Source organism: Sceloporus occidentalis, unplaced genomic scaffold, assembly GCF_023333645.1.
Source record: "Sceloporus occidentalis isolate IW3139 unplaced genomic scaffold, rSceOcc1.0.p SCAF_3, whole genome shotgun sequence".
In the NCBI taxonomy this organism is placed as follows: domain Eukaryota; kingdom Metazoa; phylum Chordata; class Lepidosauria; order Squamata; family Phrynosomatidae; genus Sceloporus; species Sceloporus occidentalis.
The window spans coordinates 5,221,973-5,366,151 of record NW_028316983.1 but is presented as its reverse complement, the minus strand read 5'-3'; the positions used below and the strand labels follow the sequence as shown (position 1 = coordinate 5,366,151).

General features: G+C 43.6%; 1 protein-coding gene across 4 annotated transcripts; it reads right to left on the bottom strand.

The window, feature by feature from the left end:
• Window positions 1-70,851: 70,851 nt before the first annotated feature.
• Window positions 70,852-137,621, bottom strand: CSNK2A1 (casein kinase 2 alpha 1). 4 transcript variants are annotated; one of them, XM_089513515.1, is made up of 13 exons: window positions 137,491-137,621; window positions 105,557-105,767; window positions 103,172-103,283; window positions 98,269-98,370; window positions 96,228-96,278; window positions 94,906-94,965; window positions 93,593-93,676; window positions 92,481-92,591; window positions 90,616-90,717; window positions 88,095-88,195; window positions 86,916-87,064; window positions 85,132-85,218; window positions 70,852-73,740 (listed from the first exon to the last, which is right to left on the bottom strand). In XM_089513515.1, exons 2-13 carry the CDS (start codon window positions 105,655-105,657, stop codon window positions 73,625-73,627), a joined length of 1,176 nt encoding a protein of 391 aa, XP_089369641.1. In that variant the 5' UTR covers window positions 105,658-105,767; window positions 137,491-137,621; the 3' UTR covers window positions 70,852-73,624. The 4 variants fall into 4 exon arrangements, with proteins under 4 accessions (XP_089369641.1, XP_089369642.1, XP_089369644.1 ...); XM_089513516.1 differs by lacking the exon at window positions 137,491-137,621 and adding an exon at window positions 131,124-131,147; XM_089513518.1 differs by lacking the exons at window positions 103,172-103,283; window positions 105,557-105,767; window positions 137,491-137,621 and adding exons at window positions 97,748-97,792; window positions 100,586-102,128.
• Between the last annotated feature and the right edge of the window lie 6,558 nt (window positions 137,622-144,179).

Sequence of the window (144,179 nt, the reverse complement as noted above, 5' to 3'; positions counted from 1 at the left end):
AATCAGAGAAAACAAATTATGAAACTCGCCTAGAGGATCCATGGCTGTATGAAGGAGGAGAACTGCGGAGCGAAGGGGGAGGACTTGTAAGGCTCAAGAGCATGACGTAAAAGCCAAAGCGCAGCCTGATTGGTCCTTTCAAAAAACAGGCGCAAAACAGAAGGGGAAATGGTAACGGACGGACAAATGGGAACGACTGTAGGACTTACATCGAGTTATATTACTCCGGTTTAAAACTACGTCACTACTACGTCATTTGATTGACAACCACGAAACCGGTTTAAATCCTACATTATACACCGATTTATGTCTTAAATGGGGACGATCAGCAACATTAAAACCGGTTTATAGGGATGAATGGGAACGAAAAATACCCCGATTCGGAAAGCGGGGTAAATAGCGTGATATTTTGAATCGGATTTAATACAATCGGTGTATTATATAGCGATTTAAAAGTTAAGTGGGAACACCCCCAAAGACATCATTTCGCCTCCCAGGGCATGTGTTCCCTCCCAGCCCTATCTAATCTATTCTACCCTTCCTGTTCTCTCCTCCCACCATGCCTGGCTCACTGGTCCCCAAGCCAGCAATGTCCAAACTCTGTCCTTCCAGGTGTTTGGACTTCATCTCCCAGAATCCCCAGCCACCTTGCCCTGTGGTCTGGAATTCTGGGAGATGAAGTCCAAACGCCTGGAAGGACAGAGTTTGGACATTGCTACCTCACAGCACTCCTGCCTAGCTTTAGAGTGCACAGTTGCGCCTAAGCTGTCACATTCACACTCACAGCCACACTGCCGCAGTTGCGCATAATGAACCACACAATTTTTTTAAAAAAATAAACTTTTTTATTAATACAAACAATAATTTTTTTTAACTATATACAATATATACAAAGGGAAGGGGGAGGGTGAAGGGGGGTGGTGAAGGGGGGATGGCAGAGGGGGCAGGGGAGGGAAGCTGCTTCAGGGAGGGGGAGGAGGCGGTGGGGCGGGCAGCCGGCGGAGGAGTTCCCGGAGGGTCTCTTCCATGGAGGACACTCTCTCCGCCAGCTTGTCCACTTTCTCCTCCAGGGCAGCGAACCTCCTCTCCGTCCGGTTCTCTGTGGGGGGAAAAGAAAGAGGATGGTTAGGATCAGCCTGTGGAGCCCATCACCCACTTCCACAGGCAGGGTTTCTGGGTGCCCCCGCTCCCTTCCCTGGGTTCACCTCCGCACTTACCTTGCTGCCGGGCTTGGAGGACTCGATCCAGGGCCTTGGCATCGAGGGCCAAGTTCCCTGGCTCCCCTGGCAGGCGGCGGCTCGGCCCAGGCTCCTCTTCCTGCGCGGCGGCGGCAGCAGCAAGGACATGAAGCCCTGCCAAAGGGGAAGGAAAGGCCCAAGTTACCATGCTGGCATGGCAGACGAGGGCACAAGTGTCGTGGGGGCCGCAGTCAGACAACCCCCACCCCTCACCCTGGGGACCTACCTGCCGCCAGAGGAGCCTGCTCTGGCTGCGGAGGGGCCACAGCAGCTGGTCCTGGCTGTGGCCCACCCTCGGGGACATCCTCGTCCCCCGAGGATGGTGGAGAGGGCGACCTGGAACGGTGCCCTCCCTCCCTCCCTCCGCCTCGGCCGCACGCCTGCAGAAGGGAAGAGGAGGGATGGCATTGGCACCATGCAGGAAGGAGAGGAGGGCAAGGGACGGGTCAAGGAGGGGAGGACAGGGCATGGCAAGAGCTCTGACTTACCTGGAGGACGGTGATCTTCCGGTCTTGGCCGATCACCCCTGACCCACAGGTCCTTCAGCCGCGAGAAGAATGGTGGCCGCTTGTCAACCGGGGGCTCCTCTCCGAAATCTTTAAGAGTTTCAAAGAACGCTGCCTTGAGAGTTTTAAACTTAACTCTACATTGGTGCAGCGTTCTTTGAAACCCTTGGTTTCGGAGGGCACGAGATGACTCAAGAAAATGCCCCCGGTTGGGCTTGTTGGTGCTGGCCATCACCCTCCTCGCAGCTGCCTGTGGCATCAGGGAGTCCAGGAGGATCCCGACCTCCTCATCGGTCCAATAGGCGATTCGGACCGGGACCCTCCTGCGTGGCGCTGCCATGTTGATCGCTGTCCTGGGGTCTTGCACAGTTGCGCACGGGTATATATGGGCACCTGCGGCTCAGGACCGTTAGGCCAAGGTGGTCCTAGGCCAATGATAGCTTTCAGAGGAGCAGTTTGAATCTCTCCCCCAATAGATGCCCTCTGGGTGCCCTATTGATACATTCAAATGAGCCATTAGAAAAGCTTGAATTTGAGGGGGATTGATACATTGTCACAGGGGCAATTGGCAGTTGGAGCTGATGTATCTTTTTGCCCCAGGAAAACAGGCGCCAGGAGACCTTTTGTGTGTGTGTGTGTGTTTGTGTGTGTCCCCCTCAGGCACGTGGCAAAACATGCCCACAGCACAGATCAGGAATGATAGGCAGACTCAAACTGTGGATAATGGGATACATTTATTCATGTGCTTATGCTATTACAGAACATTGCACTCTGACATCACAGATGATGGCATAGGAGTCATCCTTCAGATTCTCCTTGTCAGAAAAAAATCTGCCAGGGCATTCCTCACAGTCTCCCCTGCTTTCTTCTTCTCTTTCTCTGGAGCCTCTGTGATTGGTGCCAGGGTGGGCAGCACAAAACAGCGCCTATATCGCATCCCCTCATCCAGGACCCTGCCCTTGGTCTCACAGATGTTGTGCAGAATGACGCATGATACCAGGATGGGCACCACGTTCTCCTCTGCCACCAGCAGTGGGGCAGTGAGACAGCGCCATCTCGCCTTCAATCTGCCAAACGATCTCTCCACGGCCCCCCTCACGCGATTCAACTTCTTGTTGAAGAGCTTCTGTTTGGGAGTGTGTGGGGTCTTGAAAGGTGTCATTAGCCACTTCCGAATGGGGTAGGCACAGTCAGCCAGTATGAGGGGCCCGATCTGCTGGCCTCTGATGTTGATGCTGGGGTTCCCTTGCACATAGATGCCAGCCTCCATGGCCTCGTAGATGAGAGAATTCCGTGCCACCCTGGCATCGTGGGCTGACCCATGCCATCCGAGCTCCACGTCCACGAACCTTCCTGTGTGGTCACATGTCCCTTGCAGGATGACAGAATAGGAGCCCTTTCTGTTGACATAGGCATTCCTCAGCCCCAAGGGTGGTATGATCAGGCAGTGGCACCCGTCCATGAGGCCAACCACTTGTGGGAAGCCGCGCTGACCAAAGGCATCCATAATCTGTGGGGGAAAGGAAGGGAGAGAAACAGAGGAATTGACATGACAACTCTTTTACACGTGCGCAACTGCACCATAGCAAGAACAGCAAATGTACAGTGAGGGGGTGACACTTGACACAGAATATCACAGAGCTGCCAAAGATGAAAGGGAAGGTGGTCTGGCTGTCCCTACCTCACGTGTGTTCCCCAGGTACACGGTCCGTGACAGCAGCAGCTTCTCCATGGCCAGGGCAAACTCCACCACGATCTCCCCCACGGTGGCAACGCCAGTCCCAAACAACGCCCCCGTCACAATGTAAGTGGACTTGTGTGCCAGTGAAAAGACACCAATGGCCACTCTCTTCTCCACTGGGATGGCTTTCCTCATCACTGTGTCTGCCTTCTCCAGTTCTGGGCGCAGGATGCACACTAGCCTGTGGAAGAGGGCACGGGGCATTCGGAAGAAATGCCTCCATTGCTCATCAGACCATATGGTTGACACAAAGTTGTCCCACAAGTCTTGGGATGCAGGGACCTTCCAGCATCAGCGGAGGCATGCCACTCTGGCCAGGGCCATGGCACCGCCAACAGTAGCCTGTTGAAGCGCTATGGCAGCCACTGCCGTGCGCTGTTCTGTGTCATCATCATCATCACTGCTGCTGTCATCCAAGTCTACAGCTGTTATTGTGGTGGATGATGGGACCTCCATTGCAGCGGCAATGGAGGCGGAGGGGGCAGAGGAGGCGGAGAAGATGGCGGTGGCACCAGCGACAGCTGTGGCTGTGGATTGCAGCTTCAGGAAGACCATAGGGAACAAAGGAGAGGAGGCATCCATGATGCCAGTGGTGGCACTCACAGTGCGCAAGCGGGCAAGGATGCCAACATCAGCTGATCACCAGCTGGCAGGAGGCCACCTTTGTTCTTGGGCAGGACGGGGAAAAAAGTTTAAAGGGGCCTGGGCGCTTTAAATGTGCACATGCGCATTCCGCAGCCGGCAAAAGGGAAATTGCCGGCTGGTGCTAGACTGCCGCAGCTGCGCACTTCTCATGTGGCAAAACAAACAAAAAAAAAAGCCGCGGTTTGGGCCGCCCGTGCGGAAGCTGCCCCTTTCTTTGCGGCGTCCTCCGAGGCGGCGGTATAGAAGCTACGGGTCTGAAACGGACCCAGGTGAGGCGTCCTCACTGCCCCCCGTGTGGAAGCCCCAACACCTGAAGCACGCCCCCGGGGCGGGCGGTCTGGAGGCTCCGTATTCAGCAGAATACACCTCCAAGATGTCTTCCCCTGCCCGTCTGTATCCCGCCTAAGTTTTAGGAGGTGACTTGACCACTGGGTCTTGTGGGGAGCTCTCATCCACAAAGAACAAGGTAGACATCCTGTCTCTAGGCTCTTGTGTAGGAAGCAACCTCACGTTTTCTTCACTCAGATCATCCTGGAAGGTCTTGGCTAAAATCCTGGCCTTTATGGACAGTTTTGAAGCCTCCTTAGCCTTGAGAAGAAGTTTCTTTTCATTCTGAATAGCAAGTTTTTGCCTTTCTTGTTCTGCTTTGAGGGCAGCTTGCTCTGCTTTCAGGGCAGCTTCTTGCCTCTGCTTCGGCATGCAATATTTCAGACTTAAATTTCATCCGTTCTACTTCTTTGAACTGCTGGGCTATCGTAGACGAACTCCAGCTAGCATGGGAAGAAGAACTGCCACTACCACCTTTACTGGAGCGGGAACCATGCCTGTGGGAAGAAGACTTGCTGGTGTGACAGGTTTTTGAGCTCTTTGTACTTTGAGGTTTCCCTGGGTATTTTCCTCTGCTGGACTTGGCACTGCCGGCAGGGGACTTTTCACTCTCTTTATAATAATAATAATAATAAATAATTTTTTATTTCTATCCCGCTTTTTGCCAAGCAATCAACGTGGCGTACAACAGGCTAAAATACTTCCATATATACATAATAACTCTTCTTAAAACAAGATTAAACAATGTAAGATTAAAAACTACATATTAAAACTGACTGAGCTAAATAAAAATCATCATGGGCAGAGTTCACTGGATGGGGAGTCTTATTTGTGGCCGAGCATTTTATTCTGGGAAGGCTTGCCGGAAGAGATCTGTCTTAATCGTATCTGCCAATAGCCTTTCGTTAAATCTAAAGACAGATATCAGGCTTCTCCCAGTTTCTCTAACAAATTGGTGGCCCCTGGCATGGGGTAGGTGTCAAACTTGGATATTTTGTTTAATTGCCGGAAGTCTACACAAAACCCGTCTGGCTTGGGCAGACGAGGTTCCACAAGAGATGGTCCACCAGCCTCTGAAATGTTGCCGCTGCCCCATGCAGCCCAAAGGGCATTCTAGTAAATTGGAACAGGCCTTGCGGCATGGCAAAGGAAGTTTTTTTCCTTATCCTCGGGTCACAATCGTATCTGCCAATAGCCTTTCGTTAAATCTAAAGACAGATATCGGGCTTGTCCCAGTTTCTCTAACAAATTGGTGGCCCCTGGCATGGGGTAGGCGTCAAACTTGGATATTTTGTTTAATTGCCGGAAGTCTACACAAAACCGCACGGACCATCTCTTGCAGAACCTCGCTTTTTGCGCAGCAGCTTACATCGATGATATAGTTATTTTTAGTATCACCTGGGAGGAGCATATGCAGCACTTGAGAGCGGTCTTGTCGGTCTTAAGGGCAGCGGGATCGACGGCCAATCCTAAGAAGTGTGCTATCGCTTGCCATTCAGTTAAATATGTAGGACATAAGATGGGAAATGGGGAGATTGAACCTTTAGCCAATAAAATTTTGAAAGTACAGGATTGGGTAACTCTCACCACAAAGAAGCAAGTGTGGCAGTTTCTGGGGTTGGCGGGTTATTATAGAAGGTTCATACCTCACTTCACCCAGATAGCAGCTCCCTTGACAGATTTAACAAAAAAGGGTAAGCCGTGTTGAGTCCAGTGGGATGCAAGGGAGCAACGAGCATTTGAGACTCTTAAGGCCCATTTGAATAGTTACCCTATTTTACGGTCCCCGGACTTCAGTAAACACTACGTCAGTGATGGGCAACCTTTTCGGCGTGGTGTGTCAAAATTCGGCAAAAAATCGAGCATAACTCACGTGATGTGTCACTTCGACAAAAAAACATAATTTTGCGCAATTTATAGTTTAAACTACAAAAATGTATAATTGCAATATATAATTGTATTTAATAAACCAAAACCAAATTATTTAACATACCTGCTTAGTAACTTCTTTGTTCATCAATCTGTTGATTTCATATGTTGCCCTTGATATTATTGAACTTGTTTGGGGTGCCGCGAACTGAGATAAGTGAGGGGGAGGGCGAATTCTTTAACTAACCTGCCTATTAGTGACTTTTTTGTTGCTGAATTTCATTGGCTAAATCTTCAATTGAAGGTTGGTATTTTGTACACTTCAGGCCCAAGCAAGTGCTACTAACCTCATCTGTCAATCTGTTTCTTTTGTTGGTTTTGATATTATTTAATGCTGAGAATAAGGTCTCACAAAAGCATGTAGAAGGAAAAATTATGAGTAAAGCTGTTGCTATATTTTTCAGGGTGCTAAAAGTGTCTGGTAGTCTGTTCCAGGCACTCCAGATTTCTTGTTCGTAGTGGCACTCATCTTGATTCTCCAAGTGGCCCCTTTCTAGATTCTCAAGCTTTGACCTCAAGTTGACAAACACCTGAGCCCAGATGCTGTCTTGAAATTCTGCAAGCTGCATCTCCAAATCATCTATTTGCATCCATTGGAAACCATTTAATTCCAAACTATTGTAGACTACTACATCAGGATACTTAATTATTCTCATGGTCTGTACTAGGCTTCTAAATTGACTAAATCTATCAGTAAACTGATCAAGTAACGAGTCTAAAACATGCTGGTACTTTATATGCAAGAGCTCCACTTCATTTCGTACAGCTGCACTGGCCTTCTCAAAATGCTTTTGTACTCGAGGAAAACGTTATAGTTTCTACATCTTTCTTGAAAAATTTTACTTTACTTTCAAAAGCTTTTATGTATCCAAACATAACATCAATACTTTTGCCATAACCTTGTAACTTTAAGTTGAGTTAATTAACATGAACAGAGAGATCTGTAAAAAACATCAGGGTGTTGACCCACTTATCATCACTGAGCTGAGGAAAGTTTCCCAGATCCTTATCTTCAAGAAATACCTTAATTTCTTCAAAGCACTCCACAAGGCGCTCAAGAACCTTTCCTCGGCTCAGCCACCTTACATTATTGTACATCAGCTGTCCACTGTAGGTGGAATCAACCTCCAGTAAAAGTGCTGAAAATTCTCGCTTGTGAAGGGGGCGAGCAGCTATTAAATTAACTATTTTTGTAACAACTGAAATTAAGTGATTTAAGTCAGTGAATCCTGCCTTGGGACATAAAGCCTCCTGATGGATAATACAATGAAAAGGCACAATCGGATGTCCAATAGCTTCTGTAAACAATTTCACAAATCCAACTTTTTTCCCCACCATGTTTGGGGCACCATCTGTTGTCACTGACACAACTGTAGAGATATCAATGCTTAGGTCGCAGACTGTTTACATAACAACCTTACATATTTCGCTTCCTGATGAACTTGTTGGCACTGATACTAACTTTATCAACTCTTCTCTCATTCTGTGACTATCAGAATATTGACCAATAATGGCCAACTGAGCATGTGACATGACATCAGTAGTTTCAAGAGAGATGGAAAAATATTTACAATTCCTGATGTCTCTCTTTAATTGATGTTGTACGTTTGTGTTCAGTCTCATTATTCGGTCTTTTATGATATTTCTACTGAGTGGTAACTCAGGTATTCTCTTAATAATTGCATCTTTATTCTGCATATCGTGAAATAGAACTGGCGCACATCTTAGGAGAGTTTCTTTAATAAATTCTCCCTCATTAAGTGCTTTTGCGTGCTGAGCTATGGAGTGAGCAATGCTCAAACTTGCAGATGTTAAATTTGTACAGCCTTTTATAAATTTAAGGATGGAGTTAGATTGGCTCTTATAAAGGTGTAGCTTCCTGGAAATGTATTCCTTCCTTTCATCCTCACTTTTTTCCAAGAGCTGGGAATGATTAGTTTCAAAATGTCTATTTATATTCCACGTTCTGCTTACTACCGTTTCAGTACATAGAACACAAAATGGTCTGCCATTTTTTTCTATAATAGCATACATCTCGCTCCATGTCTCTTGAAAGGGTCAGCCACTGCTACTACCTCTCCCTTTATGTAACCTTTGTTTTTTAGTTTTTGGGTGCTCCATCAGTGACAGCAGATAGAATTATAGATAGCTTGTTAGCCAATTAGGGGTTAACTAGCCTAACACAGCCTCCCCCTCACTTATCTCAGTTATTGTGGGCAATTACAAGTCCATGGCACCCCAATAGTTGCTGCTAATGGCGCTCACGGGTCCCCCCGGCACTCCGCTGTTCCCTGCTGAGGTGCGGTCATAACCGGAAGTCCCAGGAGTAGACTCTCTGTGCCGGAGTTCAGGCCTACAGACAAAAGGAGATTGAAACTTTTATTATTGAAGGGGCTTATTGACATTCATTTTTTAAAAAGATTTTATTCACTATATTTGCTCCCTATAGGGGACTATTACATGTAATCATTCAATTACATTACACTGATCATATAGCAAAGTATTGATCAGTGTAATGTAATTGGTGGCACAATAAGCTTCTTGTTTCTGTGGCACATACAGTATTATATTTTATACGCTCAAATTTATGTCAGAATACTGGAAGTTGTAGTTAGTTACTTACTATGACTACAACTCCCAGCATGCCTGTATACAGCCTACGGCTCTGCAGCTACACCAAATCTAAAACTCCCAGCATGTTGCACTTGACTATATAGTAGTATAGGTTATGGTGTAACATGCTGGGAGTTGTAGTTTTGGCTCAGCTGCACTGCTGCAGAGCCATAGGCTGTATGAAGGCATGCTGGGCATTGTAGTTACTAACTGCACCTCCCAGCATGCCCTGATAGGCTACGGTTCTGCAGAAGACCCCAAACCTATCAGGGCATGCTGGGCGTTGTAGTTTTGGCTCAGCTGAACTGCTGCAGAGCCAAAACTACAACTCCCAGCATGCTCTTATACAGCCTTTGCAGCAGACCCCAAACCTAAGTCGCATTATTGCTAATAATTTCCCCACTTTCCTCCTCCTTACTGTATGGCAGTCACTAATTACGGCCTAACTGGAGAAAGACGCGCACTGTTCCCGCGCTCCTCTCCTGTGGGTCCTCCCTAACGTACTCTCAGCCATGCTGATGAAGTGTGTGCGCACGGCACGCCCGCCTTACCAGCAGCCCCTGCGCTGATAAAGGGGCTGTGCCTGTGCTTGCCTGTCAGGCGGCGGCGGTGCAGGCTGAAGTTTGTGGTGGGGACACAGTGATGTTTATCACACTATGCTCTTAAAGAGCTACTATTCCAGTGTGACTCCTCTAGCAGCCTCCTGTTGCATGCTGGGATTGGCAGTTTTAAGGAGCTGAACTTCTCTGCCTGAGAATTCTAAATACCCCTCCTTAAAACTGCCAATCCCAGCATGCAACAGGAGGCAGCTAGAGGAGTCACACTGGAATAGTACCTCTTTAAGAGCATAGTGTGATAAACATCAGTGAATGAGTGAGTGTGGGTGGGGGAGATCACATGTCCCGCCCCCCGTTCCTCCAGCACAGAGCGCATTTCTTTCATCCTCGGCATGCAGGAGCTGAGGATGAATCGCATGAAATCCTGCGCGTGTCACCCCAAATGGCTACGCGTGTCAGCACTGACACGCGTGTCATAAGTTTGCCATCACTGCCCTACGTAGTACAAACGGATGCATCAGAGGTGGGCCTAGGGACCGTCTTAACCCAAATCTGGGATGATGGGGAGCACCCTATCTTATATTTAAGCAAGAAGTTAAAACAAGCTGAACAGAAATATGTGGCCATTGAAAGGGAGGCCCTGCCAATTAAGTGGGCCATCACCTCCTTACATTATTATCTTTGGGGAGCCCCTTTTACTTTAGTAACGGACCATGCTCCCTTGGTTTGGTTTATGTCCATGAAAGATTACAATCCCAGGTTAACAAGGTGGTATATGCAGTTGCAGCCATGCGCTTTTACAGTACAGCATCGGCAAGGCTTGCTACATGCTAATGTGGATTTTTTTTTCTTGACAGGCCACCTGGATGTTTTACCGCCCTACAACCCTCTTGATGGGGGGGGTCGTGTAGTGAGGTGGGGGATGGGGAGGTAAGGGTTGAGCAGGCGGACTTAGGAGAAGAGGGGCAGAAGGACCCAGGGGAGGGAAGTGAGACAGAAGGGAGTGGCCCTGGAGGGTATTTAAGGAGAGAGGGACAGTGTATCGGGGTGGAGGAGAACGCGGAAGAGCTGGACGGGCAGGGGAAATGGAAACCTAATTCGTGGCACGTGGTTAAGCAACGTCTCAGGGAGGAAATGCCCCGCCCACATCCACTTAATAATAATAATAATAAAATTTTATTTCTATACCGCTATTTCAGCAATCATCTTTAATGGTCTTGCTCTCCATTCCCAGGTTTAAGAGTGCCGCATAGAGTTTACCAATCAGCTTTTCTTTATCTAAGGTCATAATTTTACCCAACTCTTAAGTTTTTTATTTCTAAATTAAAGTTCAATAACTTAGAATCCATTTTGAATCTTGCCAACAACTGTCTGTAAGTGAACAAATTTAGATTCCATCCCTCCTTAATTAATTTTTCTCTTGGTTTTATAACTACTTTACCATTTTCTTCATACCTAATCCAGTTAATTCCTTCATTTGTTTCTTTCCTGTGGAAGGCTTCATGGGGAGAGACCCAGCCATAGATTTTATTATTATTTTTTTATTATTATTAGTTTTATTTATACCCCGCCTTTCCACAGGGATGTGATCAAGGCGGCTTACAACAGAATCTCAGAATACAAAGCAAACAATGCACAGGGAAAACAGTACACAATACTATACAATGCCAACAATGTAAAATTACAATACATAATACAATGCAGAAAAAACAATATAATACAATGCAAGAAAACAATCCCCAGACAATAAAATCTACACCCCCCCCTCTCAAATTCCCTCCCTCCAAAAAGGCCGCAACGGCGGCGCCAGGCAATTGTCCTTGGCGCTCCTCCCCGATGGTATAGGGGTAAAGGAGAGTCCCTTGAGCCGCAGCCCAGATGGAAGCAAGCGGGCGGGTGGACGGCGTCATCTCCAGGGGGCCGACGAGCCGGCTTATGAGGGGCCGCTCTCACCTGGCCCCTCCCCTTTCAAAAACGCCGCCGCGGCGGCAACAAAGAGTCCTCACCGGGCCGCTGCCAGGTGGAGAAAGGCAGCCGCGTCCTCCGGGGTAGCAGGGAGTCCCTTGGGGCGCAGCCCAGATGGAAGCAAGCGGGCGGGCGGACGGCGTCATCTCCAGGGGGCCGACGAGCCGGCTTATGAGGGGCCGCTCTCACCTGGCCCCTCCCCTTCAAAAACGCCGCCGTGGCGGCAACAAAGAGTCCTCACCGGGCCGCTGCCAGGTGGAGAAAGGCAGCCGCGTCCTCCGGGGTAGCAGGGAGTCCCTTGGGCCGCAGCCCAGATGGAAGCAAGCGGGCGGGCGGACGGCGTCATCTCCAGGGGGCCGACGAGCCGGCTTATGAGGGGCCGCTCTCACCTGGCCCCTCCCCTTTCAAAAACGCCGCCGCGGCGGCAACAAAGAGTCCTCACCGGGCCGCTGCCAGGTGGAGAAAGGCAGCGGCGTCCTCCGGGGTAGCAGGGAGTCCCTTGGGGCGCAGCCCAGATGGAAGCAAGCGGGCGGGCGGACGGCGTCATCTCCAGGGGGCCGACGAGCCGGCTTATGAGGGGCCGCTCTCACCTGGCCCCTCCCCTTCAAAAACGCCGCCGTGGCGGCAACAAAGAGTCCTCACCGGGCCGCTGCCAGGTGGAGAAAGGCAGCCGCGTCCTCCGGGGTAGCAGGGAGTCCCTTGGGCCGCAGCCCAGATGGAAGCAAGCGGGCGGGCGGACGGCGTCATCTCCAGGGGGCCGACGAGCCGGCTTATGAGGGGCCGCTCTCACCTGGCCCCTCCCCTTTCAAAAACGCCGCCGCGGCGGCAACAAAGAGTCCTCACCGGGCCGCTGCCAGGTGGAGAAAGGCAGCGGCGTCCTCCGGGGTAGCAGGGAGTCCCTTGGGCCGCAGCCCAGATGGAAGCAAGCGGGCGGGCGGACGGCATCTAGAAATACTAAAGGTTTAATAACGTTGCATGGTGAGAAGCTCTATAACATAAATTCTTCAGACATGGGCGGAGGAGACAATTTACAGACTAAAAAATGGAAGCAAAACTTAGACTAACTGCAGACTGACTGATGCAGAAAGAGAATGTGGCTAAACTGACAAACAGGAAATGATATACATACATGCTATGTCTAAACTTTTAGGGAGACATACAAACTAACAACTACTGTACTGAGTATAGACATGGTAAGGTTGCTATCTCTAATACTCTCATTTTGGGGAGAATACATTTTTTATATTTTTTCCAAATTCTATATAGATTGGTTTCTCATAGACAATGTATGCCTGCCACCCCAAGTTTAGATCGCTCCCTTCCAGATCTAATAAAGTCTTGTTTTCCAGCAACACCCGATCTTTTATCCATAATAAGCCACATGCCTCATGATATAATTTTAAATTTGGCAAAGCCGGGCCTCCTCTGTCTTTTGAATCTTGTAGACAATTTAACTTGATCCTTGGTCTTCTCCCTCTCCAGATAAAGTTTGAAATGTTTTCATTCCAATCTTTAAAAATTTTCTCTGAAAGTATGAAATAAAAATAATATCCTTGGTAAAACATTCAACTTAATTGTAGAGATTCTACCTAAAAGTGATATATTCAATTTTCTCCAATAAGTCAGATCCTTTTTAATTTCTTTCCAAATTTTCTTATAATTATTCTCAAATAGTTCAGTTGATTTTTTAGTAATAACTATACCTAGATATTTGACTTTGTTTGTGATATTAATACCTGCTAATTCTCCTAGCTCTATCTCCTCTTTCTTGTTTAAGTTCTTTGTCAAAGTATTGGATTTGCTCCTATTAATTGTGCACCAAATTTGTCCAGCACTTTCATAATTCTGCCTATGCTTGAAAGTGGGTTTTCTGCTATGATTACAACATCATCAGCAAATGCCCTAATCTTGATGGTCGGTTTTTTATTTTTAGTCCTTGAATTGCATCATCCAATTTTATTTCTTTAATTAATAGTTCAATAATTAATAGAAATAAAAGTGGGGATAGTGGACATCCCTGGCCTCTCTGAATATGAATAAAGTCCGAATTATCGCCATTAATCCTGATTTGAGCTCTTTGATTACTATATATATATTTTCAACCAATTTAAAAGATTTGAACCTATATCAATTTTTTGTACAGTTTCCAATAAGGTATTCCAATTGACCGAATCAAATGCTTTTTCAAAATCTAGAAAAAGTAAACCAATACTTTTTTCATTGTGTTTTTTGTAATATTCCAGGGTGTTCACTATCATCCTGATGTTGTCTCTGATATATCTGTTGGGCAGAAAACCCCTTTGTTCTTCGCCGATTAGTTCCGCTAAGCATTTCTTTCGTGTAATGACTGGGCCCTCCAGTCATTTGGGGACTTCTCCTGAACCACAGAGGGTTGATCTGGGGGGAGTTACATGCTGATGATAGCTGACATCACATGCTAATGAGCAGCTACATCAGGGGTAGGCAACTTTTTTGAGCCGGGGGCCAGGTTGCTGTCCCTCAGGCGACTGGGAGGCCGAAGCCGGGGGGTGGAGCTTCCACCCTCCGTGGGTGGGACCATGTGTTGGGGTGGAGCTTCCACCCTCCGGGGGCGGGGCCGTGTGCCGGGGTGGAGCTTCCTACCTCCGGGGGCAGGGCCGTGTGCCGGGGGCGGAGCTTCCTCCCTCCGGGGGCCAGGCCTCCCCATCTTTGCCGGTCCTTTTTCCATCGCTTGGGCCCTCCAAGAGGGCTCCAGTGGCAGCAGCGGGCCTCTGGGAGGCCCTTTTGCCATTGCCCGGGCCCTCTTGGAGGGCTCCGGCAGCGGCAGGGGGCCTCTGGGAGGTTGCCGACCCCTGAGCTACATCATAGCTGATGTAAGGTCTGGCTGACCAATCAGAGAGTAGGACCGGGAGATTCAGGAACATTCCATGAGTAGCCTTTAAAAACCCTTTGCGGCCATGTGGTTCTTTGTCTCTCCCTCCCTCCTCTTGGGGGAAACCAGATGTTTTCTTTGTTCTCTGTGAGTCTGTGAGGAACAGGCTCAGGAATGCAGGTGGAGTTGGCAAGAAGCCCTCCCTGCATCCATCCTGTGACTGTTTCTCCTGTTGTCGCCATTATGTAAGTAGCAAAACACAGGGTGATAATCATTACGAGATTTTACTCTCATTGTCCCATTCAGAACAAATTTTCAAATGCCCTCACACCATTGATTACCTTTTTGAGTTTTCAATGGGTCTAGGGCCTTTCCAGATCTTTAATAGTAACATCCACTTACTGCAATACAATTTTATCTAAATCCAAACAATAACTGACAATAAAAAAAAATTAAAAATGACAAGCATGAGTATCTCTCAGGCGACATTATTGTATGTTTCAGTTTTGTTTGTTACTTTAAAACCCAAAAACGCACACCACATTTTAATAGTTAACATGGTTTTAACTTTTAACATGGCTATATTTAAAATAGCTCCTTACATGTTTCAGTTGCTTATTCCATAAACAAACCCTTTGGGTTTAACAGTTTACATGGTTCAACATTTAACATGGCTGTATTGCAACACATCAAAGCGGTTTAACAAGTGGATTTGCCCTCGGTTTCAGGTTTCTTGCACCTACTGTACTTCTCAGAAGTGTGTATTTGGTCAAGGTACTTTGATTTTTCTTCCCTGCTCATGAGTTTGTAAAAATCAGAGCAACTTACTTTGGCCGTGTTGTACTGTATGTCCAGAATGGCCCAAATAGATGACAAAGCTAATCTATTTCTCTCATCAGTTCACTGGACATTCATCACTGAGAAAGCTCTCTCTACATTGGCATTATGCCCTGGAAGAGAGAAGTAAAAGTACTATCTTCAGAAGCTCAGAATATTGTTCTTCTGAAACACAGCTTTTAAAAAATAAAACCCAACGCTTGTGTGCCAAACTATCCAATTCAGAATCTGATTGATTCTCAGACAGAAAAGACTGGAAGGAGTGGCTGCCAAATTCCTCTGGCGGCAGTCCGAGGTTCCTCAAGGCCATCCGCAGCACCGATACCAGCTGGTAGCGTGTAAGCGAGGATCTGTCGGCATGCATGAAAAGAGGCCCACCTTTTTGAGGGCAAGTAGCCACGTATCGTTGTAATGTTCTCACTGGGCACAGGTGGGAGCCACAGAGCCTCCACAACTCAACAGATGTTCCTTTGCCATGTTGGTCGCACTTGGACCTGTGGAGAGCTAAGTATACAACATCCTAACCTGGAAGGAGGCACAGGGATCTGGATGTCCTTCAGCTTTGGAGAAAAAGGAGATACCTGCCAGGTGGACAGTCATAGTGCGGAGTGCAATGGCATGATCTCTTAGCCAAACCAGAAATCTGAGGACAGTTTGGGGGTGAATCAGCCAGTGGGCCTGCATATTAACCTCCCTGAAGAAGGCTTGGAGTCTTGCCAAGGCTCTATAGTAGGCTCTGAGGGTGGCAAGGGCCACCGATGTCAGGATTCCCTGCATCACAGCAGCTTGCCAACCTCCCACAGCGCCTCTGGGAAAGGCATGGGTAAGGGGTCCACTTCGGGCACCAGCAGATGGAACCTGGACTCCTGAAAATGGGAAAGAGAATCTGCAACATTATTTTCTAAACCTGGGACAAAACAAGCCTTGAAGGTGATGTTATGCAGCAGACAGCGGAGGACAAAATGCCTGACAAGCTGCATGACCCTATTGGACTTGGAGCTCTGGCGGTTAAGGATATTTACAACTGCTTGGTTGTTGCACTAGAAACAAACAGACTTGTTGGCAAATGCTTCATCCCACAAGTGAATGGCAATCACAATGGGAAAGAGCTCCAAAAATGTTAAGTCGCGGAGTATGCCACTGTTGGCCCACTGCTCAGGCCAGCGCTGAGCACACCAATGATCTTGAAAGTAAATGCTAAAGCCCAAACTCCCAGCTGCATCAGAGTGTACCTGGAGACCCTGGCCAAGCTCCCAAGAGCGCTGCCAAAGAAAAACCCTGCTGAATTGTCGGAGAAAGCCCTCCACACCATCAGGTCTTGTTTGACGCCTCGTGAGAGGCGAACGTGATGATGTGCGGCTCTGATCCCAGTGGTGATCCTGGCCAACCTGGCGCAGAAGGCCTGGCCTGGGGATACCACCCTGCAAGCGAAATTGAGGTGGCCCAGCAAGGACTGGATGTCTTTTAAAGTAGCCTTGCTGGCAGCCAGCATGGACTTAATTTTGGTATGGAAGGACTCCAATTTCTCAGGAGGAAGCCGCGACACCCCTGCCATGGAGTCGAGCTGAATGCCGAGGTAAGTAAGGGATGTGGTAGGGCCCTTCCATCTTATCAGGGGCCAAGGGCACACCCAGCTCACGAGCCAGGTCCTGAAAAGTTGCCAAAAGCTTAGCACATGTGTCGGAGTGAGTCTCACCCATGAAAAAAAATCATCTAGATAGTGTATGACCAGAGGGGAGGTGGCCCTGTGCTTCACTTCCCACTCGAGGAAGGTGCTGAAGGTCTCAAAGGCATAGCAGCTGACTGAACAACCCATAGGCATGGCCTTGTCAAAATAACATTGCTCTTGTACCTTAAAGCCTAAGAGACAGAAATCATCAGGGTGAACAGGTAACAGGCGGAAGTCCAACTGGATGTCGCATTTGGCCATAAGGGCCCCGCGTCCGCAGGCACGGATCAAACAGCATGATCGAAAGTAGTGTAACATACAGAACAAAGTTCGGGCAGGATGGCGTCATTGACTGACTCACCAGGCTGATAGGAAAGGTGATGAATGAGTCAGTATTCACCTGGGGCCTTCTTTGGTACCACACCCAAAGGGGACACCCTGAGGTTAGGCATGGGTGGGGAGGGAAAAGGGTACGCCACTCTGCCCGCTGAGAGCTCTTTATTAACCTTGTCTATGAGGACTTGGGGCATGTTGTGGGCAGGCTTGAGGTTGCAGGCATCAGAGGCCAACCTGGGTCCTACCGCGGGGATCCTGAAACCTTGAGCGAAAGCCTGGGCAAGGATGGAAGCAGCCGTTTTGTTGGGGTATCTTTCAGTCAGGGGAAGCAGGGCCAGAGGACGAAAGGGAGTGGCGGCAAGGCCAAAGCAGGATGAGGCAGCCTGGGCCGACTCACTGGGGACCCCCCACCTTTCTGGAGTCCGAGCCGAAGGCTCACTTTTTTCTGGATGCTGCCTGGGTGGGGCGTCCCGAACAAAAGGGCTGGTAAGAGCCAGAAGGGTGAGAGCAAGCAAATTTGGCATGTGGGCCTAGGCATAATTCACAGCAATGGTCAAACTTACACTGGGGGCGAACATGTTTTCCAGAGTAAATTCCCAGCGTAATAGCCTCTTGGGGTCTCTTTTTCCTAGCCACTTGGCCGAGGTTTTGGCCTTGGCATGAGGACCCACCTCAAGTAACCAGATGTCACTTTCAATGAGGTCTCACCTGTCGGATCCACTTGGGAAGCCCTCTGGCGGAAAGCTGTGTCATAAGCAATGGCAGCAGCATCTCCACCAATGGAACGGGCCCTGAGAATGTTTAGCATATGACTGGTGAGGTGCCAGCTCCCTTCAGGATAGGCCATGGAGACAACAGCCATGAAAACCCCATAGTCCTCCACCCAATTAATAAAGGTGCGCTCCACCGGAGGAAGCTTGGGGCCCTTCTTATCCTTCTTGGTGGACAACACTGCCCCCACCTCTTCCCCCTTGGGCCTAATAAGAGAAAAAACATCCACAAAACACACTTTGAGGATCTTCCTCCTGACTTTTTTGTGGAGGTGGATGCCTGGCGGGTTTTCGCCTCTAGTGAACCTAGGGAAACTGGAAGCCTGCTGGTCCACCCAGACCCCTTGTAGTCCCGGATACTGGGCTCTGTGTCTAATGGCCCAAGAAGGCATGCCCGGGGCCAGTGCTCCTTCCAACCAATAATGGTCCCTGCCGGAGCTGGCACGCAAGCACTCACCAACCACAGCTGGTGAATCTCCAGGTGGTAAAGCTGGGGCCTTATTTGTAGTCTCATTGCAGCATTTGCTTTTATGGCCTTTGTGGCTGTTGGCCGGAGGAAGTGAAGCAGGAGGCACTGGCACTACTAAGCTGTCAGATGAACTGGAAGGGGAACTGGAGCTTTTGGAAGAACTGGCTGCACTGGAGCTGCTCGACGGATTCATTCTTTTTCTTCTTAGCATGGGCCTGGGCCTGGTTCCTGCTCTCATGGAACTCCTTGATCAGCTCGGCGATGGACTGCTGTATGCCCACCATGGCATCATCCTTGGATGGCGACTTACTACTAGATGACATCTGTGCCCGCCTGTTTGGAGACTTATTTCTTGACGACGTATGCGCTCGTCGCCTCTTGGGCTGGGGGGAGTCCTGTGCTGGTGACTCCGAAGGCCTTTTCTGTTTTTTGCGAGGAGCCAGGTCAGACCAAGACTTTCAGGGCTGGCCTGATCAGCCCCTGGTTGTTGGGAGGGTGGCTAGTCCTGGCCTTTTCTCTGTTTGGGTGGCATAGTGCCAATGAAATGATAGAAATTAATATAGAAATTATATATATGTAATAAACCGAGGTGTGTGTGTGTGTGTGTGTGTGTGTGTGTAAAATGTGTGTCTAGCCACACTGGGGCTGAGAGATAGCCCCCCCCCACAGACCGCTAGGCCACACTGCCCCAGAGCAGAGCTGGATGGGGGTTTGATGCCTGGGAGCACCGATGATGGTGTGCCGGCTGCAGGGGCGCAGGCACGAGCCTATCCTGGTCCCCAGCTGGGGGGGGTGCGGCCACATGGATCAGGGCACCCCGGGGATGAATCACCCCTTGGCCCGTGCCTCGGCCTCGGGGTTAATACAGGGAGGGGGGCAAACCGCCGCAAAGGGGGGGCTCTCCCGAGAATCGGGGCAGCGCCCACATGGTCCTCCTTTCCCTGCTCGGCTCACGTCCGAACTTCAGTGAGCCAAGCTAGCAATGTCACTGGCCCAGGGCGCCTCAAGGCCTTAAATAGGCCTCCGCTCCAATGGGAGGCCGGGAAAAGGTGGAACACCCACCTCCCAGCCTCCCGGGCAGCCCCAACTGATGATGCCGCCCAATCGGGAGGCACTTCCACCCGCGGGGCCCTCTGGGACCAGTAGTCACAGCAGCGTGGGCAGAAGTCCCTCCCCCAGCCCCCATAGCCAGCCAATCACGGCTCAAGCGGCCCCGTGCCAAGGCTCCTGGGGCCACCCAAGCCAGAAGAGCTGGCCAGCGTGCCGTCGGGCTCTTGTGCACGGCAACTGGGATGGCCCGCCAAGGTGGGCAGCCCCATTTATACACCTTCTCTGTAATAGAGTGGACATCAATTGAAAGTTGGTCAACCCCAGCTTGTATAGAATTGTGCAAAATATGGGCAGGACACCCAACTCCAACAATTGTTCTGCCCAGCTTACATTGAAATTTGGTAAAAACATTGTTTCTCCCTTTCCTTGACAAACCTCCAAAATTGGTATTTGTATTGTCTCCCCCAGATGAACTAATTTTTCCATCAATTCCTTTACGTACAACTACACTGTGAAGATATTCTGAAACAGTGTCAGAATTTTCATTCTGCAATTCCACCAATTGTAAAAGCTTTGACTGAACACCCTCTTCTTTGTCAAAGTAATGAACAATCACTGGGAATATTTTATGGTATTTATGGTTGCTCGCATCTGTACTAACACCAGTAAAACCACATTTGCCAAGGCTTTTCTTTAAATCAGACTGAACGCAAGGTGAAATTACATTGTTCACCACCGCCTCAGTTTTGGTCTTTGCGCTTGAAAATGTTTTAGCGATTTTAGAGTCTCCCAAAATTTCCGACATCAACTTGCTTGTACATGTTGTTGAATTATACAATTGGTGATGCTTTACAGTGTGAAAGGCAAATGTTGCTTCTGCTACAAGCAACCTTATTTGTTTCAGATTTGCTTGATGCAAAAAATTTTAGCTATTTGGTGGATGAAGTACATCTTGCAGCATTCATATGCTTCACGGTTGCAATGTGACAGGTTCTGTCATTTTGCCCACCATGTGATATGGAAAAATAAGCACTGTGAAAATGAAAAAAAAAATGATGTTACATAAGTAACGTTTAAGAATGGAGTAATGTTTAATAATTTTCATTTTCACTTAGCTTACAATATGAACTTACTTGCATAGAACGTATGTTGCTTCAAATTCCATGCGACCCTGTTTTATGGATGGGAACTCTCTGGTATATTCATCCTTAAACTTTGTCTTCCTCTTGGTATTGGTAGCCATGGTCTCGAATTTGAAGATTCTAACAAAAACCACAAGGGCATATTTCAGTACTTTGTTCATAGCTCAGACTGTTTGGATTATGGAACACTGAGCCATGGCAATTACAGTGGTGCAAAACAAGAATGCCCAGAGGTGATGACATTAATTATGATTAAGGTGTGGCGGGACCTCCATCCCCCCCCCCCAAAAAAAAAAGACAGGCCTGATAATATCATCATCACCACTACCATTGCGTGAGAGACCCACCATGGCAAACTTGTATTAGCATTACACTTTGGGAAGTCACACACTCACCTTCAGGAGAGAGTGGGCCCATGCCTCAGAGTCTTGCTGATATGAATATCATTATCATCACCATCATTGTTACAACATGGCAGACTTTAATGCGTTAAAAGCATTAAAAATACACTTTGGGAATTCTCACAGTCTCAGAGGCCTAGAAGGCCTAAAATGGCACTGAGCCACGGAGGGAATGGGCACTCCCCCCCCCCAAGCACACTTGAGATGATAACTGTAGAGATGAGTCCAGGAGTATTCCCAAACTGCGAACTTTGTCCTTTAGGCGAAGTGTGATCCCGTCCAGGACTGCATGGCAAATTTCCCTGTCTGGACTGGGGTGCCTATCACGAGTACCTCTGTTTTCTCTGGATTCAGCTTGAGTTTGTTTTCCCTCATCCAGCCCATTACTGACCCCAGGCAGGCATCCAGAGGAGAGACGCCTTTCTTAGTCACTGTATCAGTCGGAGACATGGAGAGATAGATCTGGGTGTCATCAGCGTACTGATAACACCGTGCTCCATGTTTCCGGATGATCTCTCCCAGCGGCTTCATGTAAATGTTAAACAGCATGGGGACAGAATGGTGCCCTGGGGGATGCCAGATGTTAGCTCTCTTTAACGAGAGCAGCTGTTCCCCAGCCTCATCATCTGGAATTTTCCCGAGAGGTAGGATCGGAGCCACTGGAGCGCAGTGGCCCCAATACCCAACTCTCTCAGGCGTTCCAGAAGGATACCATGGTCGATGGTATCGAAGGCCGCTGAGATGTCCAAGAGCACCAACAGGGTCACAGTTCCCCTGTCAATGCCCAGATGAAGATAATCAACTAAGGCGACCATGGCAGTCTCAACTCCGTATCCCGTTCTGAAGCCAGTTTGAAATGGGTCCAGATAATCGGTTTCATCCAAGACGGCTTGGAGTTGGAAGGCGACTGTCCTCTCGATCACCTTGCCCAAGAATGGTAGTAAGGAGACCGGTCTGTAGTTACTCATCAGCAGGGGATCTAGGGAGGGTTTCTTTAAAAGTGGTTTCACTATTGCCTGTTGTAAGGCAGATGGAAATATACCCTCCTGAAGAGATGCATTAATTATAAGATGTAGTGAAGTTTTTATCACATCTCCCTGAACGGTCAACCAAGATGGATAAGGGTCGAGAGGACATGTCGTCTTCTTTACACAGTCAAGGAGCTTGTCCACGTCATCGGTATTTACAAACTCAAAGTGATCCAGTTTAATCCTGTTTCCAAAGTCACTGGATGCCTCTTCTATTGATTCTGTCAAAAAGCCAGTGTTGAGATCAGCCCTTATCTGAGAGATTTTATCGGCAAAAAAGTCATTAAAAGCGTCACAGCAGGCTATAGTTGGTTCTAATAAAGGGTTCAGGGTGGCCGGCAGTTGCGTTAGTTCCTTAACCACCCTGGACAGTTCTGCTGGACGAGACTCTGCCGATGCAATCTGTGCAGCACAGAATGAATTCTTTGCTGCATCGATTGCCACTCCATAGGAACGTAACATGTTCTCATGGAGTGTCTTATCAGATATGTGTTGATGTTTCCGCCAGCAGTGCTGTAGTCATTGCGCAGCCCGCTTCATCTGGCGGAGATCTTCCGTATACCAGGGTTTTCTGTTTGGAGTGGGCTGGTAAGGACGCTCGGGAGCGATAGTGTCTATCATCACTGAGAATCAGAGAGGGAACAGAATCTGAGAGAAAAAATGTGAGCCAAGACTCAAAATCAGAAAGAAATTGGTTGGCAGAATCAGGGGGGGCGATGACAGCAACACGCAGCTGTAAAGGAAAGAAGAGTCAGATAGAGTGAGATTCGAAGGAAAAAAAACAATAGCTGTGGGGGGGGGGCGGGAGAAAGGAGTTGAAACTGGCAGGAGTTGGACAATAAGGTGCCGACCCCTCCTCGTCTGCCCTAAGGACGGCTTGAATGAGTAAAAGAAAGACCGCCATAAGAAAGGGTGGCGGAGGTAACAGTATCATGGGCTGGGAGCCAAGTTTCGGTAAGAGCAAGAAGATTGAGAGAGCAGGAAAGAAAAAGATCATGAAGTACTGCCGCTTTTGAAGTAGCGGAGCAACAATTCCAAAGTGAGCAGAAGAAGGGAAGCTGGGAGATAGGGAGGGGACGGATGGCGATCAGGTTGGGAGAGATATGTGGAGCCATGGGAGCCTGGTCTTCACAAAGGGGGGAGGGGGGAGCAGTGCCCTTTTAAGGGAAAGGGCCTTGCTGCTGGTGTTGCTGCTGCTGCTTCCTGAGTCCCAGTGGAGTGGGGATGGAAGAGGAGGAAGGTCAGCGTCCTAGAGGGCTTGCTCTCAGAGGCAAAGGCAACAAGACCCATATACTAAATATCAAGCAACAATAATACAGTTATAAAAAGGACTATAGTCCATGTACCCTCACAGACATTATAAAATACAATTCCTCATAGTTAATAAAAAAAAACAAAACAACTATAATTAGTTCAGGGCTCAGTAGAAAGTCAAACTTAGTTTCTGCTTCTGCCTCCTTTAGAGCGGACTTCCACATCCCTAGATGTTAAAGGGGCACTCTCACTGCCTCCGCTGAGCTGCTGCGCTTGATGGTGTTGGGATGGGGGGAGTGTTCTTTATGTCCTCTGCTTGGACGCACCCTCCCTGCTCCAGCTGCACTGCTGCCTTGGCCCTGGATGTCTGGGAATGCTGCCAACACACACTCACATGGCTGGTAAGAGCCTACTCAGCAAAAGGTAAACATGCCAAGCTGCCAAGAAGCAGTTCCTCCAACAACAATGCCAAATGAAGTCTGAAGAGAGTAAGCCACAAGCCAGTCCTAAGTTCAGGACTAGAGAGAGCAATACTACCAGTCCAGTGCGAGGTCAAGAATACCAGAGGGTTGGTCAGTGAGTCCGGTCCGAAGTCAAGGATTCAAAGGCGGTCAAAGGTCTAGGAGGCAAGGAGTCAGATCCAGCACTGTTCGTTAATGAGAGCAAATAGTCTCTGACAAGAGAGTTCAGCATCTGTCAGGTGTCTTATATCTAGCTCCCTTATCACAGCTGCTGATTGCCTTATGAGCATTTCTCAGCAAGTCTCTTGGAACGCTGAAGGCACGCCCTTTCTGATCTCTGGCTAAAGGTAGGAACCGCAATGCTCTGCTGCTCTATGTCTCCCAAGTCTGGCACTTCTAATGGGGCAAGGCTGGGCTGCTGAGTCCCAGGCTCCACTGGAGGAGATCCCACAGAGTTAGGGTATGTCTGGCTGAGCCAAATCCACTGGGGCTGGGAGAATAGAGCTGGGACCTGGCACGGCAGAACTGGGGTACCTGAGGAGCTGAATCCTCCGAGTCCTCCTTGTAGTTGGCCATGACACTGGATGTTAAAGGGGCAAGGGACATTCTCACTGCCTCTGCTGGGCTCTCTGCCGCTCGGGCTCCTCCGTGCCGCAACTACCACTTGGGGAAGGGCTGGTGGTGACCTGGGTGGCTTTAGGCTCTCTGCCACTCGAGCTCCTGCTCCGCGCCGCAGCCGCCACTTGGCCCTTTATTTCTTTTTTCATAAACAGTCCACCTATCACGGCTTTTGATGTGTCCCATACAATGTGTGTTGGGACACCTTTGTCCGAATTCTCTTGAAAGATTTATATTTTCTTCAATTTCTTTTACAATTTCAACATTTTCAATAATTTTTTCATTTAACCGCCAATTGAACTCTCTGTTCTGTTGTGGGCGGGGCTGGTGGCCCGGCAGGCGGCAGGCGTCCGTGTGCATCCATGTTCGGGGAAATTTGCCCCTTGAAATAATACCAGCGCCAGAAAGGGGAGATGCTGGAACGACTCAATTCTTTAATTGTGCAACCAAATCAAAACAAGGCTGCAAATAGCCAAAAAGTAAAGTTCCTTCCTGTCCAGGCAAAAGCAGTAAGCCAGTTATGTCACTGGCCTCCTCCCAGAAGACTGGGTCGATGGGTCCTTGGCGTCCTCGCTACCACTCCGCCGAGGCTGGACTCCACCACGGTCGGAAGGCTTTCTCAGCCTGTTCTCTGGCGACCTGCTGTTCATCTCTCTCGTGGCTCCTCTGTCAGCGCGGCCTCACTCGGTTTTCCCAACAAGGCACCTCACCTCCTAATCCTCTATTGCCAATGTCGGGGTTGTAGGGCTCACCCCTCGGCACCCCTTCCCACTGTGGACTGGCTGGGCGGGCCACCTGAGGAGGTCCTACCCTTCTCAAACTCAGGGACGCCAGGCACTGGGGCCAAGGAAGCTCCGCGCTGAGTTCTGTTTGTCCTTCTGCTCTCCCTCATCCACGTGCCTCCCCGCGTCCAGACCAATATCCCAATTTTGTCCTTCTTTATTTTTCAGCTATTGAATCAAAGGATTCCAGTCCTTTTTAAATCTTTCTGTTCTTTTCTGTATTGACTGTGTCAATTAGTCCATTTCCATATAGTCTATTATTTTCCTAATCCAGGCTTTTATTTCAGATATTTTTTTCTCTTTCCATTTCGCTGCATAAATCGATCTTGCCGCCGCTGTCAAATAAAATAACAACCTTCCATAATTTCTTTCTATTTCTTCCACTTGGTTTATAAATAATAATAATAATAATTATTATTATTTGTATCCTGCCTCTCCCTGTATTGGATCAAGGCAAGTAACAACAATAAAAGGAACGATAAAATGACACAGCAAACCACAAGCAAAAACGTAGCAAACTATATCAAATCCTAATCCCTATCTCCCTCCCACCCTAAAATAGAGTTGAAACAACAATTCCCAGTCAAATCAATCACGATCACAGTCCGGTGGGAACGGCTATGCAACTGGAGAGAGAACATTCCGAGGAGGTAGTTGGGGAAGGCCTGCCGGAAGAGATCCGTTTTTATTGCCTTCTTAAAGGCCTTTAAAGATGTTATATGGTGGATCTCCTCCGGCAGGTCATTCCAGACTTTTGGAGCAGCATCAGAAAACGTCCTCTGGGAAGTCGTTACCAGTCTGGTTTTCTTAGACTGCAAGAGATTATTCTCAGAGGATCGGAGAGTGCAGGGATTGTATGGGAGGAGGTGTTCCCCCAGGTACACTGGACCCAAGCCATGCAGGGCTTTAGAGGTAATGACCAACACCTTATACTGTGCTTGGAAGCTAATAGGCAGCCAGTGTAGGGATTTTAAGATAGGTGTAATAGGAACAGATCAGGTTTAACCACAGTCAGTTTTAAACTGGCTGGAAAACTGCCTTCCCTGAGGGAGGCATTAATTATAGATCTTAACAAACTCATAGTTGCCTCCCTTCCCTGGATGGCCAGCCATGAAGGGCAGGGGTCAAGAGGGCAAGTGGTCTTTTAGCAGTTTGTCTACGTCATCAGTACTCAGAGACTGAAACTGATCCAAATTAATCTCATTAACAGAGTCGCTGGACACCTCTCTAGACGTTTCTGTGTTAAGGCTGGAATCTAAGTTGGCCCTTATCCGAGAGATTTTATTTGTGAAGTAATCGTTGAAAATATCACAGCAGGCCTCCGTAGGTTGTAATAACGGATTCAAGGTGGAAGGATTCTGAGTTAACTTCCTAACCACCTTGTAAAGCTCTTCTTAATGAGACTTCACAGATGCAGTAGATGCAGAAAAGAAAGATTTCTTTGCTGCATTTATTACCACTTGATAATAATAATAATAAAATTTTATTTATATACCGCTTTTCCATTGATCAAAGCGGTTTAACAGCATATATAACATACAATATAAATATTAAAACATGAATATATTAAAAATCCCCCCATATACAAATAACAAAACCATATCTCATGCCAGTGCTGTCAGGAGGGCAGGGAGAGCATACATAAGTCAGGAGTCAGGGATATGCCTGCTCGAAAAAGTGTGTTTTCAGCCCCTTCTTAAATTGGTCTAAGGAGGTGGCCGAGCGGAGCTCGCCAGGGAGCGAGTTCCAGAGCTTGGGGGCCGAAATAGAAAAGGCCCTCCTGGTGGTGGTAGCCAATCTAGCCTCCGGAACTCTTAGCATTTGTTTCCCGGCTGATCTGAGTGTGCGGGGCGGATTATATGGAGAGAGGCGGTCCTCCAAGTACCCTGGGCCCAAGCCATTTAGGGCTTTATAGGTAATAACCAACACCTTGTATTGCGCCCAGAAGCGAATGGGCAGCCAATGAAGATCTTTTAAGACCGGTGTTATGTGACTGGTCCTAGATGTATTAGTGACCAGTCTAGCCGCCATATTCTGCACCAATTGCAGCTTCCGGGTATGGTACAAGGGTTGCCCCATGTAGAGCGCATTGCAGAAATCCAAACGAGAGGTTACCAGAGCATGTACTACTGTTTCTAGGTCCCCCTGGCTCAGGTAGGGACGCAGCTGGCGTATCAGCCGAAGCTGATAACAGGTGCTCCTGACTGTCGCATCCACCTATGAAATAAGGTGGAGCGACGAATCAAGAAGCACCCCCAGACTGCGTACCGAGTCCTTCACAGGAAGTGTGATCCCATTCAGGACAGGTGGAAATACCGCCATCCCTGGGCCAGGAGAACCTATCACGAGCACTTCCGTTTTCTCTGGATTCACGCTGAGTCTGTTTTCCCTCATCCAGCCCATTACCGACTCCAGACAGACAACAAGAGGAGAGATGCCATCCTTGGTCACTGAATCAGTCGGAGACATAGAGAAGACTATTTAGGTGTCATCAGCGTACTGATAACCCTGCGCCCCATGCCTCTGGATGATCTCTCCCAGCGGTTTCATGTAAATATTAAAAAGCATGGGGGACAAAATGGCTCCTTGAGGGACTCCAGATGTCAGGGCCCTCTTGTCGGAGCACACGTCTCCCAGCTGCACCATCTGGAACCTCCCAGAGAGGTAGGATCGGAACCACCTGAGCGCAGTGCCCCCGATTCCCAACTCTGCCAGGCGCTCCAGAAGGATACCATGGTCGATGGTATCGAAAGCCGCTGAGATGTCCAAGAGCACCAACAGGGACACGCTACCCCTGTCCATGCCCAGACGGAGATCATCGACCAGGGCAGTCTCAACCCCGTAGCCCTCCCGAAAGCCGGTTTGAAATAGGTCCAAATAATCCGTTTCATTCAAGATCGATTGAAGCTGGATTGCAACCGCCCTCTCGATCACCTTACCCAAAAATGGCAATAGCGATACTGGCCGATAATTATTATGCATCAGGGGGTCGAGGGAGGGCTTTTTAGCAATGGTTTTACAATGGCCAATTTTAAGCTAGCTGGAAATTGCCCATCCCTCAATGATGTATTAATTATACGGTGTAACATGGATGTTACTACCGGTCCCCCCTGAGCCGCTAGCCATGAGGGACAGGGATCGAGGGAGCAAGTTGTCTTCCTAACACTTCTAAGGATCTTGTCCACATCCTCGGTACTTACAGACTCAAAGTGATCCAGTATAACCGAGTCCACGGAAGCTCTGGATGCCTCTACTCCGGGTTCTGCACCAATGCTAGCATCAAGACCTTCCCTTATCCGAGAGGTTTTATCCGTGAATAAGTTGTTAAATTGGTCACAGCAGGCCTTAGATGGTTCAAGGATAGGGTTCAGAGCAGGAGGGAGCTGAGTTAGCTCCCTCACCACCCTGAACAGCTCTGCTGGACGCGACTCCGCGGACGCGATACTTTTGCTGCATCCATCGCTTCTCCATAGTCCTCCAAAAGTCGGTCTAGGAGAGCCTTGTCGAATAAGCGCTGGTATCTCCGCCAGGCACGCTCTAGCTGTCGCAGCACCCGCTTCCTTGCCCGGAGATCTTCCGTATACCAGGGCTTCTTTTTGGAAGCAGGCCTGAGAGGACGCTTGGGAGCGATACTGTGTATAGCCCTGGAGAGATCAATGTCCTAGGTGTTAGGACATCAACAGAATCGCCGTCATTTCCAACCGTAAACCCCTCTAGGGCTTCTTGGAACCTTTTGGGTTCCATCAGCCTTCGAGGGTGGACCATTCTAATCGGTCCACCACCCCCGGGAGGGATCTGGGTAGATGCCTTGATTTTTGCCTCCACCAGGAAATGATCCATCCATGACAGGGCGGAAATATTAGTTATTTCCGCCCACGGAATTTCCATGTCCGTACAAAAAAACCATATCGAGTGTATTACCCGCAGAATGTGTAGGCCCCGAGACTAGTTGTGACAGGCCCATGGCTGTCATGGTATCCATGAATTCCCGAGCCGCACCAGATGGGATATGGTTGGCTGTGAAGGGGATGTTGAGATCCCCCAGGACCAAAAGCCTGGGGGATTCCAGCACCAGCTCCGAAACCGTGTCAGCTCATTAAGGGAGTCTGTTAGTGCATGGGGTGGCCGGTAGACCAACAGAATCCCTAGACTGTCCCTGGCCTTCAGGGTCAAGTAAATACACTCAATAAAGGAAGTTTGACGAATGTGGTTCCTGGATAGACAAGGCAACCCCCCCCCCCCGCCCACCTAACCTGGTCTGATCCTTCATTGAGTACCCGGCAGGTAGGGCCTGAGCCCACACAGCTTCCCCTTCAGGCCCAAGCCAGGTCTCAGTAATGCAAGCCAGGTCACAGTTGGTATCTTCGAGCAGGTTGTAGATAATGTGGGTCTTGTTCTTGATAGACCTGGCATTGCACAGGAGCAGAGACAGGGTTTGTGGTACGGTTGGAATGACCCTCAGATCTCTTTGGATAGAAGAGGGATAGGAAGGGGAGATAGATATTAAGCATCGATCTCGCCTTCCCCTGTAACGCTGATCCACTCTCCTACCGCCATACCTCCCCTTGCCCCACACTACCTCAATAGGAGCCCCGCTTGTACCGAGAGAACTACCCTCTGCCTCCCCAGCCAAAACACTCCCCACATCCATACCCTCCACCTCCCCCCACAGTACAACAATGAAGGCAGAGAGAAGATACTGCAATCATTCTCTGCCGGGTAGCTGGCGCGGGTTCGTCTCCCCTGCCTTCCGCGCAGTCACAGGTGTGCGCAGCTGCGCAAGTGCGCTGAGGTGGAGTCCGGAAAGCAGTCCTTGGGCGGCTCCTGGGCCGGTGCGCAATTGCGCACCTCTCACAACCCAGGAAACCGCCCAGCAGCAAAACAAACAGCTCCACACAGCAGTCCAGAAGGCAAGGGCACTCCCCAAGTGCAAAGGAAGCAACAGAGAGAAGATACCCCAATCACTCTCTGATGCTGGTAGCTAGAAGGGGTTGACCCCTTTCACCCACACAGAAAAAAAACTCTGGGGCTGCTGCTGGCGACGGCTCAGGGTGCTGGGAAGCCGGCTTTTCAGAGGGGCCGCTCCCACCAGCCCCTCCCCCCTGGAAAAAGCCGCAGTGGTGGTGGAAACAGTCCTGCTCCACAGGTGGAGCTGCTTGCCCAGTAGACAGGGGTCTTCCTGGAGCTGGCTGCCCGGTAGACTGGGGCGTCCCTGGAGCTGTTTGCCCGGTGGACTGGGGCTCTCCTGGAGGTTCTAGGGCGGCTGCTGCTGCTGCTGCTGTTGATAGGCTTTAAGTGAAGTCCAATATGACGTGTCTTGTCAGATAGGGATCGAGTCTTTCGCCAGCTGTGCTCTAGTCGTTGTACAGCCCACTTCATCCTTCGAAGGTCTTCACTATACCAAGGATTTTGAAGTGGGCTGAAAAGGACGCTTGGGAGCTATTGTGTCGATAGCCTTTGTGAGATCATTGTTTCGGGTGGACACCAAGACTTCGACAGATTCGCCGACGTTACCAGCCATTGCACCCGCTAGGGCTTCCTGGAACCTTTTGGGTTCCATTAGCGTTCGAGGGCGGACCATTTTATTATGTCCACCACCCCCGGGGGGGTATTATGAATGGTGGCCTTTAGTCCAACCTTAACCAGGAAATGATCCGTCCATGACAAAGGGGAGGTACAGATTACCTCCGCCCACGGATTTTCCTGTTCCAAACAAAAGACCACGTTGATGGTATGACCAGTGCAATGTGTAGGCCCGGAGACAATCTGGGATAGGGTCATATTTGTCAAGACTCACATGAACTCCTGAGCTGCTCCTTTAAGATCTGTAGAACTGGACTCGAGGGGGATGTTGAAATCTACCAGAACAAGAAGCCTGGGAGTTTCCAACACCTGCTCCGAGACCAGTTGGGTCAGCTTGGCTAGGGAGTCTGTTAAGCAACAGGGTGGTCGGTATACCAACAGAATCCCTAGACTACCCCTTGCCATCAGGCGAAGGTGCGGTCAAGGCAAAGTTGTTCTTATGGACTATGGCCACACCACCCCCTCGCCCACTTCCCCTTACCTGCTCACTAACAGTATACCCAGATGGGACAGCTTGTGCCCATGCCACACTACTATCGTCCCCCAGCCAGGTTTCTGTAATGCATGCCAGGTCCGGAACTTCATCTGTGAGTAGATTATATAAATTGTGAGTTTTGTTCTTAATAGACTTGGCAAAGGAGCAGTGAAAGGTTCAGTGGATGGACTGGTACATTGTCAGGAACCTTTGGGTTAACAGGGTGAAAGGAAGAAGGGATAGAATTTAAGCATCGATCTTGCCTTCCTCGATAACAGAATTTTACCCTGTTACCGCCATACCTGCCGTTTCCCTGCACAACTCTAATAGCTGCCATTCCACTTTCATTGTTAATTGCCTCCTCATCTATACTCAATCCACATGATATTATACACCCATTCCCGTCTCCATACATCACCTTAGCGGTAAAGGAAGCCAGAGGTTCAAAGGGTGAGGTAGCTAGTGCTGCCAAGACGAGCTGGAGGTCCCAAGTTGGGATAGGGACCACTGCCGGCAGTCTTAGGTTGGCAAGGCCTTTGAAAAATCAGATCGGTGAAGAAGGATGGGCGACCAGAAAATTGAAAGTGTGCACAAATGGCCGTGGGGTAGCATTTTAAGGACAAGATGGAAAGTTCAGATGCTGAGAGGTGGTGGGCGAAGTCCAAAACAACAGAGACGGTGACCTCTGAAGAGGTGAGTCCTGCAGAGGACAGAAAAGCCAAAAAATTTTCCCACTTGAAGGCGTAGGAGTGCTGAGTGGAAGGCTTTCGGGAAGCCAAAAAGGTTTCTCGGACCAGTACTGAGAGCCCAGTCAGGGCAGGATCCTCCATGCCATGAGATGGAGAGTGTCCACGTCGGGGTGGTGAACCCAACCATCCTGAAGAGTGAGAAGATCGGGATGGTAATGATGATCATATTAGTAAGCCTCTGAGGCATGGCCAATGTAAGTTGCTCTGATTTTTACAAACTCATGCGCAGTGAAGAAAAATCAAAGTGCCTTGACCAAGTACACACTTCTGAGAAGTACAGTTGGTGAAAGAAACCTGAAATTGAGGGCAAATCCACTTCTTGTTAAACCACCTTGACATGTTCAATATGCATAGCCATGTTAACCCATGTTAAGTGTTAAACCGAAAGGGTTTGGTTATGGAATAAGCCTCTGAAATATGCAAGAGGCCATGTTGAGTAAAGCCATGTTAAATGCCCAAATGTGCTGTTGTGTGTGTTTTGGAATTGGGGGGGGGGGGGGGCGTTTGGCCAGAAAGGGAATAGGAATAATGCCAAAATGTCCTCCACTTTGAGCATGCCTAAGAAACATGTGTTTATATTAATGCTTTTTTAAATTATTAATTTTTTTTAGTTGTTTGTGTGTCCTCCATTCTAAAAATATGTCCTACATTTTTTACATATGTCCAGGTTTGGAGATTGACAGTTATGGCAACCCTATGTCTAGGGGGTTCAGCAATGACAGAGGATGCGTCATAGTGTAGCGGGTGACCCCAAACCCACAAACCCGAAGGCCCGTGGCCTGCCAGAGGACAAGCAGAGTCAAGGAGACCGAACTGGCTAGAATAAAACGCTTTATTGTCTGCGCAGGGCAGCAGCACACCAAAGTAGTTGTCACCAAGGCTGCAGCACCGATGGCTTCTTGTCACCCCCCTTTTATGCCCTTCGCAGAGGGCTGTTTTCTAAACAACAAGCGATTGGTTGCGTTCACTGTTCACTCAATGGTCCTGTATTTTCTTCTTGGCATTACATCTGCTTAGAGCCTGGAATGTACAGATATAGCTAGCTACTGCAAAAGAGATACTTAGCCGAGCTAGCTAAACTCCTCAAGGCCACTTGCTAAACACAGGCCATTGTATTCAGAGCCCTCCAGAGAAAGGAGGGGGTGATTATGTGAGTGTGTTTTACGGCCACACGCAGAAAGAAAGAGTGGGGGCCAGCACAGCCCATTTGCACTTTACTCTGTAGGCTCAATCTATGGGCCTTCTGTAACTATTGATTCTTTTGCAAAGCAAAGTACAGAAGCAAGAAAGCATTATTATTATTGTGTCTCTATCAATAGTCTTGTTCATCCTCGAAGCAAACGACCTTTGAAGTCTGGGAGAGAGTGAGAATTGAGAACCTCAGGCTAATGATCCTCAACCAACTTAATGTAAAGCAAGAAAGTTTATTGTAAGATGCACAGCAGAAGTAACCACAAGCACGTCTTTGTAGATTCTGAAGGCACAAGGAAAAGTTCCCACTTTAAAACCCCACCCAGGACGCAATCACCACGGCAACCAGCCCCCTTACAGTTGAAGAACCATTACATTCTGTCCCACATCCCAAACCCCTTAGCAGGGCCCCATCCACAAGCCAAACCTCACCCTTAATATTCAACCTTATTTTCCCAACCCCCAACACTATACAATGTTTCAACACACAGAACTATCTAGATCAATCTATATATTAAACATACAACAGTGATCATATATGAGCTGAATACATGAAGTGAATATTAAATAACTGGATATGTCTAATATTCTACTTGATCTTAACTGGTTCTGACAGAGAGTCGGTCTGGGATCACCACGTGGGTGAGAGGGGAAGCTTCCTCTCCGCCCTCCGAGAGTTGGTAGGGATCGGCGAGGGAATGCAAAAAGGTGGTCTTTTTCGGGCTGGGCCCAAGAGTCGGGACGGGAGACGTCTGGGTCAGAGGTGCTGGTTGGGCACACGGTACCGAAGGCAGGTCGGTGTTGGCTGGCTGAGGTGGCATGTCAGTGTGGGACCGGCGATAAGTGTCGGAATCCGCAGAAAGACGAGACTTTTTTGCGGGGTGATGGGATGAGTTTTTGGACTTGTCTCAGGACTTGTGATTCTTTTTCTCCGCTTTGGAGGACTCAGAAGACTTACTCCTCTTTGATGAGGATGGGTGGCTAGCCACATCCTAGTCTGTGACCTCGGTTTGTCTGGGGTTTGGGATCCAGAAACATCTGTATGGGGTTTGCCCTCGGCTGCAGTAGCTTTGGCAGGGACCCTCAGAGGAGACAAGGGGGTGGTGCCACGAAGTATCTTTTTGGGTCTTTACTTAATTTCATGTGTAATATTTCCTCTCTCTTTTCATGTATTCTATTCCAATAGTTTTTTGCATATTTACATTCCCACCACAAATGGTAGTAAGTTCCCAATGCTTCTTAACATTTTCAGCATCCGTTATTTAAGTTTTTGTTTATTTCAGCGAATTTGTATGGGGTTAAGTGCCATCAATATTGCATCTTACAGAAATTTTCTCTCACGTTATAATTTAGGGTATATTTAATTCTTTTGGTCCATGTCTTTTCCCAATGTTCCAAATTGATATTTTAACCAAGATTTTGGGCTCATCTCACCATTTGTGGTTTTATTACTTTCTCTTCCATTTCCAGTTTCAGTATTGCTTTATGATATCTACTAATTCTATGATCTTCCTCCGCATTTACAATTTTTTCCAAATCTGTCTGCTTTACCAATCCCATTATTTGTTGTGTTTACAGTAAATCTTTCTTTAATTTGAAAGTAGTTAAACCATGTACAATTCAAGCCTATTTTTATAAGTTGTTCTTGTGTGTTCAGTTCCAGTTTGTCTTGTTTTTTCTCCAATATATCCTCATATGTTACCCATTTCTCACTACTTAATTTCACTATATTAAAAAATGCTTCAGTTATAGACACTCATGTTGGTATTTTCTTTACACCATCTAATTTTCATTTTTGGCCAGACCCTTATAAAGCCCTTCAAATGAAATGATTGTTGAAATCTTTGTTGACTTTGACTTTATGATAAAATAGATATCTGTGCCAACCCTATCTTAATCCCGAACCTTCTTATTTTAACATTTCAGTTTTATCCAATCTGTGAGCCAATGCAGACAGCAGGCATAATAATACATTTTTAAATTTGGTAGGGCCAGGCCTCCTTTATTTATTTCGTCTTGTAAATATTTAAATTTTATTCTAGGTTTTTTCTTGGACCATAAAAATTTAGACCTATCTTTGTGCCGGTTTGTTAGGGTGGTGCTATGTCAGGCTTGGATGAAAGTTCTGCTCCAGGAAAAAAGAAGTCTAAAAAATAGACTAACTTACAAAAAGCTTTTAAAAAGCCAGCGACGTTCCTCAACCCCCATAGAGAGGGAAAACTAAGAAGCGGGCCTGGTACCCTCAATAGCTACTCATCTGTTCTTGCAAGGAGAATCCGTTCTTCCCTTCTCTTCCCTCTTCTTCTCCGCTGACAGCTCAGTGGAGGACCCTCCGAGTTCCCCTTATCAGGGGGGCAATTTTGGCTGTAAGTTTAGTATCAAACAGCCGATTCCCGCTTCTAGTTAGATGGCTCGCACAAGCACTAGGAGGGAGCACATCTTACCGGAACACCATCTTGGCCGGAAGTCAATGTTAGCTGTTTTGAAAGAAGCATCTGGACACGATTGTAAAAAAGAAATTACCTGGGTTGAAAAAGTAGTGAATTTAGAGCAAATCACAAAAGATGATGATGTGTTTTTCATGGTTGGGAGTTCACGGTATGTGGATGATGGGACAATCCTGTCAGATATGAGGAAAGAAGAGGAAATAATAATAGTATGAGGGCACAGGAAGGAGAAGCGCAGGCAGTTTTGAAAGTATTAATGTTCCTGAAGGAACAAGAGGGGGAGGGTAAAAGTAATACCCCTCCCACCCTAAAATAGCGTTAAAAGGTAATCCAATCACACCACTGGCCGTGCAGGAACTCTCAATCAGTTCTTACTAACAACATTTTTTATACTCCAACAGTCATATGCTTGTTCAATAGCCATAAGTTAAGGCTGGAAAAATTACGTTAAGGCATTATAGCAAAGCGTCACAGCACACTTACTCATTTTAACATGTACAATTATCTTATGATAAACAATAGGGGAACCTACCATCATGGTCTGCTACTCCAGCAGATGAACCCTCACCATCAGAAAGGGGAGGGATTGAAGAGGGGGCAGGGGAAGGATGCTGAGCTCTGGGGCTGGTGGGAGAGTCATTCCGTCCTGCCTTTTGAAAAGTAAATTAAACAATTTCATAGTGAAATAAAGAATCAAAACTGCAACTAACATTTCAAAAATTGTCAATGTGGCAGCTTGGGTCATCTATTCCTACTCGCTGCCATGCAGGAAGTCACTGTTTAAATGTGCACACAATGAATTTAAACAGAATCATAACTAATAGTACTGGATAGCTGTATACAATGCTGGAGTCATAGCATTTCCGGCTCGGATTTGAAAAAAAGGTCATCCATTCTCACCCCTGGCTGTGCAGGAAAACTCTATCAATTCTTACTAACAAAAATTTTTATACTGAAACAGTCATATGCATGTTCAATAGCCATAAGTTAAGGCTGGTAAAATTATGTTAAGGCATTATAGCCAAGCATTACAACGCACTTACGCATTTTAACATGTACAATTATCTTATACTATGATAAACAATAGGGGAACCTACCATCATGGTCTGCTGCTCCAGCAGATGAACCCTCACCATCAGAAAGGGGAGAGTTGGAAGAGGGGGAAGGGGAAGGATCCCGAGCTCTGGGGCCGGTGGGAGAGTCATTCCGTCCTGCATTTTGAAAAGAAAATTAAACAATTTAATAGTGATATTAAGAATCACAACTGCAACTTACATTCAAAGTGGAATTAAATCAGATTTTAAGCTCTATGGCAGTGTTCCCTTGAATTAAAAAAGTTGTATGTGCAGCACTGTGTAAATGTGCAGCGCAACATAAATGAATAATAATAATAATAATAATAATAATAATAATAATAATAATAAAAGTCATACCAGCAGGAAATCTCTCGTTGGGATGCGGACTTCCAGCAATCTCCCAGGGTTGCTTCAGGAGTTGGAATTGGGGTAACTTCTGCAGCTCGGAGGGGGGGGGGTTGGGGCCATGCCATTTTAGGACATCATAAAAATAAGATTTAAGATATTTACATTTGCGGCGGGTCATAACCCCATCCCGGATATACCCGCCTTCGGTCCTTAGCCGTGCAGCCACGCTCTGGAAAATATGGATATTTTTCCGGGGAGTGGACTGCATGAGCTGAGGGACCTTTGTTGGCATTGATTTTAAAATGCCAAGCATTAGTTCTGTCTCCTCTGTCTGCCAATACATATATCTCCTGACTCCTCTCTCCACCATCTTCACTACCCACAAGCCTGGGACCCCTCCCAGCGGCCTTTAATACTCCCCCAAGAGTTCAAGGAGAGGTGAGACACAATGGCGCCAATAAAACTTTAGGTGCTGCACAGGGGACACATTTGTCTTGCAAAGTTTTTCATAGCTATAGTTGAGGGCGCACGCTCCAATATGAGATTAAGCGACTAAAACCGTTATGCGCCTGAAATTAAACAGCGCTGGGCTGGGCTAGCAAGAGCACAGCGGGCCCATTTTAAAATTGCCGTGCCATGTTTTCATTGGGAAAACTGCGTCACTAGTGTTAAACACAGGCTGTGCAAAGTGCACAAAAGGTAAATGAAGGAATCAACATGGCAAATGTAAACAGGTGATTTGCATTGCTTTTGCCTTTCCATAAAACTCAGCAGCAATGTTTACTGGAGAGTGCAAACAGGATGCATAGGGAACACATTTGTCTTGCAAAGTTTTTCATAGCTATAGTTGAGGGCGCACGCTCCAATATGAGATTAAGTGACTAAAACCGTTATGCGCCTGAAATTAAACAGCGCTGGGCTGGGCTAGCAAAAGTGCAGCGGGCCCATTTTGAAATTGCTGCGCCATGTTTTCATTGGGAAAACTGCATCACTTGTGTGAAACACAGGCTGTGCAAAGTGCACACAAAAGGTAAATGAAAGAATGAACATGGCACAAGCAAACAGGTGATTTGCAATGCTTTCGGCTTGCCATTAAACTCATCAGTAAGGTTTCCTGGCGAGTGTAGACAGAGTCTGTAAATAATAAGTAATTGATAAATAGAGAAGGCATTTCTTTTGCAAAGGTACCATTGCAAAAAAAGGCTGTAGAACATGGGAACAGGGATAATTATATATCACCATTATTCTTGGCAGGGAATAACAATACATTTATTACTATACACTCACGAAAATAAAACATTTTTTACAATTATAATATTTTAAAATAGGTAAAGCTGATTTTATGTACTTTCTTTTTACTATTTTTAACTGTATCAAATAAAAGAACAGGTGACATGCAGACATAGGTATGGTTAACAATGTTAATAAACTCAGGCGGGTTACAGACCGCCCATTTGTGGCGGCCTGCACCCACCCCTTTCCCCACTGTATCGGTGCCTCAGCTGCCAGAACAGCAGCCTCCGAGGCCCCGATCCACCACTTTCTAGGCTGCTTCCCCGCGGCCTGGAAAGGGGTGTCCTTGGGGCTTCAAGCCCCAAGGACACCCGACGGCGGCGGGGAGGAGGAGAAAGGGGCCACTCAGCCCCTTTCTCCCTTGCGTCGCTGGTGCAGCCGTCTGAAGGCTGCACTAACATTGTTAGGACTTTTCTTTTTTCTTTATTTATCTTGTAACTCACTACCTTACCAATTTTTTTTACTTCACCCAGCATTTGTTCACAACACTCTAACAGCGGGTTAGTTACACTTAGGACTAAGTCATCGGCATACGCCCTTAACTTGTATTCCTCCCCTTTCAATTTAAATCCCTCTATTGATGTGTTTTTCCGAATGTTAGATAAAAGTGGTTGCAAAGCTAAGATAAATAATAGGGGAGACAAGGGACAACTTTGCCTTACTCCTTTGTAAATTTTACAGGGCTTCGTTTTTTCATCATTTATCAGAATACATGTTTCTTGGTTTTCGTATATCACACCTATTCCTTTTAAACAAGTTTCACCCACATTTATATCTTTTAAAACTGCAAAAATAAATTTCCAATTGATGTTATTGAAAGCTTTTTCAGCGTCTATAAAATACGAAGCCAATTTTTTATCAATTTTAGTTTCATGTATTTTTATTAAATTTTAAAAAAATATTAAATTTTTGATGTTATCCTTTATCATTCTGTTTGGTAAGAAACCTTGCTGATCCGAATGAATCCAGTTAACTAAAACTTTTTTAATCTATCTGCCAATATTGCCGCATACAATTTATAATCCGAATTAAGGAGAGATACAGGTCTATAGTTCCTGGGGTCTGTCAGATCTTTTCCTTCATTCGGTAGTAGAATTGTATTAGATTGGGACCACGTTTGGGGAATTTTACCCATTAATGCTTTATTCATTATTTGTAAAAGATGAGCACTTATTTGACCTTCAGTTGCTTTGTAAAATTCATTAGGGAACCCGTCTGGAACCGGAGATTTCCCCGACTTACTCTTGTGAATTGCCTGAGATAGTTCCTGTTCTTTTTGTTCTCCTGTTAATTTTTCTAGCCTCGTTTTCTCTAGATATTTAGAAATCTTATTCTCATTTACCTTTGAATTTTGGAACAAATCATTACAATATTGTAAAAAGATATTTTTAATTTTGTTCTGGTTGGTAATTAAATCCCCATCTTTTTTATGGCTGTAATTGTGTGCTTTTTCCCCTCTTTTTTTTAATAAATAAGCCAATATTTTGCCTGATTTCTTGGCGGATTCAAAAAATGTCTGCTTAGTGAATTTTAATTTCTTCTCCAGCTCATCAATTGTCAAAATTGAAATTTGTTTTTGTAGAAATTTCATCTCCTCAAAAACTTTCAGAGATTTAGGTTTAGTCTTTAATTCTTTTTCTTTTTTCTGTAATTCTTCATTGAGCTTTGTTATTGTTTCATTTCTCTTTTTTTCCCATTCCGTCATTTTTTTGATCAGCCACCCTCTTATGACCGCTTTAAAAGCGTCCCACACCATTTGAACCGAGGTTTCGTCATTTAAGTTCTCTTTAAAATAGTTCTCAATACTTTTGTTCAGTTCTTCCCTTAATGAATCATTTTTTAGCATTGCAGCATTCAGTTTCCAATTAAATTGTTTCTTACCTATATTTAAATCTGTCTGGACTGGATTATGATCGGACCACACTTTTTATGAATTTTTTTACTTAAGTGAACTGAAATCAGAATCATATCAATCCTTGACCATGTCTTATCTGGATTTGAAAAAAATGTATAATCTTTACTGTTTCCATTTTTTAATCTCCAAGTGTCCCCCAAAGAGTGGATAGCTAACAAATCAAAAAACTCATGAGGTAATTTACCTTGGTTTTTTCCCCCAGCAAATCGATCTAAATTTGGATCCATCACTCCATTCCAATCCCCTAATATCATCATATTTGAATTCGTTTACTTTATCTTTCAATCTCTTGTAGAATTTTTTTTTTATTCTCTAAAGGACCATAGACCCCTTCCGCTAATACTTTTTGATTGATACCATCCTTATCTTTATAAATTTCTTTCGCCTCCCATTTTTTGTTACATATATGACCACCCCTTTTTTACTGAATTTGGATGCTGAAATGAATTCTTGCCCCAGTTTTGTACATCTCATGTATTTTTTGTCTTTATCTTTTATTCTAGTTTCTTGTTAACAGATCACGTCAATTTTAGATTTTTGTAGGTAATAGAATATTTTTTATTTTTTTCCCTTTTTTAATGCCTTTATTAATTTTTTTTTTTTTTTTTTTTTTTTTTTTTTAGAAAAAATTTTATTAATAAAATTTAAAACAATTACAAATATACAACAAAATACACAATACGATACACTTTATCACGTGTCACTTACATTCCATCACATACATCTATCATCCCTAAATACCGATCCTACATAGTTATATTATATAAATCCTCCATCTAATAACAAGTAGAATAACCTTATGTCTCATCTTCTTAACTTCTTCTTGGCTTCCTATCCCTTACTTACCTATGCCTAACCATATTAACTATCTACCTCTATCCTACTTTCTTTCAATACTTTCTATCTTCAGTACATTCTTTCTATCCCATTCTCTTCCTCTCTTGCTCACCTTTCTCATTCATTCTAAATTGACTTCCTGCTTGCCATTCTTGTTACGGCTTCATTTAATCTTACTTTCTTAAAGTCTCAATGAACACTAGGGTCTATCTCTTTTGTTCTAGTTTATATCTAAATATGTATGCTTACTTAAATTTCCTTTTAAGAATTCTATAACTTCATTCCATTCTTCTGCAAATTTACTTTTTGTTTCGTTCCTTAATGCCTGTGTTAACTTATCCATTTCCATTGCATCATACAATTTCAACAACCAATCCTCCTTTGATGGTATATCATTAGATTTCCACTTTTGTGCAAAACACACTCGAGCAAGGGATATCATATAAAATACAATTTTTTCGTATCTAGTATTAATTTCCTCTCCGAATATTCCCAGAAGATAAAATTCCGGTTTTAATTGGATCGTAATATTCAGAATTTCACTAATAGTATCCTTTATCATAGTCCAATATTTTTTCGCCCATTTACAAGTCCACCAACAGTGGTAAAAAGTACCTGTTTCATTTTTACATTTCCAGCACTTGTTTTCTTTTGTTTTATATATCTTTGCAATCCTATCTGGTGAAAGGTACCACTGATAAAACATCTTATAAAAATTTTCCCTCAAATTCTGGGAAGCCGTGAATTTATATCCATTTTTCCAGACCTTTTCCCATTGTGATAATAATATGGGGTGTCCAATATTTTTTGCCCATTTGATCATTTGATATTTTATCACTTCTTCCTCTGTATCATATTCTAAGAGCACTTTATAAGTTTTACCAATTATTTTATTTTTTTCAAAAGCCAAAATTTTCCCTAATTGTGTTTCTTTTCCTTTTTCCTCAAATCCATAAGTTTTTAGATCCGTCCTAAATCTTTCATAGATTTGCCTATATACTAACCATGATCCCTTCCATCCTTCTTCTATTAATTTATCCTTTGTTTTAATTATCCAAATCCCATTTTTATTTTCTAACAAATCACTATAATTAAACCATCTGTTATCGCTAATCATTTCCTTTCTCTGAAAAGCTTCGTGAGGTGAGACCCATCCACTTATTTTCGGTAATATTCTGTCCCTATATCGATCCCATATTCTCATTAGGGACTTCCTAATACAGTGGTTCGTAAAATTCTTACTTTGTTGAGTTTTCCCATACACCAAATAGGCGTGCCATCCAAAATTTAAACCATCTCCTTCCAATTCTAGTAATTTTTCATCTTTTAGAGTTACCCATTCTTTGATCCATGTTAACACACATGCTTCGAAATATATTTTGAGATTGGGAAGATTTAAGCCACCCCTGTCTCTAGCATCTTGTAATGTTTTTAACTTAATTCTCGGTTTTCTCCCTCTCCATATGAATTGACTAATGTCCTTTTGCCAGTCTTTAAATGTTTTATCCGAATTAATAATTGGGATCGTTTGAAATAAATATAACATTTTGGGCAGGACATTCATTTTAATAACTGATATTCTTCCCAATATCGATAAATTTAGTTTATTCCAATTTATTAGATCTTCTCTTATTTGGGACCATAGCTTCTTGTAATTATTCTCGAATAGCTCTGTAGATTTTTTAGTAATTTGAATTCCTAAATATTTGGTCTTTTTTTCAACCTTTATTCCAAATTTCTCCTCTAATTCTCTCTCTTCATCATTTTTTATATTTTTTGTCAGAATAATTGATTTATCTTTGTTAATTTTACACCCCGTAATTTTACCAAATGAGTCTAATATTTCCAAAAGAACTTCTAGACTTTCCCTGGGGTTTTCCATTATTATTATCACATCGTCTGCAAAAGCTCTAATTTTATACTCGTATCTCTTTATTTTTGCTCCTTTCAGTTTAACGTTCGATCTAACTTCTTTTATCAGCAATTCTATAACTAATAAAAATAATAACGGGGAAAGGGGACAGCCCTGTCGCGTTCCTCTCTGAATATCTATAGTTTTTGTTCTTTCCCCATTAATTCTTAGTTGGGCTTTTTGATTATCATAAATTTTACCCACCCAATTAATGAAATTTCCTTTCACATTAATTCTCTCCAATACTTTCAAGACCAAATCCCAATTTACTGAGTCGAAGGCTTTTTCAAAATCTAAAAAGAATAGACCCAATTTTTTCTCATTATGTTTGTCATAATATTCCAATGTATTTATTACCATTCTTAGATTCTCCCTTATATATCGATTTGGTAAAAACCCTCTTTGTTCTTCATCTATTATTTTGCCTAAATATACTTTTAGTCTTTTTGATAGTATTGAAGCAAATATTTTGTAATCATTATTTAAGAGAGAAATTGGTCTATAATTTGCCGGATTTAACTGATCTTTCCCTTCCTTATGAATCAGGGTGATTTCTGCTTGTTTCCATGTTTCCGGTATCTTTCCAATCAAAGCCTCGTTCATTACTCTTTGCAAAGGTTCCAAGATTTCGCCAATAAATGTTTTATAAAATAGTGCGGTAAATCCATCATTTCCTGGTGCTTTACCACTTTTACATTTCTTAATTGCTTCTTGGATTTCCTCTTTTGTAATTAGTTTATTTAGATTCTCTTGTTCATCTTCCTTAAGTGTTTGGATCTTACTATTAGCCAGAAACTCTTGTATTCCCTTCTCTTCTTCTTTTTGCCTTGTGTATAATTCCTTATAATATTCAAGGAACACTTCTTCTATCTCTTTTTGTTGTGTTAGTATCTGATCTCCCTTCTTTATCCTATTGATGGTATTTTTTCCTTTTTCTTTCCTTAACTTATGCGACAACCATTTACCTGTCTTATTAGCATGCTCAAAATTATTTTGTTTTGCAACTTTTAAGTTTCTTTCCAATTCATTAATTGCTTCTATTTCTAATTGTTTTTTCAAGACTTTTATATCATTGAGTATTTTTTTATTATCTGTTTTATTTTTCAATTCTTCCTCCTTCTCCTTTAGTATGTTGTTTAGCTCTGTTATTTTTTGTTTTTTCCGTCTCTGATATATTATATTTTGCTGAGTAAAAAAACCTCTTATTGTAGCTTTAGCTGCATCCCATACTACTGCTGTGTCAACCTCATTATCTAAATTTTCCCTAAAAAATAAAGTTATCATTTCTTTCGCTTTTTGGACCACCTTTTCATCTTTTAACAGTTCTTCATTTAATTTCCAGAGGTATTTCCTAAGTGGTTCCTTCAGATTCAATACAATCGGATTGTGGTCAGATATCTCTCTATTTAATGTTGATACCTCTTCTATTTCTTTAGTCAGTGAATTAGAAACTAAGAAAAAATCTATCCTTGAAAGGGATTGGTGCCTTTCTGAGTAAAAGGTAAAATTTTTCTCATCGTTGTGTAGATGTCTCCACGTCTCAATTAGGGAGAAGTTTGAAACTAACTTAAAAAAATTCTTAGGTAATTTGCCTTGGCTCATATCAATTTTCTTTTCAGAGGCTCGGTCTAATTTAGGTTCAATCACCCCATTGAAGTCTCCTAATAGGATTATGTGTTCGTAGTCAAATTCTGATATTTTTTTGTTTAGTTTGGCGTAGAAGGTATTTTTACTTTCTTGAGGTCCATAAACACCTACTATTAGTATTTTTCTTCCTCCCCAGCAAATTTCTACTCCAACAAATTGTCCATTTCTGTCAGTAAATATCTCCCTTGATTCTAGATGGTTTCTGACATATATTATTACCCCTCTTTTACTTTTATCAATCGAACTTATATATTCTTTCCCTAGTTTATTGTTTTTAATCAGTCTAATATCTTTTGTTTTTATGTGGGATTCCTGTATACAAATAATATCAGAATTAGTTTTCCCTAGATATTGGAATACTCTCTTTCTTTTCTGGGGCGAGTTTAGGCCTTTTACATTCCACGATAAAATTCTCATATTTTCTCTATTTCGTCCTTAGGTGTAAATATGTATATACGTATTAAAGGAAGCAAAACGGCTTTTTCCAAAAAAGATTTAAACTTTATTTAAATAATATAGTTTGTTTAATCCAACAGTAAGAAGTCAATTAGTTGCTAGACTAAAATTTTAGTTAATTGCCGGGAAATTTAAAAAAAATAATTTCTCAATCAGTAAAAAATATATGAATTTTTCTAACTTCGGGACTTATTACACTGTTAAATGTCTTTCTTAGTTCTTCACTGTTTCTTCTGTTATCTCCTCTTCTTCGTCATTATTCCCATCATCACCATCTCCTCCTGGTTTGTCTCCCCCCTCATCTTTCTCTCCCTCATCCTCTGTTTCCCTTTTCAGACCGATCAGAAACAGTCTTGCTTTCTCAGTCGAATTTAATCTCACTTTCCTCTGTTTCCAAGTCACTATGACTCCTTCCAGATCATCCCATTTATAAAGAATTTTCCGGGCTTTCAGTTGCTCGATTAAGAAGTTGTATTCTTTCCTTCTTTTCAAGATTTTCCCAGGGATGTCCCTTAAGACTGTAATCTCTTTGTTTTCTATCATCAGCTTTGTAGTAAAACTCTGTCTTAGAATTATTTCTTTTGTTTGCTTTCTTACAAAGTAGATCACAACATCTCTCGGGAGTTTTTTGATTTTCGCAATTCGGGAGTTCAATCTGTAGACTCGATCTATTTCCCACGGGAAGAGTGTCTCCGATTCCCCAATGAATTTTGCCAATATTGGCGTGAGTAGGGTATATAAATTCTCATTTACATTTTCAGGCAAGCCCCTCAATTTTAGGCAGTTTTCTCTTTGTTTCAATTGTAGCCTCAATATTGATTCTTGTTCCTCTTGTTGATCTTTATATATTGTTTCCACCTTCATTTCCATTTTCTTCATATCGGTTTCTAATTTTTCCACCTTCCCATTGATTTTCTTCAGATCCACATCAATTTTATCTAGTCTTGAGGTCACTTCTCCTATTTCATTTCTCAGTTCTCTCTTAAATTCTGCTTTTAATTCGTCTCTGGATCTTTCTATTGCTAAGTTTGTTTCCTGATGCATTTTCCTTATTTCTTCCATCATTGTTTCGTTAATTTCTGATGTTCTGGGAGGTGTTTCCAGTGAAGATCTCCGAAGAGTGTTGGCTGGTTTCGCTCCAGTTTTTCTAGTACCCACTACCATCTTGGGTATAGTTCAGGCAAAGTGGATTGGGACCAAAACAAGCAACAAAACAAACACAGAGACAATAATAAGTTCTTGGAACTTTGCAGAGAGTTGTTTTCTTAAACTATAAATTAATGGTTATCCAGATTCAAATTCTATATTGAATGGACTTCAATCCCCAAATTCTCCTTTCGAATTCCTAAATCTTCAAAAATTTCAAACAATTTCAGGGGAATCAGAAAACTAATAATAAAAATCCAATAATTTCAAAAAATTCAAATTTTACCAATTCCTGGATTTCAGTCTTCGATTCTTAATTGCTTATCAAGTTTAAGTTTTACTTTTCTTTCTAATTATAGTTTTGCGAATTTAATTTCAAATCTTTTAAAATTTCAAATTTAAATTTAAATTTCGCAAATTGGTTAAGATTCTAATTTTAAGTCAGATAGTATTCCTAATTTAAATTTTAGTTCCAATTATCTAATTTTCAGTTTATAATATACTTATTTGTCCTTGATCTATTACCCCTCTTTCAAGATAGTTTTCCAATAAAATTATCTGAGTTTACTATAAGAATTTGTATTCAGTTCACCTCCCCTTATTTTATTGCTCACATATAGACAAATTTACTTCTTTTCTTCTATGATCTAGGTGCTCCACCCCCAGACTATCAGACAATGGGAAATAATCTCCAAGATTTAACTTAAACCCAATCAAGAGCAAGGAACTACTTTCAATTTCAGATTTCAGTAAACTCCAGTTGACCCTTCAACTGGAGAATAAATTCTTATAAATAATATGTAGGGTCTTCCTTTACAATCCAATGAGCTACTTACTTATTACTTTCACCAGATAGTCAAGCTTAGTTTCCTTTTTGGATTCCTTTCTTTTTTGAAAAAGAATCCTCAAGTACCTAAAGAGAAAAGGTGGGATACTATGATAACAAATTAAATGCATATATTACACAATTTAGGACAGTGAGGCCCGACTTTGTTAACTACTCCCCTTCTTCAAAACTTTCTATTATATCAAAGAAAGAGATCACAATTTAAATCTTGAATTCCCCTTTTTCCTCCTTAATAAAGCATTAAATTTAATAGAGAAATACAATTAGGGTTTCATATATATCTATATCTATCTATATCATCTATCTTTGCTTTTAGCAAGGGTAGAATCATACATGCACTGTAGTATTTTGGATCAGTTTGTCCTTTATAATATCAAAGTCTATGTAGTCAAATTGGGTTGCTTTTTCTTCACCTTTGAATTCTGCTGGTAGTTCATTCAGAAAGGCTGCTTCTATAAAGTTCAAAATAAATAAAAAGAGCGAGGGAAAGGAAGAAAAACAAATTGTTTCAGTCCTTAGTGGAAATATAAGACAATGTTGCTGTCCTTAATATTGTTACTATATTTCCTTCTGGCAGCTAGTGCTCTCTCAGGTCTTTCTGCTTCCTCTCTGCTTTATCTCTCCACTTTGGTAGTAATTTTGTCCAGCTGCTTTCTCTTCCTTGATTGAAGCCACCTGCATGAAACCTTGGATATAGAGAAGCAACAAGGAGAGAAGGGGGGGAGCTAGAGATATGGAGAGTAGTAGAACAAAGAAAGGAGGGAGAAGAAAGTAAGAAAGAGAACAAGAAACCAATAAAAAGAAAAAAGAGAAGAGGGAGAAAGAAAGGAGAGAGAGGGAAAGAAAGAAAGAAAAGAAAAGAAGAAGAAAGAGGAAAAGAAAAAACAAACAAACAAACAAACAAACAAACAGTCTTTGTTCAAATTTCAGACTGCCTTGGGCTCCATTATTGTCGTTTTCCACACTCCCTTTCAGCAATAGTTATCTCTCCCAATTGTCTGATGTAGGGTCTCAGTTCTCCACTTTTTTTTTTTACAGAAGGCAAATGTAGGACGCTTAATTTAATAGTCAGTATCCATGTCTTTGAAGTACACAAAATATACAGCACAAAACCGTTTCTCTCCCTTATGGCTCGAGCCTCAGTCAGCAGCTCAAAATCTCACTTAGTTCACTTCGCCTTCTCCCCTTCAAATAGGAGGTTGGAATTAAATATAATCAGCCGGCTTTCTAATTGTTTGATCCTTTTCAATCTCTAGCCTGTAGATAGATCCCTCCCTTTTAGTAGAAAGTATCACCTGGGCAAGCTCTATCTTCTTCTTGTCTTCTTGTCTTCTTTCCAGAGAAAAAAAGTTAAAAGTGGTGGCGGCACTTCTGCCAACAAGCCGCGGCTTGTGGCTCCTCGCTGCGGGCGTGGACGCTCGGGCTTCCCTTCTCGCTTCGCCGCCTCTCGCAGTCCGCGGGCCGCACCGGCATCTAGCGGCTCGCGTTCCGCGTCTCCGCGCCTCCGATCTTGCTCTCCCTTCTCTCCTCAGGGCAAGAGTTCCGAAGCGTGGGGTCACCAGTCGAGCCCCTCTGCTTCCCCTTTATCGGGGGGACCCGCTTGACCGGCTGGCAAGTCACTCCAGCCAGCCCCGACCCCGCAGCCTACAATCACCCTCTGGAGCCTTCCTAGAGAGGTGATTCTTGCGCCGCCATACCACCGGAAGTCAAAAGAACCTTTTCCTTTGCCTTTATTAATTATTTTAAGACAAATAAAGAATTACATACATATACAAATATCACTTAGTGAAATATACCTAAGAGAGGGAAAGAAAAAAAAACATATTGAATCTGTCTATCATACATCATTATAATTGTTTTCCCATAATGTTGAAATCTTACCCTATTTCGGTTCTATTATTTTTTGACATTGATATCATGTCCGAAGTTGCTAGCGCATTCAGCTTCAAAGACCATTCCCTTTTTGTTGGAGTTCTGCTGCATTTCCAATTTTTTGCTCAAATCAATCGAGCGGCCATTATCATGTATAGTAAAGTACTTAATTCATCTTGAACCAAATTGTCCTGTATTCCATCAGTTATATTCAGCAAGAATAATTCTGGGTCCAGGGGTACATTTTTCTTTAGGGTACAAACTATATTCTTATGAATCAGTCTCCAAATTTTTTTAACAACATTGCACTGCCACCAAAGATGATAGAAGGAGCCACCTTTCTTCTTACATTTCCAACACACTGAATTACCATGTTTGGCTATTTTAGCAAGCCTAATTGGAGTCATGTACCATCTGTAAAATAGTTTATAATAGTTCTCTTTTAAGTTGTTACATGTGTGTGTGTTTGTGTGTATATACATATATACATACTTATCTACTTTCGCACTAAATCCCCGTTAATGGTGGCTTTTTTTTCTGTCCTTGGGAAAGAGTCCCCTCCCCATGCAGCACAATGCGCCACATTAAAATCCCTGGGGGGACCCTACCCCAGTACTGCACTTACCTTTTTCCTTTCCTGAGGGTGATTCTTCAGGGAACAACGTGAAAAGTTCCCTCCGTTGGATAATGCGGCTTTTGTGCTATAACGTAAAATATAGAATACAAATGGTCCCAAATTCCTTCCCCTTAGCAAGCCACAAGGATAATGGCGATTTAAGTGTTGCACGGAAATCAAGCAAGCAAGCCTGGAGCTTTTCGAACATGCGCAAAATCCGCCTACAGCGCCATCTGGTGACCAGGAAAAAGTTTCAGTAGGAAGTACCAAACTTCTCACGTGAGTTTGGGGGCCCTGGGCTTTTTGGAAGTGTGGTGGTGGTGCCTTTGCCTCTCCAAAAGCAATCATGCCCAGAGGCTGGAGTCTGGACCAGTGCAGAGATCCAGTCCCTCTTTAGATGCCTAGAGAGGAATGAGGACCTGCCTGTCATTATGGGGTCCACATCCCACCCTAATAGGGCTATCTATAGAAAGATAGCTAGGAAGCTGAGGAGGAGGGGCTTTGAGAGGTCCCAGAAACAGGTGGCCTCCAAAGTTAAAGTCCTGAGAACCTCTTTCTATCGCGCAATCCGCCAGCATGGAGACAACCCGGCACCACACCACAAACCGGCATTTTTTGAGGAAATGTGGCATCTGTGGATGCTTGCGGGGGGTCCTGCCCTGGACCTCAATGCCGCTGCAGATGAGTCTTGATTGTTGACATTACCTGTCAGGGAGTACCATGTTTGGTTGTCTTCAGGCACCTGTGCTCATTTCTGCACTTGTGTCTCCTCTACCTCTTTACTCCACACAGCACTCTGGGGGAGGCATCAGAGGGCGGCTGTGAGGAGTCTACCTCGCCCAGAGGAGGAAGGCAACGGGAGCCCACCCCATCACTCAGAAGGTCTGCGTGTGTGTGTGTGTGTGTAGGTTTATAGACAATAATATTTATACATCCATGGTAAATAGATACATACATACACACACACGCACACATGTATATATATATAGATATAATTACATATGTTTTTAAGTTTTTAAGTACAGTATGTGTGCATGCACATGCACACATTCAGACATATATCTGTGGTTATGTATGCAAAGTTGTGTTCTATGCTGGATTTATGTTTATAGACTTGAAACATTATATATATATATATATATATATATATATATATATATATATATATGTTTTCTTATACAGGTATAACTTTGATTGCACTTAGCGGTACCTCCACATATATACATGCACAACAACGTGTGTGTGGGTATGTGTGCCTGTGCATATACATTACATCTAGGGTTGCCATAAGTCAGGACCTCCAAACCGGGACAAATGTAGGACAACCTTTTAAAAATGGAGGACACGCAAAAAATTGATGATTTTTAAAAATATGTTAATATAAATGCATGTTTCTTAGGCATGATCAAAATGTAGGACATTTTGGCATTATTCCTAGAAAGATGGCAGAAGTGTACTTCCCTTTCTGCCCAAGCCACCTCCCTCCCCATTCCAAAGCACACCACAGCACATTTGGGCGTTGAACATGGCTTTATTTAACATTGCTTCTTGCATATTTCAGAGGCTTATGAACAAACCATGAGCGCATGCCTCAGAAGCTGGCTAATATCAATATCACCATCTTCATCATCATCGCTATCACTGTTAAAAGTGATGAAGGCCTTGAGTTCTGGTCCCCACAGCACACTCCAGCTCCCAGAATCCCACAGCCTTGAGTCAGAAAAGAGTTAAAGCATTGCCAGCCAAACTGGGTTATTTCTCCAGTGTGGATGCAGCGTGATGGTGCCACTCCTGTCCCTCCCTCCCTCCTGGGCTCCCTTTTGCCTGGTGCCTCCCTCTCAGCCCCCCCCCCACATGGCCCCCACGAGTCCTGGCTTCTCTCTTATTGGGAAAGTCCCACCCCCAGGCGGGATATGGCATCCCTAATTACATCTGTACATCAATATCTATAGATAGATAGATATACACATACATAGTCAGCAGAGAGGCAAATGTGGGTATGTGTGTTGGTGTGTGTGTATGGATATATATCTGTATATATACACTGATAGATAACATGCATAGGTATCCGATACTCATATTTACATTGTTTTGTCTCATTGTTGTAGGTGATGCTGGAGAAGAGACACTGCCTCAGTCCTGAGAGGCCCTGCCTCCAGCCCCAGACCAGCCTCTAGTACCAGAGGCCCTGCCTCCAGGACGGAAGTCCAGCCTCCAAATGCAGCCGCAATGGCTGCCTGCATTGCCCAACTCCGGGCAGAAAATGCCGAGTTGAGGGCCGAGCTGCAGGGAGTTAAGTCCCCCCCACCATAAAAACATTTAAGGGTGGGTGGGCGGGTGGTAGCAAGAACCAGCAAGCATTCTAAACACGTCCTTTTACCATTCCAGCTGTCAGGCGTATGGATGCATTCCAGGAGGCACTTGCAGTGGTCCATCAGCGCCTGGACCACCAGGGCGTGTGGATCAACCACTTCTGCATGTGGCGGTCCCCACTGCGGTCCCCACCCCCGCCACATGGGGTGATGTGGTTTGAGTGGGCCCCTCCCTCTCTCCCTGCCTGCCATCTGTGCTGCGGGTATTTTAGTTTTATGTATGTGAATCACTTTGTGTGTGTGTGTGTGTGTGTCTGTCATTCCTCCCCCCCCCCCCAGCAAGCTGTGAAGGAACAACCTGTAGGTATTTTTATTTCCTGTGTATTGCTGTGTGTGTTTGTGTACTTTTCCCTTCCCTCCCCCCCCCCCTTGCCGGCTGTGCAGGAACAGTAAGCTTGTGTATTTTCTTTGGCCTTTTTTGGCTCTCCCCCTTTCTTATTGCAGTGTGCATATATGTGTGTGTGTGCGCATGCATGAGAGTGTCCCCCCCCCCTTTGGCAGCTGTGATGTAACAGCTGCTGGTTGTAATTTATTTTATATTTTATACCTTCAGAATTGTAAATAAAAGTAAAGTAAAATAAAAATGATTTATTTATTCATAGCTTGTGTCCTGGATTATTGTAGAATTGGGAAAAGGGGCGGGAGAAGGGAAGAAGTGGTGCCTGGGAAGTTGAGAAGCACACATCCAGGAGAGCAAGGGTGAAGAATTCCGCAAAGCAAGTCCTGCAAAGAGCTGGAGTCCCAACGTCAGACGCTGCAGTGTCCGAAAAGGTCGGCCCCACCAGCAGAGTGTCAGGGCCTGCTGCAGTGAAAAGAAATGCAGGCAAAGAAATGTCAATTGAAATATCCTTTCATCATCACCAAGGAACACACATGCATATACAGGAAGCTATACAGGCTTGTATGTAAATATATGAATGAGTGAAGATGTATATGCACATACTAGCAACATCAAAGCATGTCAAGAAATAGCAGAGCTTAGTAGTCATAGCAACATGCATGTATACATATAGACAGGCACAAATCCAACAAAATCCACAAATCCAAGGCAACTCATGAAAGCAGATGAATACACACACACACACACACACACACACACATATATACACATACACGCACATGTGGTCTGTTTTATACAGGTTTATAGATATGAATATGTGGATGTAAATATGCAAGGAGACATATATGGACCTGACTGCAAATGTTTGTGTGTGTGCATGTATATATAAATATGTATAGGTACAGACCAAAGTGTAATGGTGTGTATGTATATGTGTGTGTGTGTGTGTATGCATGTATACATGTGCACATGTAGATGTTCAAGGAGACATATATGGACCTGACTGCAAATGTTTGTGTATGTGTGCATGTATATATAAATATGTATAGGTACGGACCAAAGTGTAATGTTGCGTGTGTGTGTAGGTGTAGACCGAAGTGCAATGGTGCATATATATATATATATATATATATGCACACACACAATGCATAAGAGTGAATGTGTGTATAAATATATGTACGTGCACCCGAGGCTGGTGAATAGGAATAGGACATGGGAGAAAATCCTAGCGGCTAGATAAAAAACTAGATAACGTTATAAAAACAACATGAAACATGCATGCAAAGCCCCCACAAAAGGTTTCAGCCTTACCTCAGCGCTAACAGAGTGATCGCCCCCCAGCCCCGGTTGCCCTGAAAGCAGAAAGGACCACCAGAAGGAAATGGGGGGAAATTGCAAGGCTGCATCATGGGAAATTTGCAACCCGGGGGTTTTGTGGTGGTGTTCCAGAGACAAGCAAAGTGGTGTTCCACACCAGGCCAATCCGCAGTGAATTCGAACTGAGCCCCAATGAGAATCCCGTCAACTCACTTATCTAGTGGACTCCCCAAAGTGAGGGGCCAGTAAGGATTCCGTCCGGAAGCACCGTGGAAGCACCATGGGAGGGGCTCCCATTAAAAGGAACCAGGTGTGAAAATACACTCATGTTATAATGTGAATTTGCATTGCCCGATTCGCACTCGCCCTGGATCAGCTGAAACCCCCCCGTTTGATAAATGCCAAAGACAAAACCTGAAGGCCATCACCAGTGGGGTATGGATTGCATCAGGTGACACCTCAGATGGGGCTGGACACCCAGCGGGGGGTTGCTCACTGTTTCTCACGCCCGGCTTCCAGAACATGGGCATGGGCTCTTAGAGACTGAAGCAGTGGACCTACTGGGGCTTCTGCTGAATCAGAGCAGGAGGTGCTTCCAGAGCCACAAGTCTCAGATACAGACCAAAGTGCACTACCAGCTCTGGCAGAGAGTCTTGCCCATTCAGATGCAGAAGACCACTTACCCGTACCTACCTTTGCCAAGAGTAGACAACAAAGGAAGGGCTTGAAGAGATCTCAGAGGATTTATGGGAAGCATCAATTATAGTTGCCCCTCCAAATCTGCAGACTTGAAATCTTCGGACTTGAAAATCCGCAGAGGGACAACCGCCATTAACCTCAAAAGCCTATGGGGCTTGAATATGCGCAGATAGATCCCCCACGAACGCCAAGGGGCAACTGTAATTAGGCAGCAGCTGCATTGAGCTACTGACTTGTCCTCCAAGAGCTGTCAAAGAGTATCTGAAGACCCGGCTCCCCTGAACTCTGTGCTTGACCTGGACTGTGTTTGTTGACTCTTGCTGCCATTTAGGCCGTCTGTTTTGCCCCCAAGTGCTGAACTATAAGCTGCTCTGAGACTGGGCTTGCTTATTAGCTGCTGGGTATCAGTTGTGTAGCAATCACCCTTTGGCTAGTAGTTGCCCAGACTGTGTTTGGGACACTGTCAGTCCCAAGACACATACCCCAGCCACCTTACTCTGCCATCTAGGATTCCTCTGCCTTTCACCCATTGAGACCTCTGGTGGGGGTGGCATCCCAATGATACCAGGCTGGTCTGGTTGGAGAATGGCAATGAGATTGACCTAGGAACAGATGGGCCCATGAGCCAAAACCCAGCTGGGACATGCTCCTTCCAAACTTTCCTGACTGAGCAGTAGCAGAGGCATCTGTCAGAGTTAACCTGCAAAGCTGAGCCTGTTTCTCAAGATTCAGATGAATAAAAAATGATTCTCAGGATTGGAGTAATATCAGGTAAGGACTCGTTTTTAAGTATTGTTTTAAAATGTTGGTTTTTTTTTAACTGAGTTAGTCTTTTAATGCAGGGGTGGTTGACTGTAGCTGGTTTAGATTAACAATATTCGAAGTGGCTGGAACAGTGCCGGTTTGAAAATTTGGGGGGGGGGGGGAATAGTTTGTGAAGTCAAAGGCTTTCATAGCCAGCATCTATAGTTTTTTGTGGGTTTTTTGGGCTCTGTGGCCATGTTCTAGAAGAGTTTATACCTGACTTTTCACCAGCGAAACATCAGGAAGAAACTCTTTTAGAACATGGCCACAGAGCCCAAAAAACCCACAAAAAACTAGGGAAATGGTTTGTTTGTTTGTTTTTAAAATGCTGAATAATGAAGGTAGGCCTTGCATTCTATCTAAAAGGTGAATCAAAACTCCTTGGGTGAATCCACACTGTAGAAATAATACAGTTTGGTATCAGCACTGTTTGGCAGAGCAAGCTAAAGACCTTGTGAAACTACAAAACCCAGGCTGTTAAGGATGAGGTCAGGTGGGAACTGTAATTCATTATTATAAACCTGGGTGAACTGACTTAGGGTGCATCTGCACTGTAGAAATAATGCAGTTTGACACCACTTGAAGTGCAGTAGCTCCATCCTAGGAATCCCTGGGATTTATAATTTTACAAGGTCTTTAGCCTTCTCTGCCAAAGAGTATTGGTGCCTCATAAAACTACAAATCCCAGGATTCTATAGGATGGAGCTGTAGCAGTTAAACTGGTGTCAAACTGAATTATTTCTACAGTGTAGATGCAGCCCTTAGAGGCAGGGTGGCAAGTTTAGAGGGGCCAAGGGCTTGAGGGCTACCAACCTCTATGGCAATATAATAATCCATATAATTGCCTTTCAATGTTGAAGCGACTCAATTTTAATTGTGTCAGTTTTTGTGGATCATGTTGTGAGTGGCGTTGGCTCCTAGTACTGCATCAAAGTCAAAATCTAAGTAATAACATAAAAAATAGAACCAGAGAAAGATCTGGAAACCACCAAGCGCTATGAGGAGTGGCTTACAGATCTGGGTCTATTTAGCCTTGAGAAGAGAAGGTTGAGGGGCGACATGGTGTGCGTATGTCTTCAAGTCGTTTCCAACTTATGGCAACCCCAAGGCAAACTTATCATGGGATGACATGATAGCCATGTTTAAATATTTGTAAGAATGTCATATTTAGGATGGTGCAAGCTTGTTTTCTGCAGCTCCAGAGACCAGGACACAGGACAATGGATGGAAGCTATTATTATCATTATCATTATCATTATTTATGTAGCGCTGTAGATTTGCACAGCGCTGTACATAAAAACAAATATAAAAGAGTCAACCTGCCTATGGCATACAATCTAAGAAATGATAGGATAATACAAATAAAACACATAGCAATACAGGAAATGGTTCTATAAAACAGGCAACAAAAAGAACATCAGATAGCAAGTGACAATCAAGCTATAGGAAAAGAGATTCCACCTAAATATTAAGAACTTCCTGCTGATAAGAACTGTTTGACAGGAGAAGAAGCTGCCCTGGAGTGTGGCGGAGTCTCCTTTTTAGAGGGTTTGAAACAGGGGCTGGATGGCTATCAGGAGTGCTTTGACTGTGTATCTCTGCATGGCAGGGGCTTGTACTGGATGGCCTTTGGAGGCCTCTCCCAATTATAGGACTATGATTTTAGTGGCTCTACCCCAGTCTTGCAAGTTCATGGCTGTGGCTTCCTCGATTGATTCAATCTACCTGTAGCATAGCCTACCTCTTTTCCTATTGCCTTCCATTTTATTAAGCATTATCTTTTCCAAGGAGTCATGCTCTCTCATGATGGGTCAAAAGTATAATTCCTTGTTTGCTGTCAGGTTGGCTCTGGCATGTCATGACCCTATGAAACAGAGACCTCCAAATCGCTCTGTCATCAAAGAAATCCCTGCGTAGGTCTTGCTGACACAACTGTAGTTTCCTCGATTTGAGTCCATCCACTTGTAATGTGGTCTTCCTCTTTTTCTACTTTCTTCCACTGTACTTAGCATTTAAATATTTTCCAAGGAGTCATACTATCTCAACATGTGTCCAAAATACAATGGCGTCAGTATAGTCAATAGAAAACTGTCCTATTGGTCCTGAATCCCACTGCAGAAATAATACAGTTTGAGACTGCTTTAACTGCCCTGTCTTAGTGCTAGGGAATCCTGGGTATTGTAGTTTACTGTGGCATCAGAGCTCTCTTGACAGAACAGACTACAGTTCCCAGAATTCCCTAGCATTGAGCAAGGGAAATTAAAGTGGTCTCAAACTGGATTATTTCTGCGGGTGTGTTTTGGACCGGAATCAATTGTTGAATTTCTTTTCAGATCAAAACCTTCCCTCTTTGGATCAGACTTCTCCTGAGCAAGACTGCAGTCGTTGTGTTCCTCCTGTAGAAAATGCAGGAAAAAATGCTCAGAAAGAGGTTGGTGGAGTCAATTGCCTGTGATACGTCTCTTCCTCTGGCACTATCTCTTGCTTCATTTTGGATTGTTTCATCATAAGAGTTTTTGTGGTATAAGACATTCCAAAGGGGTTTACCTTGCCTTCTCCTGTCCAGTACTAACAAGCATTTGCTATGGTGCCATTGCTGTCGTCTCTGAGAAGATCCTCCACCAGTCTCACCATCCCACTGTGGCTGCTAGGTGTTTGGCTCATTTCATGTGGCTCCTGAACAGAAGCCTGTCTGGCCTGGAAGACCCTGCCAGCAACACGGATGCCATCAGCATTGCCTCTGGCCTCACAAGAGCATGGAATCCCACCAATATGGAAAGGAAGTGTTATTGGTGTATATAATATAGTGGGCCCTTGGTATCCACTGGGGTTTGGTTCCAGCAACCCCCTTGGATACCAAAATCCATGGATACTCAAGTCCCATTCAATACAGTGGTGTAGTGAAATGGTGTCCCTTATCAAAAATATAAAATAGCAAAATCAAGATTTGCTTTTTGGAGTCTATATCTTTTTGGAATATTTTCAAGCTGTGGCTGGTTGAATCCATGGGTAAAGAATCTTGGATGTGGAGGGCTAATTGATTCAGCCCTCCATATCCACAGATTGTTTTATCCATGAATTCAACAACCCATGGCTTGAAAATATCCATTCATACACACACACACACATCCCTCCACATTTGCAGTTTTGTCTTTTGCAGATTTGATTATTCACGAATTTTATTAGTATGTTCTCTAGGAATATCTAGGTCCTCCAGTGAAACTCTGTGGTCAACTTTATCCAAAAGTGGCACAGAAGGACCTAGAGATTCCTAGAGAGAACACTCCACTCGGCCTTTGTAGCTCCTCCAGTGGAATTCTATGGTCAATGTTTGGCAGCTGGAGAGGTATTCTTTCAGGTAAAGACACAGTATTTTTGTTATTTGCATTCCTCCCACATTCACGGGGGTCGTGTGCCCCTAACTCCAGCAAATGTGGAGGGATGAGTGTATGTGTACACACACACACACACACACACACACACACATTCCAAAAAGCAGCTTTTGATTTTGCCATTTACATAAGGGACACCATTTTACTATGCCACTGTATTCAATGGGACTTGAGCATCTCTCTTTCTGTATGTGTGTGCGGGTAGTAAATCAGACATTAGTAACCTAATATCTTTAAAATGATATTCTGAGGATTGCCACTGATGTTTCATTTGCTGTTTGTGACTTCTTAACATATTTTGTGGTGACAGCGAGTTCTTTAGATTAAAAAAAGATGGTCCCGAGGGATGCCATCCTTCTCAGGCAAAACCAGGAGGGGAACCCAGGATCCCTCCCAGGTATACTGTAGTTTATTATTCTACTGTGAGTGTTAACCACATTTCCATTATATGTATTTACATGGATAAGTTATGTCCCATGTGTCAATGAAAACGAACGTTGGTACTTACCCGTGATACATTCATTTCTAGCAGACAAGGGTCCTAGCATCCTGTATTCTGGGTTTAGCACCTCCTATTCGCTCCTGTAGGCAGGGACAATAAACAAAAGACCGGCCCCTATATAGAGAGGAGCTAGCCCCCCTGAGCCTCAGTCTTGTTCCTGCCTATGCTCCTAGCAGGATGCGTCTCTTCGAGCCAACAAGGTTTTTCCTTTCTCCGAAAGCGGTTTGAGAGTTTTCTTGGCCTTCCCTTCTCCTCTCTCCTGCCTTTCCCCCCTTCCTTGGTGGTGGCTATGGCAGAGGACTGCGAGAGCACTGGCTAAGGGTCATCCTTAGCTCAGGCTTCCCTAGCTCAGGGTCTGCCAGCTCAACAGAGGGAGCTGGCTTCAGAGGGACACCCATTGGGATGTGTTTGCGCTCTGCAGCTTCTTCACTACTGCCACTTCAGTCCTTTTCTTCTCTTCGTTTCTCTTGCTGCCTTGGAAGCATGAAGAAAGACTTAATATGGCAAGGGCTCCCAGGATTGGAGAAAGGTCTTGGCTTTGCCAATGACTCTCCCCCTCCTCTAGAGCTTCCCCCTTTCATGGTGGGAGCACAGGAGATTTCTGCATACAGCGTTGCAGCACATGGGAGCCGTGGGAACAGATGGTGAGGGGTATCCCCTCCATGTCTCTGTTTCTCCACATCACCTCTGCCCAGCTTGTTTAAGGCCAGGGATCAGTGAGGAAACTGGCCAGAAGTCATGGAAACTTCCCTTCTCATCATCCTTGCTCAGCCCATTTGGGGCCAGAGTTCAGAGGACAGGCCAGCCAAAAGCCATGGCAAGGGATTTCTCTGCATCACCTCTGCCCAGCCTGAAATGGCCAAGGTCAGAGAGGCAAGCCAGCCAGAAGACACAGGAAAGGGTGAGTACCAGGGGCCCTCTCTGTCCAGCCACCAAATAACCTTTGCCAGATCAAATGCCCTTGCTCAGGGCAGGCATTGCCATGAGGCCTCTGCCATGGCCATTGCAGGCACTATGCCTAGCATAAGGTTTGGGACTCTGCCAGGAGGGCAGATGGGGGCATAAACCCTTGGTCTCCCCCTTCCCATCTCTGGCCCCAATAGCACCCAGGACCCCAACAGGTGTGGGGGATCCTTTTGCAGACGGGGAAACACATGGTGGTGTTGCCAGGGCTCCTGCACTTTCATTTTGAATTCTTATAATGAGATGGTCTATAAGGAGGCAGAGAACTCCTCCTCTATGTTGCACAGCCACATGGCTGTAAAGAAAGCTGGACTTGGCCCAGCAGGAGCTGAAGCTTCCAACTCTAAAATGGTCTTTTTGGCTGTCACAGAGCATCCCACAAAAAAGCACAAAGTGGCTTCAGGATCCCTCCCAGGTATACTGTAGTTTATTATTCTACTGTGAGTGTTAACCACATTTCCATTTTATTTATTTACATGGATAAGTTATGTCCAATGTGTCAATGAAACAATATGGTTTGTTGTAAACTGTTTCTTTTTAATCATTAATATTTTTAATCACTAATGTTTATAAAGATATGAGGATGGTTGCTAACATTTCATCTGCTGTTTGTGACTCCTTACAGACCCCATTTCCATTTCAATAGATATGATGTAATGTCTTATTTTCTGTGATAATTAGCCACCTTTCAGATCTACTTAGTTATTTCTGAATTATATCCCACATAACTATGAAATTGGAAAGCCACTGGGAGTCCTTGAGCAATTCACACTCTCTCCTGGCCTCAAAGGGTGGCAAAGGCAAACCCCTCTGAAGAAACCTTGCCAAGAAAACTCTGTGATAGGTTTCCTTAGGAGCTCCATAAGTCAGAAATGACTTCAAGGCACACAAGCTATTAAACCATCCCTTCTGATGCTGCTTCAAGTTTGGTGTTTGCTCTGAGTGCCTTTCTCTGCTCTTTAACCTATATTACTGCTCTCCAAACTCCAATGCCTTTTTCCCACTGGGATGAGGAAGAATTGTCAGGAATAAACTCTTCTAGAATACATAGCTTGAAAAACCCACAAAAAACTAAGAAAAAAGAACTTCTTCATCTGTTGTAACAGAAATTTCAGGAAAAAAAACTCTCACAAACAGTGTAGCCAACAAGCCTCAAAGATAATTCCCCAAACGTTTGGCCAAAACTCACCAAATACTTAACTTTCAAAATTACTATTAAAACCAATCACCAAAATCACACCAAAGGCTCTGAAAAGTACCCATTTTGGTGTGAAAGTCACCAGATTGGCAACACGAAACTCCATTCCAGGTTTTCTTTCCAACATAGCTTCTACTGTTGCTTTAGCTTTAGCCAAAGGAAAAGTTTTAAAATGCAAACCTTGGGCTTTCCCTAACCCCCCTTTCTCTCTCTAACTCCAGCCAGAACTCAAACCACTTGTCCTTCTGCACCAAACTCATTTCTAAATCTTTCTCAGCCACTTAAACATACTCAAACCTTCTGCAACATTCTTGAGCCTTCAATTTCAATTCAAACCTTGTTTATACTTTCCTCTGTAAACATTTTCTAACCATTTTCCAAACCATTATGCTTGCTAACTCGCTGCATAAGCTTTCTCCTTTCACACACCATCATTTTCACATCCTCATACCTTCAAACACTTTCTTTTATCTTTCTCACAATTTTCTCCTCTCTTAGATAACTTTCAACCACAGTCCAGTTCACAAAATCAGGCCACAGCTGAAGATTACTGGCTAAGCTTAAAACTCACTATTTTATGATTACTATGCCATAACAACAACACTATAAAGCACTTATTTCTGCCCATCTTCTTAAAACTTTCACTGACAAAGGGACTTGCAATGTCTCTGGGAAGGCACAGGCTTAATATTCAATTTAGATTTTCCTTTGGCTTTAAATGGATATGCATTCAAATTTAGGGCAGAACTTTCCCAAAGGCACTGATCATTTAAAATCATGGAAAACCCTCAAGTTAAAACACCAATTTTCCAAAATTATCTACAATATACACAAAGGCAGTTTCCAATTTTTATAATTTCAATTTCAATTTTTCCAAACAACAAGTTTCTACCTCTGGTTGCTCCTGGCCACTGTCTAACACACAAAGCTAATTCAAAACCCTCTTTTCTTGTCATGTGGGGGCCTTCTTCCCTGATTTGCATCTCTCTCTGCAGAGTCTATCTCTATCTTTTCTATCTCTTCCACAATCTGGGCCAAATCAATCTGAATCTTGAACACAGCTTCTTTAATACTAGTTAATCTCTCATCCTTTTTAAACACCAATTCTCTGCAACTATTCAACCCAGGTGGGCTTTTTTCAACAGTCTTATACCAATTAAAATTATATAAATAATCATTGAGTAACCCTCTTTCTGGCTCCAATGTTTTAGAATACAACTGCAAGACAATGTCAATATCTATACTACCCTCTCTCAGCCAATTTGGCAAAATCTGACTCCAAACATCTTTACACAAAAAGATTAACCGCTCCTTTTCCAAACGTTTCCCCATGCCTTTCCTAAAACATTCATCAAAATGACCAGCCATGTAATCCAAAGGAGTTTTACCTCCCTCAGCCATCCTTAGACACAAAACAACAAAGGACCAAAGTCTCTTCACAAGCACTATTTCAACAGGCACAAACACTATAGGATTAGGATTTAAAAGTACACACTGGACAGATTGCAAAACCCACAAATCTCAGACACTACTCAACAGACAAATTCCACATGTTTTACTCTCTACTGGAACTCAACAGTCTTTATTGGAGCCTCCACCACACCGTCCCCTTTCTCTATCTTCCCCGCTTTAATTTTAATAACCTGTTTTCCTACTAAAAGTATGCAAAGGGATCTTGTAGCACCTTTGAGACTAACTGAGCAAAGGATGGTGTAGCATAAGCTTCCTAGACTTGGTCTACTTCCTCAGATGCAGACAGTAGACCAAGTCTAGGACAGCTTGTCCTACAAAACTTTTTGCTCACTTAGGGCTGGAAGAGACCGGCACAATACACCGGCTTCCCAGCAGCTTTGGGATCTGGTGTACGAACAACACACGCTTCCATGGCGGCAGGAAGAGCAGCAGCTTTTACACAGTGACAGCTTTTCAGTGCTCCAGCAGTGCAGCGCTTAGATGGTGCATGCTGCAGGATAGCTGAAAAGCTGCTGTAGTGGTGGAAAGGGCACCCTTTTTCCAGCACAAAAAGAAGTGGCATTTTGCCACTGCTTTTTGTGCTGGAAAAAAGCTGGATTGGGGCCACAGCATGCAGTTGCCACGGCTCCGATCCAGTGCTCAAAGTGGTGGTGTCACACCGCCCCTTTGGGCAGGTCCGTTTCAGCCCTTAGTCTCAAACATGCTACAAGTTACAGACTAACATGGCTGTGGGTCTGAGCAGACCGGCGAGAATAACACAGGATGTACCTGTGCTGTTCTGGCCCTGGTGCTCATCTGAGTCTGTGCAGATGGATGTTTGCGCACCCATCCACACACCAACCCAGGATCCCTGGACTGAAATGCCCCCCATTATCATGCATGTACAGGAATATATGGATGTTCTGCTCAAATCTGGGGTAAATCCCAATCGTTTTTGATCTGGATTAAAACCCCGAGGTGCTGAAAAGACTTGGATTCATCTCATATGTCGTCTGGACTGCTTGATATAAAAATGAGGTGAGATGATTGTACTTTTCCCATGTACGTGCCTCCTGTGTTTCTTCTTAAAGGTAGCAGTGTGTAACTTCAGCAATTTTCTTCCCTCTGCAAGGAGGAGCCACACATGTTTGGAAGGCTGCTTGCAATTCAGGATATATTTTGCACAATATTTTGCATGTGGTTGCTTTGTGAAGAAAACAGTGTTTTTCGCACCAGAAACAGCCTTTTCTGTGCAAAAAATAATCTTTCAATGTAGAAATATTATTTCCTGCACTGGAAATGCTGTTTTCTGTGCAAACCCACCATGTGCAAATTATGCACAGAACAAATTCCTAATTACAGTGTTGTTGTTTTTCTGAGCAGCAAACAGGAAACTGGCTCTTTGTATATCTAGATACATAGTCAGGTTCATAGAATCATAGAGTTGGAAGAGACCACAAGGGCAATCCAGTCCAACCCCCTGCCATGCAGGAAATCACATTCAAAGCATCCCAGACCTGTGATATCTGGTCTGTTGTACTCTGTCTTGATCCATGGGGAGAGGTGGGTAAATAAATAATAATAATGATACCAGCAATGACCATTCAGTGGAGGCTGTACATCCCAAACTCAGCACAGATTATCTATAGTCTATAGATGATATAGTTTTAGTGCCCTCTGCTGGATAGTTAGAGTAACATCACCCTCTTAGAAATAGAGTTGGATGAGAAACAACCCCCCCCCCCCCATGATATCAACATAGTTCTGCCTTAGTATATGAGTAGAGATTTGAACAAATAATGAAGACTATTCTTTCACCATTTGTTTGTTGTTCTGTGCCTTCTAGTTGTTTATGATTTATGGCACTCCTAAGGTGAGCTTAGTATCCCTGGGTTTTCTTGGCGAGACTTACTCAGAGGAGGTTTGCCATTGCCTTCCCCTGGAGCTGTACAGTTTTGACTTACCCGAGGTCACTCAGTACGACTTCCACAGCTGAGCAAGGATTTGAATCCTGGTCTCTCAGAATCCCATAGAATCCTATGGAAGAGACCACAAGGAGAGCCATCCAGTCCAACCCAATGCAATGCCATGCAGGAACACAGTATCAAAGCACCCCCTACAGATGGCCATCCAGCCTCTGTTTAAAGACCCCCACAGAAGGCAACTCCACCACTCTCCAAGGGAGTATATTCAACTATCAAACAGCTCATATGGGCAGGAGGTTCCATTCAAACCATCACACGATGGTGGCTGTCCTTACTAGTTCTACATTATCTTTTTAAGAAAGAAAGGCAGACTTGAGCATTGCCAGAGATTATGGCAGTTCTAGTCCCAACACTGACAACATACCAGCCTGGCAGAGAAATCTATATGATATGCTAGCCCTGTTTAAATATTTGAGGTCATATTGAAGATGGAGCAAATTTGTTTTCTGCGGCTCAAGAGACTGGGATCTGGAAAAACGGATCCAAGCGACAGGAAGAGAGATTCCACTTCATCATCATTAGGAGGAACTTCCTGACAGTAAGAGCTGTTTGACAGTGGAACACATTCCCTTGGAGAGCAATGGAGTCTCCTTCTTCGGAGGTTGTTAAACAGCAGCTGGATGGCCAGCTGTAGGGGGTGCTTTGATACTGTGTTCCTGCATGGCATTGCATTGGGTTAGACAGGATGGCCCTTGTGGTCTCTTCCAATTCTATGATTCTATGGGACTCTGAGAGACCAGGGTTCAAATCCCTGCTCAGCTGTGGAAGTCCACTGAGTGTCCTTGGGCATTGTCATAAGTCGGAAACAACTTAAGGCACACAACAACAAAATTACCCTGAAAAAACCTGGTGAAGGATCTCGGCGTAACCCATTTGGCAGACACCACTAACTGGTAACACCAGATGTTTTTGGCAGAGTAGAATCACTATCCCTAGTCAGGGCATGTTGATTGATGTTGGGTTCACTGGACCTTACCACACAGGGATTTTCTGAGCGCGGAAGTAGGGTCAGTTCGCATTGGCCGATGCGTATTCGCGTTATATTGCATTGGTATTCCACACCTGTGAGCTCAGAATACATATTGATGGCCAGTTTCTCAATGTCCTTTCTGAATTGTGGCGCCCAGAACTGGACACAATATTCTAGGTGGGGCCTGACCAAAGCATGTACATATATATATATATATATATATATATATATATTTTTTCACATATATATATACACACACACACACAACGATGTGTGTGTAAGCATATACATGCAGCATTTCACTGCTCCACAGTTTGTGTGTGTGTGTGTGTGTGTGTGTATATATATATATACACACACACACACAGACAGCTGTGTGTGTACACATATAAATACGGCTTCACACTTTTGGCAGTACCACAATGTGTATATGTGTGTATATCTGTGTGTGTGTGTGTGTGTACACACACACACACACACACACATATATATATAAACACTCAAGCAGACAGATGTGTGTGTACACATATAAATACGGCATCACACTTTTAGCTGTGGCAAGTGTGTTTTAGTATATATATGTGTGTGTTTGTGTGTGTGTATATGTATATGTATGTGTGTATATATATATATATATATATATATACACTCATACAGACAAATGTGTGTGTACACATTAAAAAAGGCATCTCACTTGTATATATGAGTATGTATGTATTTATGTGTGTGCATATATATATATATATACACACACGCACACATATACAGATGGTGCATACCCCTTTCGTAAGTGGCTAAAGGCAGCAATTCTCGCGATATTACGTGCTAAACAGTGACCTCATTCTTCACCCCCGGAAGTTAAAAATGTTGCCCCCGTTCAGAGCCCCACAGAGCATGCGCAAAGCTGCCGATGCGCATCGGCCAATACACATTGTATTGGGCTGGTGTGGTTATCCAATCTGCACTTGCCTCACTTTGCCTGAATACGCATTGGCCAATGCGCAAAACCTCGATCCAGAAGGCCGCCCAGGTGTGAATGAACGATGCGATATGACGCGAATACGAATCGGCAAAGCGTATTCAGTGAGCGCGGGTGTGAATGAACCGATGCGTTATAACGTGAATACGCATCGACCAATGTGAACTGACCCTACTTCTGTGCCCTGTGTGGTAAGATCCATTGACACAGTAATCCACTTTGGATGACAGCAGTTTGGGAAAGGCTATAAGAGCCGCAGGGTGGGTCTACGCTGCCAGAATACCCCAGGCTACTTCCAGAGTATTCTGGCCCCAAAGCTGCCCTGAATTCCCCCCAGTACTGCTTTTCAGAGTGATGCCGGGAGCTGTCTACACTAGTGCCAGTGGTGCAAATTGCTCCCTCTCAAGTCAAAAACAAAGCACCCAGCACCAATCATACGGCTGGGCACATCATTGTGACCTCAAAGGAAGCAACCTGTGCCAGCACTGACTGGAATAGGAGGATACATGTATAAACAGCCACCAAGTGCCTTCACCAACTCGAAGGCACACAACAAAATGATGAGAAAAATCAACTTGCTCAAGAGACACGGCCAAGCCACTAGGCCACCAAACAGTGATACCTTTATTGGCCAACCGAAATGCACGATATACTTGTTGCAAACTTTCAAAGCTCCACTGACTTCTTCATCAGGCAAGATGTTACACAGAGGAGAAAAATTGGAGGTTAGTAAAATGCCTGAATTTTGCACAGTATACTTGTTGCAAACTTTCAAACCTCCACTGGTGTCTTCATCAGGAGAAGCCAGCCTGCAATATTTACCCTCCTTATACCACCTTAACTAAGGACAGAAACAACAAAATGCAGGCATCTTACTACCATCTCCAATTTTTCTCGTATTTGGTTTGTAACATCTTACCTGATGAAGAATCCAGTGGAGCTTCGAAAGCTTGCAACAAGTATATTGTGCATTTTGGTTGGCGAATAAAGGTATCACTGGTGGATTTTTGATTGAATTTGCTAAATGGCCAACACAACTACCCCTGCATATAGCCAAACCACTAGCAACTGCAAAGTGACCCAGGGGCCATAACTTCCTGTTGCCATTTTGAGAGGGACTGCAGAGGAGAACTGAGGCATTTCAGGATATCATGGGGTTTTGCAGAAAATCCAGAACAAAAGCTAAGTTATTTTAAACCCATGTAAAACAGGGATGGCTTGGGCTCAATGCAGAACTGCTCTCACATCGTGAAGACAGTCCTCAAATGAATCAGGGCTTTGGTGGATATACGGCAATGTGGCGGCGGGGAGAAATGGCCTGTGTAGACATGCCTCGGTGAAGGGCTCAACACTGCCTACTAGTTCTGGTGAAGATGGCTTTAAGGTTTTAAAGCAAATCAAAGGGGGTGGTATGTGGCCCAGCTAGTTTAGGTCTGCACACGGTTATCTATGCCACACTGAGTGGATGTGGAGTGAGGACCTTGTCTATAAAATCCCCTCATTCACCTACTTCCTTAACATCCTCTTGACCACCTTCAGTGAAAGCAGAATTGTAACCCATTCTTTGACCATTATACTCAATGACTGGAAGTCTGTATCACCACTGCAAAGAGCAAATAACTCCCAATCTTTGGTCTTCCAGATGTTTTGGAATTCAGCTCCCTTAATTCCTGACTATTGGCCAAGTTAGCTGTAGTTTCTCGGATCTGAAGTCCAAAAGAAATGGAGAACCAAAGGTTGGGAACCACTGCAGCACACAATCGCTGTACTGGATGTTACTGCTGCACAACATACATGAATTACTGCTAGATGTGCATGGCTGACACCCCACTCAAGAATTGCAAAGCACATCAGTATATGTTCCACACTAGACCTGTGTGTTTCTCAGGCCCCATTACAGAACTAACAGACCTCCCCCCCCCCCCACTGTGGACCATGTAAACCCCTTCCAATGCATTTCAGTGTTATGCACATAGACTGCCACTTCTGTTCCCATCAGCTGGATATGGCCATTGTGCAATGTCCAGTAAAAACACTCCACATGTGCAGCACATAGGTCACCAAAAATCAATACAGGTGGGTAAGGTCCTGAAGAGAGATCTATCTCCTAAAGTCATTCCCAAGAGGAAGCCAAAGGACTGTTGTTCGTACCTCACTGTGTCCTCAACTCCAGAGCCAATAGGGATAACTTGGCTACTAGCTGTGATGGTTATTACTTCTGGTATCTGAGATAGGATGCCTCTGTGTATCAGTCACTAAGGAGCATCAGATGAAGGCTGCAGTTTCACCCAGGTTCGACTTGTGGGCTTTACCCAGAGGTAAAACAGGATGCTAAATATGCCTTTGGTGTGACCCAGCAGAACTTTTATAGGGGTCTGCATTTTTATGCTCAGTTTATTGTCATTGCCCACAATGGCCTACATTTCTAGTCCTTATAATAAGATGATAGTATCTGTTGTTATAAGGACTAGAAACCTATTATTATCATCAAGCTTTATTTATATAGTGCTGTAAATTTACACAGCACTGTACATACTATATGTACATATACAGACATACTATATACATACATACATCTTCTCGCCTACGAGGGAGTTGACAAGGCAGGCACAGCTCCATCAATGTTAGCCTGAAGGAAGAGACTCCTCCCTCCATAACTGTCATCTTCTGGCCTGCGAGGGAGTGAACAGGCAGGCCCAGCTCCATCAGGGTTAGCTTGAAGAAAAGCCCTCCCTCTAGTCCATCTGCCTTGGTCCAGGCCTGAGAGGGAAAGAAGAACCACTGGACCTCACCCCCTTTCCCTCCACCATTCCCTTCTCCTTTTGTGTCGTGTCTTTTAGATTGTAAGCCTGAGGGCAGGGAACCGTCTAACTAAAAATAATAATTGTAAGCTGCTCTGAGAGCCTTTAGGGCTGAAGGGCAGGGTATAAATACCACAAACAAATAAATACTATCTTTTTCATATTAATTAGATGGTTCCCTGCCTTCAGGCTTACAATCTAAAGACATGACAGAAAAGGAGAAGGGAATGGTGGTGGGGAAGGGGATCAGGTCCATCAGTTCTTCTCTCCCTCTCAGGCTTGGACCAAGGCAGATGGACTGGAGGGAGGGCTCTGCTTCTTACTTAAGGACAGGCCTGATGGCGCTGGCCCTGCCTTTTCACTCCTTCCCAGGCCGGATGATGACAGATGCCTTGGAGGGAGAGCTCTTCTTCTTGAGGGTAGGCAAGATGGAGTTGGGCCTGTCATTTTACTCCCTCCCTAGGCCATTGTGGGCAAAGGCAATAAACTGAGTATAGGAATCCAGACTCCTAATATTCTATTAGGAAGTACTTATTTACTCTAAGAACTCTTAAACAATGGAATAATGAATCGTAGATTTGTAAGAGACCACAACAGCCATCAAGTCCAACCCATTCTGCCATGCAGGAACACCCAATCGAAGCACTCACAATAGATGGCTATCCAGCCTCTGCCTAAAAACCTCCAAAGGAGGTTTTGGAGACTCCATTATACTCCAAGGCAGCGTATTCCACTGTTAACAGCTCTTACCATCGGGAAGTTCTTCCTAATGTTGACGTGGAACCTCTTTTCCTGTAGTTTAAATCCAGTGTTCCGTGCCCTAATATCTGGAGCAGCAGCAAACAAACTTGTTCCAACCTCAAAATGACATCCCTTCAAATATTTATACAGGGCTATATTGGCTCTTATTCATCTCTTCTCCAGACTAAACATACCCAGCTCCTTAAGCCTGTCCTCATACGGCATGGTTTCTAGACATTTCACCATTTTAGTCAACTTCCTCTAGAACTAGACTCAAAAGAATTATAGAGCTGGAAGAGGCCTATAATGTTTTCCTTCAAACATCCTTAAATATGAAGACTCTTAACAAGCACAATGTGCAATTCAAAGTGCCCTCTATGTATTCAAGGTAACTACCTCCAAAAGGAACAAGGTTGTTTTCTGTTGCTCCAGAGAACAATGGATTCATATGAGGAGAGTCCAACTAAATATTGGACAGAATCTCTTTATGGTAAAGAGTTGTTCAACAGTCTGATAAGACCACTTTAGCAGGTTGAATTCTATTTTAAGGTTTCTGAACAGAGGTTGGGGGGGCCATCTCTCTGGGATGCTCTAGCCAACACAAGAGGCACACAAGTAGTAGACCTTAAGCCCAGCAGTCCAACCAGGTTGACAGAAGAACCATTCGCGACAAAACATACACACCTCCCTTCCCAGCTGCTTTCCTATGTATTAATCGACTCTTGGGTAGGACACAATTTTGCTTCAATGATTTTATTTTAAAAAATTAAAGACCTCCATGGCACAACTTCTTTCTCAGCACAGTTTAAGGGTTAGTTTTAACCATTACAATACAATTACAACCAAGAAATCCAAAAGGAAAAAAGAACCAATTTATCTCTCTCTAAATTTCAACTAATAAAAATAAAAAGCATCACCCCAAACAAGATTTTAAAAAACGTTGTTTAAAAAAACTTTTTAAAGTTAAGTTGCCAACAGGACTATTTTGTATTGGCATTTTATTTTCCTGCCCATCTAACACAATGCAGAAAAAACAAACCAACAGGAAGTGCTGAGAAATTATAAAAAAAGTGTTCTGATACAAGGTATACAGATGAGGTAATTTACAACACAGATGTTGTTACAATCTGCAATTTCGTTGTGTCTCCACCCCTTCAGCTTGCTGCCAGAGAGGAACATTTTGTTATCATCCCCTGAACCAGAAGCCTTCCAGTCTTACCCTCTTGGTTTAAGGTTTGATGGCTACTAGGATTTCATACCTTCCTCGGTTCTTGGGTGGATTCCACCTGGCATCCCTCAGTCCTGTGAGAAAGCAGAGTCGGATCCACCTTTGCCCCACTTGCAAAAATATTTTAAATGTAAAAAGAAAAGCAAGACAACAGGAGGAAACTGATCACCTGCTTAAAGAACCCTGTGTAGACTGGTTCCACACTTGTGCAAAGACAGGCACAACTACCAACTACCATCAAACAAGTTCTAACTTTTACATTGCCTTGAATGGACTAGGACTACCTGCCACCATGATCTTCCACTGGTGCATAAAGCTGCTATTGCATGCAAGATGACACACTTCCCTTCCTCCAATTTGTTCCTTGCTCTTAATCAGACCCAGCCCCACACAAAACAAAAACCCAGAGGAAATTTAAACAGAACAGGAAGGAATACATGGTTGCCTAACCCAACTCCCAAAGTTGCATATATTACTTAGAAACAAAGTGATCAATTCAAGCTGATGAGGCATCCTCTAGGCAAATAGGCTTCTCTGTAGTGGCTGCGGAAGGAAGAGGTAATCCTGGACCCATCTGCTTTTAGTCTCTCCCCATCAGTGGCTTCAACTCAGCTGTGGGAAGCAGCTGGCAGAGAGTCTTCTGTCCCCACCCTAAAATCCCACTGCTCTCGCCATGGTGGGACAGGGAGAAATACGTATGCCATGGGCCCTTCCATTTGTTGGTTTCACTTGTTTGTTCCAGGCGACACTTTGGCTTGTGAAATGTTTCTTGTAAGGCTTCTGAACACTGCTCACTACTAGAACCCCAATCTGTGCAAGGTGCAAAAAACTGCGAAGGAAAAGCAGTCTGAGCCCCTCCTCTAAGCCCTGGTTCATGGTTTTTATTGAGGCTGCAACGGTGTGTAAAAAGTATGACACTGGCCCAGGGAAAACTTCTGCACAGGCAACTCAATCCCTAACCCTTGAACCTTAAATTAAAAAAAGAAAATAAAACAGTTTTATTTACAGCAAGGAATTCCAACACTGGATATTTCCGCATAGGAAGGACAAGGTTTTTTTTAATATATATATATATATATTTATAGGTATATATATCTAGATACATACACACCTACACTTGTGTGCCCATACGCACAACATTCTCTCTCTCTCTTACACTCACACGCAAGCAGATGTCCTCCACAGCCCGGATTTCTTACAGGTCTATCCTTTTGGGTATTGCTCTCTTATCACTGCTCCTTCCATGCCTCTATTTACTGAGCTAACTATTTTAAAAAGCCAGATCCCCCAAACACATGTCTTCTCACATGGCACATGAAGAAAGTGGAGTGGGCAGGTGGATGAGTGACTGAGTGAGTAGGTGAACCCCCAAGCATCACCCCACACATTCAAAACTAGAGAGAAAACAACCAAGCAGGAGATTTAACTTTTAAAAAGAGACACCCAGTGGTAAATTCAATTCCAGAATCCCAAACCAAGGAGACTTCAATGCACCTTGACTGGCAGGGGAAGACAGAGACATCATTTGCCCACTGCCAGAACATCTTTCACAGAAATAAGTGGGCTTGAAGAGAAACCTGGAGACTCCAAATTAAGGACACATGCAAGGGAGGACAGTCGGTGATCCAGGTGGCTCACACAGGAAGACACAATCCCCACAGGAAAGCTACCATCTTGCAAGCCCTTGCTGTTGAAAAAGGTTCTTCAGTAAACATATATGCTCCTCTTGTTCCATCCATCCAGGTTAAGATGCAGAATTAAAAGGCTCTCACACTGTCCTGCTGCTTTTTAAGAAATGGAACTCAGAAGACCCTATAAAAGCAGAGGGAGTAGTAGTACAGTCTCTCTATGCTCTCTCACTCATTCCCAAATGGGATCGTCCAGGAGATGGCACAGGAAAGGAGCAGCTCATCACAAGAAGCCAATCTAACCTCTGACCTTTAGTGGCAAAACTGCGGCGGTGAGCAAGGTGGGGAATAACAATCTGCAGAACGCTCTTGTCTGTGGATGTTTTCCAGGGGTTCCTCTGAGTTATGAAAAGTTCAAGTAAAAAAGGGGAGGAGGGGATTCAGCCCATATATTTCTTTTATGACTGAACTACTATAAATCCACAAGCAACTTGTTCAGACATAGTTCCTTCCAAAGCATTCCAATGCCCCCCTTCTCCCTCCCCACAACACTGGCCACAGGAGGCTCTTGTTGTCCCAGGCAAAGAGGGTGAAGGAGGAAGGTCAGCCCCAACGTGGCTCTGGTCAGGCATTGGGGAGATGGGAGGCCATCCTTCACTGCTGAGCTCCTGCGGCAGTTGGAACAGGCATACCTAGGGGGTTGGCAGCAGCAATCACAGGAGAGCCGGCTAGAGGTCCAAGAGGAGAAGACGTTGGCACTGAAGAGATCCCTGGAGGAGGAATAAAGGAAAGAGAGGTAAGAAATAGGATAGGTCCAAGCATAGCACCTATTTCCATCTGAAGTCAGCATCTTTTAAATCTGATGGCTTCCAGCTTAATATGTTACCCAGCTCCCCTGAAGCATATCAAAGTGGGTAGCTTCCTGTGTTCCTAGGTATAAAGTTGGGTGACTACAAGGGATGGGTTCTTTTTGGTATCAGTACCCCTCAGTTATATAACAGTCTTGTCTTATGAGTTAGCTTGGTGCCCTACTTGTGCTCTTCAGGTGAAGACCCTCTTCCAAGACATTTTCAATAATCTATTGGACCTCTCAGCTTTATGATATATTTGGTTTCAATTCTGGAATGCTTTGTTTTCTTACTGGTACTTTTATGGCATTATTTATGTCCAATTTGGGTTTCTATTTATTTATTTATTTTGTTCACTATGCACTCACTATCCAGAAAATTTTTTTATTACAGGGTCTCTAGAAGTATCTGTAGAAAGAAGAGGCAGGAACTTGCGGTGCTGGAACAAGAATGTTTCTCCAGCGCTGATACACAGCTTTTGCCAAAGACATGGTAAGAAAGATCTCAGGATATACCCATCATTACTATTTGCTAGAGAGAAACCCTAATTTGAAAGTTTCTAAACATGTTTAAGCCTGAGTGAAAATTTTCAAGCTGATTGCTCTGGAGCAGGAGACTGTTTGACCTATATAATTACTTCATACATATTTTAATAAATGTATTGCCTTTCTTTTACTTTCTAAAAAGTACAGTGGACCCTTGTTATCCGCTGAGGTTTGGTTCCAAGACCCACTCATGGATAACAAAATCTATGGATGCTCAAGCCCCATTAAATACAATGGGGTAGTAAAATGGTGTCCCTTATATAAAATGGCAAAATCGAGTTTTGCTTTTTGAAATTTATACGTTTTTTAAATATTTCCAAACCATGGATGCTTGAATCCATGTATTAAAAAAAATAATTGATAAAACTGTATACAGTTTTTAAATGTCAAACAAATAAATATAAAATTTTAATTTATATCCCACTTTTTGTTACCACAATCAAAGTGGCATACAACCTTTAAAAAATACAATATATACAATTGCCCCCCTTAAAAAAGGATCAAACAATTCTATATATTAAAATTACAAATAATAAAATCTAAAAACAATAATTCAATAATAAAATAACGGTGGGCAGAATCTTCGCTTATATATGTCAAATAAATGTTCAATAGTACACTTGTTCATGTTTTCCTATAAGTTTGATTGCCATCTTATGGCAACCCTAAAGTGAACCCATTGTGATGTTTTCTTGGCAAGCTTTGTTCAGAACAGTTTGCCACTGCCTTCTTCTAAGGGTGGATGTGTGTGACTTCTCCAAGGTCTGCCAATGGGCATCTATGGATGAGCAGAGATTTGAATCCTGGTTTCCTGGAGTCCTAGTCCAACATTCAAAACCACTACACCATGCTGACTCCTCAATAGCGCACAACAGCCACACAATAACCAGTGTTAAAACACTAGCTGTTGTGCTGACCCAAGAAATCACAACATCCTACCCACAAAGAACAGCACAAACAGGCGTAAAGGTGACAAAACCCAGAAACAGCCAAGGAGCTATGTGAGGACTCCATCTTCTTTAGGCCAATTTGGAAGAGCTCTTAGACAATGAGAAATAATAATGTACAATAAGAAATTAAATAGGTGAAATACAGCCAAAACCTTACCACCCCCAGAGTACTCATCAGTCCATAGAATTCTCTACGCAAATCCTTAGCATGCAAGATCTCTGGATTCTGTTTTTCTATTTGGGACACCACTGGCATGAAAGCAGTGGCAAACTGTAATTACTCACAAAACACATAATGAACAAATACCATTATACCACACCAGAGGCTAGAAAATTGCTTTCTGAAAACAATAATGCATTCTTGGTTTCTCACTGTAGTGTGGATTTTTATTTTTGGGGGCATTCTCTACTCATTACAGTGTTTCATGAGAAACATCTTGTGTAGCTCATTATTTGTTTATTACTTTAAAAAGAGCTTTAGGATTGATGAGAACGACATTAGACTGGAAAAAAATCTTGTCAAAATGTCTCTAATATGCCTAAAAATATACTTTGAAAAGAAAGTATAGGAAGAAAACACTGGTCTTAACCTGTGATATGATCCTTTCCAGCAGATAAGGGATGAACATCCTCTGAATGGAGTTACTTCTCCCATTTGACAGGCAGGAAAAGGAAAGACCCTTCACTGTCCCCACCAGGTCAGTCTCTTAACAGTCAGAGACAAATGCTCCAGGAAAAGGAAGAACTTTTCATTTATTATTTACGTAGAACAAACAGAACCAGGCTACAGGTAAGGGAGAAGAGAACAGGCATTGTGCCATAACTCACTTCTCCTGAAAAAGGGAAACTACACTCGTCCCTCCACATTTGCGGCTTTGACTTTTGCAGCTTTGATTATTCATGGATTTTATTAATATGCTCTCTCTAGGAATATCCAGCACAACTGCACAGTCAACTTTAACCAAACTGATTCAAACCAGTCTGATAACTGGTTTAAAACGCAGTGGGAATGAGGCCAGAGTTGCCCTGGAAGACCTACAGTAGATATTCCTAGAGAGGTGTTCTTTTGGGTAAAAACACAGTGGTTTTTTCCAACCTAAAGGAAGCTTTGGTGAAGCCATTACTGAAAAAGACCTCCCTGGATCCCGCCACCCTCTTTAACTACCGGCCAGTCTCTAATATTCCATTCTTGGGCAAGGTTTCCAGTGTAACGACCACCCTTAATTTTTCTTATATCACTGTTCTTTTAGGTTGACAGCACCCTGGGCCTTCTTATTCCACCGCTGTCACCAAGTTATGTGATGCACAACCAGTCTCTCTCTATGATATCTCAACCCCTCTAAATGTTCAATGTTTAGTAATAATAATAATAATAATAGGATTTATTTATATGCCGCCCAATCATTGGGAATCTGGGCAGCTTACAACCAAGGGGATAATAGACGGTTCCCTGCCCTCAGGCTTACAATCTAAAAGACACAACACAAAAGGAGAAGGGAATGGTGAGGGGGGGGGATCAGATCCAGCATTCTTCTCTCCCTCTGAGGCCTGGACCAAGGCAGATGGACTGGAGGGAGGGCTCTTCTTCTTCAGGCTAGCCCTGGTGGAGCTGGGACTGCCTGGTCAACTCTCTCGCAGGCCGGAAGATGGCAGTTATGGAGGGAGGTGTCTCTTTCCTCAGGCAAGCCCTGGTGGAGCTGGGCCTGCCCGGTCAACTCCCTCACAGGCCAGAGGATGGCAGTTATGGAGGGAGGAGTCTCTTCTTTCAGGCTAGCCCTGATGGAGCTGGGCCTGTCTGGTCAATTCCCTCGCAGGCCAGAGGATGGCAGTTATGGAGGGAGGAGTCTCTTCTTCCAGGCTAGCCCTGATGGAGCTGGGCCTGTCTGGTCAACTCCAACAGTGTGATACGGCAGCTAAAAAGGCCAATGCAATTTTAGGCTGCATCAATAAAAGTATAGTGTCTAGATCAAGAGAAGTAATAGTGCCACTGTATTCTGCTTTGGTCAGGCCCCACCTGGAATATTGTGTCCAGTTCTGGGTGCCACAATTCAGAAAGGACATTGAGAAACGAGTGTGTCCAAAGGAGGGCGACAAAAATGGTGAAGGGTCTGGAAACCATGTCCTATAAGGAACGACTTAGGGAGCTGGGGATGTTTAGCCTGGAGAAAAGAAGGTTAAGAGGTGATATGTTAGCGCTATTTAAATATTTGAAGGGATGTCATATTGAGGAGGGAACAAGCTTGTTTTCTTCTGCTCCAGAGAACAGAACCCGGAACAATGGATGCAAGCTACAGGAAAAGAGATTCCACCTCAACATTAGGAGGAACTTCCTGACAGTAAGGGCTGTTCGACAGTGGAACACACTCCCTCGGAGGGTGATAGAGTCTCCTTCCTTGGAGGTCTTTAAACAGAGGCTGGATGGCCATCTGTCAGGGATGCTTTGATTTGGATTTCCTGCATGGCAGGGGGTTGGACTGGATGGCCCTAGTGGTCTCTTCCAACTCTATGATTCTATGATTCATAGGCTGGAGGATGGCAGTTATGGAGGGAGGAGTCTCTTCTTCCAGGCTAGCCCTGATGGAGCTGGGCCTGTCTGGTCAACTCCCTCATAGGCCGGAGGATGGCAGTTATGGAGGGAGGAGTCTCATCTCCCAGGCTAGCCCTGATGGAGCTGGGCCTGCCTGGTCAACTCCCTCATAGGCCAGAGGATGACAATTATGTAGCGTGTTATAATTTCAAAACTAAGGCCAAGTGGATGTTCAAACAGCAACAAAAGTTTATTTTAAGACAGAAAGGTAAAATGTAACTTGGACATGAAATCAGTATTGTTGACTTGCTTGGTTAGTTACCATTTCTTAAATCTCTATTAGTAACTCAGCCACACAGAGTATGATATCCCCCAGGATATTAATCAACCGAGACCCCTCTTCCAGAGTCCGGCTAACTCTGAGTCTCTTACTATTAGACTCTCACCCAGTTCTACTACCGTCCCTTTCTGAGACCTCTAGACTCTCTTGGTCTACAATTAAAACCCACTCTGACAAATTACTGTTCCCTCAGGAATTCCTAGAACACAGTCCTCTTTCGGACCCAACTGTTCCCCAACTGCACTCTCAACTGTCAAAACCCAACTGCCAACTTCAACTGTCAGCATGGAATTTTTAAAGTTCTACCACCCAGCATTCTATCAGCTTCCTTGTGATTGGCTAGTTGGTTGGGTTCTTCACCATACCGAGCTCCAGGGATTTCTGGATGAAATGGATTATCAAGATCCATTTCAATCTGGCTTCAGGCCTGGCTATGGCACAGAGACAGCTTTGGTTGCCTTGGTGGATGACCTTTGCAGGGAACTGGACAAAGGGAGTGTGTCCCTATTGGTCCTGTCAGATCTCTCAGCTACTTTTGATGCCATCAATCATGGTAACCTTCTGGGCTGGTTTTCTGGGATGGGGCTTGGGAACACTGTTATGCAGTGGTTCCAATCTTTCTTGGAGGTGTGGACCCAGAAGGTGGTGTTGGAGGACTCCTTTTCGACTCCTTGGCCACTGGCCTGTGGGATCCCACAGGGTTGTTTTGTCCCCCATGTTATTCCACATCTACATGAAACCGCTGGGAAAGGTCATCCAGATTTTTAGGGTGTGGTGTCATCAGTATGCAAATGACACATAACTATCTCTCCTTTCCACCTGACTCCAAGGAAGCCATCTCTGTGCTGAACCAGTCAGTGTCTGCTGTCAGTAATGACTGGATGAGGTCAAACAAATTGAAACTTAATCCAGACAAGACAGAGGTGCTCCTGGTCAGTTGTAAGGCAGATCAGGGAACTGGAGCTGTGTCTGAGCTGGATGGAGTTACACTCTCCCTGAAATCTCAGGACTGCAGCTTGGGTGTGCTCCTGAACTCCAGTCTGAGCCTGGATACCTGTCATGACCAGACAAGTGGAGGACTCGGAGGAAACTGTGGCTCCTTTAGTGCAGGGGGAAATGGAGGCTCCACCAGGTCCTAATCCTGCCCTGCCAGATCCCAGCCCTGTCTTCCCAGCCCCAGAGGAAGAAGTTCAGCCAGGTCCTAGCACTGGAGGGATTCTTCCTGAGGCTCAGCAGCCTAGTGGTGACTCTGGGGAAGAGCCAAGCCCGGAGGTGCCTTCCTTTAGGCAACGGAGGGCTGAGAGTGCTTGCATGCGTAGGTCCAGGAGAATTGCTGAGAGACAATTGGCAAGCAAGCCTCAGCTGGCACCAAGAAGAGAGTCTCCTACTTAACCACCTGGGAGAGGCTAACTCGGTGCCAGAGTTTATTGCAATTTCCTTCTGATTGATTACTGTCAGCACTTGCTTCTTGCTTCCCTGAACCCTTGTTTGCCTTGGACCCTCGACTCTGGAACGGACTGGACTTTTGCTACCTTCTGGCTGCCCTGACCCTGGACCGAACTGACTTCTGTGGACTCTGAAATCCTGACCTTGGCTTTGTTGTTGGTGTGCTTCTTGTGGACTAACCAAAAGGTCTGTAGACTGCCTGTTAGCTCCTTCCTTGCTGCAACACCCTTATCAGCGTTTGTTTGGACTTGTGCTGGCCATAGTCCAGGACAATACCCAGGTCTCAGCAGTGGCCAGGAGTGCATTTGCACAATTAAAACCTGTGTGCCAGCTGCGCCCGTTCGTTGAGATGTCAGATCTGGCTACAGTGACACATGTTTTGGTTACATCCCGCTTGGACTTCTGTAACACTGTACGCAGGGCTGCCTTTGGAAACTGTTCAGAAACTTCAGCAGGTCCAAAATGCTGCAGCTAGAATGTTGTCCCAAGCCAGAGAACGTATAACTCTGTATTGAAACAGCTTCACTGGCTACTGGTTCATTTCCGAGCACAATTCAAAGTGCTGGTCATGACCTATAAGGCCCTACATGGGTTAGGTCCAGACTATTTGAGAGACCGTATCTCCCCATACAAACCACCTAGAGCACTAAGATCCTCAGGAGAAGGCTTCATCTTGGTCGCACCACCATCCCAGGCTCACCTGGTGAAGACATGAGAGAATGTCTTCTCAATGGCTGCTCCCACCCTCTGGGACTCCCTTCCATGGGAGACTAGGCTGGCACCCTCACTGCCGGCCTTTCGCTAGCAGGCGAAGACATTTTTTATTTAAACAGGCCTTTTAAGATCTGGCAGGCTTGATTTTATTGGGGGATGAGGGGGGTGGTTTTAGATTACTATTTTTAACTTTGTATGTTTTAGTATTTGTAATTTGAAAAAAAAATTTTTTTAATTCTATGATTTTAATTGTGTTTTAATGTGTTGTTAGCCGCCTTGGGTCCCACTTTAAGGCAGGATAAAAATAATAAATTAAAAAAAATTTCAGTTTTTCCACATTCACAGGGGTCCAGTGCCCCTAACCCCAGTGAATGTGGAGGGACAAGTGTATTTACAGATGTGGCAGAGTCAGCAGGGACAGAATCATGTCAGAAAAGTTCTTGATCAAGGAGGCAGCACTTCTGATAGCTTGGATTCTCTCTTGGAGAAGAAGGGCCATCGCTGACTACATGTTGATTATAGCTCTTAGATACTGGGTCATCTGTGATGGAACGAGGAGCATCTGGAACCCATGTTGGCACCTCCTTGACATCCTTTCACTCCTGCTGCAAGGAGGTCAACTAAACCAGATCAAGGTAAAGGTAAATGTGGAGGAGAGACTTCCTCCAGTGACTCACCATGATCTTGGTGAACATCCTGAGTGCCAAAGACAGGCTAAATGGGAGTGCCTTGTACTGGTAGTGGCATCCTTCATATGCAGATCAAAGGAACTGGTGGTGAGACTGGTGGATCAGAATGTGAAGGTAGGCTTCGGTAAGATCCAGAGAAGATAGGAAGTTCTTTGGCTAAAGCGTTATGTCTTTCAGCATTTCCATCTGAAAGTGATGCTTCCAGACAAGCTGATTCACTCACTTCATATGGCTCTCCAGGTACCATACGTATTGGGCACACTGAACAAGATGGTGGAGCATCCCCTGCACCTTTGTGAGGATGGCACCCTCTCTAACTCCACAATTTAAAGCAAGTATTTGATGGCTTCCAGCAGGAGGCGATCTTTCTTTGGTTTACAAGACTTTGGAGATGCAATGAAGACATTGTGTGGTTTGCATGAAAACTCTACCTGATAGCCGTATTCAGGTGGAACTCTTCCACATGTGTACAAAGTCTCCAAATCTGCCCCCTACTGGATGGTGCTTGCTAGTTCTTTTGCTGTCCCTTGCTGTTGCTGTAAAGCTGCACACAACCAGGCAATTGTAGGAATTGATGTTTCAGTTAGAAACTTGAACTACATATGCTGAAAGGAGAGGCTGAAGAAAAGGTGAAGTGGGATCTGGGAGCACGAAAGGGCAAGTGCCCTTCTCAATTGTGCCTTCTAGCCTCACTCTTCCTTCCTGGGACTAGGGCCTTCTTTTTGTTCTTATTTTCAATCAGGACAGGGGCAAGTGAGTCCCCAAGCAGTTCAGATCCCAGAAATGGTGCAAACATCAGGTACCGCTTGGAACACGAGTCCACATTCCAGTTTTTAAGACAGAGCTGGTGCCTCACCACCACCCATGCCGCCTGAGCCCAGGCACTAAACTGAATTGCATCAGAGCTAGTATCTGCTGTGAAAGCAGCTACCTTCATCAGCTTGTTCATTCCCTGCCTGAGTTTTGACTCATTGGAGGGAATTGCTTTCAGTATGTCTATGGCCCGCAGCAATGAGGATCTTGCCATGATGGAGATAAACACTGTTGCCCTTAGGGCCAGAAGAAGACTTCATGTGCCTCAGCCTCCCTTTACTTAGTGTATCCTCCCCATCTTTACAGTACACGGTATACAAGTGATGACACTGACCAATGGGATCTGTAGTTTGGACATGATGTTGTTAGAAAGACATAAAGAACATCCAAAGTGGAGGGGGCTGCCTTAGGCAAGCACTTCACCAAGGAAGATCTGGGGGGGCTCTGATGGGAGTCTGAGAACGTGACCTCTCAGTGGTCCTATTGAAACCAGAAAATCCTCTTGCTGGAACAGAGACATGAAGATGAGGACGGAAACTCCCTCCTCCTACTCTAAAGAAAGCTCTGCTTTGTCCCCTTCTAAGGTAGCATAGGCCATGTTTCCTATAGTGGAGGTACGGTGGGAATTTTTCACCTCTGGGCTGGCAGCCCAGGTTGTTCTTGGTCAGCCACCTCAGAGTACAAGGCCCAGGGCTTTACTACTTGTTCTAGGCCCTGCTGTATCCTCTTTTCACCCACATTGTCAAGATGCAGCCATCCAGACCAGAAAAAAAAAGGGGGGGAGCTCTGCTTTCTCTCATCTGTCCATTGGCTGATGTGCTCCTGTTGAGTCAAACGCTGTGTTTCCCAGGTCATGAAGCGGTCTGCTATGTAAACTGGTAATCCATGCGCTACTGGGCTCGAAGAGAGGGAAGGTGAGAGGATGTCCCAATCCTTATCCCTCCTCACAGTGAGGGCTCCCTGACTCATTGGCGCGAGCACATCCACTGCAGCAATGATGGCTACTTCCTGGGCAACTACTGCCCAGAGCCAGGCTGCTACTTCAGAATGAGGTTTCATTCCTGCCATGCCCAGAGGGAAGGCAGGGATTCCAGTACTGACCCCTTCCCCATATTCCTGTGTTGTTCAATGCCTCTTCCACAGCTCATTTGGGGCTTAGCAGTGGGCTGCATGGATGCAATGGAACAGAGGGATTTTCCCTCACCTGGTGTCTCCTTCCCAGTTAACTAACTGGCTCTCCAAGGAAAAATCATGGGTGGAGGGAGTGGATTTGAAAAAGCGGGAGTCATAGGCTAGGCTGGAGATTCTCTTCATTCTTACAAGGCAGGACATAGCCGCAGCTTGCCTTCCCAAGGCTACTCCTAGGCTCGCAGATAAGGGGAGCAGGGAGCAGCAATAGGAGTAAAGGGGTAGTACAGGAATACCTGGTTAATCTAAATGAATTCAAATCTCCAGGACCACATGAACTACATCCAAGGGGATTAAAACAATTGGCAGAAGTAATCTCAGAACCACTGGCAATAATCTTTCAGAATTCTTGGAGAAGCCCCAACGTACTGGAAGAGGGCAAATGTTGTCCCCATCTTCAAAAAGGAAAAAAAAGAGGACCCAAACCATTACCACCCAGTTAGCCTGACATCAATATCTGGAAAGATTCTAGAGCAGCTCATTAAACAGACAGTCTGTAAGGATTTAGAAAGGAATGTCATAATCACAAAAAGCCAACATGGATTTCTCAAAATCAAGTCATGCCAGGCTAATCACTGTTTTTGATAAAATTACCAATTTGGTAGATGGAGAGAATGCTATGGATGTAGTGTATCTTGATTTCAGTATGGCCTTCAACAAAACAATATTCTGGCAAATAGCTAGTAAAATGTGAGCCAGACAATGCAACTGTTGATTTGTAATTGGTTGAACGGCTGAACCCAGAGGGTGCTCAGCAATAGCTCCTCTTCATCCTAGAGAGAAGTGACCATTGAGGTGCCACAGGGTTCTGTCCTGGGTCCAGTGCTACCCAACATCTTTATCAATGACATAGATGAAGGAATAGAGGGCATGCTTATCAAATATTCCAGAGGGCAAAATTCAAAATGACCTCAATAAATTAGAAAGCTGAGCCAAAACTAACCAAATGAATTTCAATGGGGAGAAATGTAAGGTACTACGCTTAGGGAGAAACAAAAATGAAATGCAGAGATATAGGATGGGGGACACCTGGCTTGACAACAGTACGTGTGAAAGGGATCAAGGAACCCCAGTAGACTACAAGTAGAACAGGAGTCAACAGTGTCATGCTGCAGCTAAAAAAGCCAATGGGCCAAAAACGTGATAAGGTCTGGCACATCTGAAGAAGCAAGGAAGAATAAACAGCACACCGTATCTGAGCGGATGCAGGAAAAAGACTGATTCCTCTAGGCGTTGGTCCTCCTGATAGGGACACCAAAAGGTATTTCCTTTTCCTGTCTGTTGGACCGAATGGAAGGAGCTCAATCAGATGTTTCCCCTTTTCTCTGCTTTAAAAAGTAGTTCATTCTGATCATTATAGTGTAGGGTTTTTTTGTGATTCACTGCTGTTTTATCCATTACAATGTTTTAAAAGTAGGGTAAATGTTCTAGGGCAGTGATGGTGAACCTTTTACAGACAAAGTGCCCAAACTGCAACCTAAAACCCACTTATTTATCACAAAGTGCCACATTCCTCTGGCCTTCTAGTAACAAACTCTGGCAAACTCTGTACTGGCGTGTGCCACAGAGAGAGCTCATAGGTTCACCACCACAGTTCTAGGGAACAATTCTGCTGAGAAATAACACTTTTTGTGTGCAAAACACACAGGATTCCAGCCCTAGTTAACATCATTTCTGCATAGGAAACATACTTTTTGCACTACCTACCCCTCCCCATGTACCTCTCCACAGAAAGGGACATTGGCTCTTACCTGTGATATGTCCATTTCCAGTAGAGAAGAGCCCCACAGAATAACTCCCCTAGAACACTTCAGGATATTTGAATACAAGGAAAACATTTAAGGACAGGTCGGATTGCTCTATTATGCGTCTCAACAATATTTGCTGCTTGTTAAGAACCTCCCGCCCCCCTTTAAAACTGGATGATTAGGAATATTCTTTCCATTCTTGTTCTGCACCATGCCTTCAACTGAACCCACAAAGAGAAGCAGAGGGGGTGGAAACACTGTTCCTGTGGTGCACCACTTTGGAATGCAGATAACAGCATGGAAGGAAGTCTGATAGTACTCACAGGCACAAGGGCAACCAACCACCGACTCACCTGACAACATACTGGCGCTGCTGACGGGAGTGCTACTACCTGGCATGCTGGTCGAGCCCATCCGAGCCTGGTCCTTCACTATAGGGTCTGCCAATGTATCAAACAACACAGACCACACACTTGGATTAGAAAGGGGGTAGATGCATATTGCCACAGAACAAAACTTTGCATTGTGTCAATTATTTCAACTTCCATTTATTTTAAAATGACAAACTTCTAACTGTTAAAACTGTGAAGGGGAACTTGAATGGCCAGACTGCAGAATAAGAAGTTATTTACATGGATGGAACAAGAGGCAAACTGTCTGCCCAGCTAAAAACACTTGCATCCCTCTACTGGAGTGTCCAGCCACTCTTGGGAAACTGTCTTAAGAAAAATTCTCAATCTGTGGAGATTTAACTTGCCAGAAGAGATCCGCCTTATTACTACACTGGAAGCCTTTAAGAAGGCACTCAAGACGGATCTCTTCCGGTGAGCCTATCAATTTGATCTGCTATAATTGATCCTAAAGAACCCCCCCACACACACACTTCTGACTCAACAGTATGGGAAGAGATGACGATTGGATATTTTAATGATTGGTAGCAGTATTGCTGACCATTTTATTGTTTGTATTTTTAGATAACATTGTATTTGCATTTTGTATTGTTGAATTTTTTGCTGTAATTCCACCTCGATCCGCAGGGAGAGGCGGGAAATATAAATAAAATTTATTATTATTATTATTATTATTATTATTATTATTATTATTATTATTATTAAGCAACATCCATTGCACTAAGGGCAAGAAACACACAGAACTCCATATGTCATTACAGTATAGTTTCTATCCGCTCTGGCTATCACAGGCAATGATGATGGACAACAGGAGCTGCAGTTGACCAGCTCTGTAGGGTGAAATATTCTTCATCTATTGCATTACAAGATTTTTTTTTCAGCTGGAGAGGGGGACCAGGAATAATTTTACAAAGACAAAACACAGGAATCAAAAGTTTCCCACCACTGTATTAAACAAAGGGATTCCCACAGATATGGGACAATGGAAAGAACAAAGTAATTACTCTCCAATTTTATCCCCCAAGATCCTAGCCCTTATAGCCAACAGAGATAGTATGATTTTTCACAACCAGGTACAATCCTCCTCTTAACTGCCAGTTCTGTTGCTACCAAAAGCTACATACATTCCATACCAAATATCAGAATGTTAGTTTTAGTCAGACCATTTGTGTTGCATATGTGGAACATATTTTACGCACACAATTTAGCATGTCGCCTCTCCCAGCAGCTGTCAAGATCCAGAGAGGCATGTGGCTGTTTTTACTGGCCCAGCTGTACATGGGTTAATGCAACTCAGGAGTGGACAGTCTCAGAAAAGAAGAGATCACGTTCCAGGATGGAGAACTGATTTCATTTCTCTTTCCCTCAAAGCAAAGATCATCTACTTTTTCTTCATTTCTGTGACTGGGTCAGTAAGTAGGAGAATTCCCCTGTTGCATAACTGCTGCAGGGTGGTTGGGTAGGGGCACAGGATGGTGTGCAATGGGCTAGTGAATTGCTTCTTCTAACCCTATCTCTCTCAGCCCCCCAAAAAACCATAGAGGCACCTGTAACCCAGAATTAAATGTGCTTATGCCACCATCAAAATCTATGTAATATTATATAGATTTGACTGCAGTTTGGTATCTCAAAGAATCTGAAACAAAACTGCAAACAGCTACTAGCACTTCCAGTGATTCTATTCCTTGAAGGGGCAGACAGTTAGATTGGCAGAAGGTCAGACTCACAGAAGTAAGGGTGTTCCATGGCTTCTCTTGCCGTGAGCCGGGATTGGTGATCATATCTCAGCAACTTGTCTAAGAAATCCAGAGCCTCAGGGCTGACCAAATGCTGATTCTCACTATGAACAAAACGCTCCCATCGTTTGCGTGAGTGTCTGTAAGGAACAAACAAAGAATGTACCAGTGTATGAACTCCTGAAGTCACCATGGTGCCTTAAAAATGAGGATGATGAACACATGCATCTAGTTGAAAGCAAAGTTACCTATCACCTCTACAGCACATCTAAGTTGTAACCCTGCATGGCTCAGCATAGCATAGTATTTCTGCATACAGAACTAGACTATGCTGAGCCATTTACCATCCCTTGGACCTACCACAGAGCAGTAGAAGCCTCTTCCCCTGGCCATTCAGTGCTTGGTGGAGCATTAGACAGATTGAAGAAGCATCTGGCTATGTCCCTACAGCCAGGCAACCCCGCCCCCAAAACACATAATCCATTGAGGTCTACTGGGGTCCTCATGAAGTCTCAGCAGCCAATACAATCATTTCACATCAGGTTTTAGGGACATAGACACATGTTTCTATGATTCCCCTCCCTTCCTTCCATTTTCCACCAGGCAACAGAACAGCCATGAGGATTCTATGGTAGGTCTGGGGGAGAGGTACTGCAGAGGGAGGAAGGGAATACCTATATCTGTAGTGACCACAGACAGAAATATGCAGGCGTAAGGTTAACTTATACCTGCAAGTTCACTAACAGGATGCCAGCCACACTGCACAAGGTAGGTACATAATAGGATCCTGCTGTGCACAGGCTTGTCTTGAACATGCAAATAATTGTTAAGAGGACAGAGATCTTCCAGAGCACCAAAAACAATGCACAATGAGGAAGAGGGAACTTTTGCAAAATCTGCAATTACTTTTTTTTCTGTTTGAGTGTCTTCACCTCATCCCCTCATTTCCCCTGTTCCCTGATTCCATGTGCAAAAACAGGCATTTTGCATTCTAACAGTGGATCAGTACCAAAAGAGACAGTACAGATGTGGATACCCTAAAATGTAAGGCACCTCTGTCATTCCCCAATCCTCCCTCCACCTGACACACATATTAATTAGAAAACTAGCTAGATTTGTCACCTACCAAGTACTAAGTGATTTTAGCTGTATCCTTCGATACCATCTTACCTGCCCAAGATGTCATTGAAACGGGGGTCAAGCTCAATGTTGTATTTGTCAATATAGTCATACAGGTCTTCTGTCCCTAGCACCTTGGCTATTCTCACCAACTGTGAAAAGATAATGTAAGATAAGGAGATAAGGCATGTAGATAAGGAGTAGCCAAGAGGCTGAACTAAGAATCACCACCTCACCCCCAATCCAATACTGCCCAAGATATAAAATGATCAGAAAGCCTTAAGCAACCTTCAGACTTCCCTTCTGCAATATATGTAAAATAATACTGATGCAAGTCCTAATTAGACCCAACATTAAAATGCAACAACATCCTTTTTTACAATTAACACTAAGCTGAAACTTCATGATCTAGATCAGGACCATGATATGTACACAGAGGATCTTTCCTCCCTTATCACAGGCCTGGAAAAAACCCTTACCCCACATGCTGCAAGCAGGAATAAAGAGGGGGGAGCAGCAGTTGAAGCTTTAGATTCATAAGTACCACTTAACAGAATTTTGTCCAAGATCACAGAGAGGGAAGGAAAGATGAACCCCTACAGGCTACAGCACTGACCAGGATTAGTCTCCCCCTCATGTTTGGTTTTCAATTTTAATTGTAGCTGTCCAATGTAGCTATCAGTGATACATTTGGTGTTGTGTTTAGCTAGGCCCTTACATTATAGCTTTGCTGTAGAGAAGTAAATCAGACAAAAAAGATGAAGAATGCCCAAAAATGGTTATATTAAGTGCTGAGTATGTTATTATTAAAAACGAGAGGAGGACCTCTGCAAGAGAGGTTCCTGATCACAGAACTATGTTTGGGACACAAAAGAATGGGTACACTGGGAAGAACTGTTAAACTACAACAGACTGTTGGCTTGTGGGGCATGTGTTTGTTGTTAGCTACTTTTGAGTCACTCTCAACTCATGGTAACCCTGTGAATGAGATGTCTCCAAGGCCCCCTATCTTCTCCCTCCCTGCTCAGGTCCTGCAGGCTCAGGCCCATGGTCTCCCTGATTGATTCCATCCATTGGGCATGCAGTCTTTGTCTCTTTCTACTTCCGTCCACCTTCTGCAGCATCATTTCTTTTCTAATGAGTCGTGTCCTTCTCATTACGTGGCCGAAATAGGACAGTCTCAACTTAGTCATCTTGGCTTCCAGGGAGAGTTCTGGCTTAATCTGTTTTAGGACCCATTGGTTTGTCTTTTTAGTTGTAGTATCCTCAGCACTCTTCTCCAGCACCACATCTCAAATGAATTACTTTTCTTCCTATCTGCTTTTTTCACTGTCCAGCTCTCATAGCTGTACGTGGTAATAAGAAATACAACGTCCTGAACGATTTCAGTTGTAACTTTTTACTCTTTAAGATTTTATCTAGTTCCTTCAAAGCTGCCCTTCCCATTCATAATCTTCTTCTGATTTCTTGACTGCAGTCACCATTCTGATCAATGTTTGATCCAAGGTACAGGAAATCTTTAATTATTGTGATTTCCTCATTATCTAAGTTCCCTGATCTATTTTCACTAATCCTAAGGCCCCTCCAGCTGCTAGAATATTTGTGCAAGTTCCAATGATGCCCTACCCAGGAATTTCCTTTGAAAACAAGGTACATGAGTTTGTGAACTGTTTTCATTGTGCTCCAGAACTGTAATTCTTCTTTAAACAAAGAAAACTCTGTTTTGAGTGGGTGGGGCTTCCCCCACTGATTCACCTCCAACGTTCAGCAAATGCAGTGATGTGGTGATAGGGAACAGCTTCCTATGGGATGAGGCATCCAAAAACAGGGGGATGAGTGCATCCATGGTTTAGGGGAAATTATGCTGTAGTGCTTTGAGCATTGGACTATAACTCCGGAGACCAAGGTTCAAATCCCCGCAACCCACTGGGAGACCGTGGGCAAGTCACACTCTCTCAGCCTCAGAGGAAGGTAATCCTCTCTGAACAAATCCATGCAAGAAAACCCTGTAATAGGTTCATCTTAGAACCACTGTTAAGTCGGAAAAGACTTAAAAGATGATTTTTACAGATAGTCCTGCAATTTTAAGGCTGTCTTTCTATTCAAGCAAATAAATAACTTCTAGAGACAATGCTTTTCATAAAAAATAGCAAGGACTCAAGCCCTGATTAGTGCTCTGCATTTTTCTTGGGACTTACTTTCAAAGCTAGCTGAAGTAATTTCACAAGATGGAAGCTTACCTAGGAAATACTTGTGCCTAACATGTCTATCATAACAGCTGGAACAATCACACAGCTTCTACTTTTAGGGTGCTCACCAAACCCACTAGAACATATCAGTCGTTAGAGAAAGCAGTAAAATGTCCATGTGTGCTATCTGACCTGTGGTGGCTCCATTCACATGTGCAAGGATTCATGTGATACTATTTTGTTCAGGTGTTAAACATTCAAATGTGAATAAGTCTGTATATAAATTTCTGATTTTTTTATCCTTCCATCCTTTCCAAAAACCAAACACATGCTGAACATACAAGCCATAGAAAAGAGAATAACCACATCTACAATCATCTCACCTGATCGTAATTATCATGACCGTGGAAAAAAGGCTCCTTTCGGAAGATCATGCTGGCTAGCATGCAACCCAAGCTCCACATGTCTAGACTGTAGTCATACATCTGAGAGAAAACAGAGCAGAGCCATTATTTTCTTATTTTCAAGATTTCAAAAAAAAAAATCTCCAACCATGTCAGCATATCAAGAATTGATTAACCATGTGTGGTATACATGTTATCTGGGGCCGTTAGCAAACAGTTTTTCAGTTTTCATCAAAGGGAACTCAATGTCTCTCTCTAGAAGGGTATTTGAATAGAAAAGAGCCATTCCCACATCTGCTGAACTTTTGTACCCATAGCCTGGTAACAAATGTACTCATTCCATACTGGGCACAATGATCCTATATTCAGTTAATCTCTCAATTCCATATATATCCAAACTGGATGCTAGAGAAATCAAGAACAAAGAGGCAAGTATCTCCAAACGAAGTCCAATGCAAGGATATATGGCAAGAAAAATGCTTCATCCAGAATGCTTACCAGGGCCAGTTACAGGGAGCATGTAATTTCCTTTTTAAAACAGCTTCACTGACTACCGGTTCATTTCTGGGCACAATTCAAAGTGGCTTAGGTCCAGACTTCCTAGAAGACTGAATCTCTCCATACAAACCTGCCAGAGTTTTAAGATCCACAGAGGAAGGCTTTCTCTCTGCCCTGCCATTAGCACATTCTTGCTTGGTGAGGACACAAAAGAGAGCTACTTCCACCCTCTGGAACTCCCTCCTGCAGGAACTTAGGCTGACATGCTCCCTATTTTCCTTTCACCAGCAGGCAAAGAACTTTTTGGCTTAAGATGGATTTTAACATGTAAGGAGGGAATCTTCTTATTGGGATGTGTGTTTATTTAACTTTTGTATGCCTTTTAAATGATTTCATATTATTTAAGATAGGGATTGTAATTTATTTAAAAAAAATATTGTTAAGGATTTTTAATTGACATTCTGCCTTGGATCCCACTCTGGGAGAAAGGTGGAATACTAAGTAATTAAATAAATATACAGACGGATATTCAAAATGTGGTTTTAAGTGCAAGGGAAAGAAAATCTGAAAATGCCTGTGTTTTTCTCAGAAAGGAGCTCAAAAGTCATGTATCAGAGCCTGCCAAATATGCCCCTGCCAGCAGTCACATGAAGCAGAACTGCTAATACCAGCCAAGTTTCGCAACTTACAGTACTTTCTGTCACTCACGAAGCTAGCAGCTCTAAGGAAGGAAAGAAATGTTTTTCCATGGCCCTGTGGCAGATTCACACATTTTTCAAGACCACTGGATTCCTTAGCATACAAAAATATTGAAAAGGTGAGTTTCAATTCTTTTTTTCAGACACACGAGGGAAAAAACAAATAGAACACACATGACCAGTTCCAAAGAGCCAAATTTGATTTGCCTAATGGAAGGTGGACCATCTTCCCTTACAAAAGTAATTTGTCATTGCTGAATTGCTAATTATGTTTCTAGAGCAGTTTGCCATGTGAAGAGGTGCTGCTGTTTGAGGGAAAAGAGTAAGCTTAAATCCCAGCCCCATGGGAACTCCAAACTAGTCATGAAGGGTTTTTGTTTTGCTAGCTATGGGAAATAAGGAGAATGAGAGAAGGTAATTGGATGCCCCATGGGACAGCTCTGAAAAAACATCTGGGATTCTTTGAAAGAGTCTAAAACAGGCACAAATGTATCAACCAAAAAACAAAGCCCACGGGGGGGATCTCCTTTTCTCAGATATAGGATGGCTTCTTGTTGGTTTCAAAAAGGAACATTATCAAGGCTAAGAAATTGCTGGTTCTTGGCTGCCTCGCTTTCCCAAATTCTTTTGCAGCTGGGTCACAGTTACCTGATAATCTACAAGGAGCTCTGGGCCTTTGAAGTATCTGGAAGCCACACGGACATTGTACTCTTGGCCAGGATGATAGAATTCAGCCAAACCCCAATCTATTAGCCGCAGCTAAAGACAAAAAAGGAGATATTAAAGAGGAAGGGGGGGGGACTTTTCCCCCTTGGTATCCAGTGTCTAGACACTGTGCAGGACTATGCAAGTGTATTATCAGTATAAATGGCAAGAATTGAAGTAACAAAATTTAACTGAACAGAAAGGCAGTATTTAACAAACAGCAGCTAGCATTTAAAAAGGAAACTGATGAAACTGCGTCAAATGAACAGCCAGATCTTGAAAACAAGGGGCAAGTCACCAAGAGCAATTTTTTCAAATTAAAAAAAAAAAGAGGGGGGAGAGAAAAGAAATAATTCAAAACAATTAATAATGACTCAACATTCAGAGGATGAAACTAGACAAGTATAGCAAGGCCAATACAAAATGCAAGGAACAGAGTTAATGTTCCTGTTAGCTGTTCTGGCAGCTAATCTAAGGTGACAAGGCAAGTATAATGAGCAAACAAAGAAAAGGAAGTTTAACTATCACCAATCTTCTCTTGCAATCTAGGATTTGCTCAGTTCACACAGAATGGAAGTAAAGGCCTGCATGAGCATCATCTGGGGTTAAGAAGTTAAAAGGCAATCACCTAAACTAAGATGCTTTTATAGAATACAGTTCCACATCAGTAAGCTAGCCATCCATGGATTGGAGCATCTGCGGATGGTCCCACCCCATTATCATCAATGGTGGCACATGCACGCAGCTGCGCCAATGCAACCACACACGTCAGCATCCATTAACGCTAACAGGACTCTGCCAGGAGGGGGGTGTCTGGAACAGAACACCCAGCAATGCAGAGGGTTGATTGTATCCCAAACAAAATATACCAAGGTTTACTACCAGCATTCTTACTAACTTGTTTTTATCAAGACCATGTCAATTCCTGCAACAGATAGGCCTGACTTACATAACTAAAGCACCAGTCCATCACAAGACTTTTGGTAATACCATCATCACATGCCAGCTGAAAAGTGAAGAGGGAAGGAACCTGCCCAAGCTCACCAGGACTTTACCTTTCTGTGTTCATGGTCAATCATGACATTGTGTGGTTTGACATCTCTATGCATGATTCCCATACTGTGACAATAATCCAGGGCCTGGAGTAGAGAAAGACACATGGACCATGAGGAAGGAAATTGGCAAGCAAGTACCTGATGTATTTAAATTGTATGGAAATATGTGCCACACTTTCGTCCTAAAATGGATCCTCTAAACCAATGCTTCTCAGGCTATCTGATGCAGGAGACTGGAAATTATTTTTTTTCCCAATATGCCAGGGACTAAATGTTTGCCCACTGGGTAGAATTGTTTGTTTTCCACCCCTGTAAACTTGCCAGGACCTGGCAGCCAATGGCTCAAAGACTACAACCTGTCCAGAGACCACCACTTTGAGCAGCGCTAGTCTAAACCACTGGCAAATTACAAATAGCACATTTTGTTCTGCTTCAGTGCCACTACCATTCCTCTTCCTACTGACTCCAGATCTTTCCACATCTCTTCTACTGGGAGTAAGAGAACTGGGTGGAAAGTTAACTGTTTCAGCACCAGTGGCAGCCACAGTCAGGTCAGTCCTTCCACCTTACCCTTCAAGGCATTAGCTAAAGATACTTCAGTATTTGAAGATACACGCTAAGAGGACGAAAGTGTTTGCAGCATCAAGGAAATACTATAATGTTAATAATATCAGCATCAGTACTACCTCTCAGTGTTTATGAGGCTGATGCAAAAGGCCACAGTGCCAAAATGTTCAGGGTCTGAGTTACATAGCAATAGCAGGTACATTTCAATACACTTATCAGTGTACTTAAGCACTCCCTAAGCAGCTTACAATGTGTAAGCTAACTGCCCCCAACAAGTTGGATGATCTCAGAAGGATGCCAGGCTGAATTGACCCTGAGCCAGGCTGAATTGACCCTGAGCCCCCTGGCTGGTATTGAACTCACAACCTTGTGGTTTGTGAGTGAGTGACTGTAGTACATGCATTTGACTACTGGCTGCTTAGATTGCAGTGGTCAGCCAAGGAAGAATTTAAGACCCAGGAGCAACTCAGGTTCCTCAGAAACATCATCAGGGACAGAAAGCCTAATGTGGTTCTCAATCTCTGGTCCTCCAAATGCTTTGGGCTTCAAGTCCCAGAAGCCTCACTCAGCATGGCTAATGGCAAAGGCCTCTTGGAACTGAAGTCCCAAATATCTGGAGAAATTGCTATTGGGAACGAATGGCCTAGATCCTCTTCAAGTAGTCTTGGCATCCACTTCTCAACAACCATCTTTTTGTTTCACCATCCCTCAAATATCCTCAAGAAAAAAAATGTACACAAACTCACCTTCAAGATTTCGTACATGTAGAACCGAATATCATAGTCTGTTAACGTCTGATATAATTGCTGTGGGAAATCAAAAACATAACATCAATAACTCACTGCAGCCTGCCAGTTTCTAAATCAGCATGTTACAGGAGTTGAGAACTTCACTGCTGTCACGAATTAAAGAGGTTCAAGTGTGGATGGGTCTCAGTGCTTGGGAACATTATTTCAGCCACTCCACACATCATCTTGCCAATCATGTATGCCAGATTCTACCTTTTTACTTCAAAGGAACCCTTGAAATAATTTTCAGATCTCAAACTTTGGTTGAGAAACCCAGATATATAGGCCCAATACAAAGCAATGACCAATTCTGGCTCCTTGATTAAGAAACTGGTTTGGTGTACCCAAGAGAGCCAGTGTGGTGTGGTGGCCTGAGTATTGGACTACGACTCTGAAAACCAGGGTTCGATTCCCCCTCACCATAGAAATCCACTGGGTGACCTTGGGCAAATCACACACTCTCAATCCTAGGGTTGCCGTAAGTGGGAAACAATCTGAAGACACACAACAATAATGTTGGTGTATCCACATGTATCCACACCATCCATCTGGTGCATTCACTCTTTAACCATTTTAAAGGTGATCTGGACCACACAATTAGAGATGTGTGATGAGCCAACACAATACAGCTGTTTGAAGAAACTTGTCCACTTCTGCTAGAGGTAAGCTTGATTTACACAATCAAAGCAACAACCTATTGCAAGAGTTTTGGTATTACGATATCATACTCTAGAATTGGGAGATTCAAGCCGATTTCCACTCAGGAAGGGAAGCTCACTGGTCAATGTTGGGCCAGTAACTATTTCCCAACCTAACCTAACTTACAGGGTTGTTGTGCTGCTGTGAACTCCTTGGAAGGATAGGTGAAATAAAAATGCAGTAAATTTAAATGTAAGCTGTGTAGCGGTCTTTTGTACGTTTAGTGAGTTGGTGTTCTTGCCATCAAGTGGAACAAACATTTTGTCCATGGGAGTTAATCTGAATGCAGTATGCCAAAAATGCAGTAAGATCTTGAATTTTTTCACTGTTCCATATCTGTTTTTACACAATCAGTTGAACAGTTGCTAACGTGAAAAAAGTGTAATTTTTAAAGCAACATATAAGCATCTGCAAGGGGGTACTGGACTTCACATACTTTAACACACACACATCCCACACATGCTCTCTCTCTCTCACTCACAAAAACCAATGTTATATAATGACCTCTTCCTTCCCACCCAAGTGAGTATCGTTGCAGATCACTCACACCCTGAAAACCTCCAGTGGGTGAGAAACTGTACCTTGAAGTCTGTGTTGTTTACATGTTCAAACACCAAAGCTGGGGTCCGAGACTAGAAAAAGAAGCAGAAATGTCAGTCATCTTGGGTCCTTCAGTATGTTGTTTTATACTGCCTACAGAACTACTGTAAACCTACATCCACTTCCCTTTCTCTTGCACTAAGATGTTTTTCAGCATCTGACTAGTTAGTTTTATCTAATGGATTGGCACACATTTCTCAGAGAAGGGAGGGTGGAGGTTCCTCCAGGAGAATCTAATCTGATTCAAAGGCTTGATCTGATTAAGGAATTCAAAAACAGGATTAAAAAAAGAGAAACAAACAGCAAGACTGTATGGCGTTATCGCTGCACCCTATGATCAACAGATGCCTGAAATGCCAACAAGTCTTAAATGTTTCAAGTACCAAACATTCTCCTGTTATTTCTTTATTTGAAACCACAAAGGGACGCTGTATGTGTAAAGAACTTTGTGCTTTCTCTCACTCCCACAGCTGAGAATCTGTTACTCTTTCATTCAGTCAAATGGGGCTCTGTCATTCATATGTCTACCCACTCATACATGCAGCAGATATCTGCACCCACTAGCAGAAGTCATACATAGCTCTGACACATCAGGTTCATATTTTTGAATGCGGCATCTACACTGTGTGTTCATCATTCTGAAATGTTGTTATCAAAAAAGGTATTTATGGACATACTGAGATAAGAGTATGAAGCTGTTAAAAAGTGCTTTCTTATTCACCAAGACTTGAAAGGACAGTTGTGAGGCAACTATATAAGATCTCATATATATATATATATATATATATATATATATATATATATATATATATATATATTCACATACACCCAAAAATCAAAGGAACATTCATTCATCATATTTCCAGTTTCTATGTTTAGTTGTTAAAACTGGACAGCAAAGAAAGCTCTCTCTCTCTCTCTCTCTCTCTCACACACACACACACACACACACACACACACAAATCATTCATAATGTGGGGCTGGAGGAGGTTGCTACGTTTACCAAGGACTGCCGAAAGACAAATAAATGATCTGAGAAGAAATCAAGCCTGTACTCACTAGAAGCCAAAATGACTAAACTGAGACCCTCATACTCTGGACAGATCATGAGAAAGAACTCATTAGAAAAAATGATAATGTTAAGCGAAGCAGAAGGCAGGACGAAAAGAGGATTAACTCTGTCAAGGAAGCCACAGCTGCCCTGAGTTTGCAAGACCGGAGAAGGACTGTGGATAACCAGGGCTCATGGAGGATTCTCATTTACAGGGTTTCCTTAAGTCAAAGCTGATTAGATAGTACACAACAACAATTTACTTGGAATGGAGCAGAAACAAACATACAAACCATCTGTGGAAGAGCCATACATTAAACTGGCACAAAGGCAGGTGTTCTCATCCTCTGTCCTCCAAATATATTAGACTGCAACTCTCAGAATGCCTAATCGCTGGCCATCTGGGAATTTGTTCAGTTTATTATACTCATTAAAATATTTGTATCTCACCCTGTATCATGATCTCAGAGTATTGCACTATAGAACCATCTTATCCTATTTAAAAAACATAAAGCAGTTAGAAATTGTTTCCACGGATTGAAGGCAAAGGAAACAATTTGGCAAGTTAGAACGAGACAATTAAGTGAGCTAAAAAAAAGCTTTAAAACAACATTAACCAAAAATGTGCAGATTTGGATGAAGTCAACTAGGCTTCAAAGGGTTCAGCAGAAAACTGTTTTTATCTGGTTCCAGAATGACATCAAAGTTGGCCTTGAAGGTAAGGGTTTTCACAACCAGGGTGCCACAGCAGGAAAGCTCCTGGTCCATGCTCTCACAGAGTATTGCCCCTAGACCAGGTATATATAAGGAGAGATGTGCCTTCAAGTATAAAACTGAGGTCTAAAATCCAATAGCTTTTTCTTTTACTCATTTTTCTTAACACTTTAGCAAGCCACTTATCACAAATGTCTCCCAATTCCCTTCCTCACCCCACAATCCTGGAGTTACACTAGAACCATGGAACTACTCACCACAGGGTCTTTTACTATATCAGCAAGGGTGATGATGTTGGGGCCTCCTCGTAAATTCTCCAAGATCTTAATTTCACGCTTGATTTTCTTCTTTTTCACAGGCTGATTGACAAAAGGGAAATGCTAGTTTAGGAAGCACAACATTTCAAGCCTGAGCAAAGCCAATGGGGAGCAAATGACCCACTGTATCTTAAGAGTGCTGTTCCAGCAATTTACCACCGCTGTCCCAGTTTACTGTTAGCATTTTATTGCATCTAGCTAGTTTGACCTTTTACATAGTTTAGGATTATTTAAAATTGTTCAAATCCACCTTGGGAAGTTTATTCCAGGGCTGAAAAGTGGGTTAGAGTTGTTGTATGGGCAAGCCCTCCACATTTGCAACTTTGACTTTTGCGGATCTGATTATTCACAAATTTGATTAATATGTTACCAGGAATCTCTAGGTCCTCCAGCGTAACTCTGTGATCAATGTTTGCCAATGTTTGCCAAAAATCACACTGGAGTACCTACAGATTCCTAGAGAGAGCACTTCTCTAGATATCTGTAGGTCCTCCAGTGCAAGTCTATGATCAAGTTCCAGCAGATGTTGACCACAGAGTTGCCCTGGAGGACCTAGAGATGCCTAGAGAGGTGTTCTCTCAGGTAAATCAGTTGTCTTTTTTTTAAGTTGCAGTTTTTCCACTTTTGTGGGGGTGCAGTGCCCCTAACACCATCAACTGTGGAGGGTCCACTATAGTAGTAGTTGTAGTAGCAGTAGTAATAATAATAATAATAATAATAATAATTATTATTATTATTATTATTATTATTTATTTATTTATTTATATCCCGCCTCTTCCATTTGGGGATTGAGGCAGGTAACAACAGAGTATATGATACACAATATAAACACAATAAAAGCCACAAAACCTTGACCCAACCTTCCCTCACTGTATACACAAACATACACATACCTACAGGATATGTCAGTTTTTTAAAGTCATAAACAAAACAACCCAGAAAAATAACCAGCAAAGATAAAGACAATCACCTCCTTTAGCACCAATATTCAGTACTGAGGCTCTCCCTTCCTGGAAGAGGCATTTCTATTTACCATGACTAACAGTAATTACTAACACTGCCCTCCATGTCTTCACCCACTCCTTTTCTTATATGGCCCAGCAGCCATTAAATGATTTTGTGAAATCCTACTGTTAATTGTGTAGTGGGTGAAGAAGTCCCTTTTAATCTTCCTCCTGTTTTATTTTCATATTATTAGTTAGGTTTCAAAGAACCATTCAAATATTTCATCACCCTAAGGGATTTGGAGCATGTTTTTCTGGAAAACAAACCGCCACTCCTGACCCTGCCACCATCACCACCCTGTCAGTATGGCAACCCACTTCTGAAACTGAGGAGAAACACAAAAATAATTTGCAGTATAGCAAAGAGGTCTGCCTGTTTAAGAGAACAAAATCTCAAGCAAGCATGCCCAAAGCCTTGGGATCATCTTAGGGCATCCTCTGGATTGAAGCCATTGTGTGCTAATAGGTTTATAATTCACAATTGACAAATTGTATGAAGTAAAGGCATTCTAAATAGTTTAAATCTTTCCCTATAAAAATGTGGTTCATTAGCTGTTTAGCTTCCCTATTTCTATACCCATTTCTATGAGAGGGGGAGGGAGGGAGAGCATCACAGCCACATCCAGTATAGATTAGCTTTCCCCAACCTGTCATATCCAAATGTGTTGGAATACAACTCCAGTCAGCCTCAGTCAGCACAGCCATTCTGTCTGGGAATAGCAGGAGTTGAAGTCTAGTATCTATGGGGTGCCAGATTTGGGGGAAGGCTGATGTAAAGGCTTAGTCAAATGGCAAATGTCACACCTCTTGCAGGGGCAGCTGTCATGTCTGGGGGAAATTAAGCCAGGCCACCTGTTTCACCATCTGCTTTTGCATGGGTAAAAAGCTAAACTGAAAGGGGGGGGGGGAATGAAGACACACTAGGCAGCCTTTCCCTACACAACTGTTGTCCGTCTCTTTACTGTAGCTCTTACCTATAATTTGATAAGAGCACAAAAATCTGGTAATCAAAAGAGTGATCTAAGATTGTATGTCCATGGGCTTATTTTGACTGAACTTATTTTGGTATAAGTCAACCTCATGTATAATTCAAGGGCAAGTTTCAGGGCCAAAAATAAGGATTTTGCTGTGACCCATGGATAAGTCAAAGGTAAACTTTAGGAGCATATAGCAAAGGATCTAAAGCACGAAGCAAAGCAAAACAATGTCAAAAAACTTACAAAAGTCCAGCAAACTGAACTGTTTGTGCTTACTCTTAAAGCTGGATGGATGAGAGAGTAGAGAGGGTCGGTGCTTCACATATTATACTCCTTCTTTTCACCAGGGGATGGTTCCTTCTTTTAACTAAGAGTTAAGATACACTACTTACATTGACCCATGGATAAGTCGACTCAGGTTTTTGGGGTCCATTTTGTGACCTAAATTTCTAGACTTATACATGAGTATATACAGTATTTATTTGAAAGATGCTTAGCCAACACACATATTTGGAAGGTTGGAGGGCAGACAGAGAAATAATACAAGGCAACAGCACTGTAGTCATACTTCAGAGAACAGTTCAAGCAACGGCTGTCAAGTTTCCACTCAGATCATATCTAACATATTCTCTGATTGTGTGGAAACCATCAGCCTTGAATAGCAAGTTGCACATGATGCTTTATTACTGAAAAAAAGATGCTGGAAAGAGGTTGGCTGGCAAGAGTCAGATCTGCAGCTATGAAAGCCACTGCAAAGCAAAAACTAAAGACTACAAGAAAAAGAAATGCAGTCGTCACTCCGGATTCATGGGGGATCCGTTTCGGGGGGGGGGGGGGGAAGGATATGAAATCTCGCAAATATTCAAGTCCTATTGTCCCCAATGGCAGCACCATTAGAGACAATGGGACTTGGGTATTTCCTTCCCTCTCTCCCTCCTTACCTTCTTCTCCCCCCTCAGCTTCTTCCCACTGGAAAGGCCAGCACAGCAGAGAAATGGCTATGCCAGCTGCCTCAAGGCCGGGTCAGCCGAGGCAAGGCTGGCGCAGCCCTGTGAAAGAAAGGAGGTGGTAAGCAAGGGAAGGAGGAAATAAACAATTGTCCCATTAGACAGCGCAGGCTTGCCATCTGCAAATGAATGGCAAGTCTGCGAATCAGGAGGGATGACTACATCTCCAGTGGCCAGTTATTATCTACATTGAGGAAATTAAATAGTTTAACGCAGGGGTTGGCCCGCCGAGCTGTTGGGACCGGCCCCTGCTCGGTCCTGCCGCCGACTGCCGTCACCAAAGGCCCCGTGGGGCCTTTGGCCTCTCGCGGAAGTGCGCAGGGCCTTTGGCGGCAGGCAAGGGGGGCAAAGGCCCCACGCGCAGGCGCATGGGGCCTTGGGCCTCTTGCGCAGGGAGGAGGAAGGAAGGAAGAGGAGGAGGAGGGAGGAAGGCGGAGGAAGAGGAGGAGGAGGAGGAAGAAGAAGAAGAGGAGCAGGAGCACGAGGAGGATGGTGATGGTGATATTGATATGAGCCAGCTTCAGAGGCACAGCCAATGTAAGTTGCTGTGATTTTTACAAACTCATGTGCAGTGAAGAAAAACCAAAGTCCCTTGACCAAGTACACACTTCTGAGAAGTACATTTGAACCCGAGGGCAAATCACTTCTTGTGAGACCACCTTGACATGTTCAATATGCATAACCATGTGAACCCATGTTCAGTGTGAAACCCAAAGAGTTTGGTTATGCAATAAGCCTCTGAAATATGCAAGAGATTGCCATGTTAAGTAAAGCCATGTTCAATGCTAAAATGTGCTGTTTGGAATGGGGAGAGGGGGGGTTGGCTAGAAAGGGAAGTACATTTCTGCCATCTGTCTAGGAATAATGCCCAAATGTCCTCCATTTTGATCATGCCTAAGAAACATGCATTTATATTAACATTTTTAAAAAATCATCAAATTTTTTTGCATGTCCTCCATTTTTTAAAAAAATGTGTCCTACATTTGAAAATGTTGTCCTATAATATTTAATTATTTATTCCCCCCCCCCCCCCGTTGTTTTGGGGACACCAACCCGGCCCCCGGCTCAAAAAGGTTGCCTACCCCTGGTTTTAATGGATTAGGTCAGGCTCTTGGCAATACAAGATGTAACCCTCAGTGTTACCATGCAGAATCGAGAGTCTGTAACTTATTACTCCCCAAAACAAGGGGGAAAACACCCTAAATGTAGGAGAGCTCGTCTTAAAAGCAAGCAAACAGATCTTGAGAGGTGTAAAGGAACAGGAAGATGTTGGGAGTCACACAGAACATTCTCTAAACATGCTCTGAACATGGGCCTGCTGTGTATATGATATAAGGAAAAGATTAAGGCATAAAGTGCCCTAACTTTCAGACAGCGTAGCATCTTAAAACCTAACCTCAACAATCACACACATTGAGGGGCTTTGCAAGTTAACTAACAAGGTTCCCAAAGATGAAAACTTTCTAAAACAGTGTTTCTATTCTCAATCAAATCAAGTTGGGGAAACTCGAGGCCTGCTGACCACACCCAGTCATTTTTGGACAGTCTACAGCATCTGAGAACTGTGGTCCCCTAAGTAACTTTTTCAGTTTCCCTTACCCCCTTGCCTCATTGCCTGTCCTTGCTCCTGTTTACATGTCAGTTAACTTCTACAGCAGGAAAGTTTATTGACTCAAAAAAGCTAGTTACTGCTGCTGCAGAAGGCGGCGGCTGCAGGAATGGTGACAGCACTGGCCTAGCCAAGAATTGCAACTGGTCTCATGAGTGTAATCACACAAAGGGACTAAGAGGGCTAAAGAGACTCAAAGACATGTTATGCAAAACTCTTTCCTCTGGCATTAGCCACCAGGCTCACCTTGAGAATCTTCACAACTACCTTCTCATTATTTGTGATGTTGATAGCTTCAAAAACTTCACTGTATTTGCCCCTACCCAATTTCCGGACTAGTTGGTAGTCATCTTGATTGCTGTAAAAAGAAACCCAGTAAAGAATGTTATGGTGTGCAAAATAACAGAAGTGAATACGAATCCCAAAGCACTTTCAGGACACAATTCAGGTAAAGACATCCACACATGTACACATCCCTTATGCATGCAGATATGCTACTTCAAGCACTGTCAGGGTCCATGCAATGACTAGAGCCACACCACAATTTACTTTAAAGCCTTTAAGGCACTTCATAAAGGCATTCAGTGCTTCAAGATGAGAAGGCAAGACTGGAGAATTGTCTGGCAATCCTCCAATCCTGTCTCCCAGCCAGATGCACGATTATTACAGAAGCACTGAGACTTCCACAGGCCCTCACAGTTCTCAGCACTGATATCATCATCATGCATCAGCTGAGGGATTAGCCAGACCCTCGCCAACACTGCTTGCTCACGCTAAAGCACGGAATGCTTGTGTGAAGTGATTTCGGGGCTTTAAAGTAAGTCTTGGGGGGGTGATATATGGCTAAGCATAGCATATGGTCTGCATGTAGATATTTCTGTAATACTGAGGAGATGCTGAATTGAGGCCATAGGGTGTAAAAGCTATTCTGGAACCAGCCATCAATTTTTCTGCAAAGTTGAGACAATGTGAATGAACTTGGAGGATGTCTTGTCCCACTCCTGCAAAGACAAGCCAGACATTTTGTATACTTTCTAAAATTATTTCTAGAGATCACAGTGTTGGGTCTCTATGCCATCTCACCCACTGTCAAATGCTGCTGCCACACTATAGAAATAAAGCAGTCTGATACTTTCCTGAATAGAACCAAAAATGAATCCCTTTCCCATCAGGCACTGTGTATCACTTAGCCTACTGATTATTTTATTACTAACAGTCTATTTTAACTGATAAATTTTGACCGTAATGTGTTTAATTCTTTTTAGGGGTGGGGATATTATATGTACAATGTATTGTATATTGGAATGATTTTTAGATGTAAGCCGCTTTGATTATTTGATAACAGAAAAGCAGATTATAAATAAAGTTTTATATTATTATTATTATTATTATTATTATTATTATTATTATCATCATCATCATCATTATCATTATATTTTCAACTACCATGACTCCGTGCTATGAAATTCTGGGATTTGCAGTTTTGTGAGATATTTAGTCTTCTCTGTCAGAGAGCTCTGGTGCCCTACCAAATTACAAATCCCAGAATTCCATAGCACTGAGCCATGAACGTTAAAGTGGTGTCAAACAGCTTTATTTCTGCAGTAGCCAAAGTTTAGAGTGAAATCCACTCAAAGCAGACATTTTATACTCTTTTTTTAAAAAAACTTACACTCTTCTATACAGTCCATGTATATTAAGAGAATAATATATTTAAAACAATGTGATATTAAGGTGACTTCAAATTGAGTCAGCACACTGGCAGGCTTATACCAGTACTGGCTACTGTGATGGAGTTTCAAGCAGAATTCTTTCCCAGAGAGAGCCTTTCGAGAGAAATGGCAGAAACTGAATCCATAAACTTTCACATAAGACCCATATGCCTTGATAATTATCTATGGGCCCTTCCGAAACCATTTCCTAAGCTAATAAGGCTTAGGCTACATGGCTTGGGCCCGAGTTACTTGCGGGAGCGCTTCTCCCTACATAATCCACCCCACACTCTCAGAACATCTGGGAAGCTCTTACTAGATTATACCAGGTTAATGACAACTTCACATAAGGCATTCACTGCCGCGGCCCCAAGATTATGGGATGACCTACCAGAAGAGATCCATCTCATTACTACCTTAGAGGCCTTTAAGAAGGCACTCAAAAGGGATCTCTTCCGGCGGGCTTATCCACTGAATTCCATATAAAAAAGGTTATGACAACTGCTCTTCCTTGACTTTGATTGTTAGCTAATGGACGAATTGTAATTTTTAGAGAACTAATAGGAATTCTTGGTAAATTCAGTGTTAGTATTTTATTGTTGTATTGATTGTAAATTGTACTAAGTGCCTTTTAAGGTTGTAATCCCGCCTCGATCCGTGGGAGAGGTGGGAGGTATAAATAAATAAACTATATTATTATTATTATTATTATTATTATTATTATTATGCCACACACTCTACGGCTGGGGTTCCCAACCTGTGCTCCAAGGAGCCCTTAGGGCTCCGTGAGTCAAAAAGGTTGGAAACCCCTGCTCTATGAGATTCTTTCACAGAAACATCCCCAAGTCCTCCAAAGCAGAATGTCAGATGAATGGCACTAGCTGTCTGTTTTAACAAGTGTGGAAAACAGGATACTTACCCCCATTCAACAACATGTGACTCATAATCCCAATATTCTCGTGGTCTGTGTGTATTTACATCAGTGTAAACTCTAGCCCTGCTTGGCACAGGTCCCGACATATCGGACAGATTGGTTGGCCAAGCTACGTTAAAGATCTGAAGTTTGTGTCACTTCCAATTTCAGTGCAAGTCACAGGAGAGGGTCTCAGGTAGAACTTTAAATTTTTCAACTGTGAAAACAAAATGAATTAATTTTTAATGTGTTAAACATATTAAGCAAGTTACTAAATTAGGTTGCGCTGTTCAGCTTTTTCTACTGAAACAGGTAATTCCAAGAGGTACAATAACATTTTTACAGCTTCAGTGTGACTTCTAAGTATACAGAGAGACCAAACCCTTTTTGTTAACTTCAGCAGCATCTCAGTTCCTTTTCTTTTCCACTGTCAAATCAATGATTGTGCTATCACAACACGAAGTTAGTGAATCACCTGACATGCATCTTCAAATACCAGCATCTCATTATATATGTGAACGCAGGTGTCATCTGAAGAGGCATACTTGAGGAACTGAAACACTGAAATTAACACTACATGTATTGCTCAGAGGCAAGCCTTTCCAACAGACATGTGCTAAATATCTGAATCTTGCTTCCACAACATTTTTTCTGGCTTTCAGAAGCATTTTCTAAATGTACAGATCATCTCGCATAAGCACTGATCTTCACAATCATTATTATGTGGTCATTTTGTGCAAGTACTTCTTTTGCTGGTCCCCTTGGAGAGATATATTACTGCCCAAAGGAGGTATACATATTTCCGCATGCTGACAACTGTATAGTTGCCTGTTCCTGAATTCTGAGTGAGACGCAAGTCTGTGAAGATGTATGGAAGGACAGCAAAAGCCCAACACCATCTGAAACTATCTTTGTCCTAGGCTATATTAATCACATTTTCCCACCTGCCAAATGAGTGAACACATAGTGTTAAGCATCCCTTTTGTAGCCGAAAGAAAGAACAAATCAGGTAGTAGCAAAAGCTATCCCAATCTCCATTCCACCCCCAACTACACCAACATGTGAGGAAGCAGAGGTGGGAATGCACAGGAATAGAAGGAGCTGCTTTATGCAAAATCCAACCATCAGCCCAAACATAGGAATAGAAGCAGCTGCCTTGGTCTGAAGCGCTCAGACCATTACTCCCCTAAATGAACACTGCATACACTTGGCTGGGGATTGGCTCCTCACAACTGCACAGAGACATCTTTTCCATCCTCACCTGGTGGTGGCAGAGACTGAAAGTAGGGGCTTTTTGCATAAAAAGCATACTGAAAGTACCTCCACATCAGACAAAAAGCATACCTAGTCTAGCATCCTCTTTCCCACAGAAGGAACCCAAATGTTTTCTGGAACCAATCAACCCAGGTGTGCCATCACATGGAATAGCTGTAAAGCCCAGGTAATCTCAAAGCTAACTGTAATGGAAGGAAGGAGGAAAGACACCTTGATTTGCTTGGTGCTGTTCACACATAAAAGATATGTATGTCAGGGGGAAATTCCAAAAAAGATGATGATTTTGTATTCCTATAGAATAGACAGGGTGATTGATAACAGTTCAAAGAAGCCAAAAATCTTTCCTTCATCATGTGGCTGAAAGTGGGCAGATGGTATACAAAGAGAGATGTTTGCAGAGCATTCTTTCCTTTGTATCTCCCAGCAATGGCAACTACCCAAGTAGGACACTCCCTGCCCCACACAAAGAAATACACAAAGACATACACTTATGCTACAACAGGGGAAGGGAGAAAGCCTGTAATTCTGCAAGGTTTGAGCCCATGTGATCTCATCAAACAACACATGCCTACCTTTAAGCAGTATCTTTCTTTCACTGCATAACTATTATGCGAATTAATAATAGGCACAGAGACCAAACAATACGTGATGTTCAAAACGTACAGGCAAGCTCTCTTTTGATACAATTGCAAATTCATTCTAGGGCAAACAGTACCCAGAGGGAATGGAGGATACTTATCACATCCACTACTGATCCAGATCCCAGTTGGAGCACATGGCTACTACTCTCTTTCTATATATATATATATATATATATACACACACACACACACACACACACACACACACTCGAACTACAGATGAGATTCCAACTATACATTAGAAAAAACATACTGTAGGCCCTCCATATCCACAGATTTTGTATCCATGGATTCTACCATCCATGGCTTGAAAATATTTTACAAATAAATTCCAAAAAGCAAAACTTGAATGGGACTTGAGCATCCACAGATCTTGGTATCCACAGGGGGTCCTGGAACCAAACTTAATAGATACCAAAGGCCCACTGTATTTACTGCAAGAGCTGTTTCACAGTGGAATAGGCTGCCTCAGAGGATGGTGGAGTCTCTTTCTTTGGAAGTTTTCAAACAGAGGCTGGACAGACATCCATGGGGAGCATTTTGATTATGTATTCCTGCCTGGCACAATGGGGTGGACTTCAGGTCTCGTCTAAATCTGTGATTTTATTAGTGTTATTGTTGTTGGGTGCCTTCAACTCCTTTCCAACTTACTGCAACACTAAGGTGAACCTAGGTTTTCTGGGCAAGAATTGTTTATATGCAAACCTCAGTTACCTACAATTTACACCTGTTTATGACTTCTTTTTTTAAGGTCATGGTGGAGGCTGGAATACTATTCCTCTCTCTACAATGACCAATGCCCACCTCACACAGGACTCACCATTTAGCTCCTACAGCTCCTACTTCATGGCCATTAAGTGGCTGGAGGAGAGCAGGAAGGGTCAGAGAAGTATCTGGCTATGTCCCTGACACATGATGTCAATAGCATCAGAGTTGGAAGAGACCACAAGGGCTATCCAGTCTAACCCAATTCTGCCATGGAACACTGTATCAAAACACTCCCCACAGATGGCCATCTGCTTAAAGGCCTCCAGAGGAGACTCCACCACACTCAAAGCGAACATATTCCACTGTCGAACAGCCCTTACGTTCAGGAAGTTCCTCCTAACGCTGAAGTGGAATCACTTTTCCTATATTTTGCATCCATTGTTTGGGGTCCTATTTTGTGGAACAGCAGAGAACAAGCTTGCTTCAGCTCATTGTGATACCCCTTCAAATACTTTAAAAGGGCTATCGTATCATCTTTTCACCTTCTTCTCCAGGCTAAACTTCCCAGCTCCCTAAGTCTCTCCTCATAGGGCTTTATAGTTTCCAAACCTTTCACCATTTTGGTCACCCTCCTCCGGACATGCTCCAGCTTCTCAACACCCTTTTTGAATTGTGGTGCCCAGAACTGGACACAGTATTCCAGGTGAGGCCTGACCAAAGCAAAATAGAGTGGCACTATTACTTCCCTCAATCTGCACACTATACTTCTATTGAGGCAACCTAGAATTGCATTGGCCTTTTTAATTGCTGCTTCACACTGTTGACTCTTGTTCAACTTGGAGTCTACTAGGACTCCTAGACCTCTCAGAATCATTGAATAATAGAGTTGGAAGAGACCACAAGGGCCATCCAGTCCAACCCCATTCTGCCATGCAGGAAATCTCAATCAAAGCATCCCCAACAGATGGCCATCCAGCCTCTGTTTAAAGACCTCCAAGGAGGGAGATTACGCTACACTCCGAGGGACTTTGTTCCACTGTCGGACAGTCCTTACTGTCAGGAAGTTCTTCCTAATGTTGAGGTGGAATCTCTTTTGCTGTAGCTTGCATCCATTGTTCCACATTCTAATAATAATAATAATAATAATAATAATAATTTATTTTATTTATATACCGCTATTCCAAAGATCATAGCGGTGAACAGCAAGTAAGCTAATTAGCAAGTAAGCTAATTTGCCCCCAACAGTCTGGGTACTCATTTTAGCTCTCTCCTCGGAAGGATGCAAGCCTGAGTCGAGCTTGGGCCCTTTTGCTGGTCTTGAACTCGCAACCTTGTGGTTTCGAGTGAATGGCTGCAGTACAGGCATTTAACCACTGCGCCACCAGGGCTCTGGAGTAGCAGAAAACAAGCTTGCTCCCTCCTCAATATGACATCCCTTCAAATATTTAAACAGAGCTATCATCATATCACCTCTTAACCTTCTCTTTTCCAGGCTAAACATCCCCAACTCCCTAAGTCGTTCCTTGTAGGGCATGGTTTCCAGACCCTTCACCATTTTAGCTGTCCTCCTTTGGACACGCTCCAGTTCCTCAGTATCCTTTTTAAATTGTGGTGCCCAGAACTGGACACAATATTCCAGGTGGGGCCTGACCAGAGCATAATATAGTGGCACTATTACTTCCCTTGATCTAGACACTATATTTTTATTGATGCAGTCTAAAATTGCATTGGCCTTTTTAGCTGCTGTGTCGCACTGTTGACTCATGTTCAACTTGTGGTCTGCTTGGACTCCCAGATCCCTTTCACATGTAGTTTCATTCAGCCAGGTGTCCCCCATCCTATATCTGTGCATTTAATTTTTCCGCCCTAAGTGCAGTACCTTACATTTCTCCGTGTTGAATTTCATTTTGTTAGCTTTGGCCCAGCTTTCTAATCTATTCAGGTCATCTTGAATTTTGATACTGTTCTCTGGGGTACTAGCTACTCCCCCTAGTTTGGTGTCATCCGCAAATTTGATAAGTATGCCCCCAATTTCTTTCACATGTAGTCTCATTAAACCAGGTGCCCTCCATCCTATATCTATGCATTGGCCTGCATCGGGCTATGGGGACATAGCCACACACTTCTCAGACCCTCTTCCTTGCTCTTCAACAGCTATTAAATGGCTGGGGGGGGGGGGGAGCCATAGTGTAGTTCCACCTGTGAAACATTTATGCTATGTCCTCTGACAGTAACTCAGCTACTACAAATCAAGATGGCTGTGGTTGCAAACTCATCTGCCATAAACTCACCAGTTGGCCTTGGGCCTGTTTCCTGCCTTCACAATGTCTGAGATGCAAGTGATGGACATCAATGTGAGAGAAAAAAATCCAGTAAGACACTTCTGCCACCAGCAAGTAACTTGTGTTCACTAGAAGATATAAGCTTCTATTTTTGCTTCCTTTCTTTATCCCTTGTTTATAGAGACTCTTATCTTCTAAGAGCAGCTAAAACTCTGAAAGGGGCAGTTTGACCCCAAGTGGGGAAAAGCTTGCTATCTGTTTTATTAAACCAGTATGGAGACTACAAAAGGATGGCATGCTCTTCTTTTAATGAGTTACTAGCTACAGTATTACCATGTGCTGTAGAACTGTTAAAATTTGTTAGAAAACATGATTCACTGCCAAAGCTGGAGACTGCTGCCTTAAAGTGTAGTGGGTTCTCCTTCTCTGGAGGTTTGTGAGTGTTTTGATTGTGTCTTCCTGCATGGGGCTAGACTGAATCTATGATTTTAGATTCTATGATCTAACCAAATGCAAAAATTGGAGACAGGATCACCCATAGAACTTGGTTGTTGTCTGCCTTCAAGTCATTTCCAGCTTATGGCGACCATATCCGGAGGTTTTCTTGGCATGTTTCTTCAGAGGGGGTTTCCTATTGCCATCCTCCAAGCCTGAGGGAGTGTGACCTGCCCAAGGTCACCCAGTGAGTTTACATGGCCAAGCTGAGACTTGAACCCTGGTCATCTGAGCTGCAGCCCAATGCTGAAACCATTGCACCACACTGGCTCTCCCCCATAGAACTGCTCAGTATAATTAAGAATCCTGTCTTATATGGTTAAAAGAATAAATTTATAAGAAAACACAATTAACTGCCAATGCTGGAGACACTGCTACCTCCCTTGCTAGTGAAGTCTCCTTCTTCAGAGGTTTTTAAACAGAGGCTGGATTAGTAAATTACTATAGTGGTCCCTCCACATTCACTGGGTTTAGGACTGAAGGACCTCCATGAATGTTGAAAAACACCAAGGACCTAGAGATTCCTAAAGAAAATATATTAACCAAAACCACAAATAATCAAATCCACAAAAGTCAAAGCAGCAAACATGGAGGGCCAACTGTAATTTAAGAATTACTTGGACCAGGAGGAGTAACCTGTTATGAAGACACACCCAACTAAAGGTGGTGGCAGGTTTGGGTGTGCAACGCCAGTACCCTGGTGAGAACAAACCGTGATACCCAAAAAGATCTGAAACTAGATGTAAAGTTCAAAAAGGGGGGAAATTTAATTTAAAGGACAAAAATAAAAGGTATTCTCCTCCCCAGCTCTAAACAAAAGATACTTTACAGTTCAGCTTTCTTCCAGACGACATCTTTCTGGGTCCGATGTAGTTTGTTCTCCTTACTCAATGGAGCTGGTGCAGGGTCTTTCAGCTCCTAAATTCTTCTATTTTCTATGCTAATGGTAACTGATTTGGCTAAGTGGTGTAAGAAATGCCCTTTCCGGCTGTCTGGGCCTGCTTGCCACCAAAAGACAGCTCTCTGCTAGCTCTCAGAGAAACTGCTCCAACTAAAAACCTCTAGCTACAGCACAGCCTGCTGGGAAAGGGCAAACCAAACCTAGAAATAATGCAGGGGAAACCTACAGCTCCTCCCATAAACTAATACAAAGAACTTTTCTACACTAAAATAATCTATGGCCTGAACCAACACAAAGGAAAATGCAGGGGGAAATTCAAACAGTCCTGGCAGGACATCACACTCCCCGCTCAAAATTTCAACGAAATTTTGCAACCTTATGACCTATCCTATCCATTTATACATTAGATCAAAAGTTCTACCTAACACTGAACAAGGAAACTAAATCAGTCAAAGGTCTTTGATACTTGACCACTTTGTCTTTGCTTATAGTTCTTATGGTGGTTGTCTCAGAAAATTGCAAAATAGATGCTTCTTGATGTTTGATCTAGGCTCTATAGGAACATACTGTCTGGGCACAGTAAGGTGTTCAATGTCTTTGATCTGAGACACCCAGGCCTTCCATGCTAAGTCTTGGGCTGGGGGCAGATTTTCAACCTCACAGATGTCTGGAAGGGAAAGACCAAACAGCTTCCCTGATACAGGAGATGCTGAAGATGGTGGTGCATTGTCCACTGGAGCACCTGCTCCCCGCCAAAAGGCCCAGTTTATAATGGATCTTTTCCTTTTCAATGGCCTTTGGCTCAACTCATTCAGCTCATGGCCAGTGGCCAGGTGACTTGACTTGAGAATGAACTGGCACTGAAGCTCACGGGGCAGCTGTTCCATCAGAAAGGCCCCCTGAAGGTCCAGAGGGCAGACACAGCCCTTTGATCCCTGCATCTGAGGAAAAGTGTCACGAATGTGGCTCATTTTGATTCCAAATGGATATTCGTGTCCAATAAGGGAATACGAAACATCTTTCCCAGAGTTCACACACAGCTGATAGTCTTTTCCACAGCCATTAATTTCAAGCTGCTGCAGGACCACGAGGATCACATCATTTGCTGTGTCCATATTGGTTATGGTTAAAGCTTCTGAATATGCACAGTTTCCAACATCCTTTGCAATAATCTTCAAGTGAATGCTCTTGGAGTAGTCTTTTCCTTTCTCTTCCTTTATTCGACTTTGAAAGGAAGTCAGCCACTTCTCTTTCTGTTCCACAGAACTGAAACTAGCAATGCAGTTAGTGGTGGGCCATCCTAAAACAAAAGATTTTTCCAGGCTAGCACTGTCCTCGCAGACCTCTTCCATGCAAGATGTTGTCCACATTTCGGAAAGGCATGCCTGTCTCTTCAGTTTGAAATGCAACTGTGACTTGGGTTTGGCAACCACGATGGTATCAGTGAAGAGGAATATGTGACATTCCTGGGTCTGTAGGCCTGTCTTTAGCTGTACACGTCCATCCAGAAGGAATGTTCTGATCGGACAGAGGAAGGACTTTATAAGTGGACATGTCTCTGCACTGATGGGGGAGAAGCAAACTTCCCTGGCACTTGAGTCGAAAACTATTTTTGCCCTTTCTGGTTTTTGTGGGTGAGTTACCTTATGGTATGGCAAGAACCAATGCTCTTGGGGTTTACTGTACAAAGGAACTCTTTCAGCATAGTTGCTTGTAAACAGATCTTCAATGAACTGTACAATTTGTTCCTTCAAAGTGGGATCTTTGAGCATTCTATTTCTCAAAGCAAAAAGCCTTTTTTCTGCAAGATGACGGTTGTTAGGCAAAATTGGTCGGTCATCTCTAAAGGGAAGAGGTGCCATCCAGCTCCCTTCACTATCTTGGACTGTCTCTAAATTCATTATGTCCAGGAACTTTCTTTCCTCACGGGAAAAGGCTATGTCTTCATCTCTTGCTGAAGTTTCGAAAATGGAGCCGTAGTCTGGGATAATACCAAGGCAACACACCTTAATGTGGCTTAAGCAACTTTGTGGTTGTGTGGGTCGTGAATTTGGAAATTGGCTATTTCCTGTAAGATTTAACGCTGCTGGCGGGCTCTTGCTATGGACGCACACAGGTCCAATAACTGTCCATCCAAGTGGCAGTTTTTGTGCTATTGGTGCACCTGGAGGTCCACTTACTTGTTTCAAGACCTGGAACAGCTCTGGGCAATCTGAGCCTATCAGTAGGGAAATTTCAGCATCTTTGTCCAATGCAGGAATTTCTTTTGCTATAGCTTTTAGGTGTGCATGGCTTTCAGCTACAGCCTTGGTTGCTATTTGGTTCTTGTTCCTAGGGATAGAAGAGCACTCTATTAAAGGAGGCAGTTTAATGTACCTTTTGCCATTGCAAGGCGAAATCATGAACTCCGTTGCCACTCTACCCTGCATTTGTTGCTGTCCAGTGCAGGTAGATATGGTATATTCAAGAATCTTGGCTTTGACCGCAAAGGTACTGAAGAACTCTGGTGTGGCCAAGGATGCGTCACTCTGTGAGTCTAGGGCAATATAAAGTCTTTTTCTAAAGTGAGGTTTGTCTTCTGGGAAAACTTCAGCTAGACAAATCGGATGGCATATCCTAATCTGCGTTGAGTCCTGGCATAGCTTTGTACATGCCACAACTGACTCTGCTTCTGAAGTAGGTTTAGCTGCCTTTTCTGAAGCCTCACTTTTAGGACCCTCTGATTTCTTCTTAAGTTTAGGTGACACTGAAGGTGATTTGAAATGGTGCATTGCTGAGCAATGACGCGGGCTACCGCATTCAGCACATTTTACTTCTATTTTGCAGTTTCTAGCAAAGTGAACCTTTGAACCACAGCATCGAAAGCAGACTTTTGCTTTAGCTGCTATCTCCAGCCTTTCGTTGTAAGGCCTTTTTGAGAACTCTTTACAATCTGCAAGGCTATGTGGTTTATTATGAATGGGACATGGAATTTCTTTAGTCTCTTGTGTTTTATTCGACTTAAACTGAGTGACCTCAGTGGATTTAACTACAACTGTGGCCTTCCCCATTTCCTTGATAGGAATTTTGTCTTCCTTTACAGTCTTCTCTGAGCGCATGTTTTGGTAAAGGGTTGGGAACCCAGTCTGCGGGTCATTCCTTTCCTTAGCAGCTCTTGTCACAAAGTTCACAAGGTAACTGAAGGGTGGGTAGCATTGCATGTTGAGTTCCTTATAAGAAAACGCCTCTCTTCCCCACCTCTCCTGGAGCTGAAAGGGTAGTTTTTGGAGCACCTGTCGCTGTGTGATGTATTGATCTAAACAGGCTAGACCAGGTAACTCTGGATTACATTTCGCAGACTGAAGTTCAACTAAAAGATCACTTAAGTCCCAAAGTTGACGGTAGTCCTTTGACTTGAGGATTGGGAACTTATAAAGCCGATTTAGTAACGATGCTTCTATTTCTGTTGATGCACCATATCGCTCTTCTAATCTATTCCACGCTGTCTGCAACGCCTTAACTGGATCTGACACGTAGGCCGCGTAGATTCTCTGGACCTGAAGGGATGAGTTGGGGCCCAACCATGCCATGAGTAAGGTGAGCTCCTCATCTGCTTGCAGTTTCAAATCTCTAATGGCTCTCTGAAAAATTACCTTCCATAAGATAAAGTCTTCAGGAAGGTCTGAGAATTTCTGGACTCCCTTGTCTCTAAGGTCCTTCCTGGGAGTTTTAAGCATGAATGGTGAACAAGACTCCATGAAGGTGGGAATCATCTCTGCAGGCTGGAAGAAGTGTGGACTCCCTTTTGTTGGCAAATCAGCTTGACTGGCAGGCAAGTCCGTAGATTCTCTAGGCCTGTAAGTCTTGGGGGCTTCAGCAGCCGGGGCTTGCTGAAAGGCCACACTAGCATGGCTGGGAATTTGGCTCCCCGCCATGGGCTTCTGGTCTCCAAAGGGTTCATTGAGTGCCATATTTATAGGTAGACAGTCACGATGGATGATCTTTTCTTTGTAGACAGAATTTTCTGTAGGCTGAGGCCATGGAGCGGCAAGCAATTGTGTCTTGCTAGCATCTAAGTTAGGAGGTGACTTGACCACAGGGTCTTGTGGGGAGCTCTCATCCACAAGGAACAAGGTAGATATCCTGTCTCTAGGCTCCTGTGTAGGAAGCAACCTCACATTTTCTTCACTGAGATCATCCTGGAAGCTCTTGGCTAAAATCCTGGCCTTTATGGACAGTTTTGAAGCCTCCTTAGCCTTGAGAAGAAGTTTCTTTTCATTTTGAATAGCAAGTTTTTGCCTTTCCTGTTCTGCTTTGAGGGCAGCTTCTTGCTCTTCTAAATCAACCTCTTGATGAAAAAGGGTCAGTTCTTTACTGGCCATTGCTGCCTCTGCTTCGGCATGCAATATTTCAGCCTTTAATTTCATCCTTTCTATTTTGAATTGTTGGGCTACCATAGACGAACTCCAGCTAGCATGGGAGGAAGAACTGCCACTACCACTTTTACTGGAGCGGGAACTATGCCTGTGGGAAGAAGACCTGCTGGTGTGACAGGTTTTTGAGCTCTTTGTACTTTGAGGCTTCCCTGGGTATATTCCTCTGCTGGACTTAGCACTGCCGGCAGGGGACCTTTCACTCTCATTATTAAGCTCTAAGCCCTGCAGCCGGAACTTGACTGTGTCCAAAACTGCACTATATTCTTTTTCTTTGTCCGCGACTTCTTCCAGGAACTGTTTTAGTCTGGATTCTGCATCGGGATTGTTCATGGTTTGAAGTGTTTGGATCCTTTTATTTACCACTTCTTTCCACTTTAGGAAACTGGATTGCTGGGCAAGCTCTCTTCTTTGCATGTCTTCTGAGTCGCAGACTGCTGACAGCAAGGACATGGCATGTTGCAAACTCTTCCAAGCTTTCAGTTCTTTCACGCTTAAGTGTCTTTCCTCTTTTAACAGCAGTTCTAAGGCCTTTTCAGTCGGGTGTCTGTCCCTAAGAGAACGAGTGTCGTGTATGTGTCCATGTGCTAGTTCTTCAGAAAGCCTATCCATTCTGGCTGGTCCTAGTTGCCAACGCAACAACTCAGCAAGGATGAAGAGGACAAACGGTGTAGTGCTGATTTTACTTACAGCCTGCTACTGCTCCGCTTTCCTACTGTCACCACTCTTATGCTACTTCAACACAGCCAGACCTGGAGTCGGTTAAAGAGTCTTCTAGCTCCTTTCTTCAGGCTTGCAACGTGAACAAACATAAAACACACATTAATCTCTTCATAAAACTCTATCCATATACTTGAATGGAAAAAGTTCTCTCTAAAATGGCTGCTGATAATGTGCTCAGAACTCTGCAAGAAGAAGTAGAACTAAAATGGCCTCCGACCATGTGCTCTGGACTCTGCAAGAAGAAATGGCTCCAAAATGGCCGCCAACCTTTTCCCCTTTTATAACCACAGAGTCTTCTTCTCCTTCTATGCAAATCTTGGGATCTTGCTTCAATGCAGGGCCTTGCACTTGGACTCTCTTTGACAGGCCGGAAGCGGCAATGGGCCGCCAGGAATTCTTACACTATGAAGACACACCCAACTAAAGGTGGTGGCAGGTTTGGGTGTGCAACGCCAGTACCCTGGTGAGAACAAACCGTGATACCCAAAAAGATCTGAAACTAGATGTAAAGTTCAAAAAGGGGGGAAATTTAATTTAAAGGACAAAAATAAAAGGTATTCTCCTCCCCAGCTCTAAACAAAAGATACTTTACAGTTCAGCTTTCTTCCAGACGACATCTTTCTGGGTCCGATGTAGTTTGTTCTCCTTACTCAATGGAGCTGGTGCAGGGTCTTTCAGCTCCTAAATTCTTCTATTTTCTATGCTAATGGTAACTGATTTGGCTAAGTGGTGTAAGAAATGCCCTTTCCGGCTGTCTGGGCCTGCTTGCCACCAAAAGACAGCTCTCTGCTAGCTCTCAGAGAAACTGCTCCAACTAAAAACCTCTAGCTACAGCACAGCCTGCTGGGAAAGGGCAAACCAAACCTAGAAATAATGCAGGGGAAACCTACAGCTCCTCCCATAAACTAATACAAAGAACTTTTCTACACTAAAATAATCTATGGCCTGAACCAACACAAAGGAAAATGCAGGGGGAAATTCAAACAGTCCTGGCAGGACATCACACCTGTGACTGCCAAGGTGTTATCAGACTGTAGTTCCCATCAGCCCTCTCCAATGGCTCGGGTTGCAAGATTTGCAATCAAACAACATCGGGAGAGCCATAAGTTGCCCATCCCTGGCCTAGACTAGAGCTGTGTGTGTACATTAACCTTTAAAGCTTCCATAGGAATGGCAAACATTCCTGAAGATATTGCTTGCCAGCAAGAAAGACAAAATATTTTACTCATCAACCGCACTCATTATAGTTTCTCAAAAACAAGGGACTATAACTGGTCTGGTAAAATACCTGTTCTCATAAGAGTTAATTAATGCCTGTCTTTCCTCAGTGGTATTATTGAAAAGTGAACTGTGTGGGAAAGAAGACATTTGGGTTACACTGCCTACGGTTCCCATGAAAACTATGCTATTTCATTAATAGTCTTGCAAGCCCAAACCAAATCAAGCTGACGCGGTTTATCTCTACTTAGCAGAGGTCTTGGGAGAACACATCTCTCTCCACAATAATCAAATGAACTAGTCTGAATGGTCTTGGACTCCCCCATTAATAGCAGCTGACTATACCTAAAGATCTAAATTTGTTCAGCTCTCTCAAGACTATAAATATTTATGATCCACTAATTATCAGGACTTATTCTCTACTTCACAGGGAACACAGTCCTCTGTTAACTTACTTGTAGAAGCACTTAAGCCTCCCAAAACAGAAAAATAGGGAGAGACAGGACAAAAACCATGTTTTGAAATAAAAATACAATGGAAGTGTATTGTATACATAAATTATCTCTAATTACACACACTGATGAAGTGCAACAGAAATCATGAGCAGATATGCCTACTAGGCAGCATTTTAACATTATTAATATATAATATATAACAATAATAATAATAATAATAATAATAATAAAATTTTATTTGTAGCCCGCCTTTCCAGTGATCAAGGCGGGTAACAACATGTTAAAATACATCACAACATTATACACAGTAAAACCTCAAAATAAAATCACAAATACACAATACAATACAAATAACACCAGCTAGCATTACAGTGCTGCTGAGAGGGGAGAGGGGAGTACTTCGGGGGCATCAGGGGTATGCCTGCTGGAACAGGTGTGTTTTTAACCCCTTTTTAAATTGGTCCAGTGAGGTGGCTGAACGAAGCTCGCCGGGAAGCGAGTTCCAGAGCCTAGGGGCCGAGATGGAGAAGGCCCTCTGATTAGTGCTGGAATATCTCGCTTCTGGGACTCTTAGCAATTGCTTCCCGGCAGACCTAAGTGTGCAGGGCGGATTGTATGGAGAGAGGCGGTCCTCCAAGTACCCTGGGCCCAAGCTTTATAGGTAATAACCAACACCTTGTATTGCGCCCGGAAGCGAATAGGCAGCCAATGAAGGTCTTTGAGGACCGGTGTTATATAACTGGTTCTGGAAGTATCAGTGACCAATCTTGCTGCCATATTCTGCACCAATTGCAGCTTCCGAGTATGGTACAAGGGTTGCCCCATGTAGAGCGCATTGCAGAAATCCAATCGAGAAGTTACCAGAGCATGTACAGTACTACTGTTTCAAGGTCCCCCTGGCCCAGGTAGGGGTGCAGCTGGCGTATCAACCGAAGTTGATAACAGGTGCTCCTGACCGTTGCATCCACCTGAGATGTAAGGTGGAGCGACGAATCAAGGAGCACCCCCAGACTACAGACAGAGTCCTTCACGGGAAGCGTGATCCCGTTCAGGACAGGTGGAGAAATAACCATCCCCAAGCCTGGAGAACCTATCACGAGCACTTTCGTTTTCTCTGGATTCAAACTGAGTCTGTTTTCCCGCATCCAGCCCATTACCGACTCCAGACAGGCATCGAGAGGAGAGATGCCATCATTGGTCACTGTACCAGTCAGAGACACAGAGAAGACTATCTGGGTATCATCAGCATACTGATAACCCTGCGCCCCGTGCCTCCGGATGATCTCTCCCAGCGGTTTCATGTAAATGTTGAAAAGCATGGGGGACAGAATGGCTCCTTGAGGGACACCAGATGTAAGGGCCCTCTTGTCGGAGCACACGTCCCCCAGCTGCACCATCTGGAACCTGCCCGAGAGGTAGGAATGGAACCACTGGAGTGCAGTGCCCCCGATTCCCAACTCCCCCAGGCGCTCCAGAAGGATACCATGGTCAATGGTATCGAAAGCCACTGAGATGTCCAAGAGCACTAACAGGGACACGCTACCCCTGTCCATGCCCAGACAGAGATCATCGATCAAGGAGACCATGGCAGTCTCAACCCCGTAGCCTGCCCGAAAGCCGGTTTGAAATGGGTCTAGATAATCCGTCTCATCCAAGATTGATTGAAGTTGGATTGCAACCGCCCTCTCGATCACCTTCCCCAGAAATGGCAATAGCAATACTGGCCGATAGTTATTGTGCAACAGGGGGTCGAGGGAGGGCTTTTTTAGCAATGGTTTTACTGTTGTGTTTGTTGTGTTTTACTCAAAACCAGCTTTGGATCGTCTGCTAGCTGTGCCTTTATCTAGAGAAAGGTAGCATTAATGTGCTGGCACATTGTTGTCCTATTAAATGATTAATCACTCTATGTGAGGTTGCCCTTAAAGGTGATCCGAAAATTTCCAATAGTAGCAGCCAATATATTTACTGGAACAAAATGAGCCAGACTTTTGGGATCTACAGCTTTAACTAGTATTACTTTTTTAAATTTAAGTTATTTATATGTCACTGGCCAATCTACATGGATTCTTGAAGCAATGTACAAATAAAGGCAATTAAAACATACCCCCAAAGGCCCCATTACAGACATTACAATATCTTTTCAAAACTTTTTAAAACATTCTAAACATACTAAGTGGTGTTTCTTTCTTTAGGCAGCAAGCCAAGTTCCCTCTTCCCACCCTTTTCCCAAAGAAAAGCCAGAGGGGTAAGAAAGCTTGGCCAAGTAACTATCAGCATGTTTGTTGTTGTTGTGTGCCTTCAAGTCATTTCTGACTTAAGGAAACCTTAAAGTGAAGATATCATGAGGTTTTCTTGGCTGAAAGAGTGTGGCTTGCCCAAACTCACCCAGTGGTCTGCATGGCCAAACAGGGATTCAAATCCTGGTCACCTGAATGCTTGGAACTATTACACCACACTGGCTCTTGACCTGCCTAAACTTTTAGATGAACACCCAAGTCCCTGCTTTAGGTAAAATTTCTGGATGTTCTGAACATATAGGGAAAAAACTGTAGGTTTTTTTAAAAAGAAAAACAGAAATTTTGGGGGAAATGAAAAGAAAAATGCTGTATTAGTACTGTTTACATACTGAAAAACAGTTTATTACTTCAGGAACATAAATGCATCACGTCTAATTTGGTTTGGCATAAAGTATAATGTTTGGAATATTAAAAGTACAATTTATTCAAACAAATATTAAATTTTAATATTTAGATTTGCCAATTAGAGAATGAAAAAAGCCCAGTAAAAAGGGAAGAAACCATCAGCCCTGGCACAACAAAGAGACTTGTTTTGTCTCTTCTTGTCATCCCTAATGTCAAACTGAAATAAAATACTCATTCCCATAAAAATAATGGAGAAAAAGAAACCAGGAATTGCAATGATCTGATCCTGTACACATTGTTACCCAGACGTCTCCCTGTTAAAAAATTATTTGTGAGAAGGGTAAATATAGGAACATCTTTCCATAAATGTTTTATTTATCTTTACAAAAGATAGAATTTTTTCCCTTTTTATGGTGCTATGGTTTTAACGTCTCTGCTGCTGCTTCGAATTTTAATTGTTCTATTGCTGTTATTCTACCATTTTAATAATCTGGAATTTTAATATATTGTTTTTTGATACTGATGTTGTAAATTGCCCTGTGAAAGACAAGACCCTGAAAAGCAGGCTAAAAACCCCTGAAAATGATTAAGCTTACATGTAAAAACATATTTTAATGATACTGAACAATTAATATGTCTTCTGCTTATGATGTATCTGAGAGTACAAATGGGTAACTTGACTTTAAACAGTATTTTTAAAAAATCAATCCATCTTGCCTGTCAAATGCTTGGCTAGGAATGGTCAAAACAAACCAGAGTTCCCTGTGAATAATGTATGATCAATTTGAGGCAAAGCATGAAAGACTAATTTATTTCATTTTTAAGCGCATAAAAGCCATTATGCAAACACACAAAGCACTATGCATCTAATTTCAGGCCCTGCAAATAACCTTCCCAATTTATTTATTTCCCTAACCTAGAAACAAGCTGTTCTGCACACCTTTTCTTGAGACTCCTTTGGCTCATTTATAGAGGATTGTGTTAAGATGGCTGCTGACATATTTCTACATTATGATCTTCTAAAAGCCATCCCCTCTCCACCTGCAACTTTGGACACAACAAATTCTCTCTAACCAGTTGGCTGTTCATAAACTCAAATTTAATCCAAACAATCCATCTTGGTTTTCTTCATCCATCCAATCCATGAAGACTTTTGCAAAAGGAAATGTTCAGCTTCTATACAGTATGAAATTGTGGGGGTGGGTAAAATTGATGCTAAAACCCACAAGACATCTAACTCCATCTGCCCTGTACTACTAACACGTAGTTTAATAATTGTTTTGGTTCGTCCCAGCATGACTGTTACTCTGCATTCCTCATAGCAAATCAACACTCTGCAACAAAACCATGTTCTGCAACCTATACAAGTTATCCTCAGATGCTATTGCAGAATTGTGCATTGCAATTCCTCTCTGAAGAGGAGTTGGGATAGATGCTTTCCAAAATTCCTTCCAACTTTATGTTTTCAAGTTGAATAATTGCAAAGAGATCTTGTAGTACCTTTGAGACAAACTGGGCAAAAGATTTTGCATAAACTTTCACAGACTGAGGCACGTTACAGACCACCCAAAATGAGTGGACTGCCGCCACCGCCAGTTGCTGCGTCCGGGAACCGCAGCGGCCAAACTGCGCGGTTCCCAGGTGCAGCCAGAAAGAAACGTCAAAATGGCACTTCTTTCTGGGTCCCAGAAGTGGTGCCGCGAGGCGCTAGTCACGCACTCGCGGCGTCACTTTCTCCGCATGACGTCCAGACGCTACGCATCCGCAATGTCAAAATGCCGCCCTCCGTATGGACGGGCGCCGCCATTTTGTACGGACTCAGTCTGTACTAGGGTTGAGGGGCGTCAGGAAGTGACACCCCTTCTCAACCCGAACACGGCCCTTCTCAGCCCTTAGCACGCCCCTTTGGCGCATTTGTAACGTGCCTTGGTCCCTCAGATTAATGGAGTGCATTTGTTCACTCCATGCATCTGAAGGGCTAGACCAAATCTACGAAAACTTATGCAACATCTTTTGCCCAGTTAGTCTCAAAGGCGCTACAAGATTCCTTTGCATAATGATATTCCTGACTAACATGGCTATGTCTCTGAACTCTGCATAGATTTGTCTTTCATGATTTATATTCTCATTCATTACATATTTTTTATTCAACTCTAGGTGGATCTTCCCTCCTTCTTTATCCTTCCAACAAGCCCATAAGATAGCTTCAGCTAGAAGGCAGCATCTGGCCCCAAAATATTTCTCAGGCTTGGTGTAGGGAGGGGCATGAATCCAAACAGACTGCTTGCGCTTTCTCCCACCCACCACCAGCTTCTTGAGATATCACAGAGTTCTGCCAACACATTTTGAAGATTAGTGTTGTAAAGCACAAGATCCAGAGGTTTGACAGCTAAAGGGGTTGAGGAAAACATGTGCAGAAGCCCAAATCTACTGCACTTGCTACATGATGCTCTGAATTGCTGCAGTGCTCCTAACCATTCTCTGCCATCATAATATCATAAACTCCATGGACTAAACAAGGACACAGGCAGTGCTGGTGGAATTTATCTATGCCCACAGCCAGTCTATCCCTACCAGATTAAAAAAAAACAGTGATGTTAGAAATCTTTTACTTAAATTTCCAACTGAGTGCCTGAAATAAATCCCAGATTCTATTTCTTAGCACTTATTTATCTCATTCTGGATCCCCACATGGATACCAAAATCCACAGATGCTCAAATCCCATTTCCTCAATAGTGGCATGACCACACCATCATTGGGGACAATGGCACGTTGCCAATCCAGCCCCCTGAAGCCTGCCTCGCCGATGTCACCACGGCCGGCAGCAACAGGCTGCCTCCTCCTCTCCTCTCCTCCCCTGCTGCCTCCTTCTCTTCCTCTTCTTTGCCCCACCACCTTCCTCCTCCTCTTCACCCCTCTTCCCGACTCCTTCTTCCTCATCCACCTTTTCGCCTCGCTGCCTCCTCTTCTTCCTCCAGCCCTTCTATCACCTGCTACATCTTCCTCCTCCTCTTTGCCCCTGCTGCCTCCATCTCCTCTTTCTTCTTCACCCTGCTACCCCACCTCCTCCTCTTCACCCCCACCGCCTTTTGTCTCCTTTTCCTACCCCCTTCCTCCTGGTTCCTCCTCCTCTTCTTTGCCCTAACGCCTCTTGCCTCCTCTTCACCCCTGCCACTTCCTCCTCTTCCTCTTCCCCTCCCACACAGGCTTGCCATCCGTGGATGTTCAAATCCACAGATGGCAAGTCTGACGACAAGGAGGGTCCATTGTATTTTTTTACACCCATACTAAATACTTCTTGCAAGTTCAAGACTCCTGCATCTCCAGGTTGTGACACAAGGAACCAACCTTCTGCAAGCATGTAACATGGCAAGATGGACCGTCACCGCCAGCATTAGAAAGTTCTCCAACAAATTAAGCATGAGATGTGAAACAGCTTCATTATTACATACCACAGGAACACATTCTGCTGCAGGATCTGCAAATTATGCCAGATTCACAAATGCAGTGTGGATATTAAAAGCAAACTGGCTTTGCTTGGAAGGCTTCTGTATTCAAGATGACATAAAACAAACACTGTCTGCCATTGCTTTAGGCTGTCTTCCAGAACCACCACAGCAACATGCCTTCCATATGATCTCAGTACTGTACATTCCCCCCACAAGCACCACCATCAGGACTGCTACTACATTTATCTATTTATTTTTTAAAATGTTTTAATTGTACTTTTTGTTTATTTGTTTGTTTTTTAACTGCTGTGAAGCCGCTCTGAGTTCCAGTCCTGGGAAAAGAGCGGGATATAAATAAATAAATAAATAAATAAATAAATAAATAAATAAATAAATAAATACTGCAACCACATGAGTTAAAAACATTTTCAATGGAAATGAAAGAACTCTCATTTTATGATGGGGTGAAAACTGTTTAGCTCTCTAAATGTTGTAGAACAACCCACATCACTCTTCAGCTTTGGCTATGCTGACTAGAGTTGATGGGAGTTCCAATCCAAGAAAATCTAAAGCGTTGCATGTTTTCATTTTGTCATTCTATGGAATGACAAAAATCCCTCAGTACCACAGGAAGGGCAGGGGGACTAGTGCTCATATCCACAAACTGCTTTAAGGGGAAATGTTGACAAATACCACATCTTTAAGCTCCCTGAAATGCAGAACACCCAGGTTTTTTTTCTGTACAAAAGATGGCAGAACTGTCCAGTTTTCATACTGTCCAAGAATATTTATTTGAATGCTTCACAACACAAAAGAGCAAGCCAAATGCAGAACTGCAGATCAGGGGTCAGGAAACATTTGCAGCTGGAGCACTGCATTGCCATCGTTTTTGTACAACCCTCCAGGGGCTGCGTGCCACACATGGGAATAGCTAAAATAAAAAGGGGCCATGGCCAGCATATGTTCCTGTCTCTCTTGGCCATGCCCTTTCTTTCCATTTTTATCCCTCTCAAATCTCCTTTTTCTCTGAGAAAGGGGCTAGCCCATTCTTCATTCACAGCAAGTGATGCGTGCAATCTGATAACAGAGATGCATCTATCTCTTTTTGTGCCACAAGATTACTGTTGGAAAGGCTGAGGGATCATCCAAAAGCATGGATGAAGGGTATGGATGAAGGCTTCACACAGATCTGGCATAATGGAATCTCCCATGTGTTGTTGTAAATCAAGAGCTAAATCAGTCAGCAGCACACTTTGTCAGGTGGTGTGGTGTTCAAACGACGCACATCCCCAAACCACCCAGAAGCCGCACTGAGGCTGCCTAAGGTGGCCCAAAGCCAGCCACAAAAAGGAGTCGGGAAAAACTCACTCCTGCCAGCAGTCCATTCAGGACTGTGACAGAAGCCAGCTTTGGGACTTTGCAGAATACAGCATCTGGTTTTGAAAATTGTTTTCCATATTAGTACTTATTCAGTTGAAGTAGGGAATGACAGCACACACCAACAGCAAAACTTATTAGTTCGTGCCTTTTTAAGCCTCGCTTCTACATTTCAACTTTATGTTAGTGTGAATTTGCAGACAGAATGAAGACAATTAAATGATGGCAGAGCCACCTGTGTGTGTCTCTGTGTGTGTGATATTACAGCCTCCTCAGACAGTTGACCTCTGCAGTGATCATGGAATATCCCACATACTCAAGCAGAGAAGGCAGTTCAGCATTCCTAAAAAGAAATCTGCTGAAGGATCCTTCCTTGGCTACTATCCAGAGACTATCGTTTACTTACCCACTGGTGCCAATACCTATCTCAGATTTGATAGTTCACATCCCAGAGCAATGAGACACAATCTCCCCTGCTATGGCCAATTCATCAGGTTAAAACAGAACTGTTTTAATAAGAACTCAAAAAGGGAGTCCTACATACTTTCAAAACACCTCACTGAAAGAGGGGACCCAGGACATGTTGTATCAAAGGGATTTTCTCAGGCAACTGAAGCTCCCATTTAGAATTGTTAGAAAACACCACAGCCCACAGGTCTTCACTGCCCTCTCTTAATATGTGTACAGTTGGCCCTTCAAATTTGAGGTTCTGACTTTTTGCGGATTTGATTAAAATGTTCTCTCTAGGAATGTCTAGGTCCTTCAGAACAACTGTCCAAGAAGCTGACCATGGAGTCACATCGGAGGACCTAGAGATTCCTAGGAAAAGGAAGAAACACTTCTCTAGACATCTGTAGGTCTTCCATGATGATTCTATGGTCAATTACTGCTGGATGTTGACCACAGAGTTGCAATGGAGGGCCTAAAAATTCCTAGAGAGGTGTTCTCTCAGCTAAAACAGTAGTGGTTTGTTTTTTTAATTTGCAGTTTTTCCACTTTCACAGAGGAGTCTTGTGCCCTAACCACAACGAATGTGGAGAGCCCACTATAATCTAATACTAAGCTACTAGTTATAAGTACAGTATAATATGTCTATTTATCTGTTGACCTTTTGTAAAAAGATTTTAAGTTTAATATATATATATTTGTGTTTATTTGTAATGTAGCCCATGAAGAAAGCTAACCAGTTTATGCACAGACCAAAATGTGTTTGGCTTTTTAAGGGTAAATTCAGACCATCATTAAGCATGTGGAGACCAGCCTCATTTTTCAGCTGATCCTTTTTTTATATAACCAACCCTCATCTTAAATGGTTCTAAGAGAAAAATGGAATCTAGGGTCCACACTGCAGAAACAATCCAGTTTAAGACCACTTTAACTGCCCTGGCTCAATGCTAAGGAATTCTGGGACCTGTAGTTTTGTGAGACATTTAGCCTTCTCTGTCAGAGAGCTCTGGTGTCACAATAAACTACAATTCCCAAGATTCCTTGGCACTGAGCCAGGGCAGTCTCAAACTGGATTATTTCTGTAGTGTGTTTTGGACCTATGATTCAATGCAATTTCTGTCAGCAAATCAAAGAGGCGAGAGAGGTTAAATAAAATAAAAAAGTAAGATGAAGTTGATATTCCAATGGCAAAATGAAGTTATTTCCAATAATGTACAATGCTTTCTCTTAAACCTTCAGGCTTAAGGGGGAGAATTATTGTTGTTGTTGTTTGGTTGTTATCATTTATTTTAAAAGTACCATCAATGTATGTGGCGCCTTACAGCAGAAACAACCAAAAACACGGAGCCATGCCAAAGGCATGCAATCTAAAATATGTACAGTCACCCCTCCATTTTTGTGGGGGATCTGTTCCAGACACACACACACCCCGGGGAAAACAGAAACCCCAATATTCAAGCCCTATTGGTTGGAATGGCGGCACACCCCTGTGGGCGCGCCTCATTTTAAGTCCCTCCATTTGCCTCTCGCAAGAAAGCGAGGGATGTGGATTTGAAGTCTACACAAACAGAGGGACGAATGTATACAGGAAAGGGAAGGGGTAATACAAATATAAAATAAAAGAATACAATTGTACAACAAATTATTCAGATAAAATACAAAAACAAAGCAAAACTCAACAAGAGAATGCAGAACCCAAGTGAGCTAGTAAAAAGGAATACACACTCAGCAAACAGATAAGGGCACCTAAGTTGTATAGGGCTTTGAAAATTAAAACAAGAATCTTGTACTGAATCAATAACATTCCTTCAACAGAACACCTAATCTGTACCAAAAGCCTTGACCCATGAGAAGGCTACAATCAACTTGTTAAACACAACAGGGCTTAATTCCACATAAAGACACAGAAATCCAGCTGCAAATCTAAGCCAGCTTCCGTGCATGAGATCTGTTTGGCGATTTAAGATATTGTTCCTTATAACAGATGTAATAAGCCTCCAAAACCTCTCTACAGAGCGTGTAGCCTTCTGCTTTTTTACTGCTGCTGAATCCAGAATTCCAATGATTTGATTCTTTATAGAAAAGCACCTTCACTCACATGTAAGAAGAGGAAATCTTTTCAGGAAATTCAGGTTCCAGCAGCTACCAGGGTTGGTCATTTCTTAAGAAATGGCCCAATCCATCATCAATGACTAGCACCTAACTCTTGCTTTTCTGTAAAAATTAAGGCATGTTTCACCCAGGCTACCATTTCCAGCTGCTTACACAGAAGCTAAGTGGCTTTCACTAGCCCAGACACACCTTACAAGGCAGCTGGATCAACTGGTTTAGCAAACTATTCACCCAGACAGAAGATGCTCACTCTCAAGCAGTTAGGTGAACGGCTAAATGTAGAAGTTACTCACCAAAACTTTGGCCTGTTACAGACTGCCAAAATAAAGCTGCTTCAGGTCTCTTTGGAGGTATGCTATTTAAATGATGCATGCATCCGAAGAATCCGGAAGCTGCACCAAAGCTTCACTCCAGTGCTTAGGAATGGAGGGTGGCTTTGGCGCGACCTCTGGACTCTTAGGACCCATGCATCATTTAAATAGCATACCTCCAAGGAGACTTGAAGCAGCTTTATTTTGGCAGTCTGTAACAGGCCTTTGACACCATAACTTAGTCTTAAAGTTTTCAACCTTCTAACCTGAGACATTTTCAATGGCTCACAAACAAAATTAGGGCCAACGCTAAGAAATATTCCAAAGCATGATTTTAAGTTCAATAATATTTAGACAAGTGTGTGCGTGTGTGTGTGTGCGCGCACGAGCGAGCCTTCAAGCAACCTACAGACTTATGGCAATCTCATGAATTTCATAGGTAGCACTATGCATTGTATAATGGCTTAAGCGTTGGGCAACTGTTGAGCTCAAGATTCAATCCCCCAGTCCAGCACAGAAACCACCAGGTGATCCTGAGCAAGGGTTTAAAGAGTTATTAAACTCTTTTTAAAAAAACACCTGCAATATTTAAAAGTGTTTCAACTTGTGGACTGGTGATAAACAAATCTCTTATGTTCAAAATATCCTTTAAACATTTGAACAATTAAATACCAACAAAAGCAACCAGGCTGAATGAATAAACCTCTACTCATGCCTAGAAACCTACAAAGACAAGAAATCATCAAATATGATTTTTCTTCTCTCATCAGAACATTGCTTATTTTCTCTGTTATTACAGTCAGCCTTCCATATCCACCGATTTTTTTTTTATACACAGATTCAAGCATCCATGGCTTGAAAATATTTTTACAATATATAAACTCCAAAAATCAAGCCTTGATATTTGCCATTTTATATAAGGTACACCTTTACTATGCCATTGTATTCAATGGGGCTTGAGCATCCATGGGTGGTCCTGGAACCAAACCCCAGATACCAAGCACCCACTGTACTTAAAAAAAACTAACCAAGCTGAAGATTTAGCAGCCAGGACAACTGCAGATATCCCTAACTGAAAGCAGAAGAAAAGACTCCTAATGTCAACAGCACTGCCGCACTTTTTAAGATTCTGCACCACTACCTTTGGATTTTCAAGGTCAACTGCATAGGAAGTTGATGGCTCTAAACCCAAAACCTTTCCAACAGTTCCCTCACCAAAAAGCCATTAACTTTTTTAAGTGTCAGGATGCCACTAGGATCCATAATCTTCAGCTCTTTCAAAACTAGATTCCTACTTTAATCTTTATTTTCAATATAGGAGCAATGTTATTCATATATGAGTTAGTTCTTAAGAGCCTGGGTGCCCACATGTTAAAAACAAGCTACTGCTAAATCTTGTACATTTTGTTACATGCTATTTATCCAAAGGGCATCTGCTGTGTCCCCCGCTCTTCTTCACAACTATTAGTACTGTCGTCTTCAGCCTTATTTGTAATTTTTTTACTTGTCTCCTGGTCCATGACTCGCTTCTCTTACAAAGTTGTCTTCAAAACATTCCTGCAAAGTCATCTCAGGTCACAGTGTGACCCACTTTTGGGTCCTAACCCACCACAGAAAATCAATAATCTCTACGCTGTCTTAAAATAAGTCTCCCTTAAGGTTACACAAACAGAGAACATTACTTTTCCTATCTCCTTCCACACAGCACCACAACAAAAGTGCATAGAGAGGAAAGTATTTGATTTATTTGACATTTTTTATGATTTAATGTATCACTGGAAGAGGAAAGAATGTGAACTAAGTAGAAAAACCTCAAACCATTATTTTTATTTAGAACATGCCCTTCTAACCATTAGCGCTCCAAAGGCAGCTTCCTGAATTTGCACTATAATAAGCAGTTGCAAATTCAATGCTGTGCCATCTCCCCACCTCCCCCAGAGAGTGTGAACATCATCTATAGGAGGAATGCTAACACATCTCAAGAGGGCATTTCTCACTCACTCACCCTATTTTTCACACTTTATGATCCACTGTGGCAAACAATTTAGGCACACTTGCTAAGAGCCCAGCATGCAACTCTTGTAATTAAAGTCAAGACTGGAGAAGACACTAACAGGAGCGAACCTTTAAGGCTGAGCAATGGCATTCCACAAGTAGCTGTCTCTCATCTTGCAGAGCTGGGCTTCTGAGAATCTCAGTCTATGGAGAGATTCTGAAAAAAATGTTTGTGATGATTAACTTGAACTTCAGTAAGTCTGCCACAGTAAGTATTGCCACAACATAGGTTTTAGAATAGCCACCTGAGATCAACACAGGAAAAAATATCCTTAATTTAGTTAGAATTGCCTATGTTGGCTCTAGCAGCCAGGCCTTCTTCTTCTGCCTTGGTCAGGCCTCACCTAATATCCTGTGTCTAGTTCTGGGCACCACAACTCAAAAAGGATGCTGAGAAACTGGAGTGTGTCCAAAGGAGGGCGACTAAAATGGTGAAGGGTCTTGGAAACCATGCCTTATGAGGAGAGACTTACGTATGCTTGGCCTTGAGAAGAGATGGTTAAGAGGTGATATAGTAGACTCATTTAAATATCTGAAGGGATGTCATATTGAGGAGGGAACAAGCATGTTTTCTGCTGTCCCAGAGAAGACCCAGTACAATGGATGCAAGCTCCAGGAAAAGAGATTCCACCTCAACATTAGGAGGAACATCCTGACAGTAAGGGCTGTTAGACAATGAAATGCACTCCCTCCAAGAGTGGTGGAGTCTCCTTCTTTGGAGGTCTTTCAACAGAGGCTGGATGGCCATCTGTTGTGGATGCTTCGATTGTGAGTTCCTGCATGGCAGAATGGGGTTGGACTGGATGGCCCCTGTGGTCTCTTCCAACTCTATGTTTGTAGGTGGAGTTCAGAGACAGCTTGGCAGTTATTTCCAAGCCTTGCTGCATTATATTCTGGATTATGAGGCACCCCATAAGATACAAAAGCATTATCCAACCCCCTTCTTTAAAGCTTTTTTTGCACAAAGCTTCCCATGCTTATTAGCAAGCAATCTGTTACAAAGTGGGGCTGTAACACCCTGCATGCTTTGTGAGTAACTTAGGCTTGATTTGGTCTTCATAGAAGGGCTTTAAAAGCTGAGATTGTTTTGTGCAACTCCATTCTTTTGGCAGCTAATGATTCTAATCAAGAATTTGAAAGCTGACTTCTATCAGCAGCAAGAAAGAAAAGTGCTCCTCAGGGAATAAACCTCTTCTCTGCAAATAATTTAAGATGCTGAACACCTACCGGGAGTTTCCCAGGTTTACCTTGCTTGTCAAACCCAATGGGACACTTGTGATTTAAAAGGTTTTCTCAAATTCTTATCTGTATTTGTTTTGCAGCTTGAAGTATTTCAGAACATAACTGTCCATTATAAAAGTCACCAATGCAAGCATAAGGGATTGAATTGGTTTTAAAAAATCCTTTTGTTTTTTAAATCCTCATGACTCTTTAAAAGTCATGAGAAACCATGAGCCATCCACACTGATTTCCCTCTCAGCTTTATTCGGTAAGAGACCAGGGCCCAGATTTCAAATTAAACAGAAAAGAAGATAAAGACATAAACCCTGCCTCCCTCTTAAAGGTCGGGTGGCCTAGAAACCTACATAGGACACCACTCTAAATTGACTAAGGGAAAGTCAGTTGAACTACAGGGGAGAGAGTACAGTCCAACCTACATTACTCACGAGGAAGGTGCATGCCTATTTGTGACAAGCTTTCCCCTTTTGCTACCATGCTTTCCACAAACCCTGGAGATGACTTTCACACCAAGAAGATAATTCTCCTTTGCACAATCCCATCTCAAAAGCTAGGCTTTTAAGAAAAGGGCTCTAAAAGTCTGCTGTATTGTTTTAAATTGTACTGTGTTAATTGGTTTTCTAAAGTCTTTTTAAAGCATATGTTTTAATGGGGTTATAGTTTAATTATATTTTAACGCTGACTTTTTGTATGCTTTTAATTATACCGCAATCATTTTAATTTGCAAGTCACACAGAGTCAGAATATTATTATCATTATAAAGGCAGGATATTATTACTACTACAACTAACAATAGCATTTATATTTCTGTACCACTTCATAGTGAACTCAGCACTCTCTAAGTGGTTTATAATCTGTAAACCAACTGCCCCCAACAATCTGGGTACTCATTTTACCGACCTACAAAAGGATAGAAGGCTGAGTCAACCTTGGAGCCCTAGGATCGAATTCACAACCTTAAGGCTGCAGTAAACGTCTTTAACCACTGTGTCACTAGGGCTCCTACTCCTCATATTATTATTATTATTATTATTATTATTATCAGCAGCAGCAGCAGCAGCCACCATCACCACCACATATAGCGGTCTGACTCCATGAAATCAGGGTTCAAATCCCTTCTGGGACATGGAAACCTACCAGGTGGCCATAGGCAAGTCACACTCTCTCAGCCTCAGAGGAAGGCCATGGCAAAGTTAAACCCCTCTGAACAAATCTTGCCAAGGAAATCTCATTCACTTTAGGGCACCATAAGTCGTAAATGCTTTGAAGACACGCAACAAAAGCAAATTATGTTAATAGCGAAGGAAGTCATATAGTTTGCTGTTTTCTTCTCACCCTGCTTATTACAGTACAGTGAGAAGCTCTGCAGTCCACTGTCTGTTCTCACAACCACCAAGCTACTGCTACTTGCAGATGTGGGTGGTATGGGAAGGGTATGGCACACCTAAAACAGTGGGAGAAAGGGAGCAGCTCATGCTTCTGTAGGGACTGAAAACTAAATATGAAAGGTACCTCTTTGGTACTGGTAGCAAAAAGGGGAAGGGGTTTTTAAAAGGAGAGAAGAAAAAAGCTTAGCAAATTACATTCTCCACTACACAACAACAAAAGGCCATCTTCTCTCGATTCTCCTCATGCCTGCTACTATAAATGAAGACATTTCAGTATAAAGAAACGAGGCAGCATACCACATCGTATAATGGGTGAAAAGAGCTTCATATTCAGCAATGTTGCCTACCCACAAGGATGAAATAGGCAATCAATACAACTGAAGATTACACACTGTAAGTTAGTTTATCTACTACACAATCAATATCTGACGGAGGAGGGAATCAAACTGTCTAGATATTTGATGGTGGCACTTAGTAATTTTTGCCAGTCCCCCCTCCTAACCAAGAACAATACCAATACATTTGATGGAGGTTACACATTTAACTCTAGTGATTAGAACCTAGAAACCTTTTTTTGGTTCCTCTTATCTGGCACAATGATAAGACTAATGAGATATTCCATACAAAGAGATACTTTGAAATAAGATTCCCCAGTACTCCGACAGACAACATAAAGGTTCAAAAAAAGCATTGCTAACTTCACCCACTCTACAATCTCTCCTGTCTCCCACTACCAACAAAAAAGGAACTCTCCCACACAGACCCCACAACAAATCTCTACAACTGATAGAGAAGGTGCTCAAATTCCTATCTTTGGGGGGGGGGGGAGCCTTCATTAGAAAACAGAACATGGGAGTAATGGGGATGGAAGTAGAGGAGCCATACCCTTCCTAGTAGAGGATGAACAACATCCCACTTCATGTTGGGATCTCATCCCCCAACCACACCACACTTCCCCCAATGGAAAGGGAACTCAGCCATATTTATTAATACAGTTGGAAGAGGGCAGAACCATTCTCTCACCTATTTTGTTCCTCTAACCTGGAAGCTCCTTCACAGGGAGGTGTTTTGAGGAAAGGAGAGTCTTTTGACCAGGCATTAAAAGGGTCAGGACCATGGGTGCAGAGGAGCTGATCCCCAATCTCTCCCCACACAGCCAAGGCAGGGGCACTTCCCTCAACTCATCCTCCAAAGGCCTACATTAAACTGGCTTACAATATTATACCTGTTCTTAATGCAATTGTGGGTGCTGAATTTGTAAAAGATAATAAAAATGCTGTACCACGCTCACTAATTTCTTTCACAAGTTCAGCATTTATTTATCAATTCAGTTGTAACTCAGCTTTCATTAAGTGTGGATGCTGATGTCCCAGTGTGATTTCTTTTAGTGTTCTTTTGAACATTTTTTGTGTTAGTGTGTGTGTGTGTTTTCATATCAGTGAATTAACTTCAGCCATTTCTATTACTCTTTATAGGGTCACTTCATTCAATCACGTTACAACAGGGAAATGTCAAAGTAAGTTGTGTAGTAGGTAATGGAGCAAACCTGAGGATGTAGGACTCCACTAAATCCAGCATGCATTTTAAAAGAGGTTTCTATGACCCTCAATTTTGCAGGCTTTTGTAATTCTGACTAGGCAGTTGCCTAAAATTGGGAAGGGGAGGGAAACACTTTCCTAGGATGAGTGGTTTTTACATACACTTCTCAGAAGTTGGGTTGGGGCCCCGGAAGAAATAGTGCCACTGTATTCTGCTCTGGTCAGGCCTCACCTGGAATATTGTGTCCAGTTCTGGGCACCACAATTCAAAAAGGACATTGAGAAACTGGAGTGTGTCCAAAGGAAGGCAACTAAAATGGTGAAGGGTCTGGAAACCATGAAGCCCTATGAAGAACAACTTAGGGAGCTGGGTATGTTTAGCCTGGAGAAGAGAGGGCTAAGAGGTGATATGATAGCCCTGTTTAAATATTTGAAGGGGTGTCATATTGAGGAGGGAGGAAGCTGGTTTTCTGCTGCTCCAGAGAACAGGACCCAATGGAGCAATGGATGCAAGCTCCAGGAAAAGAGATTCCACCTCAATGCTAGGAGGAACTTCCTGAGAGTAAGGGCTGTTCGACAGAGGAACACACTCCTTCCTCAGAGATTGTGGAGGAGTCTCCTTCCTTAGAGGTCTTTAAACAGAGGCTTGGAGATGCTTTGATTGAGAGTTCCTGCATGGCAGTTTGGGGTTGGGCTGGATGGCCCTTGTGGTCTCTTCCAACTCTATGAGTCTATGATTCTGCCCCGTTTCTCCTTCCCCAACAACCAATGAATTTGGTAAAGGGGAGATGATGATGATGATGATTTATATCCCGCTTAACTCCCAAAACCGGGGCTCAACGTTTTTAAATTTAAAAGGACAATACAGTACAACTTGAAACATACTTCCTCTGCTTCTTTCTTCTGAAATCATATATTCCGCCAAGTTCCTAAAACCAGCATATGCTTTAAAAAATGCTCAATTTTGCAGTCCTGTTTATTCTAACGAGGCAATTCTCTTTCTTAATTATTGCCTAAAATGGGGGAATTGGGGGGGGGAGTGACTCTTTCCAAGCACCAGGACTTTCCATATACAAGCCCCCCACCCGCTTTCCCCTTCCTTCGCCCCCAATGATAATATTTATGTATATCCAGCTTTCCCCTCAAAAGTGAGGCTCAAAGCAGCACACAATTGACAAGGAAAACGCTCTAGCATTACGCACATACCTTCCCTTTTCTCACAACTGAAAAGGACAACAGACTGCAATGAAAAATCATACCCAAAAGCTTACAGCGAAATAGAATTAAACTATTCATTAATTATTCCAACTAGGCAGCTTCCTAAAATGGAGGAAAGGGAGGGGGACACTTCCCCACCAGGACAGCAGCCCCCGCCCCCAATTAATTTGGCAAAGGAGATAGGGTTGTTGCTGTTGTCGTCATTATTATCCAGCTGCCCCTAGATACACACAAAAGTGAGTCCAAAGCAGTTCACAATTTAAAAGGACATCTGATGAAAATAAACTTGCCTAAAAGTTCCAAGAAAAATGGAATGAAGCTATTTATTAATTACGCTAATTAGGCAACTTCCTAACATTGGGAAAAAGGGGAGACTTTCCTAGTTTCAGATGAGTTTTATATATAGATATATAGATATAGATATATATCACATATTATATATATATTATATAATATATATATGAAATATGCATATATACACACATAGTTATATATATATATATATATATATATACACACACACACATACAGGTAGTTATATTACTGCTATTATTAATATAGTTACATTACTGCTAATATATATATATATATATATGTATAAAACATATATATATATATATAATATGATAAATACATACACACATGGTTACATTACTGCTAATATATTACTGTATTGCTATTATATATATATATATATATACACACAGAGAGAAAGACATAGTTCTATTCCTGCTACTATTTATTTATATTATTTACATCACTTGTTTTATGATACATTTATTGTTTTATTCCTCTCTCTCCATATTATTATTATTACTATTAATATCTATCTCCCCCCCATACACACACACACACACACACACACACAGAGAGGCGTCCTACAACGACGTGGCAGAAATTCGCCCTGAGGAGAAAGGGATTAAACTCGTTAAAAGCACTCAGCCTCAAGTCACACATGATAACAAAAAGGAACAACCAGATACAATTGAATGGCAGACATGGCATGGACGCCGCTCCCGCTCCCGCTCCAGACCACCGCTCCCCGCCTTTCACCTCAGGAGGACGAGGACGAGAAGGAGGCTGCCGCGGGCCCTCCGCCTTTCTTCCCTGCCTGCCTTCCTCCCTCGCCGGCCTCACACTGACAATATGGCGGAGGCACAAGGCTCCACCGCCAGCAGCAGGGACCCCAGAGCGAGGCTGGCCGGAAGCGGAAGCCGCTCCTTCCACTACTACCACCAAGGCCTCTCTAGGCGCCCGACTCTGTGTCCTCGCTCCCTCGGAGGACTGGAGGAGGAGCGGAGGGTTTGCGCATGCGCCGGTGCCTCCCTTCGCTTTGCCTCCTGGGTTTTGTAGTTTCTAGAGGGAATGGAGAGTGGGCTTTTAAAAAAATATTCAGTATAATATATACATACACACACACAGAGAGAGAGATATTATAATCTATATCATTGGAGTGTGGTGTGGAGAATGTTTTATATATAATACAGATAGATACAGGGATATAGAGATATTCAGAGAGATAGATTATACAGTAATATATATCATTGTGGGGGAGTGGAGAGAGTTAGATACAGATAGAGACAGACATAGAGAGAGAAACAGAGAAAGAGATTATAATATAGATTATATATATATACAGAAAGAGAGAGAGCGAGAGATTATAATATAGATATATATATAGAGAGAGAGAGAGAATCATAATATAGATTATATATATATATAGAGAGAGAGATTATAATATAGATTATATATAATTGGGAGAGTGGAGAGTGTTGTAGATATAGATTTAGATATGGATGGTATAGAGTTTATAATATATAGTATTGGGGGAGAGTGTTTTATATATCGATATATTTATAGAGAGAGATAATTTTTATTATTGGGGAAGTGGAAAGAGTTATATATGGACAGAGAGAGAGAAAGAGAGCTTATAATATATATTATTATTGGGGGAGAGGAAAGTATTTTATATATAAATATATAGATATAAATATTTATAGAGAGATTATAATATATATTATTAGGGCAGTGGAGAGTGTTTTATAGATAGATATTGATAGAGAGATTATAATATTTATTATTGGGCAAGTGGAGAGTATATATATAGAGAGAGAGAGAGAGAGAGAGAGGAGAGAGAGAGATTATAATATATATATTATTGGGCAAGTGGAAAGTATTTTATATATAGCTATATATATATATATATATAGAGAGAGAGAGAGAGAGAGAGAGAGATTATAATATATATATTATTGGGCAAGTGGAGAGTATTTTATATATAGCTATATATATATATATATATATATAGAGAGAGAGAGAGAGAGAGAGAGAGAGATTATAATATATATTATTGGGCAACTGGAGAGTGTTTATATTATTGGGGGAGTGGGGAGTGTTTTATATATATATATATATATATTTATATATATATATATAGAGAGAGAGAGAGAGAAAGAGAGAGAGAGAGATTATAAAATATTATTACTGGGGGAGTGGAGAGTGTTTTATATATTGACATATAGGCGTAGTACAGACATTCCAAAAAGGGAGGCCTGCCGGCACCTGTTTTTCCTCCACAGGTGGCAGTGTAACGAGTGCGCCACTGGTGCACTCCATATGTAAGTGATGTGGACACCGCACGGCGCTTACGTAACAATGGTGGCACCCATGTACAGAGGGCGCCGCCATTGTTACGCCCTCGGCACGTGCGAGAGTTACAGGGCGTGTGGGCGCTCCACCCCCAAGCAACCCTAGCATGTAACGAGGGCATCACAAAAGGCCCATCTGTTCTGGGCTAAAGATATACAGTCATCCCTCCATATTTGCAGCTTTGATATTTGTGGATTTGATTATTCACGGATTTTATTAATATGTTCTCTCTAGGAATATCTAGGTCCTCCAGCGCAACTCTATGGTCAACTTTAACTAAAAGTTAAAGAGAGAATGCTCTACTAGGCCTTTGTAGCTCCTCCAGGGCAGTTCTATGGTCAGTATCTGTTGGACATCAACCACAGAGTTGCACTGGAGGACCCAGAGATACCTAGAGAGGTGTCGTCTCAGAAAAAACATGGTGTTTTTGTTATTTGCAGTTTTTCCATATTCACGGGGGTCTTCTGCCCCTAACCCTAGTTAATATGGAGGGACAAGTGTATAGAGAGAAAGATTTTAAATATTATTATTGGGGGAGTGGAGAGTGTTGCACTGGAGGACCTAGAGATTCCTAGAGAGGTGGGGAAGTGGCCTGGAAAGCGGCAGGCCTCGGAGGCTGCCGCTCTGGCAGCTGAGGCCCCGATCCGGCAGGGAAAGGAGCGCCTACAGGCCACCCCAAAGGGGCGGTCTGTAACACGGCATAGTGTTTTGTTTTGTTTTTATTTATATACCGCTATTCCAAAGATCATAGCAGTGAACAGCAAGTAAGCTAATTAGCAAGTAAGCTAATTTGCCCCCAACAGTCTGGGTACTCATTTTAGCGACCTCAGAAGGAGGTGTTTTTGTTATTTGCGGGTTTTCCACATTCACGGAGGGGGGGTATGGGATGCAGTGGCTCAGGTGGTTAAGATGCTGACATTGATTGCAAGATCAGCAATCTATGATTGGCAATCTATGATTTCATAGAAGGGTCAGTCATATACACAAAGGAGGCTGTCCTAGAATGCTCAGCCTAGATGTCAATATCCAGGAGCACTTTATAGCAATACCAATAGCAAGTACATTTCTATACCGCTTATCAGTGCACTTAAGCACTCCCTCAGTGGTGTACAGTGTGTAAGCTAATTGCCCCCAACAAGCTGGGTACTCGTTTTAGTGACATCGGAAGGATGCAAGGCTTTCACAGCCATCAGATCGTCCACCACCTATAAGGGTTCTCTGTGGGTCCCCCTTCTCTCCTGCGGAGCCGGATGGGACCCCCTGAGACCACCTTTTATTTAAAGAACTTGCTGCCGCTTATCACACCTTAGCAAAGCATCAGGGCATTGCTGGGGAATTCTACTGGTATTTCACTGGCCAATTTGTGGAAGAACTGGGCCAAGCTAAGTGAAGAGAACAGTTGTGTCTGGGGGGGGGGGGGTGCGGACTGCATCAGGTTACACTCCAGAGGTGGGTATCACCCAGTTGGGTGGTGCACTCAGCATGGCTGCTGAGTGAGCGAGAAAGGATGCCACGTCCCCTCTCTCTAGAGTCCCCTCTCTCTACAGAACATGACTCCAAGCTTCCAGCTTCATTTACTCATGCGTGAATTGTCTTCAGAGGGAATTCTTGCAATCTTCTTTGCGTGGGACTGCCTTTAAAGATAGTTGAGAAACTACTGTTGTTACCAAATATGACCACCATGACATACCCACAGGGACATCACGGGGGTGCAGTCTGTGGCAAGTAACAGAGTGGGATGAATACCAAATTAGGCAGTCACTCTTGTCCATCCCAAGACCCACCTGGCCACCCCTTTCTGCCAGGATGGATGCTTCTGTCGTCCATCAGCTGTGGGTGCTGGTGGGTCTGGCATGAGTGTTGGCTGAGTGGATAAAAGGCTACAAGATAGTGGTGGCAGTCGATTCCTACCAGCAGCCACTGGTAGGAAGGTGTTGCCTTTTGGGTTTGGCAGGTATGCTGACCAGGCAGGAAAGCAAGTCTCCTTCCTTTCCCGCCTGGCTAGCAACTCAGCCAGACCTAGAAAATCTGCAGGGTGGCAGCAGTAGCAAGTGTGCTGTCCAGGCAGGAAGGTGAGTTGCCTCCCTTTCCTACCTGGCCAGCAGCTCCACCAGACTTGGAATGAAATAAAAAATGATCCACACTGGGTGTCAAACAATTTTGCCTGATGAAGAAGCCAGTGGAGCTTTGAAAACTTGCATTGCGTATTTTGTGCATTTCAGTTGGTCAATTAAAGGTATAATTGTTTTGTGGATTTTGGATGTTATTTTACAGTCAGCCTTCAGTATCAACCTCCATTCCAGACCTGCCTCAGATAGCCAAATCCATGGATGCTCAAGTTCTGTTGCCCTCAATGGCTACGCATGCACACAGCCTTGCTGCCATTAGAGACAATGGAACTTCAGTGGTGGTGCATGCGCACAGACATGCCATCTTTAGGAACAGCCCTCATTATCCCCAGTGGTGCCACCTCTACACAGCCCTGTGTACAAGTTCCATTGACCCTAATGGAGGTGTGGCCACATGCACACACCACCACAGGACAATGGAGGCTGTCCCTAATGGCGGCGTGGCCATGTGCATGGGGCCGCTATTTGGAACAACAAGGGCTTGCCATCTGCAGATATTTGAATCCGTGGATGGCAAGTCTGTGGATATTGAGGGCCTACTGTAGTTTGCTATATGGCTAACATGACTACCCTGGATATGTTTTCTTATTTATTTATTTTTTTGGTTAGAGTCATAGTACTAAAGTGCTGTACCACTTTAGTACTATAATTATAAAAGAAAGGGGGGGGGGGATATTGAATCTCTTAACCGAAAAGGTAATGAGGAAGCAAAAGAAAGAAAGAAAGAAAAAAGGTCACCAATAAAAGAAAAAACTCTGTGGCAAAGGTCACAGCTGCCTAAGTAAGAGCATCAGTGAGACCACCCAATGGAGAGCAGAGGAACCACGACAATAGATACAGATGTGTGACATTTACAACAGCGTGTATCATGAATCTCCAGAACAAGAAAAAAGAACCCACACTTGAATCAGGTTTTAAAAGTTGGTTGTTCATTTATTGCTTTATTTGATTTATATGACATTTTCCCAAAATTGGACTCAAAGTGGCTTCCAATACGTTGCAGCACTAATACCAAAAATTCACCAAAAAAGTATTGGACATGAGGAATTTTCCACGGACAGCCAGTAATCCTAGGATCATAGAACTGGAAGAGACCCATCCAGCCTAACCCCATTCTGCCATGCAGGAATCCTGTACTTTGAAAGACACTCCCAAAGCACTCCTGGCAGATGGCCATCCAGCCTCTGTGCAAAAACTTCCCAAGAAGGATTGTCTCTCCCAGGCAGAGTGCTCACCTGTCAAACAGCTCTTGCTGTCAGGAAGGTCTTCCTCATGTTTAGATGGAATCTCTTTTCCTGTAGTTTGAATCCATTCCTCCATGTTCTCTTCTCAGGTGTAAACATCCCTAACATATATGTGATTCCTCCTCCTTTCCTGTTTGGACTATTTCTCTTAAAACTATTATACCCCTCTATGACTACATCCTGATCATGAGACTCATCCCACCAGGTTTTAGTGATGCTTATTATATCGTATTTGCTTTGTTGTGCTAGTAGTTTGAGTTCATCTTGTTTAACAAGAGACATCAAAGACCATGGGACATCTCCCCTTGCTGCCTATGTTTAAAAAAAAATCCTCCCCACTGTTGGCTTCTTACACTATTTGCCTTGTTCTCTCTATGACTTCTAATACCTTGTTCTCTCTATGCCCCAAGGTCACCCAGAGGTTGCCCAGCCAGAATTCAGACCCTGCTCTCCAGCATCATAGTCCCATGCTCAGACCACTACTGCTCTGGAAATGGTTAGAAGGAAAGAGAACACAGAGACTTCTGACACCTTTAATATAGTCCAAGCACTACACAAACACTGGCTCTTAATAGCAGGAGGATTGTACAATTCCCACCCAGGTCCTAGTCTTTAAGGTGCTGAGAATTTTTTTGGTTAGTTTTTGGTGTTAAAGGCTTGTGGTTGTGTGCCTTTAAGTCATTTCTAACTTATGTTGACCCCAAGGCAAACCTATCATGGGGTTTTCTTGGCCAGATTTGTTCAAAGGAGGCTTGCCATTGCCTTCCCCTGAGGCTGAGAACCTGTGACTTGCCCATGGTCACCCAGTTGGTTTCATGGGCGAGCTGGGAATTGAACTGTGGGCTCCAGAGCTGCAGCCCAGTGCTCAAACCACTACACCATGCGGGCTCTACCTTCAATAGCATACGCGTTTATCCAGTTCATCGGACTCATGAAACATTAACTCTCAACTGACAGATAGAATTGCTATAGATAGATAGGGAACAGGTAGGAAATGGTAATAGTGAAGCGGGATGATAATGCAGTGCAATAAACAGATTCTGTGATAAAATGTTAATATATAAATATTTGCCTGTTACAAAAGCAGGCTGCTCTACAATTAACATTAGGAAACGTCCAGTGGAAGGAAATGTTACAAATGACCAGGTTCTCCACTAGAGGGCACCTTTGGTCTGTCATATGTTCTGTGCAAGTCGTTTCCAATTTATGAGGACCCCAAAAGCCAATTTACCCCTCAAAGTTTTCGTTACAGGATTGATTCAGGGCAGGTCTGCTGTTGCCTTCCTCTGAGACTGAGAGAGTGTGACTTTTGCCCAGGGTCAGTTATTGGGTTTCCATGGCAGAGCAGGGATTTTAACCCTGGTCTCCATGGTCCAAAACACAACTGCAGAACTAATCCAGTTTGAGACCGCTTTAACTGCCCTGGCTCCATGCTAGAAAGTCCCAAGATCCTAGGATATAGAGCCAGATATAAATATTGTAATAAATAATAAAATACCTCTATCATAACTGCTGGCAGAGGTTTAGGCAAAGGGAAGATAAAGGATTGCTGGGATGGGACTATAGCCAACCTAGCCCTGAGCCAGCAGCCCATGCAGCCCTCAGGGTCAAAAAGGTTATCCACCTCCTGCCCTGACCTGTTGCAATAAAAGTCTAGGCCTGTCAATCTGCCGCAGAAAAAACAATAAAAATCCCTGTGGCACCTTAAAGACTAGCACAT

Excerpts from the sequence above, each read along its gene's own strand:
- CSNK2A1 (XM_089513515.1), bottom strand. The coding sequence starts at position 105,657 with ATGTCGGGACCTGTGCCAAGCAGGGCTAGAGTTTACACTGATGTAAAT. Across the intron at positions 93,677-94,905 it reads ACATGTACGAAATCTTGAAG|GCCCTGGATTATTGTCACAG; the intron begins GTGAGTTTGTGT and ends TCTCTACTCCAG. Across the intron at positions 90,718-92,480 it reads AGCTCCTTGTAGATTATCAG|ATGTATGACTACAGTCTAGA; the intron begins GTAACTGTGACC and ends GTTTTCTCTCAG.